Below are 144,179 nucleotides of genomic sequence, written 5' to 3' on the forward strand. Positions count from 1 at the left end.
ATGACCTTGAGAAAGCTGGTCTTGTATTTCTCAGCACCTTACTGTATCCTTGTCCCCTGTTGCACTGTGCTGTGGCTATGAATCAGCTAGCCCAAACCATAGTATTGTTTCAGCACATTGTATTAGCTTAGCACCTCACAGCAGCCAGCATGAAGGTACTTGGTATGTTTTGTAGTTGCTATTTGTATTGAAAAGGGTTCATATTACCACCGTCAAAGTTTTGGTCTTATTCTCTAGACAGAAGATTGATGTCGCATGAAGTTTTTTTCAATAATGCCTCTTCATGGCTAGCTACACGTTACCAGGCTGTAGTATGTTTCTGGTGCTGCCCTTTGTTGCTTTGGGTGGATACTGAGCAAGTAATTTGTTTGATGAAATGAGGAGGCACTACTTGAAAGTTGTGTATTATTAGCTGCAGCATCTTTAACCTCTCCAGAATATAGGTATGCACAATGATTTATTAGCTTATAGTACTGTAAGTGCTGCAAGTGAACAAGCTGCAACTACATTTCTTTTGGCGACTGATTACTGTACAATAGTTACATGGGGTTATTCCAGTTGCTTTCAGCTGTGATTTTCCCCTAAAATTAATAAAGAAATAAGGTATACATGTCTGCAAAATGAATTGAAGGTGTTAAATTTTATATCTTTCAAAGCATTTTTTATTTATATTTGCACCCATTTTACCAAACCAAAATAGGCTGAATGTAGTTGGTAACTATGCTCAGTGCTCAAGTGCATGGCCTTTGGTGCTTACAGAAGCGCTGTGTGATAACTGGCATTAACGGCTTATGATTTGCATATGTTGTTTGAGTCAGGTTTTCTTCATCATTACTGTGCACTTTCATGCTATAGGCTGCAATGAACATTTGTTAATAAACCATGTGAGCCATGCTGTAGTGTTCTTACAAACACTTGTGGGGCCTATACAATTAGCTTCCGAAGCTTATAGGACACGGGCACGGTGAAGAAAAAAAAATTGGTAGGATGATTATGAAACCTGATGCGGGAAAGCAGCGACAGTGGTTGGATTTAGCAGCTGGCTTTTCCACTGCCGCTTTTTTGTTCCACTGCTGCGTGGGCTTCTATTGGGTGGAAGCCTTGTGTCGGGTAGGTGGAGGTGCTGTTGGGTGGCACTGCTGGAGGGTGGAGGCTTCACACAGATAATGCTGGCATTTTCACCAAGTGCCACTGGTACTGCTACTGTAGTAAAATATTAATTTCTAGTGGCCGGGCCATACAGACAGAAACTGGAAGGTGGAAAGAGCTGGTTGTGGCACATAAGATAGATTTCACCTTTGACTTTCTTGATGCATGTGTTTGCTGCACAGAAATTGTTTTTTAGTAGCGCCCGTATGCTCTGTAAACTTTTGCACCCTACTATTTATACTGTACACCTGTGACTACTGCAGTGTTGCACAGGTGCATAGACAAGGGAGTGCCCAAGGGAGCTCCCCCTTTTCGCCCCCTTCCCACCATTGCAATAAACTGTCTCAGGGCCTCCACCCAAAAAAATCCTGGCTATATATGCCTGGTGCTACAGATGTAACAAGTTCCTTGCTTAAGGAATCGCACTACATCTCAGTTTGCTACACTAGCTTTTTTGCACAGCTGTTGGGAAATGATGAACTGAAGGTACTCAACAAGTCGCAGCCTACTGTACAAATCAAATAAACTTACTAATGCCATTCATTTCAGAATTCCTTGCAGCTTCATTTTGTTGTATTTTACTATTATCTCGCCAGAATACACATCACTTGTCAATAAATTTCCTTATTGTTGACTAGGTATACTTAGAAAAAAATTCTACTAGACTGCGCCCCTTAGAAGCAACATCTCAATGTGCAGCCTTATCGTTCATACCAGCCCCTACGGAGGTCATGCTCAAGGTTAAGTGCCAAAATGGCATCTCTGCTACTAAAAACAGGCTCGAGAGAAATATCTGCTGGCAAGTACATTGTATAGCCTTGGTGAAGCATTTCAGAAAAGCCTTTCTGGCAACTAGCTTCACGGCTGCCTTTTTTACAAAAATATTATTGCATTCCTTTTTACTACATTCACAATCAAACATGCTACACTTCTGACACTAGGTTCACTTAGTTCACAGCCAGCGGTGCTTTCAGCTATAGCCCTAAAGTGAGGGCAAGAGGCCATTGCAAAGTTATTTATAATAGCTGCACTTCATCGCATCCCTTTTTAGCAGGGCAAATCTGTATCTGCGATTGGTGGTCGCTAGATGGGCGTGCTCATTATACTATACTGATCACTGGAACCTGAATGAACTTTTATGCACATACTTGTTGTAGATATTGGAGGTGATAGCAGAGGTTCTGATGTTTGCCTGATACACTACCTTAACCTAAACTAACTAGTGGACATCCCAGATGCAACTGGTCAGTACAGTGTGAGGAAATCGCACAAGAATGCACACTGATTCTATAGTGAGAAGGTGCAGATCATGGAGGGCTAAAAGATTCTGCATTGTGCCTGACAACTCGGAGCAGGCGTTTTGTGTTGTGCATCTCAACTGACGTTACAGAATTTTGGGTGTATAGAAAGGCAGTTCAGTGTAAGAAAAAGATTCATACTAAGTAATAAAACAATTCGAATTTATCAGACAGACAGCTACTTAGTGCTAGGAAGTGAAATGACACAAGACTAATGACTGGCCTAAACACATCTGCAAGTTTGTCTCTACAAATCTAATTATTGCTAATCCGTTTGTCTACAGCAGATATGCGTGAGCCATCTGTGGGCACATTTGCCCAGTAGTGTGCTGTCAGCATTGCTCTTCATCTGTTTCATCCCTGATTCAAGAAAGCTTGCCAACCAGACCGTGTCTTGCCGCCTGAGGGCAGTGAGTGTAAGGACTATGTGCGCCTATGCGGAGGCCTAGTAGATGCTAGCACTGCACTCAATTATTGAGCTATAATATGTCAAGTTGTTGATCGAGTGAACATCCTTTGTGAAAGAATAGGCACAGCCAAGTCATCTGCCATTTTCACTGGGTGTTACTGAAAAAGGTCCATTAAAAGCCCGAAGCAAAACATAGCATGCAACTTAATACCTGAAAATGGCTCTTAACCAAAACACCTAATTCATATGTGTCATACAAATGCCAGATGCTACATCACCAATATCGCTCTTTTTACAAAGGCAGTGACCTGCCTTTGTTTTTTGTTCCTTTAACTATGATTTACAGACAGTAGCTTTCTACATGCCAAAGCAACACTCCGGCTATGAGGCACGCTGTGAGGCTATGAGCTTTCCCCTGCCTGGTGCTCGGCTTCTATACGATGTAATGCTTGGGAAAATGGGTCTTTGACCCCAACCTTGAGTAAAAGAAAATACCTTGTGCCATGGTGCTCTTTGGACACAGACGCCCTAGCGCCATAAAAAATCATCATCATCATCATTATAATTTCGAGCACCTGGGCTTATTCACCATGCATCAAAACACTTTCATGCCACCACGAGATGCAAGTAACTGCTTTAACTGCTTCAGTGCTTTTTTTTTCATACTCGGTTAACTGTAATTGTTAATCTGCACAGAAGCTGCTAGATGTTGTGATGTCAGAACCACTTCAATATGATACAAAATAACAAACCTGTTACACAAAACCGCCTATCTATACTGTGCAAGATTGTGAAGCTGGTGCAAAAGAGAACAGGTACAAAGAAAGCACATAGAAATGACGGGACCAGCGCCTCTTACAACTGAGATTTATTCGCACATACAAGCCCCTTTTATAATGCAACCGAGCCATATCACAGATGCCCTTCAACAGAACTAAAAACGAACTATCAGACCACAAAATCTTGAATCACTGATGGTGGACTACAATAAGTCAACAAAAGAAAGCACCACAATCGAGACAGAAAAAGCAAATTGGGACTGTGTCCCATGACTTTCCAAGCTTCGCAAAACAAAATACAACACCACTGGAAACGCTAATTCAGCTATACACAAAACGAACACACTTGTCCAAAGCAAAAAAGATTACCAACAAGTAAGCGGAAAAAGAAAGCTAGCATGAAAATTTAAAACCCAAAGGAACCTTAATAGAGAACCGTCTCCATGTCAATGAAACAAAAAGAAGCAAAAGCATCTAAAACGGTTAAAGAGTAGAAAATTACCAGCAAGAATGTGGAATGTGGAGTATCAGAAAGAGGAACATAGCAGTGCCTCGCCAGTTGCTACATTTAGAAACACTTCGGCACATTGGTCAGCAGTGACCCCACCCTTGTATGAAGCTCTTTGAATGTTATAAACAGCTTGCAACTTTGCCTCCCCAGGAATACATTGGAATTTCTATCGACACCAAAGAACTGTTTTATTCTGTTCCCCATAAAAGATTCTTATGTGCTGTCAGAAAAAAAGATCACGTCAACAGGTGACGTTTACTTTCAAAATGAAACAGCGATAGTTTTACAACACTGTTAGAATTTTACCTGAACTCGACTACCATTTCATTTGAAGGAAGTTTCTTTGTTCAGAAAAACAGCATTTGTATAGGCTCATCTGTAGCCCCTGTTCTTCATGGCATCTTTTTCTCAGCGGTTGGAACTGAAATCAAAAGCAAACTAAATGAACCCAATGTTGTTTCCACATTAAGGCGTATGGATAATTTTTTTATTATTCTGAAGAAAGTTCATTAACCTGGATTAGTCACTGCAATTACAGGCACAATGACCGTTTTCACCAAAAACAGCCAGGACCTCACTTTTAAATGGATGGTGCCTGTAAATGGTGAACTGCAGTTAGTTCTTGGATGTCAGACAGGTTTTTATGAAGTAATGCCTTGACTGGGCATACAATCCCAGATCTAAGAAAGATTTGCTACTTTTTTACAGTGCTCATACGAAGCTTGCCAAGTAAGCATTAATTGCCTGTTCCCTTCAGGATGTTCTAACAGAGTCATGCCAACATATGATGTCAGCAAGTTCCTGCACTCAAGTTCAGCGGCTGAGACAAGCAGGTAACCTGCCCCTTTTGATTTTGCCTGTTTGCTAAACACTGCTGCAGAAGTTGAACAAACTTCATGATAACAGGCAGCTGGAATCACGAAATAAATCTGTGCAGGTCGTACCTCTCACCTATAAAGTGTCCTGCAGCAACAAAAAAGTAGCACGCAAGCATGACGTTCAAGTTGTGTTTTCGGTACCACATAAGCTTCAAAACTTTGCACCATGAATAAGTAGAAAAAATTACTGTTCTGCACAATTAAACATCACAGTAAGTTCACCAAGTGTAGGTCACAAGTTGTGTATTATATCCCATTAAGTTGTGGACTCCTTTACAAAGGTCAAGCTGGTCACTGCTTCAGTAAGCACGCAAGTGAATACAGGCACATGTGTGCAACAGTGAAAGGGGTTTCCTTGCAGACCATTGCAAAACCTGCAAAGAATGCTTACTGGAAACTGAAAAAACTTTAAATTTTAAAGAGCAGAAAAGACAGAATTGAGCGAGAGATAGTTGATGCTCATTTTATCAAGAAAGCTGGAGACAAATGTGCAAGCAGATTGTTGATAATGCTGTGTGATGTGGAGACCGCTTTTCTCGAAGGAATCCTGTAGGTTTATAAATTTCATATGCACTTCTTCCACGTTCTTGCTGGTAATTCTCTACTCTTTAACCGTTTTAGATGCTTTTGCTACTTTTCGTTTCGTTGACACGGAGACGGTTCTCTAATAAGGTTCCTTTGGGTTTTAAATTTTCATGCTAGCTTTCTTTTTCCGCTTACTTGTTGGTCATATTTCATTCACACATCCTTAATTCATGTAGGAGTGGTGATTTTTAGCATTTTTTTTTTTTTTGCTTTGGACAAGTGTGTGTTTTGTGTATAGTTGAATTTGCATTTCCAGTGTTGTTGCATTTTGTTTTGCTGCACTTGGAAGGTCATGCGACATAGTCCCAATTTGCTTTTTCTGTCTCGATTGTGGTGCTTCCTTTTGTTGACTTCTTGTAGTTCATCACCAGTGATTTAAGATTTTGTGGTCTGATAGTTCACTCTTTTCTTGTTTTGTTGAAGGGCATCTGTGATATAACTCAGTTGTATTATAAAATGGGCAGGCATATGCAAATAAAGTTCAATTATAGTGCTGCTGATCTTGCATTTTATGTTCTTTCTTGGTACCTAGTCTCTTTTGCACTATCTTCATAATTGTATACAATTTTAACAAACTAGCCCAAAACAGAGTATTACTATACTGCACTCAGAAAAAAAATCCGCACATGATCATGGTGTGATCATTGGTTTATTCTACAACAAATCCATGCTCTGTGCACACACTTGAGTGCCAGTCAACACATGCACGACTACTTTCGGCCCTTTGTCTTGGCCTTGACCTTGGCTTTCTTCTTCACTTGCACCTCTTCGTCCTCGAACGTTATCGAAGGTGCCTCGAACGGTTGCAGCTCCTTGTCGTACATCTCCTCAGGGAGTGGCCGCTCTGGATCCGGATAGTAGGTGGGGAACGGTGGCGGGTCTTCGGGTGAATGGGCCTTTTTGCCGTGTGCCGAGTCGTATACTTTCACTAGCGCCAGTGTGTGACCTGGCACGGCGGGCCCTTGCACGAAAAGCACGTTGTGTAGCGTGTTGATGCGCCATACGCGGAGGCCCACTAGCAATCTCCGCTCCTGGCCCATATGTCCTGGCATCCGCTTCCCCTTTTGGATAATGCCACGGGGCCCGCCGATGGCGCCCAACCGCCGGTGGGCCTTGGTGGTGCCATGTGTGGCTGGGCCACCTTTCATGCCCCACCGCTTCATGACCCCCTGAAAACCGTGGCCTCGGGTCTTGCCGTACACATTCACGTAGTCGCCCGGCCGAAAATGCGCTGCCGTCAGCGGTGTACCCGGTGGAATCGCCGCGTCCGGCGTAATCAGGAAGCGCGTGAGCTTCTTCTTGGGCATGACGCCGGACTTCTCGAAAAGCTTCAGGTAAGGTGCCTTGAAGTTCATGGGATCAGCACTGCCGGCGCCCACCACCAAGCAGCCGCGGCCCTTGGCCATGCGGCCAAATCGCGTGGTGGCGTACTTCTCAGGAGGAATGTAGTCAATGACATGGTTGTCCAGCACCTGTATAAGCGTAGTGAGTAGCCGCTTGCCCGTGTTTGTCCACATCGGGTAGATGCCGATCTTGCGTCCAATCACTCCCGTCCTGCGCGATTCGGGCGTCCAAGTCGCCACAGGCCACGGTTCCTCCCTCAGCGGGCTTTCGCCTGGCTGCAGATACTTCTTTTGGGCCAACTCCTGGAGAAAAGTGTAGTTTTCAGGCAGGATGTGCTCCTGATCTCTCACTTTTCGCCTCCGTGGTGCCCACCAGTGGAAAGGATACGTTTTTCGCCTCTTGATGGTCGTAGAAGTCTTGTAGCGGCACTGGATGTTACACGCGACGGCCAAGCACGGCGTGAAAGTTTGTGTTGTCGAAGCATTGTGTACGGCGAACCCGGAAAATAACTTTATTTGAGAAAAGGCTTTTACGTACCAAGCCATTCCTGGCGCACATGGGTTCCTCAAGGAGCATGAACCAACCATGAGCGACATCGGCGCCGCCAGCGCCACTGCTACGCCGGCTTTCCGGCTATGCCTTGAAGTACGCAATAAACCTTTATCGTACCAATAATTAATGAATCTGTAATAAAAAAGCGTAGTTGTAAATTACAATAACAAATTATTAGTTGGTCTCGAGTTTTTTTTTATTTTAGCCAGTTTTTGAGATAACCAGCCAACATCGGCCGTCAGCAGCAGTAGCTACTTTTCCTGCAGCGCTAGGTCAGCTAGGTCTTCGGGCATGTGTATACTTTCGCTGTATATTTAAGAACTCATCGTAACTTTTCTCAGTATTTCACTGAATTGTGCACTCGTGCGGGATATGGCCGTCTGTTTTAGGGCGCTTAAGGGCTCTCTCAACAATGCTCTGGGGACTGTGAAGACTGGCAACATCAGGTCCCATACCGGTCTCCTGACCCTGAGCGCCGCAACGCCATGCAATTGCTATGTAACCCTAACCTCTAGCCATGGCACGAAGGTGATTCCTGCTTTATTGTGGTGTATTTTCTATGATTCATTCATGTTGTATGCTTCTGTAGCCTTTGCAGTTGCGCGAGCTTTAGTATTGCTGCGCTAGTCGACTGACACCGTCTCCTCTGTCGAATGCGATTCATTCGTTGTGCAGTCAAGACGTCACCTGCCGCCCAAGAATTCGATGTTTGTAACCGCGTCCTTTAAAAAAGTTTGTCAGTCTGTCATCGGTTCGATCGCAATGCATGTGGAGTACTTATTTTAATATTTAATTGACTGCCTGTCAAGCTAATGTCAGCGGCACTAAGCAAGTTACCGCGGCGTGAATACCATCCATGCCGGCCCGGCTAGGATAGCTAGGTTGAAAGGGCAGCAGGCGCCTTTTTTTTTTTTTTGAATTACTGTTATTAAAATGAACTAGTCAACGCAGCGGTGGCCGTTGGGATCTATAGTGAGGCTGTTTTTTTTTTTTTTCCGCCTGCTTTCAAACTGGTCGCTGTTTAAGGAAGCAAATTCTTAAACGTGCAGCAAATTGCCATTATAATACCCTGTTACTTTAGTGCACTAGATATCAAGTTGGCCAGTCGAGCGAGAAACGTTTTCGTGTGTAATTCAACGTGCACTGCTGGTAAATGCTAGTGATGCCCTTTAAATGGCCTTGCTTGGTTTCCACTTTGCTTGTCCTCAATGCAAGAGGTATGGTACTAGTTCGGTTTCATGTGAAGCCTGCGGACTATTTATGGCCTGTCATAGTAACTTGGGCATATTTTGGCATACACAAGCATGCAGTAAGGTAGCCTTCATTTGTGTGGAGCATGTTTGATAGATTTCCACAACATTGATTGGGGGGGTAGTGATTGCTGGAGTGGGCAGTATTATGCTCTGGCCACACATTTTATAGTGGGCAAAGCTGCGATATTTTAAGTTTTTGAATAGCCGTGTTACAGATTGTGGTTTTCAAGATTTTGATGTGGCCCACAGAGATATTTGCCTCGAGAGCCTTGCGTATATATTCAGAAATGACATATCGGAGTCCAAGATTTATGTCACTGTGTGAAAGTAGTGTGACTCAAACATGCTTGCGAACTACATTTTAATTTCATTGTGTTTACCCTCAGTCGCATAAAGCATTACAGAGGGGAGTGGTGGCAAAAAGCACAAAAGCATAAAATGCATGACAGCAAACAAGATGCAAACAAATATGATGATAATCTAACTGGCAAACAAATACAAAAGCATGAAAAGCACGATGCAAAGCAAAATACAGACTAAAATATGATTGTAATCTAAAACAGGTTACTACAGAAGAGGTGACGGGGTGAATTCTAATAAAGAACAGGATCTGTAATTGACTGGACGTCTTGTGGAAGGCGGTTCCAGTACAGAAGCATAAAAAGCAGGAAACCAAACGATACAAACAGAAATAAGGAGCTAAGCTAAAGTAAGGTTCTACAGTAAAGGTGACAGTGAATCGTGAAAAAGAACAGGATCTGTAATTGACATGCATTGTGGGAGGCAGTTCCAGTCAGCTGTTGTGCACAGAATGAATGAATGAAAGAATAAGTTGCTGGTCCAAATAAAAATATGAACTTTGTGAATGTGATCGATGCGCGATGAGATATAAAGTGGCGATAACGCCCATCAGACTTTTTTTTAATGGCACTTCCACCCTCCAAACCTTTCAGCACAGTTGCATGCTCCTCTTCAGTCCACATGACTCAAAAGCATTAGAAGTGGATGAATTTCAAAATCTTTTTCTTCGGCTCACGAAGTATCTAGTCAGGGTTTAAGTTTACCATTGGGAAAGATGTATTGACAGTGTTTCACAAACCTTGCATTAGTTCAGCATACAAATAGTGTCATATGATCCGATCCTGTTCAGCCCTGTAAATTACACAGTGACTACAAGTAAGCATAACCCAGCTCTGTTTTGTTAGCAACATGTGGAATGCTTTAAACACAGACTCTTCTGTTCTTGAAATTCTCCCTCTTGACAGGCAAAATTTAGTGCTTGTGTGCTGCTGGATTGGGGCTTGTAGCTTCTCTTGTGTGTGCTTGAAGTGCAGTGAAGCTCATAAACCTGTGTATAGGGGTCACATGTTGTGAATAGTTTGTCTGAGAAACTGTTAGCTTCTTCACTTATATTTGTTGCCAAAAGAAGGTGGCCAGATGCTACATTATGAAGGGGGGCAAGCAAATGATTAGTGAAGTGCTCATAGAATACAGTCCAAGTTTTTTAGATTTTAGACAGACTGGAGGTAGTGAAGCCATTCATGTCTTTTTGTGCACAGCTTGCAATGCTTCAACCGAGTCCATTAATACTTAAGCTAAATCAGTGCTGAACATCATGTGTATGCAGTGGGTACATTTATTAAATTGTAGGTGATATAATTGTCATGAATGTTTCGTGCTTAAGTTGGAAACTCGCATTGAAATGGTTTTTTTGTGTACTCTACATGTATTGTAGACAAAGAAGCCAAAAGTCTTTGAAACCAAGTTTTGTAGTGATCCCTGCTTTGCGATATAGCGGCCTCTGCTAAACCAGTATCTGTCTGCAACTTTGCTTTTATTTGGTGGGCACTGGTTTAAATTTTGTGCAGTGAAATCTTAATAGAACTAGTGGTTAGATTTTTTGGTTTAAACTGAAAGAAAGCTAACAAAATTAGGCTGAATTAATTTTTCGAAATTCCGTTTTTAACCAAAAAACGTCAGTATCCTTGACATACATGCCACAACTAGCTGGCTATTAAGGTCAAGGTACACTTGATCAGAAGAGCAAATTAACAATGTTAGGAAGCCAAAGACACAGTGACATAATGGGATTGTTGGATTAAGTAATGCAATTTTTGTGTTTCGCAGCATTACTTCATGACCTCAGACACAGTGCAGACCGGGATGCTCTATCTTCTCACCAAGTGTCTGTTAGTGCAGTGCTCACTGCTCACAGACTGTCATCACCTGCTTAGAGCCATGACTTGTTAAAATATGGTTTTCCATTGTATATGAGGACACTCGGAACATTTGTAACTGTAAGAAGCCACCGTCAATGCAAGACAGTGCGCAAGCACCATAAAAATGTCTCTTGTGTGGTAGTTCATTTAGAGTTCCATTGTCGCCATTATCATGTGGACCAGATGGTGGATGGCCCTGTGACTGCTTCTGGATTTCTGCTGTGGTCACCTTATCTTTCTTAGAAATTGGACATTAGGTTTTTGGAAAGTGTTCTGCTTTCATAGTTTTGTTCTGTGAGTGAATCAGTGAGAAGCTTGTCACACGTAAAAAATATGTATCCATTTATTACTACCAGGTAAAGTTATTTGACATGCAGGGGACTCGTTAGGCATAGCTCCACTTGACTAAGGGTGGCAAGTGTATGTGCATATAGCTCACCTGTTGCTTTTGTATGTTTGTTTTTGTTTATTTTTTTTTTTGCAACACAATTTTAAAAAATAAACTTCCTTTTGCAGTTTTTATCATGTAGCTCAATCAGCTTTTACGCTGTTACATTTTCTTAAAGTGGTAGCATTTCCTCCTGTGAACACAGCTCGAAATATGATTGTGTGTGTGTTGATTGGTGGTACATCAACTGCTTGCCCTAACAAAAAAGCCAAGGTAAACTTTATGTAACTTCTGACCAAACAAAAATACCACATATATCGCAGGGGAAAAAAAATAAAAAAATCAATCCGATTGATTGGCAGAGAGAAAGAGATGAAGTAGTCGCTCCCGAGTGTAGACTGCGCGAGTGGGTGGCATGATTCAGTCCATCAGTTACCATGTGACACTCCATAGCTCCACTCCACTCTCTCAGTCCAATGCAGCAATCACAGTGTGAGACACAATGTATCCCCTCTCCACTCACCCCCACCCATGACCGCTCATCTGCCACCCTCTGTTCCTCTTCACTCTCCCACTTTCCCTCTCCCTCTTTTCCTTTAAAAGTGGAGAGGAGATTACCCCTATCCATTTTGCTACCTGCCCCTGTCACCACCTACCCTCTCTTCGTCTTCTCTCTCTGAAGTGGAGAGGGGGATTTCCTTTTGTCCACATTGCTGCCTGTCACCCGAGGCCTCATGATGGATAGATGGACAGATTTTTCCAACATGAGGTTCTAATGCGAATGCATTAAATAAACAACTAAGGCGGTGATCTGAAGTGAGCACTGGAAAGATCCGTCAGGTTTTCATTTTCAGAAATAAAAACTGAAAATTCCAACCCATATATAAATACAAGTTCTTTGACAGCTCTTCACTGGTCACGAAGTTTCCCCTTAAGTTTCGCACAGTCAGAACTGGTCACTGCAATAAGGACTACAGTCTACTAAAGGGGTCCTGACCCTTTCATAGAGCTTGAGAATTTATCTTCTGAAGTTGGTAAATTGTGCAACCGTGAGCATATTGTGTAGTTATGTACGCTGACTTGCATGCCACATAGTGATCAAAAACGGTACAAAAGCGAGGCCTTCTTTTCTTACGTTAATCTGTCATCATGACATATTACATCTGGTATTGGGTGGTTAGCGCCTACGCCGCCGCCAGCACTGCTGCTGAAGGCTGAGTGGCAGCTAGTTTGCCATGGACCGTGGTGTTAACTGTTGCCCTAGAAAGCGATGTGGTGCTCCTTGATGCGGAAGTCTGGGGAAAATGGATGAGAGAATTCAAGTTGAGGGAATTGGCAAATTCTAAATACTGTGCATTTACTCCTCTGGTCCTGCTTTGTGTTTAGGAAGAATGCTTTTTAAATGACGCCACTCTTAAGGTAGCCTATTTGTCTGTGGAGCTTTGCTCATGATTTAAGGGGGTTGCTGAGAGCCTATTTATGAGGTGAGCCAGTGCCTGCAAACTTAGCACGAACAGAAAAAATTCAGAGGGCATTTAAGACTGCTTGCATGCTGTGAAGGCATTAGTGTGCCATCGTGAGTGTTCGACCTTGACGCAGGTTGCAAAGTGAGAAATGAAACGAGGACGTGCCTCCGAACGCTGATTCCACAAATGCTGAATCCGCAAAGGTCCAAGTGAAGCACTCGGACACTCGGTTCCAATGCTTGTTGAGAGCTAGCCTCCAACCTGACTAAGAGACGAATGCTATATGCAACAAGAAATCATATACCACCACCCAGAACGCTGTACGACAAACAGTTGCTCACAGTTTTGGTAGGAATGTAGTCAGGAAAACTGGCACCGGATTGAGGTCAGCGAAAAGTGGGGGAGGGGGGGGGGGGGGGGGGGTTATATATAGACAAACAACATGTATATGATTGTCTGAAATGGCGGTGTTCGGCTATGAGCGGAAAGACTGCAGGATAAGGTTACCACACGTTAAATGGTTAAAGAAACAGACGAGGTGGCATGTAGGAAAAAAAACTCTAATTTAACTTTTGAGAGGAAATGAACTAAGAAGACACAAGAACAGGAAAACAAAAAAAAAATTGTGAGAGGTAAAGGAGAGAGCTTAAAAGAAAGGAAAGGTCCACTCAAGTTTTAATGTCCAGTGACGAGCCTGTTAGGTGGCGCGTCGGACGAGGAGGTGTGGCGAAGAGTCAGCGCGGTCTGTGTGCTCCGGTCGCTACTCTGGTAGGGTGGACGGTGGTGTCCATGGCAGGCGTCAGTGCCACAGCATTGGCGTAAGGTTGAAGGCGGTGGTGTCCACGGCAGGCATCAACGCTGCCGCAGGAACCCGTCACACCTGTGGGACCCGGGCACGGCCCCCGGGTCAGGTAGCCCGGGGAAGCAGCAATGGAGATGGAGGTGGCCCGTGTTCAGAGGCTGCCATCCACAGGAAAGGCAGGAAGGGAACAGCGGCCCCTGGGTCTGGTGGCTCAGGCTGTCGACGGCGGGCCATCCAGGTCTGGTAGCCCGGACGTCGGCGGCTGAGGCCCAAGCCTGGGAACTCGGGAGGCCAGCAGATATGGTAGACGTCCGTCGCTGACCGCGTTCTTCCTGTTCTTCCTCGGCAGGCTCTCTACGCCACGTTCCACTTCTGCTTCTCCTCTTCTTCGTGTTCGACCCTGTGCGTCTTCTCTAGCCGCAGTATGGCGCTGGCTCCTTAGATCGGCTTGCTGTGTGTGTCTACGGCGTTGATGACGTCACTGTTTTTCTTGCCATTGCTGGGATTTTCTGTATCATCTGCAAGTACACACGCTAACATACTAACACACGCCGCTGGCTTCTCTTGTAATGGGAGTAGTAATGCTTTCGCATTAAAACAAGTCAGTGTATCAGTGCCTGAACCATACAGTGCACTATGGCTTCTCTCCTCCTTGCTGTACAGCGTGTTCTAGCAAGCGTTGAAATGTGTGCTTCCTGCAGTCGTCAAATTGTTGCCTTAATAGTTCTGAATTTTCATGAAGCTGTTTTGCTGTGCGAATGCATATTGCTCGTTGAAGTGCGCACAGTGAAGAAAATGGGAGGGATGCAGGTGCTAGGTTTCAAGTAGTGTTGGGTGTGTAAAAGGTACATAGTATCTGTCCATGTGAAAAGGGTGTACGTGTTTGTGTTTGCCATTTTTGTTTATTTTTGCCATGCTCATGTGTACATATTCACATACTTGTCACCTTCTATATTTCGATTGAAGTCTAGCATCATCTGCATGGTCTGCTTCTTTGTGTCTGCTTCTGTTTGTGTTATGCATGCAGTTATTGGCCCAAAGCAGCTAACTTATCTTGTTACCTTCACTGTCACCTGTACACATATGTGGCAGGCAAGTTATTTGAAATGTTGTGCAAGGCGCGTATATGGTGACCATACGGCATATGGTGGCCATACGGCATATGGTAGTGATATTTAGTGTACTTTCAGGTCTCTTGCAGAACTCTTTCCAAATAGAGGCCCGTGCCCTCCTGTTGTTGTGGCACAATCACTCCAAGCTCTGTTATAGCACTGCACAGAAGTTTAGTGCCTCATAGAAAAATATTAAAAGACCCTTATGTGATCATGGCTGATGTTCATTCTAGATTATACTAATACTTCCGAAGTAATATGGATACCAGATTTTTGGTTACGTTTTCTTCTTTGGAATATTGCGTAAGATGTTAGCATACATAGATCACCGCATGGAATTTGCCTCTGCACAATAAATAATTTATTATTGAATTTATTGTGCCTGCTCCATGCTTAACACAACTTATTGAATGGTGAATATTCCTAAGAGCAGTAGCCCACAGCAGGCTATTTGATAGTACTTTCTGTTCCTTCGAAGAAAATACAGTTGCGAAAGAATTCTACACTGATAAATCTAAATGTGCAGATTCTGTGAAGTTTGATTGTTGGAAAGAAGTTCTCAGCAACCAAAACCATAAGCAAGGATGCAACTGTCTTCACTGCTGGAAGAGTCATGATTCTCATAGCTGTCGATAAAATTTTAGAAAACGGAATAACAAAGTTTATCATATACATGGACTCGCTTTGTGTCGTCTTAGCCCCTTTGGGTGCATAGAGAAATAGCAGTGCAGAATGTGTCGTGGAATCTTTGCGTAGAGGTCATCAAATAACATTTTATTGGTCCCTTAGCCACTGCAGATTTCCAAAAATATAGGCTGCAAAAAATATGGAACCTATTCATTTTACCCACATTTTCTACAAAATCTACAGACAGCACGTTACACACAGACAATAACCTACATGCTATTAAGCCTCATGTTGAGTGACTAAAAGGAGCTGTTTAAAAATTTTGTTGAAGGGGCTTAGACAAGACTGAGGATAGGCCAAACATACTAGAGTCACTGGATAAGTTTTCAGAGTACCGTGATCTTCCTCTCCCTGCCATCAGTTTTGGAAGCTGTCCCTGGCTGACGTTCTCAGCACTGCAATCGTGTCCGTGTTATTGTCGTTTTGTAAGTGACAAATTAAACTTCGCCGTGGTTGGCGCAGCTAACTTCGGAGATAATGTGAACGGACTCTCCCATTAAACGGGAAGCAATTATTTTGAAGCGGCATCCAGCGTATGTATGCGTGTCCTAGAGAAAAGCCCAGAGGCTTTGGAAGCCTGCCACTCTGTGGGAAGGCCTTGCAAATCATAATTTTGGCTGTTATGACAATGTTGGGCCACAGCAGCCATATTTCTTCCAAGCCCGACGGCGCGGAAAAAGGATTGTGTTACTCTGAAAACTTTTCCAGTGACTGTAGTACATACTGCAAGCATCCATATCTTCTCATGAGATCCTCGCCCTGTATGTGAGAAATGGGGGTGTAACGACACTGTTGTGCATGCTTTCATTGAATCCAAGAAGAGGGCGGAGTCGGGCTGGTTGGTTCATGTTGAATGGTATGACGAAACAGCGCTGACGGATGGGACGGAAGAAGCGCATGTGTCTGTCTCTTCTTCTTCCGTCCCGTCCGTCGGTGCTGTTTCAAAGTACCATTCTCATTGAATGTAATCGACCTTTGTGAGCAGAGAACAAATTTTTCTGAAGTGTACAAGCAATACATCCCATGTCACCCTAAACTCTTCCTTCCACCCGATGCACTGATTCCATTGAAAAAAACACTCAACGATTAAGGAATTTTTTTTTTTACAATTCATCTTTCTTAAATGTAAGTTGACACAAGTCCTGTATATTATGCCATGTAAACTGTACTCAATTTTTGATTGCTTTTTGCAGGCATTTTACATCTGCTTTTATAAATTTAGGAAGATGACTCATGGTTATGTGATATCCATGGCTTGTCAGTTTCTCTATTGAGCTGATCCCTGGTCGGTTTATGGCATTCTTTTACCTTAGATGCTGTTGTGCCAATACTAATTGCCGTCATCATTGATTTTGTTTGCCCATGTTTCAGTTTCAATAGCTAAATGGTGGCTGCGACATCAAAGTTGACTTCAGGTCACACGAGGCATAGAAAAACTATAATATAATTTTTCATTGCTTTAATTGCTAACCTTTAATGCTAGCCTGAAGAGGCTGGATAACATTGAATGAACAAGCAGCAGTAATAATGCTGTTTTTGTTTACCTCAAGTGACGTGATGTCATGTTTGATGTCAACCACTGCTTCGCTCTTAAAACTGAAACCAAACCAAGAAAGGAGAAATTCAGTATTAACTACTTACCTGCCATGAGCAAATTCGACATGGTAATATATCTTTACTGTTGTCATGCTCATCATTACAAAGAGGTCATACGCTATCGTCATGTGAGCTGTTGTGGTGAAAGATGCAAGACCCACTGAACTACAGACCTGCACATGTGGCGAGGTCCTATGGAGCAACGTGCGCCAACTTTCATTTGCTTTTTGGCCGTTGAGGGTGCTCGGTTGCTCTGGTCATCTGCTGTGATTATCATCATCATCATTTGCTATTTCATGCGTGCTTTTTAGCTCGCTCACTTTGTGTTTCTCTGCTCTCTCATTGTTGGCAATGAAAACAACCATAATGCAATTGTTTCCGCTCTTCGACAGCAAAAAAAAAAGCGTCTCTCTTCTGCACCCTTTCATTTCGCAGGCACCATCACACTTAGCATAGATAAATTGATGATGATGATCACATGGACAAACGATAAAAATGTCTTCTTCAAAGTAAAATAATGAAGGTGGCCATTTTCCCAACAGGTGTATATTAGCGTTTCAATTCTAGCAACAAAAGGCATGAACTAAGACGTGCGCACTGGAGCAGTGCTGTCTGTGCAGGTCTGTACTTCAGTAGGTCTTAGAAAGATCCTGTGAGTGTTCTCAGGGACTGTCACTGGCAGTCACTGACATACAAATGGGGCAAGTGCTCTTCCCTCACTTGACAAAGTAGGACACCTACTGGCTTAATTCTATTGCACACTTTTACACAAATGAAACTAAAAACTGCATGCATACTAAAATTGAACAAGCCGCCACAGTGCTGCAGTGGTTATGATGTTTGGCTGCTTACCTGAAAGGCGCTGGTTTGGTCACGGCCGCGGTGGTTGCATTTCGTTGATGAATTGCTAGATACTCGTGTACAGTGCGATGTCAGTGCACGTTAAAGAACCCCAGGTGGTCGAAATTATCCAGAGCCCTCTACTATGGCGTTCCTCATAGCCTGAGTTGGTTTGGGATGTTAAACCCCATTAGACCAAACCAAACTTTACTTCCTTACTAAAATAAGGAAGTAAAGAACTGCACGTGGCTGGAACACTGCACAATCTCTGTGTTGTGTAGCGCATGATTTGGCCACCAACAGTGCTGGTATGTGTTCACAGACTGTAATGAGAGAAATTGATGTCTAGGTGCACTTATTGTCAATCTTGACGTAGTTACTAGGTTCTGATTGCATATATGCTACAGAAATTTGTATCATATGTTCAAAAAGCGCTAGGTAAAGCCGAAAGTTGGGCGAGTTGATGAACGTTCATGACGTAAAATGTAGCGCAAAGGAAACACCTATATGTTGCTTTATATTTTATATCACAAAAAGCGCTAGCTTGCAAGCGCAGACAGGACCAGGTGAGAGCAACACACAAGCACACTGCACAAAGCGCTACTATGAACTTTTTTTAATTTTTGGAGTAGAATATGGGATTATATGCATAAATCGACTTAACCTCATGTGCAGAAAAAGAGTGGAACTGCAGTTTCACCCTTTCTCTGTGCATGTGACGTTGATTTGTGCATATAATCCTATGTCCTATTCCAGAAATAAACAGTTGATAGTAGTGCTCTGTTCAGAATGTTTGTGTGTTCCTCCCACCTAGTCCTGTTCCAGATTGCAAGCTAGCACTTGCAAACTGACCCCAACCAACTAGTCTCAGTCCTAGCTCTTTTATTTCATCACTAATCTGCTGTGTATGCTGTAACATTCAGTTGCAGCATATCTCATAGATGTAATAAGCTGGCTTGGTGCTGTTGCTGACTGTGGTCTTTTGAACCGTTGCTTGTTTTTTGTCAGGCCCTTGCGAGGCATGCTGCCGTTTTGCCGCACATCGTGGCAGGCACTTCCCTGCAGAGCACGTGTCGGAGTTCCAGCATATGCCTTCCCGCTACAAGACCACAGCCTGAGATCATCACGCATGATTCTGTTGCTCCAGAACTTGTCAGGCAAGAAGAGCAGGCCCCATTCACGTTTTTCGAGCTGCGCAGCGGAGATGATGAGACGAAATCCTCAGGTGTAGTTTGCAGGGTTCTGACGACAGTTTTGTCTGGATACTTGGATGCCTACCCCTACAAAGTGAGTGTTTAGCCTTTGTATCGTAACAATGACTGCAGTTGTTTCTGTACACATTCAGCCTAAAATATGTACCAACACGCCCAACTCGCCGCATTAAACATTCAGCCTGTTTGTGTCTGTGAGTTGCTCTGAGGGTGTCAGGATGAACAATAAATAAAAGTTCACAGTTGCTCAAACCACACACAAGGCTTTCTGAAATGATCTTGGGTATCATGACTTCGTTTGAAGTTCTTTTATTTTACCACTTACAAAAGTGGTTGTAACCCCTTTTTCCCCAGTAATGAAAGTCGGATGACCACTTGTGGGTAAAGGTAATACACCAAGAATTGTCGGGCACTGCTGTTGCTTCACACCACAGCTGAAAGTGCCTCACTGCTTGTAGCTCATGGAGCGTGCCATCATTTGCCTGCACCAATAAACAATTACAGGATACAGCAGAATTTTGAGATGGAGATCTGCAGCCAATAGGAGTGAAAAAATCTCATTAGTAGTTCCTTATTCTATCAGCAGAATGTTTGCAGCAGTTGTAGCTGTGCATTATTGTCCCATTTGCACTAGTCAATTCATGAAAGAATTTTATCAATTTTAAGGTTAAGGTACCATGCAGATAGTATTTCTTTTAGTCATGCAACCTGTGGCAGGACAAATGTTCATGTTTGCTACTACATTGTCTGCATGGTGCGAAAGTGAACATTCAGCCAACTGATGGAAAGCCAATTGTCATAGTGTGACATCTCTTAAAACTATCTATGAGCCCAGTGTAGGTGTGGACAAATGGCCAGTCTTTCAGAGCTCATATTTCAGCACGCCTTACATGGGCATGTGTGTATCTGCATATGAATGCCATGCAACTGCGGCTCACTTCTAGCAGAGGTGTCGCAGTGTGGTTGTTTGTGGTTGAGTTCACACTCGTGACATGCATGGGAGTGAAGCCAGTCTTGTGTAGTAAAGTGAGGGACAAATAAATTTTTAAACTTTGCTTGTTGTTTGTGATGAGGCTACTTTGACTGTTGGCAAATGAGGCAGGTTATCTGAAATTACATGCATTTACATGAGTTGTTCAGTGGATACAACTAATGAAACATATCACACACTGAGGTTACTCAGGTTCACTTAACAGATTGCCGAGCAGATCAGTAAGAGCCTTGTTTTAGCTAAACAGGCTGTAATATTTACGTTCAAGTTCATTGTAACACCCACTCCCAATGTTCATTTCTTGTCAAAAACTTTTTTTTATTATTATGGTTATGTTAAAGACACTAGGAATTTATTTGCAGAAGTCACTGTGTTTTCCACTCATTCCGTCTGCATATTAATTGATGATATGGGACCTATGGGATTTGTAAAAATTGTCAACAAGTTGGTTTCGGATTGCGTTTTATGCCAGGAGCCTTTAAAATGCATTGGCTCAGTCCACCTGTCTTCACCTTCTTTTCAGACAACAGTGACTGGTTTTCATTTATACTTGCCAGTGTGCATTCCTAATGTCCACGTTATAATTTTTGTGAAACGTGTGACATAAGCAGCTTCTAGCATGGCTGAAGCTCTTATTAAACCTGGTAACTGTAGTGTGTAAGAGAATGCATGGGGAAGTGGAGTGCACAATGACAACTGCCAGTGTGTGCAGTTTCCTTGCTTGACTCTTCCATCATCTGGAATACTGTAAAAGGTCTCCGGAGTTAAGAAGTTCAGAATGCAGAAAAGCAAAAGGATAGCATAGAAGCGGTCAGAAGTGCAAGTTCCGTGCAGGTATATACTCGAGAATCAAGAATGTGCTAATGTAGCAGTATTCCAGATTTCTTCAAGCTGCATAATTTTGTCTGAATGTTTGGAGCGTTCAGTTATTTCAAATTAAATGCTAAGCCAGACAAACTAGTATGAATATATTTTTTGAAGTAAGTGTATTTTGGTTGCCTGCAAAAACAGATTATAATTAGCTGGAACGCATTTTTTTTAAATTTTTCATTCAGATAATTTTGGTGCAAGCATAGAAGCTAGTGGAAGGCTTGTGACATTAACTCAATCAGCAGCCTTATGTGGGTGATGTTTTTATTTTAGGAATGCAATCAGCATGCACAAAAACTGCGACTCATATTTGACGATCATTCTTTGTCCATCTTCTTGTGTATATTACCAGGTATACTGCTTCGATGTGGACCGGCGAGTGGCAGCAGAGATGGCACTATCAGACTATGAGCGAGAAGTACTGCAGTTTGCGGGCACATCGGTCGCCCTGAAGAACTCCGGCAGTGAGCAGCTGCCAGACCCTGGTCGGGCCACGGAGCAGCAGCTAAAAAGGATATCGCGCGTCCTGGCTGAACATTTGCCTCAGTTTTTCACAGAGCCCCACCACTACAGGTTATACAACAAGAACATTGTCTTCAGAAACAACATTCGTGGTGTGACGACAAGGTGAGAGCATCACCCCTTGTGCTGTACATTTCCATGCATGTGCATAGCTGTTTTCTCAAGCTTGCGAGCCCCTCGTCATTTAAGTACAAGGTGACTGCATGGCTTCTGGCAGTAATACAGTAATGCTCTTTTTCTCTGGGTTCAGGAGAAATTACTGAAGTAAATGAATATAAATATCTCGATGTTACATTATCAAACAACTTAAGCTGGAACACTCACATTTCTAACACTTGTTCATCTGCCTTACGAAAACTTTGTTTGTTGCGCCATAAACTAAAAGATACACCACTTCAGGTTAAGAGACTAGCATACGAAACCTTTATAAGGACTAAATTGTAATATGCGTGCATTGTATGGGACCCGTATACTGTCACTAACGTAAAAGCACTTTAGCGGATCCAAAGGAAAGCTGTGCGATTCATGTTTTCGCAATACAATCGAACTACTTCAGTCTCTGCGTTAATGCACTCGAATTCAATACCAACCCTTCAGTCCGGGCACAAGTTTCTTCGGTTGAAATTCTTATTTTTGTTATTTAACCATAAACTTGGAATAAATTCTTCACCGTATCTTATACTACAGAACACCAGACGAACCAGACACTCCCACCCCCTTTCTCTGACCCCGTACCTTGCAAAGACTAACTTATTTCAGCACTCTTTCTTTCCGCAAACCATCAATGATTGGAACAGCTTTCCAGCTTCGTGTGTACGGTCTCTTGACCTGATAAGTGACCATTGTTAGCTTTTTTTAGCTTGTTTTTGCCTTTCCATGTCATTTCCCGCTGCTGGTGTTCTGTTTGCATTTTGGTATTATTGCTCAATCTGTGATCTGTTTCTGTATCCACTTCTGCTTGGGCCTCGCGGCCTGCAGTATGTCATAAATAAATAAATAAATGATATGTCATGAAGTTGCAAAGAAGAGAGAGAAGTGGGTGGGTGTACAATGGCAAGAAAACACATTAGGAGCAAAATTTTGTTGCAGAAAGATTACATTTAATAGGTTGTCACATAGTGCAGAGGTCGGAATTGGTCAGTGGCTGCAGATTTGCAAGCAAAAATTTATACAGCTTGTTTTTACGGTGCACTTGTATAAATGACATATGGCTAATATATATATTACTCGGGCAATTTTGCTCAAAGACTATTCCTCATGACAGTAGGATGACATTTATTTGTTCGGGTATAGATAAAAGTGTGAAGAATTATGTTGCCCAGTCCGTACTGCCTGAGGCACAACGGTCTAACCAGGATGACATTCATTAAGTGGGTGACCCGAAGACAGTAGGAAGCTTTTAATTGTTATGTTTTGAGTTTATGATTGAGTACGCTTGCTCATCCAAGGCCTTGTCTGTTGGGAGTCACAAGGCCATATGCACAACTTTGGCCACATTGGTGCAAAGTAGTACTGTCTTCTTTTAGTCTGTTCAGGCAATTCACCAGCTAGACAGCCGTGCTTTATAAAAGCCTTGAATTAAGTTCACATGGGTGCTAGCTTCTTTCTTTTTATATATTATGGGTGTTTCAGTAAATACCTGCTGTAATATCGGGTCTCTGAGTTTTAAAAAAATGGTCTATCGGGATTGTAGTTTCGGCAGTGCTAGGCATCAGAAAACAAGTGGATCATGTTTGTTGTAGCAAGCTGATAAACTAAAATGTAATGCGTATGTAATTCACTCTTAACCATTTGACTTGGGTTCCTGCAGGCCCTCAGTTACAGCCATATCAGCTTTTACATTTTCAGAAACTTGGTTCTTGTCAGTGTTGCTCGTTTCGTTGTGTTCTTTTCTGCCTCCGAGTCCTTTTCTGTGCTGTTCCATAAAAGATGAGTTACCAACAAGCCCGGTCTTCCAACTCAGTGTTGCAGCACAGGGAGTTCTAACTATTAGGGAATGGCAAACCAAAGTGACGTGGCTGAACTGTGCATGCAGCCACACCCATGAGCACGTGTCTAGTGTCTTTTTGTGTCACTCCTTCCTAGTGCAAGGGGTCAGTGCCAAGCATCTACTGGCTGTGGCCCGCCACTTATGCGTATTGTGTCTTTCGCCACTTATGCGTATTGTGTCTTTCGCCACTTATGCGTATTGTGTCTTTAGCACCCTTCCAAGCACCTGAGCTCAGAGCTAAAAGGAGGAACACGTTAAAAGTAATATGAAGGACTGCACATTAGGGTAGTAGCATGGCAGAAATGTGCAGCAGAAGGTCAAAAGGTAAACAGAAACCATAGGCAAGACATCCCATCTTAGTGCAAGGAAAATAATGATGTGCATCCGAAAGTAGCCAATAGCAAACTTCTTGTGCACATGCTGGCAGTGCAAATGCTACACTGTCCCAGGTCTGTGCAAGTTTGTCATGTAATGTAGCAGGTTTTGGAGCTCTGTGAATGTTTTCAAAAACATCAGGCCTACATTTATGATCAGTCAAATAGTTTTTATGCGTGATGCGTGGTTACTCAGTGGTGAGCACTTCATGCTTCTGACTTCCATGCAGTGCTGCCAGTTTTGCATGGCTATCGGGAACAGAGCGCATGAAAAGCAGCTGTATGCAATGATTCTTTGTTTCCTAAAGACCATTACATCATTAAATAAGGTGAAAAACTTGACCGTGCAGGCTGACATTACAATCTGGTTGCATTGTGATGAATCCCCATTCATGTGGGCACCTCTGCGAATGGAAGAGTTAATGAAGCTACTCATGCATGATGGGATCTAGCGCAGCTGTAGTGTAGACTGGGTAGCTGTGGCAAAATCTTGGAAGTGAACAGTGAACAGCACCTGAGTAGTCCCCACAAAAAAGGTGCAGTAATGGAAACTTTTACTGCAATGTGCTGTGCAGAACATAAATATGACCTGTGCCACTCATATGTAGTCATCATTTGAAAAACAAGAGCGCTTAGGAACAATCCTTTGGGAGTATTGGGATGTAGAACTCGCTGTTTTAGAAATTCACCAAGTTTATCCACATTTCAGCTGTCATCTAGCTTCTTTCCTTGAAATGCAGGTTTATATTTTCTTTATTGCAAACCACCTGAAGTAAGGTTTATATTCTGGATATTTTACATCTAGGCAGTTTAGTGCTCTAATTTCAGCTTATTCAAACAAAGTGGGGTGTAGTTGGCAGGAAAAGTTTCTGAAATGTGGGCGTGGAGAAAAAAATGTCTTGTCACAGTCACATAAGCCGGTCATCTGAAATACCTGTTAGTATGAGCGCTCTTGCATGCTCCATTGTCTGGTATTGGTACTAGGCAACTGGGTTGCTAGACAGTGCTTCAATAAACTTATTCCTCAGGATACACCCTGTAAACTTTTGCTGACGGCTGTACTGTCAGGAGCTGAAGTTGTGCATACCCGCTCAAGCTTTGTTTAGACTGTATTTTGCCCCACTTTGCGGCAGTATCTGCTGCCAAGACAGGCATGTGGCACGGGCTGGAACATTTTATTTTTAATTCTTTTTTGGGTGTCCCTCTTTAGTTTTTTTGTCGAGAGGGGCACAGAGGGGCCTCTATATCTTTATATAGAGGCATGTCAGTTTGCTCGTTTCTATTTGGGGTGCTCCTGCCTGGCAGAACTGCCAAATGGAATTGAAAGAGCAGTGAACCATATAGCCACACTTTGTATGCATCACTTTTGCTCCTGACAGTATACGTTAACATTCAGTAATTTTTTAGCTTAATTTGACCTTGATAGGTGCTGTATTGCAAGGCCACAGCTCAGGTGATTTTCTGTGCGAGGTGCTCTGAAACAACACACGAAACAGTTCGCACAGTAGCTTACATTTTTTAGTTTATAGCTGAGACAAGCATTTTTTTTTTTTTTGCCTCGTTGGAATCCGAGGAGACTGTAAAGGCTCTAGAATGTTGTGCTAGTAACATTATCTTCCGTCATTTTTGCTGGCATGGCTGGTAACCAAACGAACTTGCTGCTAGCTCGTTAGCTGTTCCAGGCTGATTGCATTCTTTTGCCAACCAGGGGCATCACAGGCTATGTGCAGCAGTTGGCGTTGGTGCGCATCCTGGGGCACCTGCGGTATGCACACGTCCACATGGAAGTGCTCAAGATGACCACCCACAAGGAGGACAGCACAGTGCGTGTGCGCTGGCGCATCGTGGGCGTCTCAGGCTTACGTGCCCTATTCATGTTTTGGAAGTTTCGTATTTGGGAATGGCAGAAGATGATTTCCCAGGAGGCTGAGTGAGTCCCCTGCTTTTCACCTAGCTTTTCTTTGTCTTTGGCTCACCTGAGTCAAGAGCTATCTATTCTTCCACTTACAGTGGGAATAAAGAGTTAAACCGATCGTGGTGCGAGTTGTGACGGAACAACCCGACTGTTGGTACAGTTGTGGACTTTGTGCTTGCCCCTGTGTTATTGTGAATTGCAAAGCCAAGCTTTGGCTGTAATGTGCCGGAAGTAGTTGCTTCTAGTCTGTAACTTGGGCCAAATTCCCTGTGAGTTGTCTGTGATAATTGGTCTCTGATGGCATACATTAATTCCTTCAAATGCACATTGATTGGACACGAGACCTTTGAAAGAAACCAGTGAGGAAGTGTGTTCCTGGCATTCGTTCGAAAAATGTGATAGCTAATTTAATTGGAGAAGCTGCAGCTTGGTGAGTTAGATGATTTCCTACAGTGGATTTGCATAACTTAACCCCCGCTAAGGCACCTTCTTATAGTATGTGGGACGAGAGCTGTACTGCAAAAAAAAAGAAAGAACGAAACAGCAGTGCTGTGAAAATAGTGGACGTTCACCTTATACAGGCTGTGCATATCCCATCTAACAGTGTTAGTACTCTTTCAAGACATGTTTAGCCGTGTGTACAACTCATGTGACAGATGTTCCCAATCATACATCATTATGATGCCATCTTACTGGCTCTCTCTACCTTGCTATGTGCACACACCTGCTTGAGAGAACATATTTTGTATTGAAGGCCTATTTTTGGTTTTGGATAATGAAACTGACTGCCTCTTTTTTATATATCGTGGGAGGGTACAGCGCGAAACAAGATGACGGACGAAGCAGGAGGACACAAAGATGGATGGCTTGCAAAGCTTCCTTTGCTGGTCTCGTTCCAAAGTTCAGACCTTAGTACAGTGGAGCCTCAGTATAGTGAACACGAATATTAGGAATTATTGGCTGTATTGAACTCTTCCTAAATATTTTTAATACGGGTGTGTGAATATTGAAATCTTCTAATATAAATTGAATACGAATATGAACAAAAAATGGCTTCGAATATTGAATACCTGTTCAGTCTGAAAAAAATGTTTCAGAGAAAGGTAAATAGGCAAATGTTGTTGCCCTTTATTTATTTATTTATTTTATTTTATTTTATTTTCAAAATAATGTATGGTCTTTGCAACTGAAATAAAAACTGTACTGACTCAGCACTATATAGAAAAAAACTTGTGCTGAGAAACATTGCTTAGTCAGCACAAGAGTAACACATTTTGGCGGGTTAGTTGGTTAAGCATCTTGAATAAACAGCGCGAACGAAGACGAGCACAAAAGACAAGGAAACAGCGCTGTGTCGTCCGTTTCCTTGTCTTTTGTGCTCGTCTTCGTTTGCGCTGTTTATCTAGCATAAGAGTATGCAACCTGTAATGTGGTCATGAAAAATGAAATCCATGAAATGGCACATGATTGGCAACTAAAAATAACATGATGGCCAGTGAAAAACCTTATTAATTCGGATTTCAAGGGGCCGGAAGAAATGCCTGGATTATCCGAAGGTTGTTATATAAAGTGCCATGCCCTCCCTCGCTCCGCATGCTCAGGCAGCGATGGAACTGCTGCTTAACCATCATAGAAGCCAGAACATGACACCTTCATGCCATTTATGCATGGTTTTGCATTGACAGTTGCTTGTTATGGTTCCAAAAGTTTTCACTGTCCTTACGTGCAGGGGGAAAACTTACTTAATGAAGCTATGGCCCCAAGTCATGATAAGTCAGAGCAGATGGCATTACGCTAACCAATAGCGCTTAGCTAAGTGGTCGAGCTTTCCTATGTGCAACGACATAGCCGAATTGGTGGATCAATGCCTCGTAACTCACAGTTACTCTACTAAATTCCTAAGATAACTTAATCTCACCACATTCCTAGTTCCAGCACTTCCTTAGTTTTATGCTGTGACCTACTTTAACTGACTAAATTCAGTTAAAACCGAATTTCAAAAAATGTATTTGGCATTCCTTTATTGGTGTTTTTCAGTGTAAACCAAAAAGTCCAACCCTACATAAGCGAACGCGGTTGGCCATGAAATGGATATACCCGTCACGGTGGCTCAGTGGCTTTGGCATTTGGCTGCTGAACCCAAAGTTGCGAGATCGAATCCTGGCCGTGGCAGCCGCATTTTGATAGAAGCGAATGCAAACACGTTCGTGTGCTGTGTGATGTCAGCACACATTCAAGAGCCCCATATGGTCTAAATTAATCCGGAGCCCTGTACTACGGCATTCCTCATAGCCTTGTGTCACTTTGGTACGTTAAATCCCACATACCATAAAATGGATACAGTATTCCTCTCCTCAGCGCCAAGCGGTGCCTGCTTGGATGGCAGGTGGCAGGCTTCACCACGCTGCATAAGTCACTGGTGGTGGTGAGCAGGCGTTTGCACCAAGGTTCACACATTTATCTCGCACTCTACGCCAGCACCACGGAAGGTGCAGCAGCGTGGAGGTTTGGTAGCCAGGCTGTCAGCATGTGTTCATGCCTCTCGCACCCGTCAACAGTGCCCCAGAAGCAGCGGCGTGGATGTTCGTCGCAAGCTGTAGCCTTCCAGTAACCATTGTTTGCTCATCAGTGTAGAACTCTTCACAATTTTATTTTTCTTAAAGGTTTAGAAAGTGCTGTTGGATAGCGTGCGGTGGGCTATTCCCTTTAGGAACAGCCAGAAAGAAATGATTTATCACATTCAATAAGTTGGTGTTAACCATGGAACTGGTGCGTCCTTGCATGCATTTTGTTGGGCAGTCGTCAAGGGGCACCTCAGTTTTATCAGTTAACGTTCTCACGCGTGTGAGGAAAGGCTGCTGGTAAGTTGGTTTGCTGACATGCAGCCTCAGTGCTGAGGTTTGAATTAACGAGCTGCAACACAGGTGATCCCTAAGTGATTTGACCTTCAGAGCATACATACATCATTGAGGTATGTTCACTATTTGGATAGACTCCACGCATTGGTTGCGACACGCAAACTCTGAACTGGACTGAAGGTGCCAGCAGGCAAACGAAGAGCCGTGTGATGGTCTGAATATTAAAAGGTCCACTAAAGAGGAATATGAACTCATATTTTTTCCAAGGGAACTCGATCTACACATTGCGAGCATTCTTAGAAACTTCGAATTATATTGACCTGTGCAGCCAACTGCCCTAATTTAAACGGGCTTAAACATCTCGGCTCCCGCATTTTTTTTAACTGACTGCTCAAGGTATCAGGAGTCAACTAACACATGGAGTGCCTTTCAGGCAGTCGCATGGCGGCTTCGCTTTCGCTTTTATTTTGTTCTTTAGGTTTCCGTGTATAAATAGATCCAGTCAAAGATCACACAGCTGCAAATTAGGCCCACGGAAATAAAAATACGCATGGACTCTTTGCTTTTGCCTCTCGCTGCGTATCACTCCACCAATGGCAGAGCGGCAAGCCGCCACGGGACTGGCTGAAAGGGTGGTTGACTCCTCCTACCGTCAGCGGCGAGTTCAAAAAAAGGCAAGAGCCGGGACGTTTAATTTGGTTTAAATTACGGAAATTGGCTGCGCAGGACAGTAATTCGAAGTTTCTAAGAATGCTCTGAACATGCACATCGAGTTCCCGCGGTAAAAAGAAGAGTTCAGATTCCTCTTTAGTGCACCTTTAAAATGGATTGTTTTGCAGATTGGTACACTATACAACTGTAGTGCTCCTCTGCGCTTGCTTTATTTTACTCTGGAAGATAATTAAAGATGCTTTAGCTCCCCACATAGAAAAAATGGACAGAATTAGTTTGTTTTGTTGCTTTTTCAGTGACCCTTATTATTATTGACCATCATGCCATAGACGTAGAAAAGGATATGCTGATTTTTATTGTTTTATTTTTTGCACCCCCAGGTGGACTGATGGTTTTTCAGTGCTTAAAGTGGGATCTGATGGCCTTATATATGAGCATATTTGTGACAAGGTAAGCTCATCTTTTTATTATTTTTTTTCAATGAACTCTGTGGGAGTAATTTGAATCCAAAAACTGGGTGAGAGCTGATCTACTGACTAGTTATCATAGTGCGTTAAATCTCATATTTAATACCATTTCCTTTTTCATTTTTTGTTTCCCCTTTCCCCACCAATGCTTTTATTATAAAAGCAGTGATTGAACTCTGTATGCAATTTTTTTTTTTTTCTACAAAACTTTGGCTCATAACACAAGTACATTTTACTATGCATTGGTACATCTAATACAACTGTCAGGCTGGCAGTTCACGTCGAAGTTGTGTATGGCTACAGAAAGGTCATGACCTGCAGGTTAGGCACATGAATTTTGCAGTTTTGTTGCTTTGTAATTAGTTTCCTTGCTTGTACACATATTGCACTGGTTGCTTTATAATGGCTTATTCTGTGCAAGTTTGATGTTAGTGTTAATTTTGAGCAAAGCTCTGTAGTGTGTGTGCTCATCTTGCACAAGCTGTATTACAGAGGCATTACTGGACTTGACCGAGAACTGAAACGGCAGCACACACAGGTGGATACAAACAAACAACTGACATGTATTTGTGCGAAAGCCAGTACATGAATTCAATTTTCAATTTCAGTTCACTTGTTTATTCACATCTATTCATATACAGGTTGCAAGCAGCTGCGGTGGCTCAGTTGTTATGGCGCTCGGCTGCTGGCCCGAAAGATGAGGGTTCGATCCTGGCCACAGTGGTCGAATTTTCGTTGAAGGCGAAATGCTAGAGGCCCGTGTACTACAGGGTCTGTCCTGAAAGTAATGAGACTAGTTGCAGTGTGGTGCGTGCTCGTGCTAGATCGGGAAACCGCTTTTGGGGGAAGGAGCGGGAACCTTCAGCTTCACGATGCAACGAGCTTAGTTGGCTGCGAGGAGGCGAAGCGAGTGGACATCTTCGAGCGTGTACCCATATTTCGTCGCTGCGTCGAGGAATACATGGAGCGAACGTTGGAACAGCGCTACACGGTGAAGCTTTGCATTAAACTGGGTAAGTCCCCTACCGAGTCAATCAACGTGGTCAAGACAGTATGTGGGAACGATGCAATGTCCACGTCGTGTGTTCCAATGGCACAAGGCATTTAAAAACGGTCGTGACGACGTTCACAACAAGCAGCGGTCCAGGCGCGTGTCGATGACGGTTACGGACGGTAACGTTGACTGTGTGGTCCTGGACGTCTTCACAGCCATTTGTAAACGCTTTGTGCCATTGGGACGCTTGCAATCTGGACATTGCATCATTACCACATGCTGTCAAATGTCTCGGTCGGCGATTTATTCAGTTTATTGCAAAGCTTCACCGCGTCGCGCTGTTCCATGGTTTCCTCGACGCAGCGACGAAACAGGGGTACACGTTTCAGCACGTCCACTCGCTTGACCTGCTTGAAGCCAACTGAGGTCTTTGCACTGTGAAGCTGAAGGTTCCCGCTCCTTCCCCCAAAAGTGGTTTACCGATCTAGAGCACGCACGCGCCACACCGCGACTTGTCTCATTACTTTCAGGACAGACCCTGTATGTAATGTAAGCGCACGTTAAAGAACCCAGGTGGTCGCAACTATCTGTAGCCCTCTGTTACAGCATCCCTCATAGCCTGAGTCGCTTTGGGACATTAAACCCAAACAATAAACATATACAGATGGCAGGAGCACAAACGAAAAGCCACACAAATTTAGCTTGACTGGACCTGTACCCCATACAGAAATACAATAATGTGTGCAGTGAAAAAAAAAACTACCTTATTTACTTTCATAATTTGCACACCCAACCTTTTACCTAGATTTAAAAAAAAAAACAAAAAAAAAACTTTACTAGCATATTTTGTGCTCTCTGCTGCGCCAAAGCACCAGCATGTACTCGGGTGCGCACAAGACAGGCTTGGGAAGATCGGTGCAGCCGTGTTTCTCTGTGCAATTGCAAAAGGTGCAAGTGGCAAGAGCGCGAATTGTGTGCCATTCACTCAGCATGCTCATGCTGGCGGTGGCGTTTCCAGACAAATGGTTGCGCACACACCAAAATCCAAAGCTGCTGAACATTTTGCTTTTCGGTTTGCTGCTAGTCGGGCGGGCTGCACGCGAGGTCTCCGTTTTATTTCTCATTATCTCCTTTGCCTTCCACTGCTGGCTTCGCGATTGTATCGTTGTACAGTTATTGCTTTGAGCTGCGCACATGCCATCATGCCATCCTGTGGGGAACTACATAGCATAGGGCGGGGTGGGACGGGGTACGCATCTTATAATTGGAGTCAACTTTTTTGCTGGCCAGTGAGGGGTGCGAGATGAGGGGTCTGCATATAGGCAGCAATATACACATGTTATGACCTTTGTAGAGTTTTTTAGGATGGCTTAGAAAATTTACAGGTAATTTGTGCACCCCCTCTTTGCAGCCCTAATTAAAAAAAAATGAGCAAATTATGCAAGTAAGTAAACTTGTTAATTCAAACTTCAAGAGAGAATTATCAGAAGTGCACCTTAATATGAACCAAGACTGAATGCAGCTTGGTTTATAGATATTTATGCATAGAAGTGGTATTTTGGATCTATTTCTCTATGCAAATGTAGTTAAATGCTTTAGCACAACATAAAATATGGGCGAAAGGCAGTGATACATTTGTTAACTCTTTCGCTACCGCGGAAAAATGCACAATTTGGAGTGTACTGAAAGAAAAATTTTTTTCACAAGAACTAATGCACCCAGCACATATTGCAATGCATGAAATTGTAGCTTATTAGTTACACTTCTGAATGAAACGAACAGAAGAGTTGTGTGTGTAAAAGTAAATGAACATTTATTTGTGAAATTTGCTAAAAACACAAAAAAGTATATAGCAAAAACAAAAATTACCTGCTGCACTAAGCCCGAACTTGATTAGAGGAAAACTGGAATATACAAACTGTTGCACATGTTTATAGCTGTCATTATTCACAGTTTCAGCTATGAGAAAAATTTACTGCACTTTCCATGGCTTGTCAAGTCAGGGGTCATGACTGTGGTGCCACTGTGAAGAGCAATCAGGGGCGAAGATGTGAAGCAGAGATAGACTGACAAGTGCTTCACATAAGGTTTTATCTTTGTTCCTCCGTTGTTCTCTGATAGCCGAGCTTGCTGTTTCTTCTTTTTTTTCATTATTTTCGGTTGGTGTTGAATGGATTCTACGGGAGGATTGGGGGCGTGGACTTCTTTTCCCTCATCATACCCGAAGATTTCTTGAATGAGCTGCTCCCTGAAAGCCAGCTGATAAAATTTGGCATTTTAGGCAAGCTCTAAAACATCAGGATCGATGAAATAAGTTTTATCGATGTGCTTCAAAAGCCAGGACACTTTCCAAGTCTTGCCAGTAGAAGCTGCCGCCACTGAATCATCCGGGTCCGTTACGTGCAAAAAACAAACAAACAAAGAAAGCAAAAAACCAATTTTGAGAAATGATTTTTGATGGCAGAGGGCCAGAATAGATTATTCTGGTATTTCAGTAGAGATACAGTCGTGGCAGGTCAACAATTCCAATGTATATGATGATTCCAATGAACATCAGAATATCCAGCAGATTCACGTCTTCCCATGAGCCGTCACGCCGAATTTGCTGAAAATCTTCATCCATGCATAAGTGTTTCCGCACACGGTCTTCATCATTTCCGCTGTGAAGAGCATCAAAAAAAAGTCGAGAAGTCGAGCGAATCTCGGAGCGCCGCTCTGCAGCGATGTGCCGATATGGACACCTAGCTGTCGTCTTGGTTGAAAAACGCGACGCGACCTTGAGCATTTGGCAAACTGTCTTCGCCATACGTTGTCAGGACCTTGAAGCACAAAAATAAACCACAGTCATCAATTACAAACCGTATGCACCGCAGAAAACACACAGCGAATGAAAACAGAACTTACATACAAGTACGCGCTGACGTTCCAGGCTCCCGAGGCGAAGTCTCACCGTCGAAACCGAAATTCGACGTTTGTACATTGTTGCCCGACTAATAACCGCTGCTTTCATCGCAAAAAACGAAACCGAAACCGGCCGACGTGCTCGGTGTCAGCTTTCGCTTTCGAGGAGCGCGCGGCGACGCGGACGCCATTTTCTCCGGCTGACGCTGCTGCGGCCGTTCAAAGTTTTATTTTTCACGGCGCCCCCTCATGTCAAAACACTGAAACCAAAACTGCAATCGAAAGAGCAGTTGTTGAGCTCGCTAACTAGATGGCGTAGCACGTCCACGGCGCTCCAAAATGAGCTTTTTTGCGCGGGCAATTTGAATCGATCATATGCGAACGATGGCCTAGGGCGCGGTAGCGAAAGAGTTAACTCAAGTGTGGTTGTAGAAAGTTATCAATATTGTGCTGGTTTTGCAGTAGAGTAAAGACCTCGAGGGATTTGAAGAAAGGTCCAAATCATCTAACAGCCGAAAAGTCGAATGGCTCCAAAAAGAAACTTCCAGAAACAGTTTTGCACCGCAGCAAATTTAGTTGATGGAAAAATTGGCATTGGTTGTCTGCTTTTAAGTGAAAAACTGCGTGGCAGCAATGATTTTTTGGAATTCTGTCATGGCTGTGGGTTCCGATCCACGCCGGTGGGACACGCGTTGACGCCGGTCGGGTGCATAGCTCCAATGCGACCCCGGTTGGTCGCAGCTGGCACCCGACGGCCGAAACTCGGCACACTGTTGGTCGGCAGTGGTTGGCTGGGGAGAGGAGAGAAGTGTCATGGTGTACTGCATGCCCACTGTTGGGAATATCAGAGCAGAACTGCTCCAAAATAGTAAGGCCTTCTGGGGCCTCCTTCACAGATGCGACACTGTAGCAGTGGAGCCTCCACACACAGTGGTGTTCATGTAAGGAGGCTTCACCACACAACGAGCAGCTAGTAATGAGCACACATTACCGGCGCACGGGACCTCGCGAATGGACAGGAGGGGAACACAAATGTGCGCCGGAGCAGTGAGGTGCCTTCTAAAAAGAAAAAAATGCACATACTATCTCGTCGTCTGCACTGCCAGAAAAATGTGCCGTAATCTAGGACGGCTCATAGATATACTGATAACTGCACACGAGTCTTGGGGAGCATCTCTCATCAGCCACTTTTCTTTCCTTTAGCTTTTCTTCACGAAGAACAGTGTTCCCGGCTTTCTTTGCTGCTTTTTATGTATGGCGACCCGCAGAAATACGCTCACCACATACCAAAGAAGAGGGGATGTCAGCTGTGCTACACAGACCGCTGGGACGTTTTTCGTGGTGACCACCACGTCGAAGAACAAAAAATTAGAACTGGTTACTGGCCGTGCTGATAAGTGGCACCACAGGACATGTGTTCTAGGGTTCGCGTGCATTACATAATGAGGCAACTCACGCTGCGCTGTCGCCTAGCTTATCAAGTGCCGTCAGGACTGCGCTTGTGCCTCTCGGGCTGCAGGGTAAAATTTAGACTCCTTCACGCTGCATTATAGCTTCGCCCACCTTGAGACCACAGAGACGCTGTTGTTGACGGATGCGCTGCTCTGGCAGCAGTGCAGCACTTAGCACCAGGCGGACTGGAAGCTTCGCCAAAGTTTGTTTGGGTTCGCTTCTGTCTTCTCCTCGGTTCTGGCGCCAAGGTTACCACGGCACACCGACAGCGAAAGCTAAAAGCATTTTTAGCTTGAAAAAAAAAAAAAAGACCAGCAGCGTGCCAATTAGCATCTGAACCAGCGCACAGTTGGGCTTTGCTCCCAGACGCACAGTCATCGCTGGCTGCTTGTGCAGCTCGGAAAAAGAAACTATGTGGCGACGGGGCGACTCCGATCGACACGGCCCCTCTTCAAACTGCGTTGGAGTTATCTGGTTGGAGGGGCTGGATTTTCAGTTCACGCAGTGTGATAAACCTGACCCATGCAACCTCGGTCGCCACTTTTTTGCACGCGGGGAGTGTCGGAGCAAGACAAAAGTTTGAATGAACCGAATATAAGAGAAATCGTGGTATGAATTAAACTTCTTTAAAATGCTTTGAAAATATAGCCAGCCAACCAAAATTTTGATATTTGTTCAAATTAACCCTTTGAAGGTTTTTGCCGTATATGTACGGCGGCGGTTTTCTGTCCCGCAAGGTCTTTGCCGTACGGGGTCCGGTTTCGATCTTCCGTTTGAAATTTTGCGCCAAAAGAACAATGCGTGCTCACTGGGGGGTGCTGCCACCTCTTAGGACTTACAAGAAGTGTTTGAATTTTGTGCTGCCTTCTTACGGAGATAAGCAGAACTTATGTCTAGCTTTAGCGCGGCGGCACAGACTGTGGCAACACCCCTTTTGTAGTTTTGGTTTCGTCACGTGATCGCAACGGAGTCGCGCAAAATTTGAGTTTTCTTTTTGTCAGCACTATCTTGCAGGGGCTGCCGAAGTTGATTTCTATCTTTATTGGCGCTGCTCTTAGCTTGCTTATCACCGTTGCTCGCGAGGTATTCTCGCCCTCTGTGGCAACGCGCCTACGCGGTTTCGATTCCGCCGTGGGATCGCAACGGAGTCGCGCGAAACGTGTTTTCTCTTTTTTTGGGCACTGTTTTGCAGAGGCGGCGAAAGTTGATTTCTATCTTTATTGGTGCTGCTCTTAGCTTGCTTATCACCGTTGCTATTCTATTCTGTTGAACATTTTCCAGTTGTGAGCGATGCTGTCACCAAAGTACTGTTCCTAATTTTTTTTTACTATTTATTCTCGATTATATACATTTTGTAGATTCAAGATCCGCAGTAAAGTAATTTGACCACCTGGGAAAGTTTTCTTCAAAATAATTCGACCCTCAAAGGGTTAACCATAAGTACATATTATCAGAGTTTGATTTATCACAAGTATACTGTAAATACTACACATACTACAAGCAGTACTGTGATAGAAATCATATTCATAGCAAAACATAATAAAGGTGATATTTGTAGCAGAAGTTGTTTATGATGAGTGCGGCACAGAAAATGAATTAAAACATTCTATGATGTAAGTGTATGAGGTATGACAGGAACACAAAGTACATTGGGGACAGAAGTAGGTATCCCCCCTCCAAGTTTGGAACCGTGCTCCACTGCATATGGGCGTCACCCGATGATGCATTTCTGGTGTCGAGATCGGCGCAGTGCCTCGGTCTCGACACCAGGAATGTATCATCAGGTTGCCCCCACATGGAATGGAGCACAGTTTGGAACTTGGAGGGGGGATCACTTACTTTTAACTGTGCCAAGTTCTGTATGTGCATGAGCAATGTGTAATAAGCCCATTCCAGAAAAATACTCAAGTTTCTATTGATTCTCTTATAAGCTCAACATTTGATCTTTGTTGTTAGCATGTCTATTAGGAATATGGTATCCTTCTTTGTGCGGTGAGTTCTAATTGCTAGAATTCATTGTCAAATCAGATAACCTTGCAATAAGATTAGTGTTCTGTTTTTTTCCCATGATGAAACATTTGAGTAGAATGTCATGAAAGGTGTAGATAGGTTGTAAATGAAAGATGCTACAAAGAGGCTCCATATGTGCATCATATGAAGGATTAGCAGCAGCGCATATGGCTTTCTTCTGCAATAAAAAAAAGCTTACTGATGTTCAACATTGTGGTTTTGCCCCCAGACAAAATGGCAGTAGCTTAAATGAGAAAGGAAGAGGGAGTTTTACAATAGCTTCTTATACTGAATGAAAGCAAAAATTGGAGCTTCGTAATTGCTTCTCTATACAAGCAAGCTTGCTAACAAAGGAGGCGGTAAAATATTCCAGTGTAAATTCTTCTCATTTATAACTGAGAAACCAATGTGCAGATGGCCATCAGTGTTCACTTCTTTGCTTTTATGTTGAAAAAGCATAGCGTTATTTATTTATTTAAGCACTAATGATGGCTGGTGAATTTGGCAAGCTCTTTTGTTAAGTTCTCCTAATGCAGCATTCAATATAGTTAATTTTTCGACATTCGTGGACATAAAAAAGAAACTAGTATCATCATCATATATGTTGAATTGAGCAGTATTATTGGTTTGTACTATGTCATTAATGAAAATATTAAACAGAAAGACCCAAGGGTGCTTCCTTGTGGTACTCCAGAGTGAATGAGTAAATTATTTGAAATATTGTTTTTCATTGGAATCCTCTGGAGTGCAGATAACTTTTGATTAGGCTAAGTAGTGTTCCCCCTGAAACCGTATAGTATTACGAGTTGTGTTAGAAGAGTCGCGTGATTAACTTTATCGAATGCCTTTTATGAAAGTGCCGAGTGTCATTAGATTTTACTCAGAGACTTGTAGCATTAGTTCTTTCTCTGTTAGTAGTGCTAGTGGACAAGTAACATGCAACAAGTTGTGTAGTTTTATTGTATTGTGCTATGTGGGGGATTTAATATTCCAAAGCAACACGTAGGCTTTGACAGACACCACAGTGGAGGACTCCAGATTAATTTAGACCACCTGGAATTCTTTGATGTGCACTGACACCACACCGCACAGCACATGAGCATTTTTACATTTCACCTCTATCGAAATGGGTCTGCTCCAGGCGGGTTTAAGCCTGCAGCCTTGGAATTAGCAGCTGAATGCCAAAGCCACTGAGCCACTACACTGGGTACTGTATTTTGTGGTGTATGACTTTTTTTTTTTTTTTTGCTGAAATGTTTATTGCCGCGTTGCATACAAGAATGCGACTTATGACATAATCTTTTGCTGTGCCTAGCAACTATGTTTGAGAAGGAAATCCATCTGTAAAAAGAAAAACTCGGTTATTATTAAAATGTTATTTTATGGGTGGAATTACAATCTTGCTACAGTAGAACCCAGCTATAATAAACACTGTCATAGTAAAAATTCGGATACAGTAAAGTGAAGCTGTGGTCCCATTTGCCTTCCATAGACCACTGTATATATATTTTTTTTTTGTTATAGTAAAGATCGCTTTTAGAAGAAACGGCTATAGTAAAGAGCGTCTGGCCGTGGTGATGTACTTCTCACGGAATGATGACATCGCGGTGCGAAGTCCTAGGATCGCGAGGCAAATAAAATGCGCTCGTTAAGGTGGCTTCACCACCAAGCTGAAAGCTGCGAGGAGAAGCCAACTTTTTGAAGAACTTGAGGCCGTGAGGTAAAGTGCGCGGCGCGCACGGAAAAAGTAAAGCTGGCTATGAACGTAGGGAGAAGGCGGCACTGTGAAAGAAAAGCCAGTAAAAACGCACTGAGAAGTAGAAAAGGGCGTGCGTCCGTAGCACTGCAGCGCGAAGCACGGGGAAGCAGCGGCAAGAAGTGGAGGCACGGTAGAACTGCCTAGGCGATTTTTCCGCATTTGACTGTCGCGCGTTTCTTGACTACTGCCTCTTAAATGACGCTGAAGCCACAGAAGACGACGCTGTGGTCGTTGAAAGCTTTGGTTCTCTCATGGAAACTAGCTCACTTTATTTTTGTAGCCACGTTGTATCCGTGTAAACCTGATAACATGTGATAACTAATAATAAATAGTTCTCACATAAAGGGACGATAAGAGCAGAATGTAAGGTATTTCTTAGTGTTTGTTTTATAAACCAACACCTCATGCTTAGCAAGCAACCAGAGAGCATAGTCAGAGCCGTTCTATCACCAACAACTGATATTGTAAAGACCCTGAGACCCTGAGTAAAGATTTTTGATGGTCGAGCTATTTTAGTACAGAAGGGTTCTACTGTACAACCAAACTGAATGCGGTGCCCAGTCCAGCCGGTCTAGCCATATTCTCGAAAGTTTTAATTTCGGCGTCGCACCCGTTTGGCTTTGCGTGCATCGTGCGTTGTTGTTGCTCAACATGCCATCATTTGGAAGCGAAGGAGCTACAATGCAAAATTCAAGCTGTGTGCCATTGGATATGCGCTGGAGAAGGGGAACCGGACAGCAGAAGACAATTCAACTTGAGCTAGAAAAATTATCTGGGACTGGTGCAAACTCACCAGGTTGGTCCGGTCAGTGTAGCTAAAATATTGGAATATGTTGAAAATACAACCGCACTTGTTGAGGATGGCATTGTCTCTGAATTACTGAAATACAATTTGTATGGAACAAGTGTCTCCTCAATTTTCGGCACAGCTTACGACCTCTACACTGCACAATAGCCACATTTTCCAGTCAGAGTTCGATAACACGCTTGCGGCAGGTGGCGTGCACAGATAGTTCTCGAGCACTGGCCAGGATGCCTTCTTCCTGTGGTTTGCCTCTTCTGTCAGCTTCATTGACTGGCGTGTGCCTTCTGCTACAAGCGCAGTGTACTGCTGTGATCGTCTGTGGTGAATATTAGAGCCATACTTACCTCTATAGGGGGTTAAAATTTAATGCCCATTTCACCCCTCTTTTGACAAAGCCTTTCTCTTCATCCACTCCATCTGGCATCCAAGGCGCACCTGCATGTGTGCGATGTCTGGTCTGCTCGTTGTGCCTGCTCTTTTCATAGCTCTGTTCGTTTTCGTGCGTGCACACGCACGCACTCACACACACGCACGCAGCACACACAGACACAGAGAGAGGGGGGAGGGGGGTTGTCCTGGCTCATTTATGGCTGCATGGTCTAGATCCTGTGCTTACTGAAAGCTGCTTGTGTGTTTCCGTGCCCCCCCCCCCCCCCCCCCCCCCCCACCCCGCCCTTAGTTTTGATAATTGTGTTTCATGTGTAGTGCAACACACTGTGCTGTGCTGTCTCAATATGATAGTTGCATACAGCAAGTGCATGGAAGCAAATAAAGCAAGAAAGGATACCTGGCAAGGCAAGGTTATGATTTGGACATTTGACATACGCTCTGCCTACGCCTAGAAGCGGGACAGAAAGGAAAATTTCGCTTGTAGACTCTAGTTGCCTGGACGAGTGAGAAAAACTGCCTTGGTCAGGCTCGGAAAGGGGAATTGTGGCAAAACTATTTGATTGCGACTGCTTTAACTGCGTTGTTAATGAGTCTCCTAAAAATATTTTTACGGTCGCACATTCCTGGGACAATGCTTGACGGCTGCTCCAGAGTGTAGCGAATTTCTGGCCAGAGTGTAGTCAAGGGCTTTTTAATGTTTAATTATCATATCCAACTCATATCACCTTGTATTTGGTGCACAATTGCCTCGCCTGTCACTGTGGCATGTATCGCCTTGTGTTTGGTGCAAAATGGCCTCACCTGTCACTGTGCCATTAACTCTCAACTACTACTACTATACTGCTGCTACTGCTGCAGACAATTGCAAAACTTGTTGCATATTACTTCCTTGTACTTTGTGCTGTGCAAAATTAAATGTTTAGGAAAGTTCCCTGAGAGGTGAGGTGGGCAGGTGTGTCTTATAACTCATTTGAAGAAAGGCACAGGAGGTTCCATACTAACAACTGCTCTTTATTGGAAAGCTCTTTATTGATGACTGTTTATTGGAAAAGGCGTGTTGGAAGAGCTACTGCAGGATGTGGCTATAAAACGTGGCTAATTTACCAGGAGTGCTGTGGTAACATTTGAAAAAGTGAACAAACAATTAAGCAGGCAACTTGGCTAGAAAATAGAGAAGCCTAGCAGAAGCAGAAGCGCACTGTAAGTCAACTAAAACAGCCCAAAGAGCTCCTTGATGTAACACATGCCGGTCATCCCTATGACGCTGAAGACCTTTCTACCCCGTGCTCCAATGTTTTGTCATCTCTTCGTTCTCTGCTGGAACATCTCAGTATGCAGTAGGGATCGTGGCAGATGGGTGGCACCAAGGGCTGTTGCTTTAGGTGTGTGCTGCAGTGCTCATCGATTTATGTTGGTGGCAATGGTTCTTGCTTTGCTCATTCAGCCAGGTTGGGGGGCTGCATGGCTCCACAGCGTCAGTTTGTAGTTTGCTATTTTCTCTTGAGAGTCGTGTGTTTTCTATTTTTTGCCCAAGTCCTGTAACATCTCTGCAGCACAACTTGAAGATGGTATTGTAATCCAGTATTCTTACGAACTAGGTGTGTGGTCTTGCACTTGTGTACAATTTTGCTTCTTGTAGGCGAGGCGTATAGAGGCTTAGAAATGACACTGATTATAATTTGTGCCGTAATACTGTGGATGTTGATTAATTTGTTCTTTCGTTTTAGATGATGCCTGATGAAGAGCTAGAAGAAGTGAAGCCATCCAATGTGGCTGTCAAGCTCGCTTTATTGCTGGGCCTGACACCACAGTCTTTCAGCTTTGGCTTACCAGCATTGTCCTCGAGTGAAAACAGCCTGCTGTAGTGAAGTGGACACCATTGTTTCCGTTCTCCTACACAGTTCGTGTGTGCAGTGTACATAGCTTAGGAACACAAATTGAGATCCCTGTAGGCCTGGAAGATTTCTTCTCGCCTTCCTGCCGCATTGCAGGCAGCACTCTCGTTGCAGCGAGGTGTGGCATTGTAGCATCTGTGAAAAGCAAAGAAAAGGTAATGTTCTCGTGATGACAGAGAGCAGTCCCAATGAGTAGTGCCCAGCAAATTGTGCTTGTCATCGGACGGGACACAGCTTGTGCAGAATGCAGCGCTAGCTTTGGCTGATGGGTTTAGAATTGCATAGCGCACAATTATAGGTCAAGAACCTAGAAAAATAAGCACCTGCTTGAGTTTTTTCAGGTAGTGGTGTGTATGCTTGAGGAATATATATCGCATCGTTGCCCTTGTTCTGTCTTTTGTGCTGTTAATATACAGATATGACACACGGTGCGTTAGGCTGATCTGATGAGGTTTTTCTTTTTTTTTTCAAAGCCTTGCTGCTGATTGTTGTCTTTGAGACAAACAATGGTTTTTTTTTTTCATTACAAATGGCACTTTTTTCTAATATGAGATAAGGTGCAGCTGAGGCATTGTTTTGACATTGGTTCTTAGCAGCAGTTCATAAAGGCCTGTTGTATTCAGCAGTGTGCCCTTGCAGTGGTGGTTATGCTGGTCTTCTGTTGGCTTTGAACACTGTTATATTTAGCATTGGTTAAAAATAAAGAGAATTGCATAATCTGCCCAGTGCAATTATATTTCAACTGTGTACATTAGGTCATACTACATATGGTGTACTTGCGCTTTTATTGACTGAAAAGAGTTTTCAGAGTTGAGGAAAATAATTTTTAAAGCACATACAACCCTTTATTCTCAATCTGTGAACTTCCTACTGACAAGATTTGGAAGTGTTTTGTCTTAACAGTGGTGGGAATGCTATGCCGATTGTGCAGTGCTGCTCCATTGCATTGACCCTGCTATGCGCTGCTACAAATGGGAGTTTTGTGAAAAAAAAAAAAAAAAATAGCAGTGGCTTAGCTCAGCTAGGCCAGGATATACATAGCGAAAGCAGTTTCATCTACTGACATTTCGGTAGCGACACGCCGTCATTGTCGTTCAGCACCTTGGCGATGTCTCTTCGCGAGACGTTCCTCTCGTTCTTCGGGCGTCTCGGTCGCCCACTTAGGCTTTCTCTCCTCGTTTTCACGCAGCGCGGAAGCTGTGTGCGGTCCGCCACCTGCGCCATCTGCTGGGCTAGCGCTGTACTTTGCAAGAGGGGTTTTCAGTGGGTGCTGCATGATGGCGCTTCTACTACATGCCAGGCGCGGAGGAAATTTACTGGAAATGGAGGAAATTTGGTGCTCGCTTGATTGCGACATTTGTAATTACCGTGCTCATAATTACTGATGGAGGCCTTAATACATATCTTGAAGATATGTTTTTAAGAACTGTGCATTCACTAGACGCGCCTTTGTTCAGTTTCAAACCTCGAAGTGTCATGGCAGAGTGGCAGCGTCCCCTTATCGCATGTCAGCGGCCCGGGTTCAATTCCCACCTAGACCCCCAATTTTCTTTTCTTATGATTGACAGTCCGAGCGGTACCATAGTTGCCATGGTACTGGTTGCCTTGGTAGCGGCGCATGCGCAGTAGTGGCCTTTGGCAGGCACCGTGAAATGTGCTTCTGCTAGCCTAGTGTAGCTGTCACTACAGTATCGTGCCGGCACTGCAGCACAATGCAGTTTAACCACAACTGACACGAGGTGCCTAGTGGTATCGCCTTGTGCATAGGCATGGCTTAATAGTCTACTGGATCTATGTGTGACAAAAAGGGTGCCTGTCAGAATCTAACCCCATTTATCTTTTACGCTCTTTTTTTTTTTTTTCCACCTGATGGTAGCATGTGGTGTGTGCATATTTCACATATTTGCCTTGGTAACGGTGCACCATAAAAACAAATCTGCTCAGAGACCCATTTGCATGCATCCCAAAGGGACATAATATGATAGTCACCTTGTTCATGCTGCTTTTCTTGCTGCTCCGAATGCATGTCCTGGTTGTGTATTTGCCAGCCATGTCAAGCACAGCCACTAGCCTCACATCTTGCTATTTTTGTGTGCCTCTGGACCCCACGCATCGCGGAAGGTAACCTAATGAATACCAGACACCTTAAAAATTGAGTTAGTGAGCGTAAAGTTATAAAGTTTTCTACTTAAGCATAAAAAAACGGAGACCTATGTCGTATACGGGCAAAGGGCTCTGATATTGAACTTAAGAACTATGCGTCAGTAAGTGGGCACCATTCCATTGTACCATAGTGCCAGACAGTGGGATTGTTTACGGTGAGCTTGACGTATGAGCATACTGGAACTACTACATGGCTTCCACTGGTGAGGCTTCATTTCCTGGCTGTGCTTGAAATGGCTGGTAATCATGCGTTCTGGTCGGCCTTTGGAGCAAGCCGGATTTGAGCGTCCGCCTCCCGCCGTTGCCGCTTGGTCTTGTGTTCTTGTTTCTTCTGCAGCCCCCTGTTCCAGGCGTTGCGCTTTTTCCTCAAACTTCATGCTTCCATAGTTCAACTCTCTTGCGGACTGCCCTTGTATTCCATTTTCTTTTACCATTGGAAAGTAGAGCATCAGCATAATGCAGTCCACTCCCGTGGCCCTGAGGAGCAAGGTGCATGTGCACATCTGTCCCTGCGCAGGTAGTGACAGATGTGCTGTTCTTCCTGTCAACGTCAGCTGCACATGTGCATTTGGAGGGTCATGGTAGTGAATTGCGCTGTGCTAGAAGTCTCAAGTAGTACTACCATAGTGCAGTCTGCTTGCAAGGCGAGCGAACAATCTGTTGCTTGCAGCTGTATCTCGCACAACTTCCACTGACTACTCAGGCAGACCAACTCAAGCCCTTACCCAGTAGTTTCGACCCTGCAGCATCACATATGGCACCACCTCCAGTGCAGTGATGTGTGCGCCACCAGTCTACCCTGGACAACCCTGGACATCCCACACCTAGTGGGGCTGTGCCTGAACCTTGCCCTAACTATGCACCCAACACTGCCCTATCTGTGTCCTTACTTTTAATGAGTGGACTCAGCTTTGCTAGAGGTGTAAAGAGGTATTAGCCTTGCAATGTACCTACATTTTAGAGGCCTCCATGGCAGGGCACTATTAGCCTTTTTTTTTCTTCCCTTCACCCCATACAATCTTGTGCCGTCTCCTCTGAGGTAAAGTTGGCTTCTCCTCTCTCATCTGTCGCCAATGTTAGCTGCGCATTCACTGCCTGTTTGTAGTAAGGCGATTCTTGCGCACCTGGTGTCTTCTTGTTACTGCCAATGTGTCTTGGCCACGAGCTCCCATATTTTCAGTTAGTTCTGAGCCTCCCACTGTTTCCACCATGTTCTGGCTGCTGCCTAGACTTTTGGATGTACAGTAGAATCCCTCTATAGTAAAGTAGCTCAGACCAGCAAAAATCTTTACTATATCAGAGTCTTTACTATATCAGTAGTTGGTGACTTGGCTTTGACTATGCTCTCTGGCTGTTTATTAAGCACTAAGGGTTGGTTTATAAAACAAACACTCAGAAATACCTTACATCCTGCTCTTACAGTCCCTTTATGCGATCATTATTTATTATCAGTTATCACATTACGTTTCCGACATTGTTTACATCTTGTGGAATTGTCATATTTACACGAATACAGCGTGGCTACAAAAATAGAGTTTGATTCCGTGTGAAAACCAAAGCTTTCTGTGGTCACAGCATTGTCTTCTATGGGTTCAGCGTCATTTAAAAGGCAATAGTTAAAAAACGCTCATGACAAAGTAAAACGTGGCAAAACCACCTATGCAGTTCCGCCGCACCTCTGTTTCTTGCTGCTGCTTCCCCGTGCTTCACGCTGCCGTGCTATGAACGCATGCCCTTTTCTTCCGGTTTCTACCCCTCATTTACTGGCTTTCCTTTCTCAGTGACCCGTGCCTCCTTTCTACGTTCATAGCCAGCTTTACTATTTACGTGTGCACCGCGCACTTTGCCTCACGTCCTCAAGGTCTTTAATAAATTTGCTTGTCCTCGCTGCTCTCGAGCTGGGTGGCGAAGCCACCTCAAAGAGTGCGTTCGGTGTCTATTTTCCTTGTGATCCTAGACTTCGTGCGTGCCGCGGTCTCTTCATTACACGGGAAGTACATCGCCACGGTCAGACACTCTTTACCATAACCATTTCTTCAATAAAATGTTTACTATAGCAGAAAAAAAATGTGCAGTCTGTGGCAGGCGAGATAGGACTGCAGCTCTACTTTCTATATTCGGGCTTTTACTATAACTGAGTTTACTACAGCGGGGTTCCACTATATTTTTAGTGCATACTCTATATTCTTGTAGTGCACAATAGCGACACCTTTCCCTGCTCGCATTACCTAATTTGCCATCAAAGCATTGTGTCTTGTATCACCACACTCAGGCTTGGAGCATTTGGGTCCGACGTCACGAACCCCTTGCTTTTCATTTTCTTTCTCTGTACTTCCTTGTGGCCATAATTTATGGTTTCACTTTTTAGTGTCTCAGGCGTTGGAAACCAAATTGATTTGAACTTATTCAACTAATTTGCTCTCATCTTCAAGAAGGAAGATATTAGTGGCAGAACGCACGTTCAGGAATGTGGAAGGGTTGCTTCTTGGAAATATATAAAGCTGAAAATTCTAAATTACTGATATGTGCAGTTGAGCTCCTCTTATTACGTTATTATTTTCCGTTCAGTTTTGTCTCGTAGCGTCTGGTTTTATATATTGTGTGCTGTGGAGTACTGGAGTTTGTGTGCTTCTAGTTAAGAAGCATCTTTGTAATGAAAAGTATAAATTTTCATCTTTACTTTGAGGGTTAGCATTGGGTTCCTGCCACGAAACATTAGGAAACTGCTACAAATTGACTTTTTGCCAGTTACAAAACCTGCTCTAAAATTCTCTTTACCATTCCCACCACTGTATGTATGTTCTGCGTGTTATGCACTGTTGGCAAGAAAAGTTTGTGGAATGTGTGTTCTCTGGAAAAAAAAAATGATTGTTGCAGTGACTTGCGACCCTGTTACATGGTAATGTCTCCAGCTAATGGAGCTTGCACATTCTCACATACGTGCTGACATTTCAGGCAAATGGCTTGCCTGACTGCATCAAATTAAATTTTTTCCAATGCACCCGCATTCCATAACTTTTGCTGCCATTAGTACACCACAGTGTTAAGCCTGCCAAGGTATATTTGGAGTGTGCAAAACTGGTACCATTCTTTTATTTTCTGTACGGAGTAGTCCGTGAATGCACACAGTCAGTAATTGTTTGCATAATCACAGTTCCCAAAGAGTACGGCCTCTGCCTTAGTCTAGTTCTGATCTCTGTAGATGTGTAACATGTATAGCCACAGCTACGGCGCACAAAGACAGTGTGGTACCTTCATGATGTAGAATGTTGGATCATGTGCCGCCATCACCGAAGCATCTGCTTCGGTCAGGCCAGGGCTGGTGCTTCAAAGTTCCTTGTGATTTCATGAAATTGGCAGTGTTTTGTCATCACTTTTATGCAATTGTTGTAATAATCATTGGCAGTGTTTTGTGGCAGGTGAACAAACTCCAGCATAGTTCCCAAACATTGTTTTGTTAAACCTCACACTCCATGCAACCTGCAGCCACTGTTTTGGAAATATTTGAATGTGTCAGTGAACTGAAGTGGGCTGTGGGTTTCTGATGGTGGTGGTAATACATATGCATGAAAATATTTGAAGCCGTGCTAGGTATTCATGTTTTTATTTCTTTTCATTTTTTTTAGTCTGACGTGTCTAATAATTGTGGAACTTGAAAAGGGTTGCATACGAGATATCGCACAAATATGTTTACTAGACATTCGGAATTTTGGTGCCTTTTTTCTTAATTTTAAGGGCATATTTTTTATTTAGAAGTTTTACATTTATTGGTGTCACTTTTTTGTGACAGTGCTGTCTTTTAGGCACTTTCTGTGCTTTCTGTTTGAATTTCTCTCTTATGTATACAATAGTAATAAAACTTTCTGACAAAGGCAGTCAAGCAGAATAGTTACAATTTTAACATGCTAAAAACTTGACCTTCTTTCTTAGTGCTGTCGATGTTCATTTTGGTTATATTGTCATGCCTGAGAAAACTTTAGCTCCCATCACGTCGATGCTGGGTACAGGAAGTAGGAGCCAACATCTCCACCAAGTGGCCAGACCATAATATTTGCTGCTGAAAAATAAACAGGCTCAACTTTATCAACCATTGTGTAGAGCTTGTGTACTTTGCACATTATTGTTGGCAGTCAACAGGTTATCTGCTTCACTTGGCACCATGTAAAATGTCTTTTCAATGATTGGACAGCTTGTTCAAGCAGATCTTTTTCAAGCATTGAACACTGCTTCTAGTGGCCTTTTATAACGGAGATTGTCTGTAATTGTACAATGCTTGCTGACCTTTGCAAGTTGTCTATCAACCTGGTAGACTACTTTTGCTTATGCTGCTGAACTGCTGAAAAGTTTTTCATAATATCTGCCGTCTGCTTTTTTTTTTTTTTCACTTTCACCAGTCCTCTCCGTTCTCTATTTTGAGCATGTTCGCTGGTTCCTTTCATGGGGAACTGTGCAGTTAATTATGCAGAGTCCTTTCTTTATAGGCGTGTACTGAAAAGTCCCATCTATTGTGGCAACTTTTTTGAGTGTGAAGATAGAACAGCAAAATGCGTCCTTCACACAACCTTCCAGCCTTTCCGAGTGCTTTTCAGGCTTTTTATGGTTCATTGGTTCATTCGTACCACTTCCCTTACCCATTTCATGGGATGCGAGATTTGACGCAAAACTTTGTAATGGTTGTTTGGTCATTCCTGAAAGTGGCCAGCATGCTGCTTTATCGTTCTGTTTGTGATGTGAGACTCGACCAGATTTATCTCGAATGATTGCACCCAGGCAGAATCAATTCCATGTTGTTCTAGACTGTTGTGTTAACTTTGCACGTCATATTTCGAAAGTTTGTAGTTGGCTTTTTTAAATTGAGCACAGCTGAGAGCGGTGGGGATTCTGTTCGACGACTGCCGAGCTCGCTTGTTGATATTGCCACTGCTGAGCTATTCAGTTCTTTGTGGGCGTAGGTGAGCCCAATAAACAGTTCCTTTAGGAAGCCCTTTTCGCTGTCTTCCGACTTCCAGACTGCCGTTGCCATTACGTAACAATATCATCTGCATATTCTGTGGCTTCTTCAGGGGAATGACAGTTTTGCTCATTCTTGCAGTAATGTCAGCCTTAATTAAACTGCTTTTCTGAGTTGTGTGCAGTTCCGTCAGCCTTGAAGCGCAATGTAAGAGTGTGGCAAACATTAGGGCCAGTATGTTTTTTCTCATTTCGCAGAGTGGACAAGCAGTAAAATATAAAAGGTGCAAGAACCTTGTTCACTTTGCGGTTCTCGTACTCTAAATAATCCACTTTGCATATTAACATGTCAGTGGGTTTTTGTATAGACTTCTCCCTGGTGTAAACAACATGATGTCAAAGGGGTGCGGCTGTATGGGCAAAATCATCTACTTCTGCTTCCAAACCGGCTTTGCATGTGTTAAGCATTCCCTCGCTGCCTTTCTTCTCCAGATTAACCTCCTCAATATACCGCATGGTTTGCCCATTGGACCAGAAACACTTGCTCTGATGACATAGGGCAAGAGAGATCTGTTGAATGTTATAAGGGCATAATCTCATTAGCATCCACCCAAGTGCAACCATACAGCTACAAAGGAACGCTATACAGCTTTCACAGAAACTTTGTCGTTGAAAAATCCGTCCTGATCCGGGGTTCAAACTTGAGACCACGACCTGCCTGGGGCAGTGGCTCTACCGAGCAAGCAGTTGGTAGCAGATGGTAGGGCGAGTGCAAACTGATCAACTCTAAGTGGGAACGTATATTGGTTCAATGTTTAGGGCAAACCTCCAGGTAGAATAGATTTGTAGTAAGGGAGTAATTGTGCATTAACATCACCCAAGCACAGTCCTATGGCTACGACTATGACGAAAAGCTACGCAGTCTTCACAGAAACTTCATAATTGAATAAAAATTTGTCCTGGTCTGGGGGAAAAAGGCTGCAGAAGCCACTTTTTGCCAATAATGCACCCAACAAGGAGTGGCTAATAACAAATCATTTCTCAACAAAGGAAACAAAATGGAGCATTTGAGCTGTGCAGCAAGCCTGATTGCAGCCATGCCTGGTTAGTGTCACGTGATCCTACATATTGCATCATGCTGCTGTTGGCACAATTGCTTCAAGTGGTGGCGCTTATGCTTAGTGTATATGTTTCCATCTGTACTGTTGTGTAGCATCTAACTGCATATCAAACATGCATGCTCAACCTTGGTAGTAGCTTATAGGATATACCAGTTGGTTTTCTTGATTGTTTGTTGGACTTCCTTTCTTTGCACTTTAGTTGCATACCATTGGAGTTGGACTACAACAAGCAGAGCCCGGACAAATTTGGTGTGATAAGTGTTATCTTGCAGTCCCTCCGACATGAAACCATTTGCTTGGAGCCTTTTTTTGATACTGGGAGTCCTGGAACTTGCGCTGGTAGAACTAGGGCTACACCAGTCTCAGTTGAAGGCTAGGTGGTGGTTGGCCCGTACCAGGCACATTGTTAATTAGGACTGCTGAAACACAGGATGCATTGGTGAACGGTGACTATCTGTACAGGTTGTTTCAAAGTAATTTGAACCCATGTTTTCAGACAAAGTCCATTTGGCAGGAGTAAACCTGTACTAGATTGTTGATGATTCTGGTGCATGTGGGGGTGTTTTGCTTTTATTATCGACTATTAAAATTAATTGCTCTAGTCTATGTAAATGCCTGAAAAGCTTGGATTAGAAAGTTAAAAAGCAGCATACATAACCCCCCAATTGCATTATGTTTGCAATGACAGCTTTGTTCAGAGAGTGGAAAAGAAACGAGCAGTGCAGTAGAAAATGTCTGTGCAAAAAAAAAAAATTGTGTCTGGCACTGCATGTATTGCCTCCCGCGGCGACATGCATTGAATTGGTGCTGCCACTTTCATTATTAGTGCATTTGAGTAGCTGCAGTCTCAAGCATATGTGGTGATTTGCATGCTTGGTTCAATGCATGAAAATGAACTTCAAAGTAAAGCTACCATCTCAGTTTTTTTGATGCCATCAAGGCATGAATATTTCTCTCTCCTACTTTGCAGTTTGAGTGCTTTACATTCCGTAAATGACTTATTTTTTTTGCGAGCTCAATATTTTGTGAATTTGGGTAAAGTAATTTGAGAATATTTCATGAGCACTAAGTTTCACGAACTAGAGGTGATAGGCCTCTTAGCAATCCATTTGCCCAAATTATTTGCAGAACCAATTTTTCATATGACGTTTGCGATATGCGAAAAATGCGAAAATGTTTCGCATCAAGTCATTTAGTCTTTCTAGCAGTACAAAAGTTAATTCAGCCTTAACCAAATGATGGTTTCAGAAATCAAGTGCTTTACTTTTGATACATTCATTGGCTGCCAAGAATACTAAAGTTAGACTCCCCCGCCGCAGTGGCTCAGTGGTTATGGCATTGGGCTGCTGACCCGAAAGACGCGGGTTCGATCCCGGCCGCGGCGGCTGAATTTCGGTGGAGGCGAAATTCTAGAGGCCCGTGTGCTGTGCGATGTCAGTGCACGTTAAAGAACCCCAGGTGGTCGAAATTTCCGGAGCCCTTCACTACGGCGTCCCTCATAGCCTGAGTCATTTTGGGAAGTTAAACCCCTATAAACCAAACCATTTTGCCTCACTCGAAATGCGGCCACTGTGGCCAGAATTGGAAACCTGGTTTGCAATGTCAGGCTGCTTGCACTTACCTACGTGGTACAGCTATACTTCAAAGTCAAAATCAGCAGCCACAAGAGACAGCTGCTTGCACCACAAACCAGTCAAGATTATAGAAGTTTGGATGCTAACACAAAAATACAACTTAGATGCCTATTCTAAAACACTGTTTAGCTCTTTGTAGTTCATTTCGAACGGTACACACCTGTTTTACTATTTCACTAATTCTACAACTCAAGGTACTAAATCTTTATTCATTGAATTTAAGTTGTGGCCTACTTTTTCTGCACTGATTAGAAATATTGTGCTAATGGACATTATCTTTACCACTTTTTTTTTTTTGTTTCTCTGCCAAACACTGCCCAGCTTTCTCAGAATTAAAGGTTTCGGTTCTAATACTATAGAGAAGGATACTACTCCTCCTTCTCTATGGAATTAAAACCATTTGCAGCGGGTGCTGTTAGACTTGCAAAGTGCCAGCAGTTGCTCCACCTGAGCACTGCCTGTAACAAGATATGGATTGTTTAGATAAGAAAAGGATGTTGTCATGGCATCCCTACTTTAATGCACTAACCAAAACAGATGTACAGAGGTGATGTTTGGTTCGGTTTTATGAGGTTTAATGTCCAAAAGTGACCTAGGCCATGAAGGACGCTGTAGTGGAGGAGTGCGGGTAATTATAGCCACCTGTAGTTCTTTACATGCACAGACATCGCCCAGTACACGGGCCTCTAACATTGCATTTCGCCTCCAGCGAAATCCGACCACCACGGCCAGGATCAAACCTGCATCTTTCAGGTCAGCAGCCGAGCACCATAACCACTGAGCCACCGCGATGGCATATAGAGGATACATGTTGGTCAGACAGAGCTCGGGGAAACGCCTGCCAGACCCAGCGCACTCAACAAAGCTGAGTGCCAGGGCTTGCACAACTGGTCAGCATTGCAAAGAAATTTAAAGAGGAGCTGAACAACCTCATTTCTCAATGTATATTATTCTTGTGGGACCACTATGTCAATTCTGTGTTGCTGCTGTACACTTTGGTTCATTAATACAAGACTACTGAAAAAAAGAAAAAGGCTGAAAAGAGCATATACTATATATCCCCTTCAGGCATAAATTATGATCCAGTAGAGGGAAAATTTTCATAATTTCAGATTTTTGTAGGAAGCATGCCAGGACTGCACATAAAAAATTACAGCCTTTCACAGTGACCAATTATGCAACTTCTGTAAGGTCCTCATATATCCACATCATGACTCAGCACTCTTTTCAAGGTCTCTGTAGTAATTCTTTCGATTCATTCCTATCATGTCGTTATGCAAAATCAACACATTTTAAGCACTTCAAAATATGCTTGCAAAACAATAAAATGAAAATTGAAATCCACCAGGACCATACCAGAGCTATCATAAAGCCTGGAGCCGTCCTTAAAAAAAAAAAAAAAACTTGATTCCTGCATTTCAAGATTTTTCAGACTTCAGCCGATTTTATTGCATCCACATTTGTCGAAATTGTGCCTTATAAAGGCGAGATTTGACAGTGATCAAAGTTCAAATTGCATCCATACATGTAGACATGGTGCCAGAAGGGGATATAAATATATATGTATATAGTTAGTGCTGCACTAGCTGTTGGAAGTGGTACTAACCGAAGCAATGTGAACTAAGGTGCAATAAGTTTAAATAAAGGAAAGCAATTGCATGAGGTGGAAGTACCTTGAGTTGTTAAATTGGCACAGCTGTGCCAAGTACGACTGAACTCATTAAAAATATCGTAAATGCATTTGGTGCATTATATTAGAGGGTGAATGAATGGCAGAACACACTGCACATCCATTCCACAAACCATTTATTCATTGTTAAACAAAAAGTGCGTTTAACAGAAACCATCCAAAAGTATAAGCACACAATCTGCAGTCAAGTTCGCAGTAGAGTGCTGCCCCATGGTTTACATTGTAAGTTGCTGGAACTGGTACAGCGAATGATTGGCAACATCCCAATGTGTGCTCTTTCCTAATATTTTTCAGACTGAGGACAAACATTTTCCACATAATTATAGCAAATCATATGTTGCTTAAGGAAAAACGCAACACGGATGGCAGCAACACTAACTTTAGACAAAGTTTACTTGACACTTTATATGAAAATGACTGTGATGCATCTATAGCCGAATAATATGATTTGACACAGCTTAATTCAGTTTTTTGTCTGACTGTAAACAACAAGTCCTGACAGGCACCATACTTTACTGAAAAAAATTAAGTTATTTCAATCTTTTAATTTAGAACACTGGGTAGTTCAAACAAGAAATTAATTAATAAGTGGATTACAAGCATTACCACAGAATTTTGTGTTCTAGTTTTGAGGCCTATTCCAGTGAACTTCTTAAAATATGCCCGCCCGCTAATCTGGCACCTTCTGATTTCAAAGAAAAGGCAACATGAGTGGAGTGTGAGGGGCACAAGGTAGGGGATGAACCGAAGGCAGGGTGTTCTTAAGGGAAAGGACTACACGGTGACCAGTCACATTGAAATTGTGCAGCATAGTGATTTTTCCTTCCTCCATGTTGCAACAGCATGGGTCAATATGAGTGGTCAAATTTTTAAAGCTGGCACAGGAACAATTTGAAGGGAGGCAATGGTTTGATTTTCAAATTGTGCGGTGGTGCGCTAGCTCTGACCGATCAGGCACCAGTCGGACATGATGGCGCACTTGTGAATTGGTAAACTGGTTTTTGAGGAAAGGAAATGGCGCAGTATCTGTCTCACATATCTCCGTGGACACCTGAACCGCGCTGTAAAGGAAGGGAGGAAGGTGGGAGTGAAAAAAGAAAGAGGTGCAGTAGTGGAGGTCTCCAGATTAATTTAGACCACCTGCAGATCTTTAACGTGCACTGACATCGCACAGCACATGGGCGCCTTTTGTGTTCCACCCCCATCGAAACGCGGCCGCCGCAGTCGGGTTCGAACCCGGGTACGTATTTATGAATTCAGATTTCTGTTAGGTGAATCAATAGCATGCACAAAATTGCACGGTTGAAACAACAGCAATGTGGATGCTTACCATCCATGATCAACAACTGTTGAAGTGGTGGCTGTGCTTTGTGTAGCTTAAAATTTTTTGTATGTGGAGACAATGTTGGTCAGGTTTTGCAATGCACGATGGTATTGCAAGGACCTGTATACAGGTGAAGTAGTAATAGTAATGGTAGTGGTGGTTTTTATTTAAAAAAAAAAAACAGAAAAGGTGGATGCTGACCACAGAAAACTGCCGCCTATTCCTTGAACACCTCATCAGTAGCTGGCAGAAATGATTTATGGTTTATGAAGGTTTAACATCCCAAAGCCACACTGCATGAATGTACTGAAGACAAAGCATCATTTAAAAGTCTGGACAGGATTCCTGCAGAATCTTCGTGCAGTGTGACGAAACAACAGGGGGCACAGTTTAGAGGCAAGGAATAAGCTCAGATTATCAAATAAACCTCAACAGGTTATTGACAAACACAGATGTAAAAGTTTTCTGAAACTACATATGTCTGAAATGCCAAACATAGTAACTCTACTTCAGAACTGTATCAATTCCTGGCATGGCAGAAGAAAAAGGTTAGGAAATGCTATGATGTCACTTTTTGTGAAGTCAAAAGTGGGTGCACTACGATCTTGGCAAGCAAGCTCCTTGCTCATTCATTTACATTTTCTTTTCTGTTTTTCACCATTTCTGAAGGCTTCTGCTGCCTCCCCACTGCGCTGTTGTCTATTAACAATATCGCTGCTACAGCCAAGCTTGCCAATAGGCTTCCATAGCAAAACAAAACAAAAACCTTACCCAGTTTTGAAATTCACTCAGCATGGGTAAGGCCCCTTAAGCACCCTATTCCTTTCCCAATGCCACTGCGAGTTCCACTAGTTTTTGAAATGCAATTCGTAAGGTTAAGACCACTTGCAGCCTTTGCCTTCTTCCATGCTTCATGGTGTTAACCGGTGTCTTAATGTGCACATCTAAAAACACAGCCAAATTTATTAGTCGCTCAGGCCTAGCCACGAAAAAATAGGCACATCTAAAGACACTCAGCATAAAACCTGCTAGAGCATGGGTTTAATAAGAGCTGCTAGCTACAGCATGACTTGTTAAAATCTACCGATGGTTAATGTTTCCACAATCTTATTTCTGTGCTGAGAATGACCATGTGGTGGCTTGTCATATTTGAAAATTTTCAATGAATGAAAAAGCTTACTCATGCAAATACTTAAATAAAAAAGCTGTAAAAATTGTGACCTTTCACCAATTATGACTTCATGCTAAAATTGGAGGCAAATAAATTTAGTACCATTACCCTCTCTTTAAATTGCACATTGAAAGTAAAACCAATAGGGAACTTCACTTCTGGTATGGACAGCAGCATTTAAGCAGGGTAGAAGATGGGCTATTTCATATGAGATGACAACAAACATGGGCATTCATAAACAAACTAAAGCAATGAAAACTAAGTGAAATAAAACAAAAATCACTGATAAATGTTTCATGCTACAATTTGAAAATGTAAGCAAATGTGAAAAAATGAGCAATGCATAGGGTTTTTCATTAGGAACCAAGGCACAAGTTGAGAAAATGCAGAACTAGCTTCCAGAGTTCACATAATCTTTATACAGGAAATTTTGTATTTCACCACTAAGGTGGAAACGAAAACATATTTTGCTGAGCAAGCACCAAAAGATTTGGAAATCTCTCAACTACCTGAGCTGCAATGTGCCCAACCACCTGGATACCCAAGCAAGCTAAAAGTATAACTTGAAAGGACTTCAGCTACAAGGAGTACACAAAATCCTGCATGTTACGCACAAAATGTTGTGAGGGCAAAGAGTACCACAGCAGTTGGCTACTGATCAAAAGCACAGACCGAAAGGACATTTACATGCACGGTTTTTCAATGCTTAATCACGGATCACATAGCTTCCTCCATCTTGAGATTGCTGTAAAGGGCAGCAAGATAAAGCATGAACGATATTTTAAGTAAAAACTCCCCACATATGTCTTTCCATTGTTTAATTTTTCGCTGTAAGCTATACAACAAAACAACTGTGAATCAAGAAAACTATTCTATGTAAAATTAATATTTGACTAGATTTACAGCAGGAAATGCATCAACATTCTTCCCATTTTTTATGCTCAACAATGCAGAATATGTGACACTGCGAAATATGTACACATATAGGTATGTCCACGAGACAAGTCCAGAAGAAGACAATATTTACAGAAGTAGTATTTAACATGAGTCAGTTTACATGATATCTGCACTAAATTAATATACACTCCAACCCCTTGATGCCTGGACAAGCTTTTATCATCACAAGTCATCAACCATTTGTTTGCAGTCTGGAACTCGTTGCATATTCTTCACTACTGTTGCGTAATTAATGAGTCCATATTTTAAGCCACACAATCAGTTTGAAACCAGAGAGATGTAAAAAATGAGATCAGAACAAGTTGCTTCATTTTACACGGATAACAGCAAAAACCATTTTTTCTTGCGACTGCTTCAAAGCAACTAAAAATATTCGCCATGTTTTTGAGCACCATTACAAATACAAAAATTTCATGTGTCATACGCAGCCACCAAAAAGATTACAATGCAGTCATCATTTTTTATATAACTGAAACCATACCAGCTGAAAAGAAATGTAAGATCAAGTTATGTACACCCAGTGTCAGAAGTTTACGGGGCTCGAAAGTGGGAATTTCATCCTAGTCATTGTGTGTAACCAAAAATCAAAATGTGAAGCCTGTGCTTTTGATTTGGACCTTGGCAGACTGCCTGTCAAATTTGGGCTGAGTGCCAAGACTACACAGAAAAAGCTGTTTTCAGTGACTCTTGTGCTCCATAAACTTTTTAAGGTGGGAGTACATGTCAGTTTGGTTGAATACACCACACCCCTGACATGCCCCCCCTTCCCCCTCCTAAAAAAAAAAAATTGTAGCCATAATGTCGGGTGATCCCAGTCTCGATGATGCTTAGTTTCCTGTACCATCACCTAACTGAAGCTTTTTCAGTCTGCGCTGCCATCAGATTTTTTAACCCCTGACAAACAAAACCATAAAACAACACTCAACTATTAAATGGTTCTCATAATAAGGAAAAATAACAAAACAATATAAATTAGGGCATTTCAATCAGAACCATCTGTATTTTCATCAGCTTAAACTCTTTGTAAGTTTAACTTCTTTTTTACTGCCAAATTATGCACACATGCGCCCACGCCTATGCATGGATGTGTGCGCGTGCACGCACACACACGCACACACACGCACCCAGTCCTCCGAAAGGTCCACTAAAAACAAAATTTTGTTTTATCTATCTGAAAACAAACTCTATGTTCTGATCAGCCAACACAATAGACAAATTCACCACATCAATGTGCACGTTCACTGCTTGTGTGGCTGCTATTATGCCTGCATTTCTCACTGGTCTATTGCTGCTCTCAAACTTGAGGCAGCAATGATAGACACAAGAACCCAGCATAGCCACATTGTGGCTTACAACAAAGGGTTTTGGCTGCTGGCGTCACACAGTCAGAGCAGTCAGAGTCCTAGCACAGTCAGAGGATAACATTTTGAAAGACTGCACATAATGAAAGTAATGTTAACACCTCAGAATCTACTTTTCAGCAGTAAGAAGTAATTCCTTTCATTCAAATTTCAAGTTTCATTAGAAATGTATACTTTCAAATAAACTAAATGACTTTGGTCAGTAAAAAAAAAAAAGTAGTTCACAAATCTATGCATGTTTTCAACAATATTTACCACACAGTGTTCATGAAGAGCTACTACAACTATTAGTATCCTTTTAAGCAATGGTAATGTATAGAAACTTTCAGTGAAATGGTCTATTTAGCTGGGAAGGTACTTATTTGTTTGTTCTGGACATTGCAGAATTCAGAATTCAACTTCAGGTCTTTGAACTGTTTTACGCATGTCAACTCAGAGCCATGAAGGCTATCAATATAGCAGGTTTGCAAGTGTTGTGTATGTAAGTGGACATTCAAGTTGTACAACCAGTAAGTTCAGAGTTCTGCAACAGGGAACTTTTCACGTCCTGTGCCAGATTTTCATGAACAATTGCCAAAATTTGGCTGTAGGATAATGCTCACATGCAAGTCTTTGAGTTAAAAGTCTTAAGTACAGCATGATATGACTAGTTCAGCACTGGGTAAAATTCCAGACCACACACACATCTGGCAAATGACAACTGCACAAATATGATTAAAAAATTGCAGTGCCGACAGAAAAGCAGCTCAATGCTGCATGTTTCAGGGCATCAAGTTGAGAACTGCAGCCTGCCATCAGCATTTTTTCTCATCAATATGCACAAAACAGTAAAAAAAAAACTGCCATTTAGCACAACTTCAATCTCAGCAAATGACTAGCACAATAGTGCTCAGTATTCAGTAAGTACCATGCAGAAGAAAACTGCTGCTCCTAGGTCAGTTTCACTTGCGTGACCCTGATGCTTTACTATTAACCCATATATGCACATGACAAATATGAATGGGCAGCATGTTAGGCATAATATTCCTTAGTTCCTCCTAAATGTGAAGATGATAGCTTAACTGTTATCTGTGGCATGAAGTACATTCGATAAAACACACATAATGAATAGCACACTGCTCCAATAGTTGGATAAAACTCGAGAATGAATTGGTAGATGCCCCTCAAAGGAGCCCTCCAGCCAGTGGCGTCAAGAGAGTTTCATGACACCACGGTTAATCCCAATAAGCCATGGTTATTCTCCCTTCATCTGCCACCCCCTGCGATTTCAGGCTAGCAGGTCCAAAGGGATCAGTCAAGGGGGAGGGTCAGTCAAGGGGGAGAATCGGTCGATGCCATTGGCTGGAGGGGCTCCTTTGAGGGGCATTTGCTGCTTCGTTCTTCAGTTGTATCAGACTGTAGCAGTCAACAATTAGCAATTCAGCTCCCAAAATGTCATCATGGCCTCTAACATGAATATGAATAAGCTATGGCAGTACAATACATTATGTTAAACAAATATGTGTAGGCAGTGATCAATATAGTCAAGCAAAATTTGAATATAATAAATGGCATTTTTCTAGTGTAAAAAGGTAGAGCATACAAAAACCAGCAATAAAAAAATGCAAGGACCAGAAGAGACACAAGTGCCAGACTTGAGAAGTGCATTGCAGATGCAGCAACCCACCATGGTAGGTGAGTAGCTGTAGCAATTGGTTGCCGAGCACAAGGTTGCAGGACTGAATCCTAGCTGTGGCGGCTGAACTTTGAAGAAGGTGACACACAAAAATGCCCATGTGCTGTACAATCTCAGTGCACGTGAAAGCATCCCAGGCGGCCGATCTTATTCTACAGCCCTCCGTTACTGCGACACTTACTCCCTTCCTCCTTTACTCTTTTCACCTCTACTGTCGCAGCATGGTTCTGGTGCAATGTGCCTTTCCCTTCCTCATAACCACCCCATCACCCAAGTCCAGCATTTGTTTCACAACCTTTTTTTGGGCCTTGCTCTTGTCTCTAGATTCTGTATGCTTTCCCATGTACCGAAGGACCCAACCAGCTACTCTTCTCGCCTAGCTACTGCATACAAGCTCAGCAAAGTGAACGCATCGTCTATGATAGTCAAATAGAAATGAGGTAGGTCTGGTGCTCATCGCCTAGTACCGATCACATAAAATACTGCAAAGTGGCTCTCCTTGCTTAACCTGCATTATGGCAGAGCTTGAACATAGTAATAGAAAAGGACAATGCTTGAAAAAACACACCAATCCACACCATGCAGCAACAGATATTCTGTCAGTAATCAATATGACGAAGAAATGAAACAGATACTAGGTGAATGTGGCTGTGTTCACACACCTGACACAATTCATTTATCTGGGAAGATGCTTTTCATTACATTAAATTGTCACCGACAAGCTGCTAGTTAAGATGTTACTTTCCTGCTCATATGTGAACTTTTTATCTGACACATCCAATTCATTTCTTGTGGAATTCACCAGAAATTTAGGAGAATGATAGTTTGTTTTCGTAACACTTCGCATTTTTACGCAGTTATGAAGGGTGTTTCACCAAACTAGAACTACGCTTTCAAAATTTACTGGCTCATTTCTTGAGAATGAAACTCTGACAGCACTCTCGAAGGCTCTTGAACTACCACTGAGTGCACACAAGAGTATTTTTGTTTGGTAATGGGTAAATTGTTTATTTCAGACTGATCAAGTAGCTTTTGAACCGCTGGGCATACGTGAAAAGAACCGATCTAAAGTTTGTGGGTGTCAAGAGAGGCACAAAACACAGAGGATTCCCGTTAGGATGAACTCGAGTGAGATAAATTCTCGAGGCAAATAACGAAGAATAATACAAGACCCCTTGGTTGGTTTCCAAAGGCTTAATGTGAGGCAAAAAAAAAAAAGGTCTGCTTAATACGTATATACTGTATGCTTCCTGGTTAAGACAAGCTTTCACAGTGAACACAAACCACAGCGACTTGTGCGGCGGTACTCTTGGAGCATATGTGCGACACTACTGAAGTAAGCAAGCAAAGCAAGAAAAACAACAGTTTTTTCCATGCCTGCTTAAGGAAATTGAGGCAGGCCATGCACACAGGGTGCAGACGTCCAACATAGCCAGATATCTGCAATGCAAGCACATCACATGCCTTATGCACTGTCTCTAGCAGATATCAAGTTGCTTAAGTGCATCTATTTGTGGACTCAGGAGCAGGTGCAGGATCACAGGTGGAAGAATCACATGAGGTTGAGCCTTGCCCTCACTTCATTGCTTTTGGTCATGCATAGTGTAATTAATGCTCTTGAAATTATCTCCTCACTACAAGGCCATTTTGTTCACAAGTGAAGCTGCAACCTGGCACACTTGCACACATCTTCTGTGGGCACTTCTGATAAGATGAGCAAGTTTTTGTGTTCCCTTCAAGCGTTCCTAATAGAGAACTCCCAGAACAATAAATGTTTTTAAATGCTCTGAATGCTTTTTCCCTACACTGAACCAAAAGTGTGAAACTGCAAAGATGCTCCAGATTACAGCTCTTTGCGTATGCCAACAGTGCTTATGGCTATACGAGGTAGGGTTGACCAGGACAACAGTCCATCACTGTGCCACAGGGATGTGATCAGAGCGGACAATTGTGCAGGGAGCATTTCAATTTTTGTGCCTTTTGCCCAATGCTAGAAAAAACATTCAGAATAAAGCTGCTGTAACAAAAATAAATGACACAACTGCAGCTTTTTGCACTGTTTTAGAGCATTCTCATTGAAAATTTTCACTGATCGCAAGCAGCAGGTAATAACTGAACAAGCAAGGGATAAAAATACTCCCGAGTACACTAGGTGATTCCCAGCCATACTGTTTGTTTTATTCTTGCAAACTGTTTCACTCCTCTCAAAACCTTTGGTTCATTATGTGAAACGTCCAGTATATATATCAGTGCCATTAAGTTTCACAACAGTTTTGATGCTTTCCTTCTTGAGAGTAACAAAACCCAGCTTGCACGTTGGCAAAAGTGCATGCAATACTGACTCTCCATTAGCAAAAAAAGTGCTCCCAGTACGTGATGTATGTGGCTTGAACCTGTTAATTCATAACAAATCTGTAGATTCCCCAATTTTTTATTACACTGGTCTAAGTTACAGCTCAGGGAAGTGTAGTTACAAAAAGAAAGTGCTAGTAATTTCACTGGCACATCAGGAATAGATACTGGCACAACAGTTGGTCAAAAAACTAAAAGGGTAAAGTTGGTTGCTCTCAGAATTTGTAGCACAGACATTCACCTCCTCCTTTCTTTTAAACAAACAAAAGCATTTCGATATGAAGCATAGCCACATACCTACACCATCAACCAGACTTTCTATAAAGGCTTGTCAATTCCAACAGCTGTACATCAGGGTCAGGTTCAGCAGCAGTAATATAAGCTCAGTTTCTGTCACTAGGGGTGTATAAGTGAAGAGTTTCAGATTTTGTTCTGGTTCAAAAGAAACAGTTCAATTCTGTTTACCTTCAAAATTAAAATATAAAATGCTGGCTTAAACTGGTCCATGTTTGCATAGTCAATGAAAGCATAATAGTGGCAGTTAAATAAGTTGCATTTATTTTTGAAAAAAATGCAAGGTGATAATGAGAAAAACTGAAAATAATCTTAAACTACTTGAGTGAAAACGGTTCTTGCACCATGCTTCAGAGTGCTTGTCAGAAGATATGAGTTAATTGCAATGTGGCGACATGCCTTGGGAGCAATACATCATTCTTTGCATCTGGAAAACATATTCCAGGGGCTGGAAGGGTTGCTGGCACAACAGTAGATTTGCAGCAGCTTGTAAAATTCTGGCTAGTGTTCCCCCCCCCCCCCCCCCCTCCCACCTAATCATTGAAAAATATTGTGTTCTTCAAAAGTAATTGCCCTGCGATGTCAAAGCACAATGTGGCTTATTGTATTTGAGGTAAATTTTTTATGTGTTAAGAGAACACATTGCAACCACATATCAAACTGTTATGCGCAAGCACTGCTATGACACATTCAGTGCTAATACCACTGCTGTTGAGAACCATGTTCACACATTCCATCTTGGCACAAAAATGCCATGAAATGCCACATGGCCTCCTGTGAAGTTACTGGTATGATCAGAAGAGAACATTTACCGAGCAAATGTGTCATCCTGTCAGTGACCACGTAAATTTTGATCAAAAGTATCGTGAGGCAAACAATTCATGGAGACACATTTTCCCAACAAGCTACCATGAAAGCTACAATGATAAAGCTACCACCTTGGATAATAGCAAGCCGTACAGATGGGCTCCTTTTTACCAATGATACTGCATATTTCGAGACCCTAAATGCAGTCAGTGCTAGAATTAAAGGTATTGTGGAGAATAGCAAACTTGAACTGAAACTAAACTTTTCTTTTCTGGTTTTTTCCAGCGTAAAAACTAAAAAAAGAAATAGAGAAAATGCAATAATCAAAGACACTTCGTCTAACAACAATTATCTTTTTTTCCTTTGATTTATGTAACTAAAATATGCCGACAGAAAGTCCCACAACAAACTCGCTGAACATTTTTTTTGATTAAAAGGAACTTGCAACATCAATATCAGCAGGCCTTTTCTGACCTCTACTGATACACATCAAATTCTCTTGGTATGAAAAGGTACTGAGCTGCAAAAATATTTACCACGAGTCTTGGTCTGCGGCTTCTGTGCACAGAATTGAAATGAATTAGTGTTTACATACTAACTAAAGTCAGGTACACAGATGTGGAGCGGGTGACACATGATAAATGTGCTCTGGCAGCATTGTATTCATTGACGAGATACTCAATTCCAACCAGTTAAAGTTTCTGTGAGCAAACAATGTACCTTTTCTTTATATTTTTACCTCTTTTTCCTTTCTTGGGAACATGCTCTGTGCAGCATGTAAGCAGCATCTCACAACAGGAAAGTCGTGAAATACATTCGTTGCATCCACAAACCTGTTAAGGCAACAGGATTTGTTCTGACATGGCAAACTGTAGTAACATTATATTTAAATATCTTACAAGGCCGATTTTGTCCCTGATGACACAGAGTAGGCTTGGCAACATAGCACACCTACCAACAAGTCCACATTTGAACACTGATGTATGAGGCCTGCTAGCAACATTTCACCAACTATTGAACAAGCCCTCATTTTAACGCCGATGTATGAAGTCTGCTAGCAACAATTCAGCAACTATATGCCCCAGAATGGCACAAGTGACTATCACTATCATTGCTATAGAGAGTATGCACTGATGCCATAGTGGCTGCCGTTTTGTTGTTCATGGAGCATGATGAAAGGCTGCGAGCATAACTAATTGGCTTACTGCCACCTGCTCTGCCCTGCATCAGTAAAGCTGCATGCCCTAATGCAAAATGGCATCCATGATGTCACATGAACACCCTCTATAGAACAGGGGTCTCAGACAAACAGCCTGCGGGCCACAAGTGACAGGCTGGCCCCAAAGATTTCACCCCTTGTGTCGGGAGAACCTTACTTATTGCCCCTTCTTTGCCCTCTCCTGGCCTATAGATAAACAAAATTTCAATCATCCAGCCATCACTGCCACCTTCAAGTTAGCTAGCTTAGAACAGAAAACTGGGAAAGCTGGTAGCGATTCATGTTCACATAGCGCAAAAAACACAGACAAGAAGCAGAAAGCACACGCCACAGTGCTCATAGTGTGTATGTCTCTCTGCCTCTTGTATGTGTTATTTGCTGTGTGTGCATGAAGTTAGCTAGCTTTTTGTGATAAAGGCTAAGAAACTTTGAATACGAAAGAAGGAATTGAAAAAAGAACATATTTTTGGTTGTCGGGTGGCTTTTCATTCAGAGTTTCTTATTGACTTTCATTTTTCTGTTTGAATTTAGTCGTCTCTTTATGCTTACTTTTTACTTTAACCCTTCCTCTTTTCTCCTCCACTGTATTTGTCAACTGTGCACAGTGAGGACATAGTGGCCCATGCCATGGGAATTGATGCACTCCCCTAGTTCCACAAGGCACTATGAGATCGACTCCTCATTAAGCGACCCATTTGCACGCGGCATTATTTGAATGTGTTACAACACGGGTAAGAACTGCCACCTCAATGACAAAGCAGTAGCTCAAGCCCGGCGTCCTCTCGTTTTTACGTTTGTTCACCAGACTGTTGGCCAACTTGCTCGCTGCCACCCCTTGCCTTCATCACTGCACGCCCTATCGAATTCCACAGATAAAAAAAAAAAAGCTTACCAAATGCATATGGCATGGTAGCGCTGAGCAGTGGCCAGCTAGCCAAACAGCAAAAAAAGTGCCGAGAGATAGCATCCGGTTTCTATGCCAATGAGATAGTTATTTTTTTTTCTGCTGGCCAATTTTTGCCGCTTGGCAGACAGATGATGCTGCAAGCAAGGACCCAGTTTGGAGGTGCGAGAGTGGTACTTTGTCTGGCCACTGGCATCCAGTGCATTTCACATGCTCTGTCCTCAGCACTCTTGTACACGTTAGAGAGAAGTAACCGATTACAATTACAATTGCTTCATCTGAAATGTCAGTGATTTCAGAGTTCAGTTTCAGCCCCCAAAAATTAACTTCACAATTACAAAAGAGCAACTGATTACTATTACGTTATTTTCCTTCCCACTATTATTAGCATAAGATATGGTCTAGAATGAGCTGGTGAGGCTTCCTTGACCTGTTGCCTGTGGCAATTCATACGCTGTTAGTTTTCGCCGACAGTGGTTGGTTTTTCCATGTTTCCTAGTGAAAACATCAGTGTTGACCTTGAAGACTCCCTTAGTGTATGTGCTGGAGGGAAGGGTGGGATTGTAAAATATGAAGACCTTGAGCATCGACTCGTAGTTATGCAAAGCACTGTGCTACGTTGTTGCTTGAGGACTGAGGAGACGAAGCTCAATCTCATTAAAAATGATGTTCTGTTGTGCTGTCATAAAGAAATGTGAGCTGCAGAACACGGGGCTAGTCAATGTAGGCCGCTCAGGCTTGCATGTCCAGGCACCCTTGGCGCACAGCTTTTAAGTGACCCAGACTTTGTCTATCACAAAGAAATACCAGGTGTTTCAGCGAACACTTTCAAAAATTTTCAAAAATAAGATTTTTAGGGTAAAGTTATGGCTTTTGCAGCATGGTATTGCCAGGCCTGGCAGACACCAGAAAACTGGTGAATCATCTTAACTAGTAAGTTGGTTAACTAATTTCTAATAACTTTTGAACTATTAGAGTTAGGCGCCTGGTTGCAACTAGAGATCTGTAGCCAGTCGATAGTAATAACCATATCAGTTTTTAGAACTTCAAAAACACGATTACCCTTAGTGCTGTGGCTCGACAAAATTTGGCTTTTTCGACTAGTTACATGCACTGGAGGGGTTACTTTTCCTGCATGCTTTCAAAAGTGATGTATTTTCGCATGATGTAGCCAAACTTTGTCGAGCCACAGCGGCGAGAGTAATTGCATTTTTGAAGTTCTAAATACTGATATGGCTATTACTAACGACCGGCTACAAATCTCTAATTAAAACTAGGCGCTTAACTCGACTAGTTAAAAAGTTAATTATTAAAAATTAGTTAACCAACTTACTACCTAAGATGATTCACCGGTTTTCTGGTATCAGCCAACACTGGTAATACTATGCCGCAAAAGCCATGTTTTTACCCCAAAACGCCTGTTTCTGAAAATTTTTGAAAGTGTTAGCTGAAACAACCGGTAAATTCTGCGCTAGCACTAGTGTTTGACACCAAGCTCAGGTTCTTGAAGTTTCATCGGTGGTTATACAACTTGGTTTTCAAACAGAAAGTAACTGATTACTAGTAATATTTACTGAATAAAATAACTAGATTACTGAGAATGCAAAAAGTAATCAATGCATTACGGTTTGGTTTATGGTTCATGGGGGTTTAACGTCCCAAAGCGACTCAGGCTGTTAGGGACGCCGTAGTGAGGGGCTCCAAAAATTTCGACCACCTGGGGTTCTTTAACGTGCACTGACATTGCACAGTACATGGGCCTCTAGAATTTCGCCTCCATCGAAATTCGACTGCCGTGGCCGGGATCGAACCCGCATATTTCGGGTCAGGAGCCGAGCGCCATAACCACTGAGCCACCGCGGCGGCAAAATCACTGCATACAAAATTTGAAGAAAATGTAATTTATCATAAGTAATCAGTTACTTTTAACACACTATATAAAACTCGTTTTCACTTATACCAGGTGTTTCAGGGAAACCTGCCAATAATTTTTAAACAAAGGCTTTTTGAGGTAAAAAGATGGCTTTTTCGGCGAAGTAATACCAGTGTTGGTGTACATCAGAAAACAGGTGAGTCATGCTGCCTAGTAAGTTCATTAACTAAACTGCAAAAGTTAACTTTTTAATTATTACATATAAGTACCTGGCTGCAATTCGACTTCTAGCTCACCGTTAGTGGTAGCCATACCTGTTTTCAGAATTTCGAAAACGCGATTGCCCTCCACACTGTGGCTCAACAATTTTGGCCATATATCACGCAATTCAAAAACTGTGAAAACTGTGTGCCTCCTGTGTGTATGCAGCGATATCCATCAAATCGAGTCACACCATGGCATGCGTGCAATGTGATCTTCTATGTCCTGCCCATGCTGTGTTGCTTCGCTGCTTGCCGCATTTCAGTGCTCCTGTCGAGGCTAGGACGAGAAGGTTACATGGCACGTGTGCTGCGGAGTGACATTCACTGGTGTGGCGTCACTTCACACACAACACAGGTGTGTGACTTTCGAATTGCACAAGAAATGGCCAAAATTTGTTGAGCCACAGTGCCAAGGTTAACCTCGTTTTCAAAATTCTAAAACTGATATGGCTTTGAATGATGGTCAGCTACATATATATAATTGCAACCAGGTGTCTACCTGGTTAAAGTTAACTATTAGAATTGACTTAACCAACCTAATGGTCAACATTATTCATCTCTTTCCTGACGTCTGCCACCAGCCGTAAAAGGCATCTTTTTACCTTAAAAAGCTTATAAGTAAAAATGAGTGGCAGGCTTCCCTAAAACATCTGGTATATCTTGCATCATGCCCATGGCACACAAAAATTTGTCAGTGTGACCTGCGTGGCAAACGAGTTTGAGACCGCTGCTACAGAGCATATATCTTGCAGGTCACATGTAAGCAACGGGCATTAGTGTGCCAATATCGAGCAGAAACGGAAACTGATTATTGGAACGGCTGCATACTTCATGTATAAATAACAGCTATCTTTCTTGAAATCATGCTTAATTTTGCTGTTTTCCAAGAATCCAAGTGTGTACTCCAGAGAGCAAAATACCTCTGAGTGAATGATTCAGGACCAGTACACTATGCCCAGCCATAAAAACAAATGCAGCATATACGTATTTAACCCACAGTGACATTTCAATTGTTTGTGCAGTGCACTTACAACCAAATGAGTGTGTGTAGCAAATAATCAGCACCCTGCTTGCCTTTAGGCATTTAATGCTTCTATGTTTTCCAGCTGCTTTTCACCTTTCAACACACAATTATTGTACATAAGGTATTTTGTGCAATGCAGACATGCCACGTGTTCTGCAGATGACCCTTTCTTAATTCTATGAATTAGGTCTAACAATTGCATCTGACAAGAAAAAGCCATGCAAGGACACAAAAATTAAAGGCTAATTAAATCACCTACACAATAGGCAGTGGAAGCAAATGATATAAATTTGCACCAATGGGCTTTCTCCTCTACAGTATACCTACAGCTCTTTTTTTCTTAAAGTTTTCAGTCGATAGCAAGACGAATCGATAATAAACTGCACCATGCAAATGATGGTCCATGCCTTCTTGTTCTGCTACAAATCTGCACAATGCATTTTAGCGTGTTGTTACCATGCATGCTTACAGCAATGGCATAATGGCATGCAATGGAGATTCTTTCACACACGCCAGGCATTACAGCTGCTTATACTACAACTTTATGGCACTGCTATGAAGATAATTTCAGGCCAGTCTGATACAAACCAGCTGAATCTACGAGAAACTGCAATCATGCACATGCAAAGCATACACCAACCATGCCACAACAAAAATAACAAACAAAAGATAAGGATATGTGGCCACTTGGCACTACTGTTCACTCTCTGCACACCTCATTTTGGCCATGCTCTATCATCATTTTTTTCCCATACAGCTCTAGTGAAAGACACCACTTTGCTGCACCAGCACAAGTAAAAAAAATGCACAGGCAATTCTATGATGTGATGCGACAAATCTGCGCTAGTAGTAGCGGTTGTACATTTCACTTTTACGCCGATCGCCTTTCCATTATGTCATTGAATTTGATTTTGCCACGAGCTCCTGGTGGGTGGAGGTGGGTGAAGTCCTTCTCGTGGGTGGAGGCCTTCTGAAGGGTGTGGAGACTCGTAGGTGAGAGATGCATTTTTATCGGTGGGCGCCCAGAGGTGCACCTGGAAGGTGCTGCGATGCACTAGGGGCGCTGAGGGATGGAGGCTTCATATGGACACGCAGACCACGGCTTTTTCACCGAAAGGACTGTACTGCGAACGCAGTAACATGAAAACTGATATCAAAGATCGTGAAGCTGCGTTCAACGCTTTATGAACAAGGTATGGTATGGTATCACATGGTATGTGGGGTTTAACATCCCAAAGCAGCACACGGGCTATGAGAGATGGCGTAGTCGAGGGCTCTGGATTAATTTCGACCACTTGGGGTTCTAACCATAGAGTTTCTTACTATTACCTAGAGGGAAAGCTGGCGGCGCTGCACTTCAGCCACCATGGACGCCCAAAGCATCATGGGGCGGTGAGCTACTTGTTGCGAGACAGTCGTATTTTTTTGGGAACACGGAGTGGCTTTACTGAGATGTTTCATTCTGAAAACGCTGTTTGTGTGTGCGCAGACGACTTTCGCGCGAGCGCAGTGTGCAAAAGCCATAGTAGTGAAAACTCGATGACACACGACGCCAATAAAAGGTTTTACTCTTCCGAAATGCCATTAAAAAAACCTCTTAAAGTATCTAAACAACAAAAAAATTTTTGAAAACATATTTACTTTTAAAAGTACGTCTATTAACTACGAAATATTAGTTTTTTTAGTGTTCATCACTTGACCAATAGGAGAGCTAGTCATCTCTTATTTTAGGCAAACTTTGCACTTAAATGCTTTTCTGCTCGTTTGTTGCAATCATTAGACAACCTATTGAATGTTAGGACGTTTGTAGTTATCAAACAGCTTTATTTTTCTATTATTTTTTGGCCAAAAGTTGCAGTTCCGCAACAAGTAGCTCACCGCCCCATGATGCTTTGAGCGCCCATGGTGGCTGAGGTGGTCACGTGGGGTCTCCATGCAAACTCCCATAGACGGCTTGCCAGCTTTCCCTCTAGGTAATAGTAAGAAACTCTATGGTTCTAACTGACATCACAAAGCGCAGGGGTGTGTTTGCATTTTGCCTTGAAAATTATTTTTTCTCTCCAAGGCTGGGCAGTTGCTACAAGAATCTCGTATCTGCAATGTTATCAAACATCAGCAGCCTGTATGCATTGGAAATAACAAAAATAATAAGCTAGATGATATGAACACAACATGTTATTACTCATCTCAAATACAAAATGTCTTTTAAGACAGTCTGAATTTGGAAAGCACATTCATCTGAACACAATGCAAAGCATAATCACTGCCTTGCCTCTTCCTGCCTGCTAATTTCCATGGTTCAATGAACCAGCATTTTAAAGTTTCAACTTCTAGAAATCCTCAATCTAGCAGCAAGGACACAAATTTGCCAGGAAAAAAAAAATATATATATATATACATATATGAGAGGGCCACCTTCAACATTCATCTCTTTGTCACTTTTCCCTGCCCAACACCACCAAACCTTGTTGGCAATGCTCCTCTCCTGTTCCTTTCACAAAGGATTTTGCCAAGGTAGCATTTAGTTCATCCTTGGGTACTCCCGCCCACCATCCTGAGACTCTTCTTTTGACTGATGAAAAGCAGAGACAGGTGAATTTTCAATGCTGCGAGCCTCCTGTTGTTCTTCTTCGAGTTGACTGTAGTCGCAGACTAGCTCACTCTTGTCATTATCTGGCTGCTGCTCCAACTGACAGCAAGCAGAGATAGGCTCGGCATCACTACTGTCAGGTTCTTCATCCAGTTGTTCATAGGTGCACACGGTATCAGTGTCGGGCTCCTCTTGTAGCCTACTGTAGGCAGGCTCGTCTGTATTGCGCTTGTCCGGCCGAAGGTATGCCTTGACAGGCTGTGATGCACCAAGAGCCCTGTCCACTTTGCTCGGTGTGATGTGAAAGCCTGGCTGAGCACAGGCACCACACTCGCAGTACAGCCCTGCACAGTAGATAACAGCTATGTAGCAACAGCTCAACTGCAGAAATTAACGTTTCACTACAACTCCGGCTGAATTAAACTCGGCAACTGTGGAGCCTCCTATAACAATATAATGTAAACAACTTAGTTTTCGCAAGAATTTAAGGGGAGACGTGGGTCTTGCAATGGTAAAAAAAGATGCAAAAATTTCGCATCTTTCAAAAATGGCATTTCGGGTTCAATATACTCTTGAGTAACTATCTATAAAGATTCAAGGTCTAATTCAAACTCCAGCTACTAAATTATCGATATATTCGACACCTTTCAAGCACTGAAATGGCGATTTCGGAGCAAAATGCGGCACAACTTCGTGCCCGTCACTTCCTGCAACTGCGTCCCCAATGGCCACCATCTTGTTCTTGTAAGAAAGCTGACGCTCTTCCCTACATCCTCGTATTATCCACTGTTGTGAAATTCTCTTGGAATGTCTGCATTCTGTTGTTTTCTGATGCCTCTACAGTGAGCTTGAAATGGCTGGCACGCGCACTTCAAATGCGATTTTCTCCACAATGTTTTCATTATGTTTTTATGGTGAAATTTCAATTAATCTTATACTGTTGAATTCAGAAAGAACTGAACCATGGAGCTATGCTATTTTTTTGCAGCTGAGTCAAACATGCCAAATTTTGTGAACAATAATGTCACCTAATTATATCTCATAATTAGAGTGCTTCAATGTAAGAAGAACTTGTTGTTGGGCTAGTTGGTAGTTATTCATCATTAAAATCAAAGGCGCCAAACCATACACACACACACACACACACACACACAGGAGAAGAAAGAAAGACGAGACAGAGCGCCACTCACAACTGATTTAATGTGCAGAAAGACACGTACATATATGTCACTGTCGGCGCATGCGCAAGGAAGACATTCAGCTTCGTGAAGATAAGCAGCGATCAAAAAACGCTTTTTCAGCCTTATACAGGCTTATCGATGTTTCGCTGACGCACAAGTTGCCCCTCTTTTCGATATGGAATGCTTCTATCAGTTCTCTGGCTTTTGTCACACTACTCTTTGCCAAAATCCGCACATCAGAAAAGCATGGTTCACAAGTGCGCGACGGGCAGGTTCTGATGTGCATGGGTAAATGGGGGCCATCTTTATTTTGTTCTACATTTCTTTGGTGTTCTCTGATCCGCTCATTGACACATCGCCCGATTTGTCCGATGTAGGAACTGCCGCAGGAGAGGGGAACTTGTACACAACCCCTACCGCACATTTCGTGAACGGTCGCCCATGCCTGGTACCGCAGCCACTTTCTTTTACTTTTTCTTTTCTTTTGGCTATTCGAGAGCAAAGGCTTCCGAGCTTTTGGGGAGCGGTAAAAACGAGTGGCACCCCATGCCTACTCGCAACCTTTTTCAGGTTGTGGGCCAACTTGTGCACATACGGCACGGCCACCGGTCTCACCTCTTCTCGAGGGACCTCCTCCCCTACTCCTACTACCTTCTTCTTCAACTTCCGTAGGAGGCTTTCGGCAACCTGTGTCACGACCGAACCAGGGAATCCGGCTGAAGCCAGCCTAACCAATTGATTATCAAAACTCTGTCGCATCTTGTGAACACATGACTTCCCTAGAGCAGACTCAAGGCAAAGTGAAGCAATTCCTCTTTTAACTAGTTTTGAATGCGAAGAGTCGAATGGCAGGAGCCCCTTTTTTGCACGTGGAGCATATGCCCAACACACCTGATCCATACAGAACTCAATGTTTAAATCTAAAAACTGTAAAAGATTGTTTTCAGGCAGTTCATAAGTAAAATTCAAGCCTTTACCGTGTTGTCTAAAAAGGGATAAAACACTGTTTACTGTACCAGCGAAGTTAGAGCTGCCGTCCTTAGTTAAAACAATCAAGAAATCGTCAATATATCTAAAAACTTTAAAAACATGGTTAGTAGGCAAAACCTGCAGAAGCTTTTCGTCAATTTGTGACAGAAAAATGTTGCATAAAACCGGGGCGACACATGAACCAATGCAGATACCGGCCTTCTGCAGAAAGAAGCCTTGGTCAAAAGAAATAAAAGTAGACTCTAAATAAAACTTTAACATACTTAAAAAATTATCAGTAGAAATACCAGCTGAGTTCTGAAAGGACACAGGATCATTTCTTTCAATACAGTCCCGAACAGAAGTAAATAGGGCATCATGGGGCACGGAATAAAATAAATCAACAACATCGCCTGAAAAGGCACGCCCAATCCCAGTCTGAGATTTCAGGAAATCACAAACATCTTCAGAATTCTTGGTAAAAAACGGGTCTTGTAAATCTAGCTTGCTCAAGTGCTTCAACAAGTAGAAACTAATATGCTTCTGCCACGACCCCTTTTCCGTAACTATTGTTCTGAAAGGTAAACCAACCTTGTGTGTTTTCACCGAGAAGAACATATTCAGGGCGTTATTTTGGGTTTTCTTGATTTCTTTAGCAAGGCTGGACAAGCCCAAACACTCGCACATGGATACTGCACGGTTTTTAACTTTTGTGCACTTTACAGGGACAGGCGTAAAATTCTTCTTAATCGCTTCATCTGCTTTTTTCGAGAAGTTATCATCGGACAAAACGACAAAACCACCCTCCTTATCAGCTTGAAGAAGGGTTAAAGAATTTTTGCTGAAGAATGACACGGTATTTCTGCTAAACATTTCGCTGCGTTGAGTAGGTTTCGGGTAGCCAGATTTAAGAAGGCAGTCAACACCCTCCAGTAGACATTTTTCTTGCAAAAGGTTGCGAGTAGGCATGGGGTGCCACTCGTTTTTACCGCTCCCCAAAAGCTCGGAAGCCTTTGCTCTCGAATAGCCAAAAGAAAAGAAAAAGTAAAAGAAAGTGGCTGTGGTACCAGGCATGGGCGACCATTCACGAAATGTGCGGTAGGGGTTGTGTACGAAGTTCCCCTCTCCTGCGGCAGTTCCTACATCGGACAAACCGGGCGATGTGTCAATGAGCGGATCAGAGAACACCAAAGAAATGTAGAACAAAATAAAGATGGCCCCCATTTACCCATGCACATCAGAACCTGCCCGTCGCGCACTTGTGAACCATGCTTTTCTGATGTGCGGATTTTGGCAAAGAGTAGTGTGACAAAAGCCAGAGAACTGATAGAAGCATTCCATATCGAAAAGAGGGGCAACTTGTGCGTCAGCGAAACATCGATAAACCTGTATAAGGCTGAAAAAGCGTTTTTTGATCGCTGCTTATCTTCACGAAGCTGAATGTCTTCCTTGCGCATGCGCCGACAGTGACATATATGTACGTGTCTTTCTGCACATTAAATCAGTTGTGAGTGGCGCTCTGTCTCGTCTTTCTTTCTTCTCCTGTGTGTGTGTGTGTGTGTGTGTATGGTTTGGCGCCTTTGATTTTAATGATGCTTCAATGTAATTTAACATTTTTATATGATGATGTACCTCAGTAAGAATATATATAGCATAAGCTCCAAATGGCAGGTCTTTGGCTACAGTTCCATTTCAACTGGAGCCAAAAAATGTCGAGGGAAAGTGTCTTAATGACCTTAACAAATGACCTAATTAGGTTTAGTTACAAGGGTCAGTTGAATGAAAATCATAAAAGTGTACCAAAAAAAGCAAAAAATGGCCCCAGTAGCCTGTAATTACGTAGACATGATAATAACAGTATGCCGGATGTTCACTAGGAGGCAGCATGGTGCAGATGCAGAAACACTGGTCCAGGAGCAGTATAAAAATGGCCACCCGACTATCAACTTGTACCAGGGAGGAGTAGCATTACGTTATTCAGTTTCTGTACAGAGAAGATGTGAAACCTATCAAAATTCACTGCAGAATGAAGGCGCAGTATGGAGACTCATGTTTGTCACAGACTCAAGTGTATGAATGGGCAAAGAAGTTCGCAAATGGTGTGACATCCGTAGCTGATGCTTCTCGTCTGCGCCAGGCACATCGTGTTGCGACTCCAGAGACCATTGCAGCCGTCGAAGCTGCAGTGATTTAAAAGCAACGAGTGACTATGGCAATAAATCATGCTTCATTCACATTGGAAACAGATGTGGCTTGCGGAAAGCAGCCCCTTTTACCTTCACGGTAGATAATTCTCAAATTCCTCAAGTAGAAAGTGTGCATGTTCTAGGTCTTCTACTTCATACATCTGGGACTGGGATTCCATGGCTAAATGCAACCCATAAATCAGCTCACGCTACTCTTGGTCTGATTCGACGCATAGCTATGCGCTCTGGCGGAGCGCATTTTGATACTGCCCGTCAGCTTGTGCGCGTCATCCTCCAGCCGCGGATAATGTACCAAGCCAAATTTCAATGCCTCACCCGTCGACAGTGGGACTCCCTTGAACCAATCAATTGGGAGGCTATGCGCACCTTAACTTGTCTTCCTCGCATCACACCCATACCGATTCTGCAAGAGTACACTCAACTTAATACATTACGTGAAATCATCGACCAGCGTGAGACAAACAGAGCACGCAAGATGTCGCTTCAGCTTCATCGTTTACAGACTCTTCCTCCATGGTCATACTGTCAACTCACAGACAATCGCTCCTCTGCTTCGTCGCTGATATCAGCCACGCATCTACCTTCAGGGTGCATAATATACATCGATGCATCACACACAGCACTGCAGGGAGTTACCGCAGTTTACAGTCCCTCCCATCCTCATCTTAACACCCACGCTACATATAACGCAGATACTTACACCCCCCCCTGCCTTGGAGCTTCAAGCGATACACAATGCAATTGCTTCCCTTCCACTCGTACCCACTTTCGATATTGTTCACATTTACACTGACTCCCTTGCTGCCCTTAAGCAGCTTAAGGCTATCCGGCGCACATTCCAAATTACACAATCCATTCACAAACTTTGCACAAAATACCCCTGTCTTGTGCGTATATACTGGATTCGCGGCCATGCTCACGATTCACATAATATTCATGTGGATACAATGACACACCTTGACACATCCGATATCCCGCCACCTTCCCCTCTTCCCTCAGATCCGTTCCTGTCCCATGTTTCCAAGAAACAGGCTTTGTGTCAGTGAACCTGTGCTCTAATTCCTCCGTGTTTGCACCCTCTCCCCCGTAGTCTCACTCGGGAGGAGGAGGTATCTGTGCGCCGGATTCGGGCAGGAGCAGCTCTGACTCCCTCTGTGCGTCATTGGTGGCGTGACAAACGTTTAGAAGTGACTGATAAGTGTCCCCATTGTGGTGCTGTGCCAGACCAGTGTGACGAAAAACACTTGCTGTGGACTTGCCCGGCTACAGCCTCCGTGAGACAACGCTTCCTAAGGAAGGTAGGCCTGCGATGGGACGCTGCAGGCGACTATCGCAAGTCGACACATATAATCGCTTTATCGAGAACTTTTGCCACTTTTTAAGGGGCGACCCTGGTCTTGAAAAAAAAATTTCATTAATCTAGATATAGTAATGAAATTTTCAGGCCACATGTATTTTTGTGAGCTGATTTTAGATATGTCATTTAATTTCGTGTAAAACAATTCCTTGAGCACTTGTGCAATTTTTATACAAGCATTTTGGGAGAAGTTTTGCAGAAAATTTGCTGCAGGAAACTCGCCGAAATGCATGCCATAGGGTTCTCTTGACACCAAGGATTGCAATAAGGGTGAAATTGTCTTCCTGCCTATCATAGAACTTAAGTTATAGAGTTTTGAAGTTGTCGCTTCAGAAATGAGAAGAAAAGTGAGTATTCCTGTTTCAGAAGCGACAACATCAAAACTCTATAACTCAAGTTCTACGATAGCCAGGATGATAATTTTACCCTTATTGCATTCCTTGGTGTCAAGGGAACCCAATGGCATGCATTTCAGCGAGTTTCCTGCAGCAAATTTTCTGCAAAACTTTTTCCAAAATACTTGCATAAAAATTGCACAAGTGCTCAATGAATTGTTTTACACGAAATTAAATGACATATCTAGAATCAGCGCACAAAAATACATGTGACCTGAAAATTTTATAATTGTGACTTCATTAATAAAAATTTTTTTTCAAGACCAGGGTCCCCCCTTAAGCGAGGCTTGTTTACACTCCTTCTTCTGACTTTCTCTCCCTTTCTCATTATGCCTAATGGCAAACATCTCAAAAAAAAAAAAAAAGACTATGGATGATACTGCAGCAGTTTTAAACATTAGTCATGGTTCAGCATATCATGTTGTTCATGATGTGCACAGATTTCACAAAGTGTCTGTAAGGTGGGTATCCCGGCAGCTGACAGCTGAAAGAAAACAGGGATGTATGGATGCATGTGAACAAATTCTGCGGTGCATTGATGAAGATGGTGATGCCTTCCTTGCAATAATTGTCAGTGGGGACAAAAGCTGGGTCCACTACCATCAACCAGAAATGAAGAGAGCAAGTAAGAAATGGCACCATTCCTCATCATCTTTGATGAAGAGGTATGCCACGCGGTGCACAAGTGATTGTGTCCACTCCCAAAAGAATTTTTTTTCTACGGGAATCAAGGCACTTTGCAAGCACTGGAAAACTTGCATTGAGTGTGGGGGGTTTATGTCGAAAAGTAACAGAGCTTTGTTTCATGTGTGCACAATAAATAATGAAAAAAATATATATATATTTCTAGCTGGTTTTCATTTGACTGACCCTTGTATATTCCCATCATATGGGAATCAATTGCAATATACTGAAACTATTACATTACTGTAATGAAAGAAGGAGGAAGAAATACATATACACACATATTTTTCATTACGGTATCTCTAATAATAAAAATTTTAATCTATAAGACCCGCGTCTCCCTTAAAACAGACATGAAATTTTTGCTTGCATTTTTTCTTCTTTGAAATGATGTGCTAGATATTAGTATATATGGATCATCCTGTGGTATTTTCTTACAACCATTAAATAATTTATAATTGAATTTCTTCCTGACGCTGTTTCGGTTTTAACAATCAAACAATGGCTGTAACATCAAAGGCGGCTTTAGGTTGTGTGAGACGTCAGAAAACTATATGTAATATAATATACACCTATTTTCCTTATTTTTAGTCCAATCCCAATAAAATTGTATCACTTTGCTCAGTTTTTTGTACTGATTTCAAATCTGAAATTACCTTTTCCCTAAATTGGTTGCTTCCTAAGATAATTAATTTTTAATAAGTCATTCATTAGTACCTTGGTGCAACAAAATAAGAAAAATAATGTTTAATCCATGGCTACATAGAATGGCAAGTAAAGAGGGCAACAATTAAATCAGTTTTTCTATTTTACCCTTATTAGTAATTTTACAGCACATGGAACAACAACATTCAAGGTGTCAATATCATGCATCGATAAACTTTGCAAAATTTTTGAAGAGTCATTCAATAATTGTGCTTCGATTATTGCACACACTGCACCTTCAGCTTCCCTTAGCAAACAATATGACATGTCTATCTGTCCTAGACAGTGAAATACCGACATGCTAGAATATATCCGAGAGTCCAAAATTTTCATGCCGTTAAATCATCTGCTTCTGCACAAATTCAGCTCACACGATGACCAGAATTTAATATTATGATCAAAATACAGATTTCTTTAAGGAAAAAATTGGTAGAATATTAGCTGTAGACTCCAGAAATGTCATTTTTACAAAATCGATTTTTGGGTCATTTTTTTGGTCCCAAAGACCAGTGCTTAAGCCAGCCTTCTTCAAGAGCCAAAATGGCAACAAACAACGTATCAGCAATTATATTGCAGTTTTTTTCATGCCTCACTTGACTTAAAGCCACCTTTGACATCAAAACCAGCATTCGGTAGTTGAAACCGAAATAGAAACAGCCTCAAGACACAATGCAGTTATAAATGACTTAGCAGCCATAGAAGAATACCAGGGGTTGATCCATATATACTAATGTATAACACAATTTCAAAGAAGAAAGCGCAGAAGTAAGAACTTCGTGTCTACAGACTGTTGCATCGCTCAAAGAAAATCGAAAAAAAATTCCCTCGGCCTAACCGCTTGCTTGTGTTCAGCACAAATTTCGCACAGACGTGGCATTTGGCAGTCAGTTTTGTTTTAAACTTTGGGTGGGGTACTTGCCTGATATGGTCAGAATTAATTGAAAATCTGCAATGTCTGCGGTGATGGCAGACCGATGGCGCTATCTATGCCCACCAGTGGAACGAGCACTCAACCGTTAGGGCTGCAGCAAAACACAATAGGGAGAAAGCATTTGCGTGGTTAGTTTTCAAAGTATTTTCTTGACTACGTTATCAAAATTGGGCTCAGAAAACGCTGTCTGCACGTGACTACTCCTCTCCCTGCACCTTGCATTTCTCTGCAGCCTCCCTGCATGGCAGAATGCTCTTTCACCCGCAGAGCACATGATGGTGCTACTGCATCATCGCTGCGAAAGCTTGCTGTTTTGGTTTGTCGTCAGTACAGATGATGGAGATTTCTGACTAATTTTCATCGAACCAGGCAAGTGCCTGACCCAAACGTAACATAAAACTGACTGCCAAATGCCACCTCTGTACAAAATTTGAGCCCGAAGAAGAGGGCGGCTAGGCCGAGATAATTTTTTTTCAATTTCCTCTGAGCAATATTAACAGTCAGTATAGTCCTTTAATTTTTGACATTTTTCACGAATTGCATCCCGTCCATGAAAAATTGGTCCTGTGAATAATTTGGGCACAACATCGACTCTTAACTGCACACAAAAAATGCCTACAGTAAGCACTGTGTGAGAATTTCATTGTCATCTGTGAATGTTCAGCATCACTACGGACGCCCCATTCATGCGAGTGGCAATAAAGTCCGCTCTAAGGGTCCTCAGTCTCATAAGTAGTGGAGGTGCATACTGACTTCCCTGTCCTTTTTTCGCAAACACCCCACACCCTCTCTGAACCGCCCTGCAGACAGAATTATTCTCAGTCTTGCACTATTTAGTATGCCGGCCCAAAAGCTGTCGGAGCTTATGAGAGCTTTTTGCAAGTCGAATTCTAGATTCGCCATGCGAACAAAGTAAATTTAAAAACAAAAGGATGCTTAGTTTCTCGATGCTGTGGAATTCAGAAGATATGGCCATTCAAATTACTTCCAAAAATGTCCTCTTTCAGAAACAGCAGTCAGTGCTTTTCAGTCATGGCCAGTGTCATGAAAGTGGTGCATGCTGAGCCACATTTCCCCCTTTGCAGTGTATGAAAGCTTGCATAGCTATTGGGAAGAGAAAATACAAATGGGACTGCAACCTCCATTAGCAAAATTTAGTGCCTGTGAAATATTCTTTCTTAAACCACGACATTAGCTGAATTCCCAAAATACTGAGCTTGTGAAAAAAAAGTTGTTGACAGTACACAAAGCTTTGGTATCATATTTTTTTGCACCTTTGTGTCTGGAGTAAGGTTTTTCTCCATTTTCAGCCACTTGTATGACAAAACAGGAAAAAAAATTATTCAGTAAGCCCCAAGTTGAGGTCATCAAGCTGACATTACAACTTCACTCATTTGATTAGGTCAAACATGCCTTATACTAAGACAGGGTTATGACAACTTATACCGATGTTTCACACTGTAACTGATGCCATTTTCATCAATCAACATTTCTCAATGACACTGCTTGCTTGTCTGCATTGCTACTGCATGACAAACACTTTCATTTGGAAATGATGACTATATCAATAAGAACAGTGCCACGTGAGAAGACAACACCCATGACAATACTTGCACTTTACTGCTAACATTATTACATACTAGAACACATTACAAAACCAACATTAAAAGTATGCAACAAAATTCTCAACAAACTTTTAAAAAGAGCCACCAAGAGCTAAGCAAGCACATGCCATTATAAGTCCTCAACAAAAGCAAACGTGACAATGTGGCCACGGTTCAGTGTGAACAATACATAGCCAGTCACTGCTGCTGAACAGTGGAAGCAGCTGCTGTATTATCAGAGCATTTTTCACGACAACAAGGTGGCACTTGCTCCCCAAACCATGTTCATGCTGTAGATGGGCATAACCTCATGCAGCAACACAGCACCAAAACAGGCATGGAAACAAGGCAAAGTGCATGTAATGTTGTAAGTAATCTATTTTTAATATGACAAAAACAGTGCTAATTAAACAAAACTATTGTACAATGACTGCTACTTTCTAAACTTTGATCTAATTCTACATTTTTGTGCACAATCAGGACTCTACCACTGAGACAGCACATTCGGGCCCTGAAGAAACGTGAATAAGTTCCCTGAACTTTGCCAATCACAAATGTTGCTTTCAGCCAATGTCATTAACTTCTGCCATGTGACAGCAAATTAATGGCAATAAATTTGTCATGTGACAGCTGTATTAGTCTGAAATGTTTGTGACTTTTATATTTACTCGAACTGAACCTGCCCACATTCAATGTAACAATGTTACAGATAATTCCAGGCAGCCTTTCTTTAGACAAATATTTTTTGCAAAGCAGTAAATACTGCAGTGGAGTTTGCTTCGCTGAAAATAAATTAAAAAATATTTGCATGCACTCACCCGACCAATTGTAGTTCCCCAGTTTTCCGTGACAATTTGGGCACGTTAACTGCATTGGGGATAGAGAGGCAGTAAATAAACAAACAGCAGACATGGAAGCCTGTTTCGATCCAACATGCACATGATTACCATGGCTACTGGCTATGAGACTGACCTACAGTTGGCAGCAGCGTTGCTCCGTTAAGGGGGGACGAGGGTCTTAAAACTGACCTTTTTATTTGTGGCTAGAATCTTATGAAATTTTGAACACAGATGTGTTTTTCTCTTCTGATTTCAAAAATGTAGCCATAATTGAGCTGGTGGTCTTACATCAAAAGTTATCTTGAATTCTAGAGAGTAATTAGGTAATTTCTTACACAGCTTTAATGAACTTTCTCATTGCATTTTGTTGCTTTTAATTGAATGAATTAATAGCCAGCAAATTCCCATACCCGATGACATTCTTACTTTTTTTGTATAGGCCACGTATAAATAGCAATTTACAATTAGCTTAACGAGTTGCAGTGTAAAATACTGCAACCTTTTGCTCTCAACATAGTACATCAGGATGACATGCCTTTAGAGAAAAACGAAGAATGTCACCGGGTATGGGAACTCTCTTGCTATCAATTCATGTAAATAAGAGCAACAAAATGCAATGAGAAAGTTCATTAAAGCTGCGTAAGAAATTACCTAATCACATTTTAGACTTTGTAAGATCTAAGGCCACCAGCTCAATTATGATTACATATTTGGAACCAGAAGAGAAAAACACATCTGTGTGCAGAATTTCATGAGATTCTAGCCATAAATAGAAAAGTTAAGCTTTAAGACCCTCGTCCCCCCTTAATGTGGATAGGTAGCTGGCTGCTCACATAGACACGTATGCAGTAAAGGTTCACTCGGAACATTACATCAGATTTTTGCAGGAAAAAGCACACTCTCTGCACTGACTGAGTAATGATCAGTTTGACAACGTTCCACTTTTGCATAAGAAGCGAAAAATGGCATGTAAAAACAGGCATGGGCTGTTGGGCAACATGAGAATGGCACGCAGTAGCACAACCTCTGTTTTGTCACTTGCTCAGTGTTTCTGCAAGTGAAAGCACTACACTGTGCTTACAGGCCTACCAATTTTGTTGCATTACACTTCATGGTGGTACAATTTTTGTTCATTTAATTTAAATTTAATATCTGCACTTTGATCCCCTATAAGGAATGGAGAGAATACACTTGGGAAGACTGACTAGTATCATCAAATTCAGTCTTATCAATTCCTAATGATGCAATTTGTAAGTTAGTAATTACAGCTGGATTAGTTTGATGGACTAATTTTTATGTGGTAGTAAAAGTGAAATGACATAGCGCACTTGCCAGTAGTGTAGGCTTCTTATTTATGATTTCACACATTTATGGTGGTGACAGTTAGAGGCAGAGGATGGAGCGATGGAAAAGCAAAGGTAGCATTCTTCAATAGTTGTTGCTGTATTAGTTTATTTCAGGGGCTTTAGCATCACACATTAAGTGCATTATCTGTGGGTTTTATTGCATTAGTTTGCTTAAAAGATAAATAATGGCTACAATGACAGCGACGAAGTTACACCACCCAGACTGAATAGATTGAAACAAACCGGTTGTAACAAGTATACCTACGAGCGTCATGTAGATGGGCGGTCCTTAAAACTTCTTCCTTAAATCACAATCTGCATATGCTACTCTGATGGCGTATGAATGCAGTGAGCCACGAAACTGTGGGACCCCAAAGACTCCTATGCCCGTATTATTATCAGATAACTTACCTGTGCCAACCTGCTTTTTGTGACATTCACAGAACAGCTAAGTGAGTTAAAGTCTTTCCCATAGGCAAACTGCCTGAAAACTATTGTATCTGTTGCCTTCGTATGCCCCCGACTAATAAAGCCATGATTTTTTGTCAAGCTAGCTCTGCCATGCAAGAACAAAAGCAAGATCGTTAGGTGCGTGTGTTATTCAGTGCACCTGTGCTTACAACTGTGTCACTCATGCTGCTCATATTTTTCTCTTAGTTTTTATAAGCTGGAAAGAATGAGCTTACTGGGAGGGAGCATGTAGCAAAAGGCAACATTATTAGATTGATTAAGGCACATATCTAGCTTTGGCTATGTAAATTTACTTAAATAACAGTTTAGTGTAGGGGATAATTCCTTTCATTTATTATGACTGTGTATTGTACTCCGAAATAGGGAACACCACAGATCAGGAGCTGCTGAATGATGCTTTGACATAAGTCGTGGCCTGGTGCAAAGCTTGGCAAATGTCGATTAGCTTTCAGAAAAACTGTTTTTGTGTCTATCACATGCAAGAAGCATAAATAAAGTTTCCATATGCTACTAATAACATACTGCTCTCTGAATTAACACATTATAAGTATCTCGGACTCTTGATCACTAATTACCTCACTTGGACTAAGCACATAGACTATGTAATAGCTAACATTAATTGCAAGTTGTTCTTTTTGAGGAGAGCTGTAAGACTTTCTACTCCTTCAGTCCGCCTACTCACATACAAAACTGTAACTCTGCCGATACTAGACTATGCATGTGTTATTTGGGGCTCTTTCACTAAAACTTAACCTAACAAGATAGAAATAGTGCAAAGAAAAGCAGCTTACTTCATTTATAATAGATTTGGATGTAATGTCAGTGAAAGAACTCTTAACAAAAGCGGACTTGCCACCATTAACGCAAATAAACCATGCATCACGACTAAAGTTCCTCTTTCAACTTATTAATGGCCACTATAAGACAGATTTCATGGGAATAATTTCTTTTTCATCTGGTCACACCACTAAGCAAAGACATAGCCACATATTAGCCCCATTTACAACGTGTAATAACTGTTTTAAGTATTCTTTCTTTCCACGAACAGTAATTTAATAGAATTTCCTAACCAATGACCAAGTTTCAAAATCATCTTTGTTTTCAGTATTGTTTAAAAATGTGTTGCCTATGCTTAATTTACAAAATGTTCAAGCTGCGTTAATCTGATTTGTCCTTGTGTTCATTGTCTGTGTTATTATGTTGTGTTTACTTATCTGTATCCCACCCTGCTAAAATCCCCAGTGGGGATTGCAGTATGTGCAAATAAATAAAAATAAAAACAAATAAATAATAACATCCAGACACCATGTGAATGGGTAGCGTCATTATATTTTTCTTCTGAGCAATCGTTCAGCCACCGAGTGCTAGGATGTGTCAAATCCCAAGGACTGAGGAAAAATAACTGATGAGGGCATGTAATTGCTGGCTGACTGCAACAAGTTATAATAAGTCCAGCAGAGACGGGGTCATTTGATTTAACATGGCATTTAATGCCATCATCAACATATCTGAAGTGCCACTCCACAAAGAAACAGAAATGCTGAAGACCGATATTAATTTCATCAGAAGCAGCAGACAAAAAAATATAATCGCACTAGGACTGCAAAACAAAGTCCGGTCGCCTGTGATGCATACTGTGCACATGCACATATAATGTGTTGGCTAGCAGACAATGCCAGCAGTGGTCCACACTAAGCACAGTCCCTCATTCTCTGTCAGGTGGTGACTCTGCTCTATCTTAGGGCCATTATGGCACATGCTGTGGTAAGGTATACATTGAGGAGCATTGTGACGCTTAAAAAGCTACTTCAGTTCAGACAGTATATCTGATGTAACCAAAAATAGTGCGAAAAGCAAACATGGTGTACATGGCTCTGTGAAAGCCACTATGATGGCTTAGCCAAGCAGCACACATCACAGCAGCAACTGCACATTAATGGAACATGTTAATAGGGTATTTCAATAGCTTAGAATACTAGTGCTGAGGCTTAAAGCTGCCATTCTCAACCATTATTGCATGACCATCCCCTTGTGCACTGGCAAAACTGATGGCACATGCCAATGGGCAAGGCTGAGGTGACATGATGAATTCAAAGGTAATGCAACAAAGAGAACTAAAACTTTTTTTTTACTGTCTTAAGAAAGAATGAAACAAAATCTAATCAAGCTTGCATCACTTCGCATTGTGAGTCCGTCAACCGCTGAGCAATGTTACACAACAAAACAATTTCTAAATTGCATTATTAAAACTGAATTCGTCATCTAGCCAACTTGAGTTGGCACAGATGTTTACAAGTCATGACCTTGCATATCAATATGGTTACATTTTCAGTATGAGCAGGGAGACCGAAAAAATCCTGTCATGTTACACCATTTTTTTTTCACACCAAGGAGTCTACAAATCATTGACTTGTCAGTGAGCATACCGTGTTTTCCGGACTATAGTCCACACCCAGTTTTTAGTTTACAGGGGCAGATTTCGGCCTAAAATAAAAAGTTTTTGCTTAGGCAGTCCGCAAAGACAAATTTCGCCTGAGAATAAGTATTTCGCCTGAGAATAAGTATTTCACCTGAGAATGTTTTTTTAGGTTGTCCGCAAGCAGTACACAATCGGTTCCAGCCTTCCAATGCCACTCTTCCAACTCACTTTGACCCACTGTCGTGTGCTGTTGAACACTAAGACGATCCCTCTTCATAAGCCTGGCGCACCATGACAGACCACCCTTGAATTCCAGGATACCCTTTTCAGGAGCCACTGTGCAAGCATCCAGTCTTACTTTCTCTGCTGATACCGAATTCTGCGCTTCCCGCAGCTGTCCTACCTACGCTACAAGCTTTTCTGCAAGGTTTGGCCATGCTGGTGTCCTCCACTGCCATGTTTTTTTTTGCGCAAGCATTGCCCTCAGATGTTTTAGGAGAGTAGCCCATATCGCGGTCTTTTTTTTTTTCATCGATGTCAAATTCTTTTGGCACTGCTCAATTCGACTGTCTCAATTCAATTGCTTGGCCCACACGACTACACTGAAGGCTACCGTGAAGGCTGTTTGTTTTTTTGGAGCCATCGCAACCATTCTTCAACAAGGGCTGTGCAGTCCCTGGCGTTATTCATGGAGGCTTTTGTATGCGTTCACAAATGCATGCAATGAAAATCAGCCACCGCAAGCAGCATTCTCTAGCACATCGAAGCTGATTGCATATTGAAGCTGATTTCGCTATCTCATTTCGCATGGTGAAATGTTACAGACACAACTGGACCACATTTCTTGTTTCACTTCGACAGACATGCTAGCTGCTTCAGCTCTGACAAGCGATCTTAAAAAATTAAATCAAGTATAGTCCACACACATAAATAGTCCGCACCACACGAAATCTGAGCTTTTAAACATGTATAGTCCGCAGATAATAGTCCGGAAAATACGGTACTTGTCTGTAGTCTGGCAGAACTATAAGCGTCACCAGACATTGAGCAGCAACAGCAGAAGTTCACAATTACAAAGATGTGAGCAAGCACCACTCTGGTTACCTCATTATTATAATAAAGAGGTCGCTTTATACTCATGTAAATGGGGCAATAATGAGAATATAAACTGTAATAAAAGCATTTATGATGATAAATCGAAGAGTTACACAACCAAGTAAGCAGCAAAAGCTACAATGAGATGCTAGACATTTCTTTTCTGCGCAAATGCTCATTCTGTCCACCACGCTCCTGTGTTAATGCAACCATCACAAGTGGGAATGTGGCAACAAACAAGGGGTCAATTATTGCACTGCTGCAGCCGGTGTAAAGCAAAACCTTTTTGTGCAGCCTCCTAAGTAACAAAAGCTGTGTTAACTATGTTAATAAAGCTCTCACTCATGTTTTGAAAGAAAGGTAATATGAGCTCACCCTGCCTTGAAGTGCCTTTGCTTGATTGAAGAGCCAGGCTGTGGGTTCTACAAAGATACTTGTGTTACAAAGCCTTTCCTCAGGCTCCTTCCAGCGAGTATCCCACCAAGCAATACTGTAGCCTGGAGAGTGGGGCACGATCTTGGATGTGAAGCAGAGAGTAAACCTGCAGCAGTAACAGCTCACGTGGTTCAAACTGCATACAGGCTGTGGCCAGATTCATCAAAAGGATCGCACACTCCTAAGAAAACATAAAAAACCAGACAGAAAGTGTACACAACTAGTATCGTTCTTCTCAAAAGGCTTCTAGGGGCAATTACAACCCTCTTTTTAAATTCTGCACAGTTGGGTACCACCGTGTGGTAGACAACAAGAGGGACACGTGGCAAGCCACCACACCTCGCTTCCGTCTGTATATGTCCAGGGAGTGAGCTTTTCCCTTTCATGCAATGGGCAGTATTACATAAACTCTTTTCATGAATCACTAGCATCAAGGCATGCAAGAAATTTCAACATCAGTGGCGTAGCCAGAAATTTTGTTCGGGGGGGGGGGGCTCATGTTGCAGCGCGGCCTCCTCACAGAATTTGTGGAGGGATCAAATGCAGGAATAATAACTGCATTGCCATTGACAATGCCATTGCGTATTAGATAACGCTACGCACTGTCTAGACAAGTGAAATATGTATTTTTTTAAATAAAAGAATGTATTCGTATGTCTTAAAAATCATGGCAGACATAACTGATACCAAAAATGCTTCCACGTTTTTGCATATTTCATAAGTAAAGAAAATGTCACGTGAAGTCTAGAACTATATCAGTCCGAAACCAGCAAAGCAGTGCATGCCGCTGATATTAAAAACGTAAAGGCCATGAAATTTCCAAGTAGAGGACAAATATTTTAATGAATCTTTGTCGTTCAAGAACCTTTACATTTTTGTACATATGCAACGGCCAGGAAAAAATCTCAATGGCGCTGTCCTTCGTTCCGGTGTACTGCGCAGCAGCAGCTGTCACCGGTCATGTATTGCGAGTAATTGCACCGAAAATTTAGACGAAACAATGGGCACATATATAAATGAGGTGTTCTGCAAAATATGCATTAGAAGTTCGAAGATAAAATGGAGTATTAGAAATGCGAAGAAACAACTTGATAAAGGGCAAAAATGTATCAATGGAAACAAAGTCACTGTATGTATACACAGAACCGCACAACAAGATATTTAAATACACCTGTGTCTCCATTAAATCTACGTATCTAAGCAAAAGTCACTCTATAATGCGTCAAACAAGGCAAACAAATATCTTGCACAATCACAGATAGTAAACTTAGAAAGACAGACAATCCAGGCAAGAACAAAACTATGATAGCAGAACACAAAAAAAAAAAAAACTGGCAGGTTGCCCATGACCTGGTGGGCAGCCCGTCAGAAAGTAGGGTTCAGACAAGACTAAATGTTGGGAACAGCCACTATAAGTACTAGTGCAATAAAAAGAAAAGGCCGCAGGGGAGGCTGGAACAGGACATGCTGTGAAGTCTCACTCATAATGATACGGTATGGTACAGTATGGTATACTATAGTACAGTCACAATGGCACTGACCTACACTTCTTGCATCTGAGGCATTCACCACTGGATTTGTCCTCATCAGTCCAGAAGCTCTTCACTTCACATGGCACAGCATAAAATGAGCCAGCTGCAATGAAAAATTTTCAAGTAACAGAAAACACTTTTGACAGAAACTGCTCATTTAATGTCTGGGCGAGCACACCTATATGATGAGTTTGTATGGTGCAAGGGTAGCTTTGGCCAAAGAGTGCCATGGCACAAGGTATTTTTTTCGATTACACAAGGTGGGGTGATAGACCCATTTTCCAAGCGTTTCACCCAAGAGAAGCCGAGCACCAGGCCAGGAGAAAGCTTGTATTATCGGTATTGTATTACTGGTATTGGTATTATATTACCAGAGGGTACCCGGTGGTACTGGGGATCAAACCCCATACCTTCTGCACACAAGGCGGATGCTCAAATGACTAGGCTACCGTTGCAGCCACATTTATGACATAATTACAAACAATATTTGCAGCAGCCAGAACCAGTCTCATTTCTGTGGGCAGTCATCAGCCAAGCTTGGCAAGTCAAATGTACAGGGTCAATTAAAAAAAAAGAAAGGGGAATGCCAGAATGGTAATGGCCTCCAAGCATTCTTTAGCACCTAAAAATCAGCCCCCCCCCCCCCCCCCCCCCCCCCAAATTTACATCTTGATTTAGTGGTTACAAAATGTTGTAAACACGCTCTGCAAACAAATGAAACTATATATTTAGCACCTTATAGCCACTTGGATGTCTATGCATTGCTTCACTACAATTGTTCAAGAAACTACTGAACAAGAACTAATGACCTGCTGCACTAGCCAGGCTTAGATGAAAAAAGCCCAAGCCTACACTGCCCGAGACACAAAATGAGGTTAACACGACAATAATACGTTGTTTTATCACTGCCTCATTTCGCAAGACAATGTACAAATAAGCACAGTGGCAGCATGATCACAAGAAACTATGCAAAAGTAACAATGTTCAACAGTGTTCACAGCACAGGCAACATAAAACCCACCTCTTTTTGCCAAATGAGAAAGCCTCTCTAAGACAAAAAGTCTGAATTGAAGGTCCGCTTTGTCAACCTTGTAGCCCATTTTTTGGAAAAGCTTGAGCTGGGCAACAAAGCCTGCATTTGGCCTGTCACAGAAAATAAAAGCAAAAGGTATAATTACACAACTAGGAAATGGGGTCCAGAAACATCTAAACTGTGTGCTAATTATGCACAATCATAATAAAAGCAAGCTATTCTCATAACAATAAAGCCCTTTGGAGAATAAGAAGGGAACCATACTAAGTTCCGGGCTGATATTGACATTCACACTACTGCAAAACTTTCTTCACTCCTTCTGCACGAAACATTCTTATGAACGCACTCTGTCAGTGCAGGTTAAAGAACCCCAGGTGGTGGAAATTTCCTGAGCCCTCCACTGCAGCGTCCCTCATAGCCTGAGCCACTTTGGGATGTTAAACCCCAAGAAACCATAAACCATGAATGTACTCTATTGCACACTTTGATTGCTAGATTTGGCACTAGAGGGCTCCAACTGTACTTGACTCGACAACAAAGTATCAAAGGCCCAAGACAGCCTGTCTATCTATGGGTCTAGGCTGGATTCAAGCCCAGGTTCAGGCTGGATTCAAGCTCGAGCCAAGTCCAGGCCCAAAGACTAAAAGTCAGAATTTTTAGCCTGGCCTGGGCTTTCGGATGAGCCAATGTGGCACTCTAATGTGCAGCTGAACATCCTGAAGTTGTATGGCTACATCTAAAGCACATGCTTGTGGTGTTGCAGCACCTAAGGTACTTTTTGCAGTCATCCGCACACTTTTTTCTGCATCCGGTTGTGGTGTGCTTCTTTCCTCGCATCTAGGAGCTTGTTCAAATCAGCAGTACCAGCTTTCTTTTACATATGAACAGTTATTCTGACAGTACTAATACTCCAGAGTGTTACTTGCCTAGCTTATACTGAGCAAGGAGTATTGTTATGACTTCAACCATGCACTGCTCTTTGTGTTAGAGGGGGTTATAGCCCTCCAGTTTCTTGATGGATAAGAAGATTAGCGCCTTTAGTAAAAATTGGGGAAAAACAGCGTTCAGCAGCTGGCATATGTAGCTCACTGCTATGCAAGGTCTGTCCATCAAGCAAACACTCGATACAGGCTTTTTTCCTCCAAACCTCCCTTTTGGCGACCCCTGCAAAGCACCTGTATGTTGCTGCAAAGCCCACTTACTAAAGCTAGTATCAAGCCAATGACTATTATAAAAAAAAATAACAGTACACAGCAGTGAGCGCATCAAGGAGGAAGGATACATGTCATGAACGCCTGGCGGCTATATCTTTATAATGTCCTTTCCATACATGCTATGCATTACTGCGGGGCACTAATTTGCCATGAAAACACCAAAGTGTGCATTAAAGGTAATTTTTCATCTGCTAGTATTCTGAACTTTCTTGACTAAAGAGCACGTGTTTACATAAAATTTCCAGAATTCCTTTTGCATTTACCTCCACATAACTTGAAAAACAAGAACTAAAAAAAAAATGGCAGAATTTCAAAACCTCTTGCACAGCCGCTTTAGTGCTTACTGCCTATGGTCCCTTTGCAAAAATCTGGAAGTCAGCTTCTCTGCACAGTGAAGTCTCTTTCCATGTTGGCTAAACCTGTACTGGAGGCAGATAATGGCTGCAGTGCTAGATTTTTACTGCCACAGTATTGCAAAGGTAGGGTGAAACGCAGCTATGCCAATTTGAAATAGAAGTCTTCTGTGTTCCACCCAACCTCTGCTCTTAGGATGGGCCACGCCGCCATAGTAAAAGGGTTTTTGCTATGCAGGAAAGCTGACTCACGGAGAGTTTTGCAAAGGGTCTATTACTACACCAGGCAATTCATAAGGTTACCTTGCAGGCAGTGCAATGCCGCATGTATCCAGATTCCCAACGGCAAAAAAAAAGGTAATGAAGGGTATTATCATATGACTGCAACAAAATGTCACATGGACATTCTCATTGCTTCTTCTCTGCACCTTACAGCATACACCACCACTTCACTAGCAAGCCTACAACAAGTTTTCATAATTTTGTTCCTTGAACTTCCTGTACAGCATTACAGCACTCACTGCAATGCTGTGCAGGGGCCACCTCTACAGTCTCACGGTGCATGCACACTCGCTGGTTCAAAAATGCAGACTATGCATTCATCACGCTGTGCTGTCAGCTACAAATGATGACACTGCACTTGCTAATAATGATGCAGTGATGAAAGTGTTTCCCATTTTAATGTAGTCAGTGCACAGGTGACTGATAGAACTGGAACATGTTTGCAAGCTGAATATTTATCAAGTACAATTAAGCAGGCTTACTACTGCACACCAAATCTCTTTAGTCTATAATGGCCTCCAGATTAGCTTCCACGTCATATTTTTTGCCAAGCACCGCAGCAGAGGCCCGGCAACACTCTTTGTTAGCGCTGCCATTTCCTTGCCTCCGAGACTTCCTCACTCCTCTATCTCTCTCCCCTTCGATGATGCTTTCAATGTTCTTGGCCTCTACTCCACCTACGGGGACCATGAAGCTCGACTGGGGTGGAATGCTCACTTCTACATCGAGGATACTCAGGGCCATGGCACGCTAGAATGCTGGAAGCTACATGGGCAGCACAAAAAGAATGACAATGTGCATTGTCACCAGCCAACCAGGTAATAACATGATGCATCTTTTTTACTGTCCTTCTTGACAGAACACTCAAGGAGATACTTTTGATCTCCTTTCATATGATAAAAGCAGCCAATGATGGCATTTTATTTCAGTATGCAGGCAGGTCATCGTGATGCCTGCCTGAGTCACAAAATGTACCAACAGACTGATAGAAACAAAAGAATGAACCAATAGTTGAGAGTGTTGCAAGACCTTTTTAAGTACTACAGCAATAAATGCAACAATGACAATCAATCAATCAATCTTTATTTTGCCGGAACAAAAGGCAGAGGACACCAGAAGAAAAAGCTCTGATGAGTTTGACCGGCTTCTGGGCCCAATGTAAATGGCACAATTGCAAGACAGAAAACATGGCTATTCATGGCAGATGACACAGCATGGGTACCACAGTACTTATTCATTTCAACTGGGATGTGTACCATAAAAAGTGCAAGCAATGCACTACACTGACTCCTCATGAACACCTGAAACTCTGCATGGACTGGTGTATGGCAGACAATGCACAGAAGTCAAGGGGACCTACTGTGCTTGAGAAAGCTGCTAGCTAAGTACTCTATACTGCACCTCCAGGTCAGCTGTCATGGCAGAGGTGCATGCACATACACACAAATGCCACATGAATGAACACAAAGTCATGTTGTAACAACCCATGCCATTTTTTTTGGAGGAAAGTCCATGCTACCACTGTTACACTAGTTGTCTTGCTACCATATTTGTTGTGTGTTAATTGCCTGCAATGAAGGGCAGCAGCACATATATTCAGTAACCTTAATGAATGAAACATAATGCCAGGAGCATGTTGCCGTAGGTGTTCCTTGCAATATGTGAAGATAAGCTGTGCAACCTTTCACTTGACTCTTTCAAATGGAAGGTATGACAGTGCATGGCCAATCACATGTTAATGAGTGCTCTATATGCATGCATGCTTCACAGCACCGTGGAGAGTACTGATGGCCATGCATTTCCTCCAATGTGTTTCATACATTCAGCAATTGCTTGTTCTTTTAGGTAAGCATAACCTGTCGCGCAAAAATTATGAACAAAAATAAGCTGCAATGTGGCAGCATGCAGCAGACAGTGCTTAACCCCATTTTACAGTACACAGGCGTTGTCTAGTTAATTAAACAATTAAACCTGCTAGCGCGCAGAGAAAGCAAAATTACCATGTTGTCCAATCACAGAAAGCCTAAGCGGGACATAAGATCAGTTCATTTGTCATCATCACATACCCAATGCAGGAGCGCCTTTCCTTCAACTTGTGCAGCGCCTCAGTAAAATCTAAGGCATATTTCCGCATGAGGTGAGCGGCCACCAGCGTAGCGCTCCTCGAGACACCGAAGCGACTGGAACAAGTACAAATGGCAGTTACGCCGCTTCCATGAAGCAAGCGCGCATTTAATGAAACAAGCCTCAAAGGCCAACTCACCAGTGCACAAGGCATGCGCCAGTTTGCTGCCCTTTTTCAATGAAATCACAGGCCTCATTGAAGCGGCTGAGCAAGTCTTCCTCGGCCCGGTCTTCGGCGTAAAGGTACAAGCAGACGACATTTCCCTCGAAATCTACCCGATACGTGTCGACCGTGAGAACATGCGTGATGCCAAAGCCCTGAATAAGGTCTTCGTCTTCCGCCGCATCACGACCACCGAGGTAGAGGCCGTCTTCTACCAGACTGCACAGGGGTATGGTTTTCGGGCACGCAGAATTATCTGGGGGTTCAATTGAACTCTGGCTGCAATCACCAGCCCGAGTATCGGAACTCATGCCTCAGCAGCCGTCAGGTGCCTACGCTGGAGACATAAATGTGGCTAAGTTTTTTTTGTTCTGGATCAGCAAGGTAGCGATACAGCTTGACAAAGGCGAGAAATATGCGTCCCCGTAACTACTGTGCGCGAACATCAGGCATGGAAAATGGAATGTGAAAACAATAAACATATTGCTGGACGACCTGTCAAAACAATAACCACGGCGATCAGCTTCTGGTGCTTGCCGCCAGAGGCGTTAGCTACGGTTGGCTGATCGGTGATGATAACGACAATAACGCTCTACGCGATAATTTGCCTACGCTCAGTAAATAATTTATCGCGAAATCCTTCTCCTCTGAACTTTCTGCTTCGGTTTCAGCCACCGAACGATGGTTTCAGCTTCACAAGTAGCTACCGACTGTTGCGTAAATCAGAGAAAATCGAAAAAAAATTCTCTCGGCCTAACCGCACGTTTGTTCGGGCTCAAATTTCGCACAGAGGTTAGTTTTGTTTTATACCACATTTAGGTGGGGTACTTGTCTGATTCGGTCAGAATTATTTGGAAATCCCCACCGTCTGTGGCGACGGAGAACCAAAATCGAAAGACTTCGCAGCCATGGTACGCGTGGCGCCATCTCGTAGCCACCGGAGAAACGAGCCCTCTACCGAGGACGGCTGCGCGGGTGCGCGGTTTATTTTAAAAGAACTTACTTCACCACGTTATCAATGTTGGACATAGAAAACATTGTTTGCACAAAAATTGCCGCAATTTCAACGAGTTCTGTTTCTGTCTATCGCAATAAAGTGTTGTCATGTTCGGTTCGCGTCGTCTGCTTTCGTTTTTCTGTCACCGGCGGTAGCTGTGCTAAGCTGGTGCGAGAATTGCCTTTGCTCGGTGCTCTTTCCTGCAAAGAAGCGCAAGACATCGTCGAAAATGCGGGCATACAGCAATGAAGAGAAGACCATGGCCGTGACTTGGCTATGTGAGTCGAACTCTCTTCGCTTCGTGCGGAAGCAATTCAGGGCGACATTTCATCGTCGGCCGCCCCATCGCTCGTGCTTGCAAAGGTGGCTGAAAAAGTTTCAAAGTACGGGAAGCGTAGCAAGGGCACGAAGATTCGATGCCGGGAGCTCCCGCGGGGGCATTGGAGATGCCATCCAAGGCGCATTTGAATCTGATCCAAAACTGTCATGCAGGCGCGCTGCGCTAATGTTCGGAACAGCCGCCTCGACAGTGAGCCGCGCCCGGAGGAGAAGAGGAATGTGGCCATATAAAGTTCGTGTGCTGCACGAACTTACCGACGACGACCTGACGCGGCGGCTGCAGTTCTGCAGAGAAGAACAACAGTGAATTGCTGCCGACCCTGGCCATCTGCAGTTTCTGCTGTTCACTGATGAGGCCGTGTTCCACCTTGACGGCGCGGTGAACCGGCAGAACACACGGATGTGGTCTCGAGAGAACCCTGAGTTCGTCATGACACGTCCCGTGCACTCCCCCGGTATAGCAGTGTGGTGCGGCATTTGGAGGCCGTTTTTCTTTGATGATACAGTCAACGCGGACAGTTACTTGGAGATGTGGAAAGTGAGTTCCTGCCGGAACTCAGCGCGAACCATATGCAGAAAGAAGTCTGCATTTATCAGCATGACGGCGCACCAGCCCATTATTGGCAAAGGTTCGCAAGTGGCTGGAGCAGAATTTTCCTCAAAGATGGATGGGTCGCGGATCCCCAAATATGCCCTGGCCTCCACGCTCACCTCACCTCACGCCATGCGATTTCTTCGTATGGGGTTTCGTGAAGTAGATCGTATACAGCGCAGGGACACTGAGCACTGTTGACAATCTGAAAGTGCGCATTGAGGATGCATTCACCAAAATTGATGACTCTATGCGGGAGAACGCCTTCAAAGCATACGTAAAGCGCATTGAGAAATGCATTCAAGCAAACGGCGGCCACATCGAGTGCTGAGCTCAACACTGCCTGAAGCACTGCTCCATAAACGGCCCTCTTCAGGGCCACCCAAATCCTGTCTGGCGAAAGATCGCGCAGCTCCGCTGCTCCGCACCCTAGGCCTCCTCTCTAAAAATAAACCAGAACAAAACATTAACTCAGACGGCGTGGCACAGCAGCTGCCCGCTGTTTCACCTTAAAATACAATTAACGTTAACTGCATTTAAAGTTCGACATCGACAAACAGTAGCCAGTAACAGAAAAACGAAAGCAGACGACGCGAAGCGAACATGACAACACTTTATTGCGATAGACAGAAACAGAACTCGTTGAAATTGCGGCAATTTTTGTGCAAACAATGTTTTCTATGTCCAACATTGATAACGTGGTGAAGTAAGTTCTTTTAAAATAAACCGCGCACCCGCGCAGCCGTCCTCGGTAGAGGGCTCGTTTCTCCGGTGGCTACGAGATGGCGCCACGCGTACCATGGCTGCGAAGTCTTTCGATTTTGGTTCTCCGTCGCCACAGACGGTGGGGATTTCCAAATAATTCTGACCGAATCAGACAAGTACACCACCTAAATGTGGTATAAAACAAAACTAACCTCTGTGCGAAATTTGAGCCCGAACAAACGTGCGGTTAGGCCGAGAGAATTTTTTTTCGATTTTCTCTGATTTACGCAACACGCGATATTATATCGCGTGTTGCGTCAATCAAAGAAAATTGAAAAAAAAAATTCTCTCGGCCTAACCACACATTTGTTCGGGCTCAAATTTCGCACAGAGGTTAGTTTTATTTTATACCACATTTAGGTGGGGTACTTGTCTGATTCGGTCAGAATTATTTGGAAATCCCCATCGTCTGCAGCGACGGAAAACCAAAACCGAAAAGCTTCGCAGCAGCGGCATCCGTAGCGCCATCTTGTCTCCAGCGGAGAAACCCAGCTGTGCTAAATTGGTGAGCAAATCATCTCTGCTTGGTGCTGTCTGCTGCGAAGTAGCGCAAGACATCACCGAAAATGCGGTCGTATACAGCGATCAAGAGAAGGCCATGGCCGTGACTTAGCTATGCGAGTCCAAGTCCTCCTATGCCGCCCTCCCCGGTAGAGGGCTCGTTTCTCCTGAAGTTAGCGAGGCAAATAAAGGGGGGCCAAGAAAATTCTGGAACCATATAAGTTGGTTGGGAAAAACAAATCAAAGAACGCAGGAACAGATTATAGATGCTGAGGGAAAATGTTTAGAGGGAGACGATGCTGTGAACTACATTACGTCATTTATAGCTGCGTCTTTTAGCAACGACAATGGGGTAATCTCCCCAAGTGAGGCGGCAACACAGGACAGCACAATAGAGAACAGCTTAGAACTGACTAGTCTTAACTGGGAAAAGGCGGAAGCGAATATTCCTAAAACCACATCCGCAGGGATAAACGAAATTCTAATTAAGCTGATTAATGAACTTGGCCCAAGAAGCAAGGAAGCGCTGATAAAAGCATTGGAGACAGTCATAACGAATCAGGAAATTCCGCACAGCTGGAGACAGAGTAAAATGAATTTGATTTATAAAGGGAAAGGAGATAAGATGAACATAAAATCCTTCCGTCCGATTACGATAACATCTGTTATGTACAGGCTGGCAATGCAGGCGGTGAAATTAAAAATGCAGTCATGGGTAGAAGGTAATCGGATACTCGGAGAACTTCAGAATGGGTTCAGAAGGGGTAGGCGCTTAGATGATAGCCTGTTGGTGCTTACCCAATGCATAGAACTAAGGCGGAAAACAGACCTCTGTTTTTAGCCTTTCTGGACATAAGCGGTGCATACGATAACGTTAACAGGGAACTCCTGTGGAGCATATTGAAATATTTAGGTATCGGTCATGAGGTAATTGATTTTCTACAGGAAATCTACCGAGATAATGAAGTTGAAATTACATGGGCAGGGAAAAAAAGTACCACAACTTTGGGGGTGCACAAAGGATTAAGGCAAGGTTGTCCTCTATCACCGCTGCTGTTCATGCCCTACGTGATAAATATGGAAAGAAGGCTAGAAGAAAGTAATCTAGGTTATAATCTGTCGTACAGATTAGGCGGAAATGTATTTAAGCAGCGACTCCCGGGTTTAATGGATGCGGACGATACTGTGCTGTTAGCAGATAGCCAGGAAGATTTACAAACTTTGGTTAATTGCTGTGGAGATGGAGACGCTCTAGGATTCAATTTTAGCGCAACTAAATCAGGTGTGATGATTTTTAACGCTGCAACTGATCAGGTGCTTACAACACAAGGCCACGAAATATCCACAGTGGCCGAATACAAATACCTCGGGATATGGCTAAACGAAGGGCAGATATACACGGAAAAACATGAACAGGCTCTTAGGGCAAAGGGACGAAGAGACGCCGGGATATTGAAACATAGGGCATTATGTGTGTGCGCGTGTCTTCTTTCTTCGTCCCGTGAGATCATGTACCAACTGGCCCGGATAGTACTGTTGTAGTATACTACATGGAGGAGAGCTCGACTGCTCGCAAATAATGTCAAGGGGAAGGAAGAGATAGCAGGTTTAATCTTGAAAAAGAAAATACGAGACTCAGAAATGTTTACTATGGCGAAAGAAAATGCCTGGCCAACCGACGTTAAAGTTCAATATAAAAAATAATTGAAAGGGAAACTTTTTTCGTAATTCTAAGGGAAGCGCTTTTTTTTCTAGGCTAGGGCTAGGTGCTTGACAACGAAATGCTGCCGGCAAAAATTAATACCACGTGCAACAAAAATTAATACCACGTTCAATATTGCAAGACAAGAAAACGACAGGGCGCGCGTATAATAAGTATGTGTGATGAGCACCTCCAGTTTTCTATGCATGAGCCCACCACAAAGATCCAAAATACTCTGGGATTTAAAACTACTGACAGTGCGGTCAATTTTCAGAAAGTAAAAACAAGGGGATAAGAGGATTTATGGAGGAGAGCGAGATAATATAGTTTAATTAGCTATGGAGATTGAAATTGGCACAATGAATTCAAAGAATTGTTGGGACTGGGTGCCCGAGCCAGGACACGGTCGAGGCGACGGTGAGTCAAAGGACTTTTATGTACAGTATGTACAAGGGCTTTTACATGATACAAGGGCCAAGAGCACCACGGGCTAGCACAAAGAAGAAGGGCGGCCCCGGCGGCGAGCGTAGCTCCAGCGTGATGGCTCTTCTGCTGCCCGTCTGCTGCTCGGGTTCAGCCAACACCCTCTCTAGAGGGTGTTGGTTCAGCGCGGCTCCGTTTTTAAAGCCGCCGGTGTCCGTTGAGGCAGCCAGCCGTTCAAATCCTCCAATCAGGTCACGGCACTGTTCAAATTAGACGAATGGTTGAGAGGCTCCCGGCGGAGCGCCGCAAGTGTTCGAGCCGACGGAGAGGAGGGGGAGGAGGAAGGGTCCGCGCCGGCGCCGGCGAGGCGGAATGATTCACGCTGCAAGCCGCGACATGTCCGAGAGAGTCTGGGCCTGCTTTGAGCGACGGAGGGCGCGCAGCGCTGGTTTCCAGAGAGGCCAGCCAGCGAAATGTGGGCGCCGGCACAACAGAATATAGATGTTATGAATTAATATGTCTCTGGTTTAGGGTAGAGTTACTGTATATGCTATACAGGAACTCTAGTTTAGGGGGGCTCATCCCAAATCAACTCAGGCTATGAGGGATGGCGTAGTGAAGGGCTCCGGACATTTCGACCTCCTGAGGTTCTTTAACGTGCACTAACATCGCACTGTACATGGGCCTCTAGAATTTCGATGGAGGCGAAATTCGACCGCCGCGGCCAGGGTCGAACCCGCGTCTTTCGATTCAGCAGCCGAGCGCCATTACCACTGAGCCACCGCGGCGGCTTATGAATTAATAGTCAGGTGACAATGAGCACAGGTCAGATATAAAGGGGGTGCTATTATCTATCTACCTACCCTGAAAACGTGTACTTGACGTACGTGACGAAACATGAACAGTTCATGAAAGCTAAATGCAATCGAAACGCGGTCATTCGAAATAGGGAGTTCTATTTAGAGGCACAAAAGGTATCAAGTAGTAAGGAGCGGGTGGAAAGAAATAGTGCTTAAACCCAAAAGTGTTCGGAAGATTCGCAATAAGCCTCATACACGAATCAGAGTCGCAGGCGGCACCTCTTTTAAAGCAAGGGAAGTCCAAAGCAAGTACTACAAAAGTAGTGCAAAACTTTATTCCGCAAAATGGGACGGGATTTATGGGTTGGGGTCTTGAGCAGCAGGTGGTGTTCCTAGGTGCAGGATCCCATATTGGTTCTTGCTGCCTCCTCGGCCCGCTCAACCAGCGCAAGCTGATCTTGCGGGTCGGAGCTGGACAGAAGCTCCTCCCAGCCGGAGGTGCTAGGTGGAGCGGCCAGGTGGCAACGATGGCTCAGCTCTGAGGGAGCCGAATCCAAAGCAAGATTCGTGGAATACTTGTGAAATATGAAATAAAAAATTTGTATGCAGTCGAACACTGATACATCAAACTCCAAGGGGATCACGAAATAGTTCGATATATCGATAGTTAGATGCATCAGAATGACAATAGATAAGCTTATCTGTAACTTACAAGCAAAAATACACTGCACTCACGCTAGCCACGCGCTTCTTGCAGGGACGTGCCGCCGGCCGGTGTTCTTGCAGCGCACCGCTAATGACGCATTGGTAGGCCTAACCTGCCTCGTAATGAATCTGCGGAAGACGTTGCTTTGGAATTACCCACTGCCTATTATAAGATGTATAATCCTGTTACCACTATAACCACTATACATAAAATAACCACTCATTAAAATTAAGTTACAGTTGGTTTCCGCAACACCTTCAGCAGCGAAACACGCCAGACTAGGGCTGCCGTTACGTTTTAGTTCGGCTGGCATTACCAACTGTGATGGGGCGTGGAAAAGGACTACAAGAGATCGAAGGCCACTCTCAAGCACATCCCACGTCCACCTCGTCACCCAATTTCAAAGCGCTAGCACTACCAGCAGGCATGGGCGTCCGGAGGGGGGGGCAAGGGGGGGCGGCTGCACCCCCCTGGAAAATCACTCCCTCGAACCGTGAGTGATGGCCGCACGCCAGGGGCCGTGGTGGGCTCAGCCAAAAGGGTAAAAGCAGCTCCGCTTCCACGCTTTGGGTCACATCTGCGAAATGCCGCGTCCGGGCACGCGTCTTTATGCCGTTTTCAAACCACGCCATCGTTAGCTCTGTTGAAGGCCGACCTGTTGCAGACATACAGCGGCACCGGCGAGCATGTGTTTCAAGCCGTCTTGAAATGGGTGCCTGTTTCTTTGATCTCTAGACAGATAGCGACACGGAGGCAGACAGTGCACAGTGCATCTTGTTTTCGCCTTCGTTATGCCGGCCACCGATGAATTCTTCAGGAGGGAAAGACAAATCAGCCGTGTCCACCCCCGCTTTGTCGGGCTGCTCATGGGCAAGCGGGCGATCAGTTGGCGCCGCCGCCGCTCGCTGTGCCTCCGATCCACGGGAGAGCGCAGTGCGGTAGAAGCGCCGCTTTCAGAATCTTCGGCAAAGGAGATTAGCATCTTTTGTTCACGGCGACGCAGTCTCCAGAGGCGCCCCCACACCAGCGTCCCTTGCGTCTTCTCCGAAAACCAGCGCCTTTGGTCAACGCAGCCCGATGGCGCCTGCCTGGCTCGCCTGTCACCTCTGGCTGGGCCTCAAATGACAACAGCGCCCGTGTACTGTGCGAGGTCAGTGCCCGGTAAAGAGACCCAGGTGGTCGACATTATCCGGAGCTCTGTACTACTCCGTTCCTCATAACCTGAGTCGTTTTGGGGCTCTGAACCCCATAAAAACACACAAAACAAATTTTCCTACCGGAGTGGCGAGTGTCCCTTCCCCTTGGAAGTCGCACGGAAGTAAGCCCTTGCACGTGTGCGCGCCTCTGTATTTGTGCTTCGGTGCTTTTAGTGGCCGTTTGTCAACGAAGCTGAGAACAACCAAGACAGTGGACGAGAAAACTACGAGCGGCGAGCAGTGTGCGTGCGGTTGCTCGACTGTGCGGATGCGCGAGCAAGATGGAGCGAGGTGTATGAAGCTGCGAGCGTGCATTTATCTTGTAAATAAGTTTTCGTTGTATGTATAGACATCTTTTGTTTTCAACGTGCGCGTTCAACCGTTTTTCCAATCAATGTGTGTGACGAGTGTGCACCGAGAGCGTGTAATGAAGCACAGAAATGAATTTATCACCCGTGTAATCACGCAATTAGCCCAGAAAAATCCGTGGAGTCTACAGTTGCTGTTCAAGGAAGACTGACTGAGTGACTGTAGTTGCGTGTTTGTGACCATATTGTGCTGTGTGCTGGTCATCAATCCGGGTGAGTCGAGAACCCGTATGCAGCAATACTGAGCACTCTTCTCCACGAAGTGACAGTATATTTTTGGATTTTTTATTAATTTTAATTGTTTCTTCGTTGATAAACTGCAATGTATCTCTCCTAGCCACACTTTAATTTGCTGTTTGTAATTTTTATTTCATGTGTGTATTTCACTTATTTTTTATTTATATATAAATAAATAAATTCATACCGCAAATAGTGCCTTTTTGCTACGAACATGCCCCCCCCCCCCCTCCGGCGCCAACAACCAATGGGGCCCCCCCCCTGCAAAAAATTCTGCGGACGCCCTTGCCAGCAGGTGCCCAAGGCCCTACAACCGACTTGTTTCTGCGCGCGAAAAGTGATCACGGCGCGCAGTTCGATATACCGAATGATCGTCGAAATTGTAGTTCGCTTTCACACATGAGTTTCTAGGGGATAATCAGTGTGTTCGATATAGCCAACAATCGGAAATATCCGGTTTCGATAGGTGTTGGCTCGACTGTATAAATGCGAATGGGCATTTTTAGATATTTGCGCACAAAATAGAACTTTTAATTCACTATACAGGGGAAAAAAACTAGGCAAATAACAAGCAAGGACTGTGGAATCGCGAAAACGCTTGAATCAATCTTCTGGCTTATTCGAGCAGACACTGGTCTTTTTGAAATCCCGTATACATGCCCATGGAAGAAAACTCCCGGTAATTCAAGCGTATGAGTGCATGCAATGGTCAATTTGAACAAGCGTGCAGCCGACCGGCCGCGTCGGTGGCGAACGACAGGACGACAGCACGGCGGCTCGAGCCCGCAGCGGGAGCCCGGAAGCGCGCACTTGCACTCCATGGACCACGTAACTGCCTTGAGCCCACGGATGTTGCTGTGTTAACGGTTGGTGCACATGGGGCTGTCATTACCTCCTCATCTGCAATCAGCGAACGCCACTTTGTTCTCGCTGTCCCGAGTGCACTGAGCAAGTTGCCCGGTCAAGTCGGCGCGCCTGGCCCCCCGTCACTGTGCCCCCCTCCCTTTTTTTTTTCCTTCAGGATGTCGCAGCCACAGTTTCTCAGCGTCGCAGATCCAGGTACAAAAAAGAGGGCCTAACTACTATATTTATCCTTCCGGACACCTTGGGAAAAAGGGATAGTAGAAAAGGAATACTGTATCTGTATAGAAAATAGTAAAAGACGACTGGATGATAGGTAGTATAGAAGGTGGGAGAACACGCAGTCAAGGGTAGCCTTAGCATACTTTACCGTTATTTTAAATAAATATGCAGCGCTTATTGCATGGAACCACGGATTCTGAGAACACGAAGATTAGAAAAAAAAACGCGCAAAAAGAACGCCGCTCGTCACTGCCCTCTTTGAAAGGGTGTGCCTTGTACCACACAAGCGGTTTGGTTTATGGGGATTCAACGTCCCAAAGCGACTTAGGCTATGAGGGACGCCGTAGTGGAGGGCTCCGGAAATTTCGACCACCTGGGGTTCTTTAACGTGCGCTGACATCGCACACCGTACCATCCGTCTGTCCGTGCGTCCTTATACAGGTTGTCGCAGCTAAAACGGATCAATTAAAGAAAAGCGGTCTGCCGCATTGGAATCAAGTAAATGGTTTAAAAGTTAAAGTACTGGCCAGTATTCTTCGTTCTGCCCACTTTAATGGTCAGTTGAAATTAATTAACTTTTAAAACATGGCTTTAAACACGCTGATTTGTTTACTAGACAGTTGTCGAGTGCCATGAAATTCGTCAAACCCATTTAGGACACCTGGGGATCTTTGACATGCAATGGCATCACAGCTCACGGGACCACGTCCTTGGGCTCGGCAGCCGAGTGCACTAACCACTGAGTCACCGCGGCGGAGAACGCGCGTGGGCAGCATCAATTAGTGTGGGAACTGTCTCACTTCTCGGTGGACACCACAGCTCTGCCGTGAGGGAAGGAATCGGAAAGCAGGAGTGAAAGAAGAAAGGGAGAAATAGGTGCCCCAGTAGAAGGCTTCGGGATAATTTTGACCACCTGGGGATCTTTAATCTCGCCTTCATCGAAACGCGGCCACCGCGACCGGGTTCGAAAACATTGACAGCTAATAGATAATTTGCGTGGGGAGGGAAGCAAGTGGTAAGGAGGGAAAGGCGCTGCCCATTCGCTAGTGCCAGGCGCCTTCAAACGCTCACCCCTCCTTTGACAATTGCCACCAAACCTTACGGCGCCACCTCCGGACGTGAACCCTCCCATCTTCTTATATTAAGTCCCGCCACTATCGAACCCTCACCAACCCCTCTTGCACCCTCTGCAACCACCTACCGCCACCCCGCCCAGATTAATTCTATTCCAATGCCCGGCGGATCCTTCCCCGCGGGGTCTGGAGCAACCCACCAGCTGGGAGGACTGGGAGACCCTGCTGCGCTCCGAGGACCCGGCCGTGCAGACGACCGCCGTGGACCGGGCTGCCGGCGTCATGAATCGCGGGAACGTGAACGTTTGAGTGTAGTGGAGCCCTGCCCAAGGGCCCGCGCACCCCAAATCCTCTGTCAATAAAAGTTTTTAGTACTACCCTCTTCGTCTTTCTCTTCGCCACTTCCGACCGCATCGTTCATTATGGTGGCGTGACGCGCTATTAGGATACAACTTTCAGGACTGTCGCACAGAATTCCTCCACGATAGAAAAGTAGTCCATTATTTATAAACTTTTAAACAAGGAGCTACTCACAAGAAAAAATTATAAGCTCTAGAATTTTTATACGTGGCTTGTTTAATATAGACAACCATTAAAAAGCTGATTTTATTTACTGTTGTTATTGGCCAGTGGAGTAATAAAGGACGCCGCAGACCGTGGCGCAGTGTTACCAACTGCAGTTTTTTTTAGTTGCATACTATGCTATAGAGATAATAAACCGCTCAGATAACCAGCTCATCGTGTAGCCGAGGTCGCAAGCAAGACAGTGCGGGATGAATGTGACGCGCAGATATATATTCGGTAACAGCTGTAACAGAAGAAGAAATACGCTTCCTTGCAGTGGTCTTCACGCCATCGAACTGAAAGTCGGCTACGTCTGACTCAACTAAAGCCATCTCGTTTTGTTGTTACTGTATTGCCTTTTTCGTGTTTCATTCGACGCTGACAGTACAGGCGCCCAAATCTTTAGCTGGCGTGCGCGAGCGGCGACTTTTCTGTTCGTCAGCGCCATATGACGGAGCGAAGTTGGAAATAGGATGAGGCTAAGCGCATGCTCACAAAGCACGCTCAGCTGGGGCCGTCGTCTGCTAGGCTATTCCTTCTTAAGGACGTCACCCCTTCTTATCGCGTTTCGACGAGCAGGCACGTGAGTAGGCCAATGGTTTTGCTCGCATTTTACGTTCCGAAGAACAGCGTTGTAGCAGCCAAGCGGGGAAATAAAACTGAAAGATATGCCGAACACGCCAAATCATGCAATAATTTTTATGCGTATTTTTCTGCTATGTGCTTTGTGTTTCCCACTTACCTGTTCTGTGCCCACCCCTATAAAAGGGGATGCATTAACAATGTAAAATCACTCCTGAAGAAGATCGGTCTTCCGATCGAAACGTCGAGTTGAATAAATATGTTTCCTTTAACGAAGCGTATACTTCGCTATATATATATATATATATATATATATATATATATATATATATATATATATATATATACATAATGTAGCGGATGAAATGGGTTTTATATAGGTGAAGGCTGGACGGAACACAGCTGGCCGCAAACGGCTCAGAGACCAGATCAGTCTGCGCGCGCCTCCCTCTTCTTCCTCCAAGTCCTGAGTAAGCCGCTACGCTGCGTAACAATTTCCCCGTGGGCAGACGATTCTTGTCCTCGAGAAAGTCAGGCAGATCGACGCTGGCAACGCTTCAAGCGGGCCACATGAATGACTTGTGTCTTGCGGGAACGGCGTTTATCCGTCGTCACCTTGGCGATGACGTAATTCACATCGTTCAATCGGTCCAACACGACGAAGAGGCCATCGTACTTATACAGAAACTTCTGATATAATCCTCGCCTGCGGGTTAGCGTCCAAAGCCAGACAAAGTCTCCAGGAGAGTAAGTGACTGCACGATGGTGTAGGTCGTAGTACTCTTTTGAGCGGCGTTGAGAGGCCAGTGTACGTAAACGGGCTATACGACGGGCTTCTTCGGCACGGCAGAGTATCTGGGCAACGGACGCGTTGTCGTTGAGGGAAAACGGGAAGATGTTATTGAGGAAAACGCGGAGAGTTCGGGCATATAGCAAATACAGGGGAGAATACCCGGTGACCTCATGATTTGCCGTGTTATAATTGTACGTCACATATGGCAACACGGCGTCCCAGTTGCGATGGTCATACGAAACGTACAGGGACAACATAGTTGTCAGGGTGCAGTTGGTGCGTTCGGTAAGACCGTTGGTCTGCGGGTGGTACGGTATAGAGTGCCGGTAGTCTGATCCACAAAGCCGGGGCATATCTTCCACGACATCAGCAGTAAATTGGCGTCCACGATCACTTATTATAACACGGGGTGCGCCGTGGCGAAGAATAACAGAGTGGAGAAGAAACGACAAAACATTATCAGCCTTGGCAGTAGCGAGAGCAGCGGTTTCGGCGTATCGGGTAAGATAGTCCACGCATACAATCACCCAACGGCGTCCCTCTAAAGACTTTGGGAAAGGACCAAGCAGGTCAATTCCAATCTTTTCAAAAGGGGAAGTGGGTGGTTTGACAGGCTGCAAATGACCGGCCGTCGTGGTGGTTCGTGCCTTAAGGCGTTGGCATCGTTCACATCTCGCGACGTACTGCTTGGTGGTCTTATAAACTTGCGGCCAATAAAAGCACTGGCGAATTCGGTGGAGGGTACGAGAGAAGCCTAGATGACCAGATGTGATGTCATCGTGCATAGCGTGCAGAACTTGCGCGCGGAGACTTTTCGGGACGACCAAAAACAGGGCAGCATCATCGACGGAGTAGTTCTTCTTGAACAAAATACCATCTTTGATAATAAATGGGGTCGAATCTACTCGTCCTTCTGCCGCTTCTATAAGGGGCTGCAGTGAGTGGTCGCTACGTTGCTCTCGGCCAAAGGTCGCCATACTGGGGAACGTCGGCTCAGCTCGAACGAGACTAAGCATCCTTCGAAACCGTCTTCATCATTGGCCGAGGTCGGCAATGGGAGGCGTGACAAGCAGTCTGCATCACTGTGACGGCGCCCACTTTTGTAGGAAACAGCAAAGTCATATTCTTGTAGGCGCCATGCCCAGCGTGCCAGACGACCAGATGGATCGCGAAGGCCGATGAGCCAGCATAGAGAATGATGGTCCGTGACAATAGTGAAGCACGTCCATATAGATACGGTCGGAACTTGTGCACAGCGAACACAACGGCGAGGCACTCCAATTCGGTGACAGTGTAGTTGCACTCACATTTTGTTAACGTGCAGCTGGCATAGGCAATAACGTACTCAGCCCCACCGTGCAGCTGGACAAGCACCGCCCCAAGATCGACGCCACTGGCGTCAGTGTGGATCTCCGTCAGAGCAGAAGGGTCGAAGTGCCGCAGGAGTGGTGCTGAAGTGACAGAAGATTTCAGCAGATGGAAGAAGGAGTCGCATTCGGGAACCACACAAACTGCGAATCCTTATGCAAAAGAGAAGTGAGGGGATGGGCAACCTGCGCAAAGCCAGCAATGAAGATACGAAAATATGAAGAGAGTCCGAGGAAGCTCCGAAGGCTTTTCAGGGTGCGTGGAGGTTCGAAATCTCGTGCTGCAGCGATATTCTGCGGATCCGGCCTGATACCATCCTGGTTGACAATGAAGCTAAGAACTAGAGTTTGCCGGTCCCCAAAATGGCACTTTGAGTTCAAAATGAGTCCCGCCGATCCGATGTATTCGAGAACAATATGGAGTCTTTCATTGTGCTCTTGGAAGGTCTTGCCGAAAATGATGACATCATCCGGGTAGCACATGCAGATTTCCCAAAGCCACGAAGGATCGTGTCCATAAATCGCTCGAACGTTGCAGGGGCGTTGCATAATCCAAATGGCATTCCATTAAATTCGTACAAACCATCTGGGGTTACGAAGGCTGCCTTCTCACGGTATATATATATATATATATATATATATATATATATATATATATATATATATATATATATATATATATATATATATATATATATATATATATATATATATATATATATATATATACATATATATATATATATATATATATATATATATATATATATATATATATATATATATATATACATATATATATATATATATATATATATATATATATATCCCCTCTCTACATAACCATGTAGAATAAATACCATGAAAAAAATAGCCTAGTGCTCTCGTGCAGTGGCCAGCGAAGGTGATCTGTTCGCGCCGCAGCAGGTTCGAATCCCATTCGCGGATATTTATTTCATTTGCTTTTATCTATTTCTTTAAGTTGGCATAAACCCACAAACATCGCTAGATCTTCGCAAACCCACAAACATCCCACGATCTTGCTTGGGGTTTATCCATCGGAATAGTGCTTTCCAATAAGAAACAAACTAAAGGAACTTCTTCCTTGAACAGCTCGGTCCTTGAACAGCTTTTCTTACCTCGCAGTTGCATACAGGAACAGAACCGGCCACAGCGAAAGTGTGGTCCTGTAGTTAAAGGCACCAGCGTCGATGAGGCACGAATTCTTTAGTTTAGGCACGAATTCTATGGGAGAACAGAGCGGTCTATGATCTCTAAGGCCTATGCATATACCATATCGTGCTGATCTCAGTACAGATAGAACACAGAATTACCTTATCGACGGCAGCGTTCAAAGATCTCTCATAGTGTTAGACCGAAGTTTCATGTGAGATAATATTGAAGGACCCTAGTACGACCTAGTGAAGAGAACAGAACAGTTATCGCGCAATTCTTTTGTTAATAGCCGATCCTCCTGCTTCCAGCAAAACGAGAGCAAACTCTTATGCCCGAATGATACCGCACCTTCTCACAAACGCCTCACTTTCCCCTCACAATAAAGTCCATGTATTCTATATGGATGCCTCTGACGACGCCGATGACGAAAATTGTCGAGTCTGTTTTCAAATAATGATCAAATAATGATGTGATTCCTGACGCTCTACTAATGTGAGAGAGAGAGAGAGACTCTTTAATGAAGAGCGGAGTTTTACGCACTCTTATCCATGATTCTGAATGCCATCAACGATAAATCAGCAGAAACAGCAGTGTGTGGCATCATGAAGTGGCAAACTGCGAAACAGGGCACCTGACTGATAGAGAGCGTGGTGCTAGAGAGCTCCTGGAACCATGCAAGGAACTCTTTGGTAAGAATCAGATCTTGGAGGCTACGTTTCGTACCGCTTTCTGAGCGTATTCCTAGATGGCGCCAGCTCAACAGCGGCAACGTAAAGGCTAATATATGTGCAAAATGCATGGATATATCTGCAGCTCCGTGGAAGATATATCCTGGCTGAAAGCAGGCATCAAGAGTTACTTGAGCTTGGAACGAGTGAAATGCGCTCAGAGTGAAGCAGCTTAGGTAGTGGTGGTGCTATAAAAAAAAAAAAAAGAGATAGCAGCTTGTGTGATGGGCGCAGCAGCGCGCGCTGCCAAAGTAGCGCGACGTTTGAAATGCGTGAACGAAGTCCGAAATTTGTTGAGCCACAGGGCCGAAAGTAATTCCATTTTTCTAATTCCAGACTGTGATATGGTTATTACTAATGACCAGCTGTAAATATATAACTGTAACTAATGGTCTAACTACAACAGTGAGAAGTTAACTATTGAGACTAGTTCACCGGCTGTTAACAGTGCCACAGAAACCGTGCTATACCACGAAGAGCCTATTTTAAAGAAAACCTGGTTTACCTTAGCTGAAGCCGCCTACATATTTCCTATTTTCGCGACTTAATTATTGTGCGAGGTGACGCGGTTCCGCTATGGCACCCGTTCCATGGCCGTCATCTACAAAAAACGCACACAACCTGCCCCTCTGTCGCACTTGTGCAAACCGTTATGTGTTTGTTTCCTATGTTACCGTTTCTTATCCATCTCAGTGTCGTATACGGGTGTATACTTGAAGAATGTTTTTCGGGATACCCAGTAAGAATCGTGAAAAAACGGCGTTTTAATAAATGCACGGTTTGAAGTAGGACCACCACAGTTCACAGCTGAGATCTACTGCTATATATCTTTTCGCGGCGGCGGCTTACGAACTACCGCATCCAGTCGCAGTAACGGCACGCCCAAGAATCATTACGAAAGTTGTGTCCTCACGAACGGATTTCTTTAAGCTCCGCACTTGAGTTTAGAACGCAGCTGCGATGAGGAAGGGTCGTAGTGCTGAAAAAAAGATCTGCGGAATTAGCAATCATTCCACAGCCGTTCAGCGGCAGCTGTTTTATGTGTCGTTTCACTTGTTCCATAATTTGTCAGGGAGAAACTAAAATGCAAAAGAGATACTCACTTCGTGACATTTCTTTCCTCCCTGCAGGTTAAGCTTTTCTCTCCAGGATGTATATACGCTCTGTTCGCGCCCTCTCCTGACCCCTCAAACGGCGCACTTGGTTAATGAACACGCAAGGACTTACTGCCTCAGTTATCGATGCTTTTGTTTGGGTATAAAGCTGTCAGAGCTGTCGCTGTTTGTTTGACTGTCTTTGAAGTCTTGTGTATTTTACGGTTTTCAAGTCTTACATACTTTCATATCAATTCCCCAAGGAGCGACAAAGCCAACAGGTAACACGTTATATTTTTTTGTAATGGGAGGGGGGGGGGGGGGGGGGGCAAGACACTGTGGTTCTCCTCCCCAATGCTTGGCTGTTTGACCCTGAGCATTCGAATCTAGTGGTAATTGTAAGCTGCGCAGGACACCATGCTGTTCGAACAACAGCGATTTGTGACGTAAAAAGGTGCGGCGGCGCTTGCGTAACAAGGGTTGTCGACGAGATGGTGGAACAGTTGGGGGTGCAGCCTTTAGGAATATATGTTAGCAAAAGTTTTAAACAAGTTTTCTAATTTCACAGAGCACTTATGAGGTCGCCCCTTCGTTAACAAAATCTGAACACATTCTAGAGCAGAATGTGAAAGTATGAGCAAGGTCATTTCAAAGTCTTATGTATTTTTAAAACGCCACGATATGTGCCTGTCGGAGTTACTTTTTGGTAAGTGTACTGGGAAGGAGCGTGGTCTACAGAAAGAGACGTAAACGAAATTTTCTAAAATAATTTTCTAATTTCACAGTGCACCTATAAAGGTGGCCGCTAGTTAACAGCTAGCGAGTACTTTTAAGAAATAGCATGAAAAAGCATGCAACGTCATTACGACGCTGATTTAAATGGTCCTGGTAAATGTGTTCTGATGCTGGACATACCTCCCAGTGTAATCTGGGCACTCAATAAGATGGATGGATGGATGGATGGATGGATGGATGGATGGATGGATGGATGGATGGATGGATGGATGGATGGATGGATGGATGGATGGATGGATGGATGGATGGATGGATGGATGGATGGATGGATGGACGGATGGACGGATGGACGGATGGACGGATGGACGGATGGACGGACGGACGGACGGACGGACGGACGGACGGACGGACGGACGGACGGACGGACGGACGGACCTCGAAAGGGACGCAGCAGGCCTGCGTCGTTGATTCAAGGGAAGTCCGCGGCAGCACAGACCCGAAGTCTGACGGCTGCCACCTCCACGCTTGAATGAGGCTCAGTGGTCTTGCGTCGATGATTCAAGGGAAGTCACTGGCAGCTCGGACCCAACGTCCGACAGCTGCCACTTCCACGCTTGAATGACCAGACTTATGGTGCGGTGTCTTCCTCTACACCTCGGTTTGCTGACACGTCAGCCCTCCGCTCCTCGTGTCTGCCTCGTGCACACCATTCGCACGCGCACACGCGAAACGCGGGGCTGGCATGCACGGCGCTCCGCTGTCCGGCGCACCACTGCCGACACGCCGCGTTCCAAAAATCCCTCGACAGTGTGGTGTGCACATCACAACACTACATTTCTAACCTTATGTCACCTCTCTGCTTTTGAGTCACCAATCTTCCAATCGTTTTTTGTTACGTTAACTTCTACCGTAGATTCATTCACATGGCCATTGTTATCTCTGAACCCTAAGGCCTCAGGGAGAGTGGCAGTGCCTGCATCGCCATCCGGATGGATACCATCGCATTCGAGTATAAGATGTATAATTGTTTCTAGAGATTTACCACACACTGCACATGTGTCATCTTCTTGGTTACATTTCTTTTTGTAGCTCCGCGTTCTAAGGCACCCTGATCTAGCTTCAAAGAGTAGGCACAGCCTCTTGAGTTATTTAAGAACGATTCCCTCCTGACCTGCCTCTTTCAATTTCGATATAGTTCTACACTCGGCTGCTTTTCTATTGAACCAATCCAGTTTTTACCTTCTGCGATTTTTGCCTGTCATTTAATGCTCTTTACTTCCCAGTACTTGTGTCCTGCATACTTACTGGATAGTTTGCTAGTCCTTTTCCGCCAGTATGAGTCAACGCTCTTCCTGTACAAGTATTTAAATACCTTAGCTGCTCACCTGCTATCGTCCAACTTCCTCAGGCGTTCTCCATGTAATATTTTACTCTGAGCTTCCCGTGCTTCGCACGATGCCCAGCCCATATGCCCCTGTACCGCCTCATTTTTAGTTTTGCCGTGGGCAACTAGTGATAATCTTCCAACAACTCTCTGATTTACTTCTAATCTCGACTGAACGTCTGCCCTTAGGCACAAAACCGCATTCCCGAAAGTAAGCCCCAGCTCCATTATTCCTTTCCAAATACCTCTCAGTACTGCATATTTGTTGTACCCCCATAATGCCCTATAATTCATTATCCCGGCATCTCTTCCCGGCATCTCTTCGCCCTTTTGCCGTAACAGACTCTTCGTGCTTTTCCACGAGCACTCCTTGTTTTGTAAACGTGGTGTTGGTCTAGAGCAGATTCGAACAGTTTTCAGAAGCTGTCAAAAACAAATGCAGTGTGCAGCACCCCAACAATTCAGTGCCAGAATATTTTTGTAACGTACTGGAATCAGTGAGTTCCAGAAGTGCTAAGCGTTGCACAGAGTAAGCTGGTACTGCAAAAATAAACAACGAATTTCTCAACCGTCCTAAATCAAAGACGTCTCGTTAATTCATGACACCCGATCCACTTTCTCTGAGGCCACCACCTAGCGGTACTAAGTCGTGGTAGGGCCCGGGTTGCTACGGATCGTCTACCCCTGACCCTTCTAGCCCACGAGTTTCATAGCTGCTCATATGCAAACTGCACATACTTTGACTCGGTGCTATACTCAGCATTGTTCTTGCCCCATGGAGCTTTCACGTGGCGAAGTTGTGATCTGTATCGAAAGCTGAGCTACTAGTGGTGTTAGAGGCGCAGGGCCCCGGCGCCAAAGCTCCTACTTTGAAAGAAAAATAAAAAGGAGGTGAACATGTCTGGGTGCCCTTGTCAATGGCGGCCGCACCATACTAGGCGGTTTAATTTCGCCGCTTGCTATACCTCATAAGTCGTATACTTACCGGTAACGCTCCGAGGGTACTTCGGGAAGAGTACGTATAAGTACCCCTAACGAAACGTCGCGTGGCGGAATTTAGCTGGTTCCGTTTCTTTTTTACACCTCACTCATCGTTCACACTACAAATCCGCACAGGGGCGCTCAGTTGGTCGCGAGAAACAATGCCTGGGAAATCTGTGCACACGAGCTGTTGCATAAAACGCCCATTTATTCGCACCTGTAGGTACAGCCTTTGTGAAAAGTAAGGAGCATAACTGGTTTTGTTCTGGGCCCACTCAGAGTGGCTCATTATGCATCGCCAGCATTCCAAGTGCCTTGAAGTTGAAGAAACTCTTGTCATCGTTCCTCATGAAGTGAGAACTTGCACGGATCCTATAAGAGCCCCGCTACACGGCTAAGAACAAACCCCTTGGACGCTTCAGTCTATTTGTACGCGGAGCAAAGCTGCTCTATACATGCGTGCACACTTCTGTTTGAGCAAAAGTACTAAAAATCCACCAGGTGGAGGGACTTTCACGAATGAAAAATTTGTGTTCCCACACAACTCAGCCACACGACCGCACCGGAAACCCACTCGTTTCGCTGGAGGCAGACTGTCGCTGAAGCAAACTTTATTGCGGTTCTGGGTTAGAACTAATGAAGGCGCTGCTGAAGACGTAACCACCGGAATGTCTCTTCCTGTTGGGAACTGCTTCTTCTTCTTCTTCGTCATCCTCTTTATAATGGCACATACCCACGTGGGGGGATTGGCCAAGGTATAGTTATAGTGCCTAGAATATACTGCCAGTATTCTAGGCACTATAGTATAGTGGTATTCTTCTTCTTCTCCTTCCTCGGCATCACTGCCTTCGTTTTCTCTTCCTCTAAAGAACAGTCGCGCGCGTGCGAAAGAAATGATGTAGGTTATGCACTGTTATCAGGACATGAAATGCATTTGACGTATTTCATATGCAATATTATTTAAGGGCAGTAGATGGTGGTTTCAAGAAGAAAGTACACTTTAAAATTCTCAACGGTGCTCGGCTTCCCAAATGCCTCCCTTGTTTTTTTGGCAAGAGGTAGAGAAAGAAGAAGATCATCATGGCTTCCCCGTGTTCAGAGCGGCCAGATTCATGATGTTAGAACGTAGAAGATACAGCCACTGCTTGGAGATGAGCTGACTGCCCATCAACGCTATGCCTGACGGCAGGCGCTGCGCTACTGGAGAGATGGTAAGGACCGCTGTTTTCGCTTGCCATCAAGGACACGGCGGGCAGTGTGGCGTACATTAGCAGCCCACGTATGTTCGCGGTACAGGTAAAAAAGCTTGCGATCACTTCTCTATGCTCTGGGTGTCCGGTTGCGTATGTAAAGCCTCAGTGGGTACGTTCAAGCGTGAGATCTCTAAGTGGTCGCTACGCTCAGGCCCTTCTTATCTCAGTCGCCGAGGGCCTGCTTAGAAGACCGCGCTTTTCAAGGGTAGATGTGTGACGTTGCCGCGCGGAGCGGGCAAAACATGTCTGGGGTATGCACTCGCTGTTGCACTATTTAAAAAGGCGTCCCGACAAGTTGTGGAATGCGCGTAGCCATATTGACCAGAGAACGTGCGCCGCCGAATGACGCCGAGTGCTTGTTGCTCCGCGCTGCGTAACCGTACGGTTTTCGTTTGACCCGCCGGCATCACATCATAGCGCCAATCATAATCAAGTTTTTAAAATCCTGAAAACTCCTGAAGCTCTATTACTAATGTTCAGTGAAAATATTTAATTACAACCAGGTGCCTAATTGTAATCATTATGAAGTTGAACACAGAATTTAGTAAACTCGATTCGCCTGATTCCTGACATCCGCTGCAAATGATTATTAGTATGCCGCAAATGTCATCTTTATGCTTCAAAAATCTATTCTTACATTCTTCACGATCACGGCACGTTCTTACATTCTTGCTGAAACACCCTGTGTAGTATTTGTGAACCACCCTCATTTAAAATTGTTGGGAGCTTAGCGCTCACGTTCGTCTTCTCCCTGCAGCGCCCGCCTTGTTTTGCGCTGAATTCACCGGCGATGTTGCAAGAAACATGGTTCACTACCATGGTTCTAGTTTTCTCTACCCGGCAGAAAAACGCTTTTCGTTGGTTTGCTCCAGGAGACCAGACTGTCGGGCTGTTACAGAAAAGCTACATTAGCTATGTGCTACTTTATAACGTATTTCGTGATCCACAGAACGAGTCCAAGTATTCGCAGTTGTGGCCGAACTCAATACTCTCGGGCAGTTAAAACAACTGTAGTCTTACTCAAGAATATTTCTGATAGCCAGAGCACTGTGGTTGAAGCTAGATTCTAGAGGAGGGTAACTTAAATGCCTGCTCATTCGAACATGCTAGCCTGAGCCTTTCAGGAGGTAGCGCTTTCTTAACTTTCTGATGTGTGGACAAGATTATGGGTGCTTAATTAGCTTGTTCATTGCCGAAAGAGGAAGCGACGTAATAAGCGCGGCATCTTGCATGTTTGGAGGTGTTACTGTTTGCCTTGTGGCTCTTCCATTCATGCGCATGCCGATGCTATGTTGTGGCGCCGTACAGTTTCTACGCGCCTCTCAGGTGTAGTCAGACTTCCGAACTGGAAAATCGCTTCTGCAGCAACTTGTCATAAATGAAGCCTTTTTTTAAAAGAAGGGGAGCGTGTTCAACCCTCACAATCTGCACCTGCACGTTACTTGGGTGTGTACGCCTGCCTTTCCGGGCAAGCCTTCACGGTGACATAACCTGCGCATTTCTCCGCGGGCCGCCCTAGGCAGGCACCTTTTTCAGACCTGACCGCCGAGGTAACGGCCGATTATTTCGGACAATACATTTATAGTAATCCTTGTCTTGTGTGCTTAATTTCTCCTGTTTTTACTTCGTGTCCTAAGCTGGTATTTCCAAGAAGCACTGTCGCCACAGATATAGCTGATTCTGGACCTTTCTCTGTTATTTGGACATTTAATGGCCGCTCCGGGTGGCCGACTCCACCCTTGTGCCACAGTTGTATTTCGGAAGTAAAAGACCCGGCCTATCACATTTAACACATTCACACAAAGAGACGGGATGGCACCGTCCTTTCTTTTCTTCGATTCCATGGTATCCACCACGGTGTTGTATACCATGAATCCGTTCCAACTTATTCAGCTTTCTTCGTTGTCCAACATTCTTTACTTTTTAGTATGCCGCCGATGACGGTGAAAATGGTAAAATAAATAACGAATATGCCTCTTGCCTTATCTGCCCTCATTCCCAGAGCGCCTGCAAGGAAACCTACCATCAGTGCGCGAGGCCATTCAGCCGCAAACATCGAAAGTGCCTTCGCTACTTTCCCTTGGTCTTCACGTCTCTCATCCTGCTTACGGCCGGCGGGTGCATCCTGCACAGCCCGCAGTGGGCGCCCGCGCCGGGTGCGGACGTAGGACGCTTCACCGGAATCTACTATCGGCCTCTCGTAGGCATAGCAGAACAGCAAGCCGAGCCTGGTAGCTACGAGCACGGCCCGCCAGATCCGCCCCGCCCAACGGCTGCGCTTCTCCAGAGCCTCAAGGCAGTTCCCCGTCTTCGAGCGGTGCCGGCGGTCTTGCGCGACGACCTCCAGTGGCTTACGCGCAAGATACCGTTCCCGCTGGACCCTCCCAGCACCCTCGAGCCGGGCACCGACGGTCACCGGGTGCGCCAACTGTGCAGCACGGGCCAGGCCGAGCACCTCATCTTTGTGCATACGGACCCGACGCACGCTCATGAACGCAGGCTGTTCCGTGCCACCGTGGGGCACTCGCGCATTGCGTCCTTGTTTAACTGGACCATGCTGTTCATGATTGGCCTGCGGCCCGACGCGAATGTGACTGACGAAGCGGCCACGTTCGGCGACATCGTGCAGCTGCCATTTATCGACCACTACCGCAACTTGTCCCTCAAGTTCCTGTACGGCATGCGCTGGGTAATGATCAACTGCCCCTCCGTGCGCAGCCTCGTCAAGATCGACGACGACGTCTTCATCCACCCGGAGGTGCTGGGCAGCTACCTACGCAAGCGCATCAACTCGAACGAAAGACGCGTGCACTGCTCCACATTCCGAGGCAACGCCGTTATACGGAACCCGCACAGCCGCCACTACCTGAGCCGCAGCGACTATCCCAAGAAGTACTTCCCCACCCACTGCCACGGCTGGTTCGTGGTAATTCCTGCGTCCGTCATGTGGGACCTGTACGCGGCCTCGTTCCGCGTCCCATTCCACGCCATCGACGACGCTTACGTGACGGGCGACCTGGCAAAGGCAGCTTCGCTCAGCCACGTCGACATCTCGGCCGCACTGTCGGCCGAAGAGGACAGGCTCCTCGAGCTGCTGCGCGGCGAGTACATGTGTGCCCTGTTTACGGGAAGAACCAAGCTGAGCATGCGCGTCTCGCTGTGGAAGACGCTCTCGTATATCAAGAAGAGGCAGGACCTTGACGAGGCCATGCAGCACACTCTAAAATCCTTTAAATAATACCGAGGTCTTGGTGGGGCCCTCTCGGGTGGTGACGTGACTGACAGACATTACGACGCCTCAATCGATGTTGAGCTCGTTCGCTAAGCTTGCATTGGAAACAGCACAGCAAAAGAATGGAGGGGCCGAACTCAGCGCAGAGCAGCAGCAGGCACTGGTTAAAGTGATGACACATGAGCGCACGCGATGGTATAGAGAAAATAGCTAATATCAATTTTTAACGACACTTTAAATGTTGTGCATGAGACTCGGGCTTGGTTTTCAAGTACTGGAACTGGAGATGCAAAGATTAAACTACTGCCCAGTTACTCATACATTCCCTAATACACTGTTACCACGCATGTGAATGCAGGTCTAGTCGCTTAAATCGGCATCTGTTGATCGCTGTCGCTTGTGTAGACATGTGTGTTTTAGTGTGTGCCATTGAGTGAGTAGAATTCGTGAGAGTGAATGAGTAATGCGTGAGCAGCAATATGCCCTGCCATGTGCCTTCCTGCAGCATCTGGCGCTAATGTCGATGCTTCGAAATGGATTGGCCAACGGAAGTACTGGCCCTGTACTTTAGCCAATCTACGGCGAGCCTTGCTTCTCAGGCGGAAAGCTTTCAGTTTTAGAAAGTGGAAAATGGACCTGAATGTCTATGTTCCGACGCCAGCTTGCGAAAGGACTGCGCGACCTACGCGAAGATGGGATTCGCTTTGCAGGATGTTGGGAAAAAAGGGGGGAAGGGGTTTTGCCATAATTCAGTGTCGCTCCTCGTGTCCGTGGAAGGAGTAAGTTGGGTGAGTCCGCCTGAGAGCTGTGAACGGGCGGCGTTGGTGCGGGCATACAGTAGGCGCACACCGACTGCGCATATGTCCGGCCTCTAACCTGATATCGGAGCAAGGCTGCTGTTAAAGATAACTAGAAAGAACTAGAACTTTTGCAGGGGATACGCTTGTGCTGTTTTTGCTACGCTGTGAAATGCTTCATCGCGCTGAAGTGGTGGGTCTATGTGAGAACAATCTTAGATTTAACAGCCATGCACGCTCATTTCATCAGTCATCATCGCGCATGATAGTCATTCTTCCTTGACAATCAGCACATGCAACGCTCTGCGTAGTCCAGTGTGGGTTTTAACGCCCAGAAATTCTTGAGCTTCGTTCTTACTGCAGTCATGTCACGTTGTGTCTTGTTCTGTGCGAGTGGATGATTTTTTTTCTTCACTGTACATAACCCCATGTGTCTTTGTGACTTGTCTTTGAACGTGTGACATTGAAAAGATTGTTTGAAAGCGTCCAAGTGGTCACTTGCTTCCTTCTTTTACTGCTCTTAGCTAATATATCGCACCTGCGGGGTTTGATGCAGAGACTAAATTATTTCACAGTGTTATCGGGTATTTGTAGATTGCTTATGACATAAGGCTCAAACAAAGCCATAATATTAACGCTTCCTGCAAAGGCAAATATACCCAGAAGTTCTGGACAAGGGCATTATTTCAACTGGAAATTGTTTATGAACGCAGTTTTTTCGCATATCGTAAGATTGTACCATAACAATCAACATATCCGCAGATCTCCCCTCGGAGCGCTTTTTTTCTGCTATTGTCAAAAACGCACCTCGTTAGTTTCCTATGGCAGTCTTTACTATTCGGTGGCAGCGCAGGAAAACTTTAAAAGCAAGATTTTGCTACGCATCGAAGGATAAGACCATTCCCATCAATATGTTCATAACAATATCTTAGAATATTCTACACTTTCCTCACAATTAAAAGCGGTGTCCAAGAAAGCTGGACTTGTGCTGGCGTGGCGAAACGACGAAAGGGATCCAGTGTGCAGGGCTCTTCAGTGACCTTCGGTCACTAAAAAAGAAGTTTTCCTATGCCTTGGAACACACGTCGCTACTGTTCTTCGAGGCACGTGCGTACAATCTAGCACGGTTTGAAGGTCAATCATGTTCGTTCCGGCTAAAACGGACCAGCAAAGATTTCCTGGCGTGCCGGTCACAAGAGCACCTAGATTTTCAGTAAGAGCTACTCTGTTTTCCTGATCACTGAAAGAGTTTATAAAACGCTAGAACTGCAAAAAAAATCCGAAAATCGCAAAAAATAACAGCCTCTCCTTATCTACTCGGTACACAAGGTCTGAATAGGGTATGCTCTTTTTCAGAAACAGGAGACAGCCCGCCGAAAGACCCACAGAGTGCGACACTCGATTATTGTAATCTGCTAGAAAAGGCCGAAGGGCTCTTTCTGTCGCGTCATCACTCTATAACTTGGTCTCTTCTATAGCGACTAAGTCGAGCCAACTACCCGATAAAAGGCGGCGCAGTTGTACCATTTTTTGCTGAGTATACGGAGTCTACAGACATTCAGAGTTACTAAGTTCAGTTGCTGGGCGGTCGCCATGATGGACTACTGGCGCTGAGGTAACTCATCCATGAGGTCAGACAAGGGGCGAGAGTACGAGACCTCTCTTGAGGCAGTGCCCTTTCTGCTTGATCTGGAGCGAAGCGATAGCTTGTTCTTGGATGCTTTGCGGCGAAGCTTATGCCTGACAGGAAGAACGTCATCTGCCTCCTCCGAAAACCCATGCAGATGTTGGCGATGCACACCGCTTCGCAGCCACATTTTCACAGCGTTTGAGCATTCGCCAGGCTGCTGAACTCAGCACTGGTTTTCAGGCTCTTCCATGGTGCACCGATTCACGCCACCGGATTCTATTGCAGAATACAAACTAGGCGATGTCGCAGTAGGCCCAAGTCCACTATCCGGGAACTCAACGGCCTTCTCAGCAATGACGCATGCGACAGACGTTTCTGCTGCAGGGGAATCCACGGACAACTGGGCGTCAGGAGGTATACCTGCCCTTTGGGACAAGGCCGAGATGCAACGAGCACGTCTGGAGCAAGTGCGGCAATAGAAACAGCGTCTTCATCTTTAAACGAGGCATCATTAACTGCTGCAATAGGTGCCCTTCTGATAGGTCCTCAGGGGCATCCAATACTTCAATAGCGTCCATGAAATGATCCTGTAGGGCTTCATCCGTAGGATGGGGGCCTCCCCGCAGCTTGTCCGCATAGGAAACGACGCACTCTTCAGTAGGGTGGCCAAACGGCCAACAATCGTCACAGCGTGGAGTAGGGCAGCGACGACGGGTATGACCCACTTTGTGGCACCGTAGACACAAGGGTGAGTAGCCTTCTGTGTGGCCACAAAACCGCGCTACTTCTTAGAGATTGAAGGTGAACCTATGTGTTAATAAAGAAGGAAGTTTATTAAAGAAGGAATCTTTAATAAACTTCGCAACAGAGCTCGCGATGAGACAAGCTTTCGCCTTTAAAGCTCGTACAGAGTCTTAAGTGCCCTCCGTAAGTTTTTTTTTAAGTACGAACGCTTTAAGGGGCTATAAATTCTGCTGACGTGTTTACAGAACTAATTGTCATGTAAATGAGAAACTAAGCCAGTTTAATTGAGACCCTGAAAATAATGTTTAGTCAGTCACGATTTTTTCCTCTCCACGATCTCGTTAGATCCTTGTGTTGGAGTGAAGCGGTAGATGACTTGTCTCGTGAGGGACACTGCGGACGTACTTCGTGACTGGTGACTTCAGACTGGTGCAGGTCTTCTGACGGTGAGACACTTGAAAGGCTTTCCTCGAGAAGTTATTTTGTTACAATATATACAAAACTGCTTCTCATCTGCCGAAATACTTCGGACTGTCTGCTTTAACTCAAAATGCCTCAAAGTTCCCGACTCCGGACCACCGTCAGCCACCACACACGGCCAACCTGTCCGTTCACCGCTCAAGGAACTCGCGTCTCCAACTCCACGGCCTCGGGACCACCACCGGCCGCACACGACCGATCTGCCTGGCTCCCACCAAACCAACCTCCCGCGCTCTCCTTCGCGCGCGCCCATCCGGTTGCATTCCCGCCAAAACTCCATCCTCAGCCAACAGACGATTCTCCCGCTATAACTTACTCCTTAGGCAATAGATGATTCTCCCACCATCTTTCACTCTTAAGATATTGCAACGAAAAAGAAAAGTACACAATATCAAACACGCGCCTCGCCATAAGCCGCTGTGGCTAATTAGAAGATACTACAACGAAAAAGAAAAGAACGCAATATCAAACACACGTGTCGCTGTTAGCCGACACGTGTGTTTCACGTGATTTTCTATGCAATCTCAGCATGCTCCTCACAAACATCTGAACATGCGATAAGTTTCCTCCCAATAGATAATTCGGGACTGAAGGGGCTGAGGTCACTAGTATAACCGTAGTCAACGACAATCATCTTATGTTTTTGGAAGGATTCTGAAAAGGCAGACAGCCCCTGCAGTAAAAATTAGGGGATACTTAAGCTCCGTCTTAAGGAGCGTTAATGGGACCCTTCAGCAGTCTTGGGTCCTCTTGGCATATCACTTCGCAGACACGAACACTGTTATTTTAATTTATTTTTATTTCATTTTATTTTAATTATTTTTTCCCACAAGACACGCAAGCCTCCCTTTAACCAAGTCTAAATGATGTTCCTCATGGTGTAGGGGTAACGCGCCCGGTTCGCGACCCAAGGGCATCGGCTTGAGTCCCGGCTCGACCACTTTCCTTTAATCGTTGGGGGGTATTGGAATTACCCGCGTCAGGTCACGTGATTGGAGCGTAGCGAACCTCTCGACCAATCCCGATTTCCTCGACACGCCAACTTCAACGCCGAGCTTCTCCGCTGAACGCGACCCTAAACGCTATCGCTTTCAAACTCTTGGCCGGACCATTTACCAACGGAGCAGATGTTTCTGTCTTCTGTCTCCAGGATTGAGTGTCTGCGCTGCCTGCAATTTCACTGGCGGTGCTATCGTTCTGGTGCAAACCCTCATGTAGGAAGCGAAGCTTGCTTATTCGATTGCTTAGCATACATTGTCCAGCTATCAAAGTGACTGCAAGCAGTGGAGGCAGGGCCTGAGTACGCGCGCAACTGAAGCCGTTATATACACCGTTTGATGCTCAACAAAGCCTATAGCGTTGTTTGCTATGCTGATTGCAGTTAGTTACACCGATTCATGGTTTGTGAGGATGCTGCCTACATACTTGTCGTGGCGGTTGAGGCTGTGCGTTGAAATTCAGCGGCGTTCGCGCAAACTTTCAGAATTAGTAACTTCCGGTCTTGCCCTTAACCCGAGCCTCTGCTATAGGATCACAACAAGCACGTAGCAGTTTTTTTTTTTTTTTCAAACATTACGGCGCGACATGGCGTGAAGACTGAGAATGACATTTCTCCTTCGGTCCCAGCCGCACAGCCCGCATTCTGATGCAGGCAAACTGCATTCATTTGTTTTGTTAACCCTGTAATGCACGTCGTATTATGTATGATATACAGACTGTACACATGCCCATAGTTTTCGTTTATGCTCAGAAGAAAACATGAAACCCTCGTACTCCTCCCGAAACCGCATTTCTGAGCATATTTCTTAAGGTCATAGTTTCAGATGCCAGAGATGCAGGAGGGCTGCTGGAAAGTCGCCCTTAGCCACCTAAAATTTCGAACCAGGAAATGCTTCGCCAGCAAGTGATGAAATGATTTCGAGTTTTACAATTGATTTATTCTTCGTGCCTCAAAACGTGTGGGCAACTTTATCGTGTTGAGACCTTCTAAAACTGGCCTAAATTGCGAATTATAGTGGCTAATATTCTTCTTAAAAAATCTACACCAACTGGAAGTTCAGAAGTTATATATCCAAAACGTCCCGTTGCCTGCGCGTTGCAAGTTCAAGGAATTCGGGTGGTGGAAATAAATCTCGAGTCTTGTCGGCTCATAACACGGCTCATACACTACGTGCATACCACTGGCCCGAAACAAAAAAAAAAAATAAATGAAATTTTTCTTTCCAAACCACAGGCAAAGCGAAACAAGGTTCATTCTCGAACGGATCTTGATGCGCTTGGACTACATCTACACCTGATGCGGTTTTGACATGTCTTAAGCGATGTGCCATTACCAGATCGTGTGGTAGTAGTGGTTTTAATAAACATAATAATAAAAGGAAGGAATAGATTTTTGCTAGCCCCGGCATCTGCAATGGCTACGGGAAGCACCTGAGCTGGGGCAGCGGAAATAAATGGATAGCAGGCAGGGCGTAGAAATGAAATGAAAGAGGTGAGGGGACAGTTAGAAAGGATAGGGGAGAGGTGCGCTATACAAGAAATCTATTTGCATATTGACATGTTAACATATATACAGGCCAGATCGTGCAGGAGAGTGGCGTTTTTATGATAGAGCCGCACTGGAGCCAGGCGCTTAGCGCAGGCAGCCATGGGACCCAGGATGTGACTTTTTTGCGTGCCCTCAGCCGCCGACACAAGTACACAGCGTATACAAACGCAGATGGCCTTGGCGTTGAAGGCAGCGCGGTTAGCTGTGCCGTAACGATGCAGGAGCTTGCAACCGCACTCATCCCCTATGCTCTTTATCTTACTCCTCTGTTTTGGGCTCTGTTCCTCAACCATCTCTAGTATACAACAATTTTTTTTCTATCTCTCTTTTTTCGTCACGGGAGGCAGCTCGCTTCGTCACCTGTCGACCTGGGTCTGAAGGCCGACACCGTTTCGATGTGCTCGCATCACGCGAACACGCGGTAACTATGCTAGGGACTACCCTTGTTTCCTCCAATGGCCACACACCATTTCTCGTGCCACCAGTTGGACTCACTCGGGTCAAACTTTTTTCAACAACGCAGCGGAGTCGTATGTGAACGCGAGCAGCAAGCAAGCTAGACACTTGTCAGTGCAGCTGGCAATCTCTTGGACGTGAAGAAAAAAAAAAACACGCTTTTGGGGCTGCCAAGTCGCGGCGGTGATGCCGCCCGCGCAGCGTTTCAGCGTAAACTTGTCGCCGAGACTGAGAACATGCGCGTCTGTGTGTGTGCAGACGTGAGACGCTATGGAAGGGAGAGGGGAGGAGGACAGGCGGAAAGGAGGCTCGCATTGAGATTTAGGCTGCACTTAAGGCCACTAGTCACGCGTCGCACGAGGGCCGAAGAGGACCCAAAGTCGCCGCTCGAACCACACAATAAGCACCGGTGTTGTCTGCGGCGGCGGGCATGCCTATCGCGAGGCGCGAACAGTCGAAATGGCGCGGCTTGTAGACGCGCCGAGCGGCGAGACAATCCCAGCGGACAAGCAGACCGTTATTCCAGCCAGACAAGTCGCTGGCGGTTGACGTGCGGAGAGTGCGCTAAACTTGGATACAGCCGTTTGTAGCACGCAACTCGACCTGGCTGGATCCGACGTGCGGCACAATGAAGAGGAGCCGGACTCGCACTACGAAAGGAGCGCGCTTAAATATTAAGCGACGTTACAGCAAACGCCTTTCGCGGTGCAACGAGAGAAGATGGAACGAGGAAAGCGCGAGATAGCAGCCCCACCCCCTCTCAGGCGGCGCTTTTTTGTCCTCTGACAACCGGCTGACGTTGTCGACGAGAGCTGTCAACAACGACGAAGGCTGGTCGGTGATACGCAGAGACTGTACGAGCCACCAACCAGCGTGGTGACAGCAAGAATCGGCGCCGTATGCGACCGGCCCGCGCCACGTCGACTCGATGCCGCTCGTGTCAGTTTTTATGTCCCAGCACGCTTCCCCGCAGACGACGGTCGTACGAATAAGGGCTTTATTTTCCTATGTAGTGTTATTATACGTTGTAGAAAGTTTTACATTATATCAGCGACATAAATTCATTACTAGCCGGCATAGAATTGCGTAAATTACCTATTATAACCATCCGATACTTAAAGGATGATGATGGATTCTTAAGTGCCAAAGCAGTGCCGTGAATTAAGAGGAATTCAAGGCTGGAATTTTTTAACGACCGATGAACATGGGGTTCTTTAACGTGGTTCGAGCAGGTTCTTAAACGTGCACATAAATCGTAGTACACGGGGATTTTTGCATCACGCCTCCATTTAAATGCAGGGGATCGAACCAAGAATGTAGCAGCCACCGAACCATCGTGTCGGTTGGACCCGAAGTAAGACGCATACAATACACGCCGCTCAGTTGTTAGCCCGTCTCTACGAGTGTTCTTTGTAACATGCGCAAACGGGCTTCAATGCAAAATTTCTTTTTCGCTTACAACTGTATAAACTAGCAAATGCCGCCGCGGTGGCTCAGTGGTTATGGCGCTCGGCTGCTGACCCGAAAGACGCGGGTTCGATCCCGGCCGCGGCGGTTGAATTTCTTTGGAGGAGAAATTCGAGGCCCGTGTACTGCGCGATGTCAGTGCACGTTAAAGAACCCCAGGTGGTCGAAATTTCCGGAGCCCTCCACTACGGCGTCTCTCATAGCCTTAGTCGCTTTGGGACGTTAAACCCCCATAAACCAAACCATAAACCAAACCAAACTAGCAAATTTCGACAGTTCTAAGTTTATCAGTGTCTCAGAATCATTCGGTGACATTAAGAAATATACGATGGCTATTTTCCATTAATTTCGGCTCTATATATAAGGTTTGACAGAACTACAAGTGTTCACACGCTTAACAACTTTAGTTCTTCGTTACGAAGAACGTACGGTGGTGTCACAGTAGACAGATCTAACATGGCGGATACATACTTATACAGACGTAAACCGGACCAGCCAGCTACCTGTTGCACATGCGCACTGACCTAAGTTTGCCTTTTTTATTTTTGTACATGCATGTCAAAATGCTACCATTAGCTCTGGGTAACAGAGAAGTTAGTTAATATTGCTCAGAATAAGCTGTGACACGCTATTTTTCCCCAGTCAAATTAGGCCGCTTAGCGCGGAACTAAGGTTAATTCCTTTGTGTGGACACATCTGGCAATTAAAGAAATATAATGCAGCAGAAATGAGAAACAGCCAATGACCGTTGGAACCTGAACACGGCCACACTCAGCGCCTACGTGACTTCATGCGCAGGGTATCTGAAGTAACTTGAGCCCAGATACCAAAGAAGATTGGAGCGTTTTGCTAGGATATATCTGAAGCAACGTTGTGGGCAGTCGACTGGCACACTTTGAATTTGTTTTTAATTCTAATCAACTAGGCAATGATTATGATTAATTAACTGCTTAAGTGGTGGACGCGGGCAGGAAGTTGTTTCACTTGATCAGCCATCATACTGTTTGTCGTCGTTTTTAATGCGAAAGCATTATATGTCCTATTAGCACAAAAGCCGGCGTCCATCGCCTCCTATGGCAGTAAATTTCTCAGTGACGTCACCACTCTCTCGCATGACGTCAGCAGGTAGACCATAAAATAGTGACGTCTACAGCAAAGGAGAAAAAACAAAATTGCTTTCGAAGTTGCGGGGAAGTGCATCAAGGACCTCCAGATTGGGAGGCGAGCACGCAACCCTCAAAACCCCATTTCTTGGAGAATAAAGCTGAACGTAGAGTACGCGTTACCTTACGACTGTGTGGTAATGAGTAGGTATGTCATTAGAAAGGAAGGAAAGTTTAATGAATCATGCAACAGAGCTCACGATGAGACAATGCTTTCGCATTCAAAACACGTAATTTTATAACGTTAGCACCTGGACTGATGCGTCCATGCCCGTGAACATGCATCGGCTTGTTCATTATTGCTCTTTTAATCTTGGGTGGGGACGTGGGGTGATACTTCAGGATGGTTTTATCGTTTTCCCTTACCTAATTCATAGCGGATTTCAATGTTAAAGCCGAATATTCAACGCAGTGTAATTGTTGTGTAAACTCAATCGTCTGCGCATGTGCAGTAGCGGTCAAGCGAAGTGGGACACGACGCGACAACTCATGTTAATTGCCGATTCGCATGCCATTACTGGAGTGATTGGCATGGTTCAGGTTTGTTTGCCGACGGCTACGGCTACAGCATTTGCATAATCTTTTGAATACGCCTGCAGTACGCTTACAACGTCCAGCGCATAAGCACATAACGCAGCGCTTTTTTTTCACAACAGTGCAGCGCAGTGATTTTTGCTAACGAATGTTTCGGTCGTTCGGTCTTGTGCCTTCCACACTACACTTTGCGCAGCCTACAACGCTGCACTCGCTGGCACTGAAATCAATATCTTTTTGTAACTCTCACAATTGTCCCACTTTTTGAAAGGCGTTAGTGCAGCTAGTGAATTTTGATGCGTACAGCTTGTCAGCACTTAAGGTATTTCACTCCGCAGTGTGCTGACTGAAATCTGCTGTACGTAATGCCACTTGACAACAAAGTTCGCAAAGAAAACAATTACCTGCGCCTTTATACACCCCCCCACACACACACACGCACGCACGCACGCACGCACACACACACACATACACACACACGGACGCGAGCGCTGCATGCCCGCAGACACACCCACGCACGCACGCACGCACGCACGCACACACACACACACACACACACACACACACACACACACACACACACACACACACACACACACACACACACACACACACACACACACACACACACACACACGGACACGCGCGCGCACGCCCGCAAACACACGCACGCACACACACACGCACACACGCACACATACACGCACGCAAACACACACACACCACTAGTTTTCTTTAGTTTTCTTGGTACACGGCGTATCAGGGGGGATGTAGTCTTCACCGTTCAGTGCAAGGGGTCGCCTCGGGATGTCGCAAATAAGTCGACTCTTGTGGCCCCTTTGAGCACGGTGAGTGATGTTAAACGTCACGCAGCTCATAAGAATGCTTTGACCTCATTTTACTGATGCCGTATGCGCCTATCACTGTATGATTCCTTTTCGAGAACGATGTGTGAGCTGCAGTTGTAATGCGTCGGCTCAATTCGAATCTCACCATGCAGGCTTGGCACGGTTAGAAAGAATGCTAGCCAACGGTGTGCGCCGTGGGAGGTCGAAATTAACCTGGCAGACGGAACGTTCGGTTTACTTTGAAACCGTGCCATCCACGTGCAGCAAAACTGGTTCGTAAGGCAAGCCCTAAAATTAATACCGCAATCCAAGTTGGGCCATCGGCTCGTGACCCCCGTGGAAGTAGATTTATGCACCCGCAGCACATTTCTCTTCGGAGTGGAGGCTTACGTTTGGTATTCATTTTCACGGGCAAGCTTGTATGTTTAAATGACGCCAGACCTGATTCATGTAGAACAGGGTATCGGCCTTCACTGGCGACTCCATTTAATACATGTTCGCACGCTCAGGGAAAGCGCCACGACCTGCTTACTTCTACAGTCTACTATAGTATATTCAGTGCAATGCACGAGCGCGAAAAGAATTAAAGAACGAACTTTGTAATGTTCGCAAAGAGAACAGGACAGAAATTCTGCAAAAATCCGCAATATGCCTGATTTTAACTAGCTTTATTATTGTTTTTCTTTTTTTTTTGTTCACGTTTCACCGCACGTAAGACGTGCACTGCCCACTCGGTAAGTTACTTGAACTGACCTTTTTCCAGCGTGGCCTTTTACTTGTTTTCAGAATATTACCGTTTCAGAAAACCGCACAAGTTTGGCACCTCACACTTTACACACCTTTTGCGCATTCTTTTAGGTTATATAGCAGAATGCCACAAGCACTGCGTAGTTCTTCAATAGCCACAGAAAAATAATTGTGAAAAGCTGTCTGGCTGACTACCTCATTAAGAATAGATGAAATCGGTACCCTATATTTCTCGCTTACACCAATCTCTCCGTGTAATGCATCTAGTAGGGGCCTCTTTTTTTTTTTGCCTTTAGAAAACTAGTTTATTTTTCCCGACGCCGGCAAACCTAAGTAGCATTAAGTGTTTCACTATGCTGCGCATAGTTCAGTAAAAAAGTTTAAGCTGTGTTCTGTTTTGTGGCTAGTGAAGCGCAAGACATAAGTCCGCAGGCTACCGCAGAGCAGAACTCGGCAGTTTCGATTTTAATTTCAATTTGCGCGACCACACCATCTGCCGCGAACTTGGCCATTTTACTCCGGACTTGTGCGACGCCAGGTGTTAATTCCATTAACTGTACAATTCACGGCTAGAAAGGCTTGTTGTATCGATGTTTGTGGATTCTAAGCAGCAGACCTCATACGGCGAAGTGGAACTCCTTCGAGCATCTTGGAGACGGCTAGCAACTCGCACGGAGCCGCTAGGTGGCCTGCCATCCGGTCAGGTGAAAAGAAACGCGCCGTTAGAAACTTTTCAGTGTGATAGCACAGCACTTTACAGAATCGCTCGCCACGATGTCTCAGTGGCTGAGACTTTCGGCGGACAACATGAGTTCGCTGCGTGGACACCGGTTTCGGCAGCCGCATGTGTTTCGCTAAGAACGCACTGTATAGAGCTGCGAAGCTCCGTATCATTTCGCACCGGAGTGTTTTTTCTTTAAATAATCGAGCTCTCACTTGTGAGCTCAATTATGCTATAAATAAATTCATCAATAAAATATGACTACTCATAAGTGAACCGTATTGTGAAGGCTAATTCCGCTCGCCTGGAATCGCTATTAGGTTTATGAAAGTTCGCTTCTGAAGCCTGCATTTTGTGATTACGTGCGAGTAAAAAAAATGCGCTTAAAGAAAGTAAGGCAAAGCGCCAACCGCGGCCATTTTTTCGGAGCCGTATATCCGACTTGATCGAGAAGGCATTTCTTCAGTCGGCATGCCCTCTGTTTCTGATCCGCACCTTTCGCTTCGCACGTATTTTAAGGAACACATGAAAAAGTATCCTGAATCCGATCTCTGTGGGCTTGGCACGTATACATGAGAATAACCAGTTAGGGGGCATTTTCACAAGAGAGAGAGATTGACGGGTAAAAACTCAAAGTTCTTGTCTAGAAGCTGTCCAGTAAGCCAGGCGCTTTGAAGAGAAGGCGCTTTCATTGGGGAAAACTTGATGCGTGTCTAACAACAGTATCTACAGAAACGTAATTGAACGAATATAATTAGTTCGAAGTGTATCTCTACAAGAATGCATAGGGCGAGACAACATAAAAGGTAGACAAAACAAAAGAGTGCAGAATTCGCATTGATAGAGTTTATTGTTGTTTTTTTGGAAGTCGGGGATATTTAGAAAATGACTGTGCCTTTGAACGTAGTTGACGCCTATGTTGACCATGTCACATGATAGCAGTGTTCAAAGCCTGCAGTATACTATGGGGGCAGCGACGTGGCTTTCGGTGACGTGATTTCTTGGCGCGAGAACAGCGCAGGAACTCGCGAAATGCGTTTCAGTTGGACCTGCGCCGACGTTCTCCGTATAATTTGGAGCATTTTCATGCCCACAGCTTCTGTGCCCTCTCGGGAACGTTGCGTGCCACGCCCGTCTTTGAGTTTTGCGTATATTTGCGGTGCACTGAAAACTATATTTATACTATAACTATAATTATTTTCGCGAGCCAATAAGTTTCTGGAGTATTTTCACGAGTGGTCACGAAATAATTATCTGAAAGTTAATTCTGAAAAAACGAAGGCCGTCTTATTCCGAACAAGAAACAAAACCGTTCACACCAATTTCACCCTATCACTAGGAGGAAAAAAATTCCAATCGTGCAAAACATAAAATCTTAGAGTTATCTTCTCAGAGTGTCTCACCTGGGACGAACAGGTCAATCATGTTCGGAAACAACAGGATCGCTTCAACGGTCTTATTTGCCAACCTAGCGACACACTTCCGTCTCGAGTAAAGGTCCTCATTTATCACGCATTCTTTCTCCCATCACTGACTTACTGTCTCACAGCCCCGCTGCGGTGGCTCAGTGGTTACGGCGCTCGGCTGCTGACCCGAAAGACGCGGGTTCGATCCCGGCCGCGGCGGCTGAATTTCGATGGAGGCGAAGTTCTGGAGGCCGTGTACTGTGCGATGTCAGTGCACGTTAAAGAACCCCAGGCGGTCGAAATTTCCGGAGCCCTTCACTACGGCGTCCCTCATAGCCTGAAGTTGCTTTGGGACGATAAACCCCAATAAACCAAACCAAACCAACTGTCTCACAGTTTAGGGAACGACGACCCAGCACAACATATGCAAACTAATAACAGTACAAAAGCGGGCAATTAGACTAATAGCAAACGTATCCTGGCCTACCCACACACATCCATACTTCATTAATTCGATCCCGGCCGCGGCGGTTGAATTTCTTTGGAGGAGAAATTCTAGAGGCCCGTGTACTGTGCGATGTCAGTGCACGTAAAAGAACCCCAGGTGGTCGAAATTTCCGGAGCCCTCCACTACGGCGTCTCTCATAGCCTTAGTCGCTTTGAGACGTTAAACCCCATAAACCAAACCAAACCATACTTCATTAAATTTGGCATGCTAGAGATCACTTCTTTGTTTCCTTTCAGATTGCTATCAATGTACAAAAATGCGGTTTTTACTAACAATGAATGTCTCGCTATTCAACCGTCTACGATCTCATTTTCCTTGGTCACTGCCTCTTCGTCGCACCAAATATGGTATGCAATCATTATCTTTTATTCTGCCAAAATACCTGAACATTTTAGAAAATAACAACATATCGCTAAAAGACATCACAGTAAAGAGCCTAAAAACCATTTTGTACTCTTTTGAAGACGCTTAACTAGAACTTGTTCTCATCTGTGACTAAAGCTGTAACACTGGTGAATTCTGCTTATGTTGTACACCTGGATGATGTGATGCTTTTGGTTTTGAGTATTTATGACGCTTTTTGTTGTGACTGTGATACTAATGTTGAAATCCCACTGTAAATATTCCATTCATGTTGATACTTTATTTTTTTTTCAACTGCCTCACCTGTAGCTGTCTTGTAAACAAACAACTGTGGCAATACGTTGCCTCTGCAGTGTAGACGCAGGGTGCCTCTCAAGCTGCATTCAAGCAGCTTTTTCCCCTGCGTCCTTTCTCTCCCAGTGATACCTGTACCACTAAGAGCGACAAATAAGCTTCAACTTCAACTTCAACTTCATAAGAGAAACCTGTGGCTCCTACGCGCTCTGATTATAAATGATATTACAGTACATGTTGATGTGGTGAGAACGCATAGCAGAGAGAGAGAGAGAGAGACTCTTTAATGAAATGCAGAGAATTTAGCCGGCGTTTAAAAATCGCTGGCATGCTACTCTGCGTAGGAAGGGGAATTTGGGAGAAAAAGACAGAAGGAGAGCAGCGTGGAAGAGGTAAAAAAAAAAAAACCCGAAGATAAAATGCGGCCATGAAATGGGTACTAAGGTTGCAATGGCGAGTATTGATGTAACCTATGGAATGATGGAGCGCATAGTCCGACAAATGGGCTGACGAAGTTCACTGCATGAAGAATGCATGAAGGTAACGTGCAAGTGAATTTAGAGCTTATCAAGATGTCCAATGTCTTTTAAATATGTAAAAAGAAAGTTCATTGCAAGTCTCTGTTGCTTAAGGCAGGCTAAGGGACCTAAAACTTTGTCCATTGTTAGGGGCACTGGGCAGAGCTTCTGCATGCAATGTTCTTAGTACGCACGCTCGTTAGCATACGCAGGGCACCCAGAATTCCTCGACAACCGGAAACACTTTATCACCGACTTCGTCTGAATTCTGCATATACAAACGGCTTGCGATACCGTTTTGGACAAACGAACAGTCCGCATTGTGACAATTGTGCCTCTATAGAAACTGTGGAACATATCCTACTTGTGCGCATAGCAGAGGCGTCAGATGCATATATATAATACTAATACCAAAAACGGTGATGAGCTGAATGCTTAAATATAGAAACCCAGCGTTCATCTGCTTAATTTACGTTTTTCTCCTGCACATGTTTGAGTGCGTTGATTATTTCCCTATGCACTTTTTCAGCACTGAGACTTCTGATGAGGGGGGATCTTTTTCCTTAGTCTGATTAGGCGATCACTTCTTAGATGGAGGTTCGTATGAACCAGTGGCGGGTGCATTGTACGGGGAACAATCCTGCGGCCTTGCCGTTCGAGGAACCCATGGGAGATGACCACGGGGTACAGGAGGTCCTAAATCGAAACCCCTTCGCAAAAAAAAAAAAAAAAACGGCATTCTTGTTGTCGCCAGAATGCAATTTATTTCCAGCGATGTTACTATTGGCCGCGCTGCGTTAGTGCGTCCCTTTCGCTCTTTCTCTCTTGGGCGCATGCTTCGCGGGCTTACCCTAACTGCTTCCCATGCGGGACGCAGAATTCGATTATAACAAGACATTGTCATACGCCTCACGCATTTACTAAGAGGCGTCGAAGCTAAGCTGGAACATGTACACGTTCGTCGCTACCTTCAGAACCCTGTGACCCCAAGGGAAGTCGAATGCGACTCCGTTGCGCGGAACGCTTCGGCGATGTTCATCCACGGGCCAAGAACGACCAACGCGACATAAAGATAACATGGCCTTTCGCGGAAGTAATCTCGAATGTCGAGCAAGATGGGTTGGAGGTTTGCAATGGCTGAACCGAGAGAATACTCTGTAAACGTTGCGATTATGCTGGAGTGGGCCACATGTTGTGGCGCAGCTGATTCCTGGAGAAGCAATGAAGAGAAATTAGCTGGGCACGGGAAAGTTGTTTTGCTTCGACCCTGGCCCTTTAAAAAGGGACCTCATGAAGCGCGCAAGTTATCTTTTAAACGCAGTAATCACAACAACAACAACAAAAATCATGGGAGAAAGTTTGTTTCTAAGCAATACCCTGCCTGACGTGCCAGTGACAGTCGCGTTATCGCACCCATTCAAATTAATTGAAGTATTCAGTTCAGTTTGCTCAACCTGACAAGAAAACAACTGGCAACCACGGTAAGAGGGTACTGTAGTGTAGCATGCGATCTCTGCAGCCGGCCGCACGTTCGCAAGCTTTTTTTTTGTGCTGTTCATTTGAACCGCACATAACGCAATTGATTCTTCTTTTTCTTCCTTCACCAATAGCTACTCAGCCATAAAAGTGGACTGACTTTTCTCTTCTCTAACGGTGTACACACAGGAAATATATGGTAGCCATTAATTTGATATAGTAAAAGATAATAAACGAGACAGTACGTTTCAGTAGTACATTAACAATGAGAACGCAAAAGAGAAGCGCTTTTATTGTTTCTTTTTCATATAAAAGCAGGCACCATGGCTCAGTGACCTCTTATTTGGATACGTCTTGCGCAAAACTTGTTTTTCGCGCTAGGGCGAAATCAAGGCGCTGCCGAATGCTCGCCCATTGCCACAGCAACACCTCTCGCTGAAAAACCATGCCGACGACCCTGAGCACGGGATGCACGGACGGCGGTAGAGAATCGGCGGCCGTGTGAACGAACAACCTTTGGAGACAATTCAGCTGTAGGGCACCGCTCCCGGGACCGAAGACGCTTGTTCGAGCGAGACGCAGTTAACGATCGCAGTGAATCAATCCTTTTTTGCATTCCACCGACGTGTTTACGAATCAACTCGGATTTCAGCCCAGCCAGTCATTAACATCCAAATGGCCCCATGAACTACTTGTTTATTGCCGGTTCTTACGGGAATCACCGAATTAATGGCGCGCCAGCCTTGCCTGCACGTCGGATACGACAGCATCGAATCGCCGTCGTGCAGAGCAGCGGGTCGCAGGTTATTGCGGCGCTGCGCCTCTCTATCTGCTGTCGTTCGAATCCCGTTTGATTAGGCGAGAGATGGGCGTCAATTCTATTTCCGTTCCGCCTCTTTCGGCCATTCCACGCCCGTGCCATTCCCGGCCGGCGCATCGCGGAATGGTAATGAGCGCAGAATGAATGCAGCTGGCGCGGAACGGTAATCCCCCCTCCCTCCCTCCCCACCGCCCTTCGCTACGGCGCAGCGTGCCACCGATTGTGCAACGCGCTCGCCGGACACAACGGGGCAGCGGCGTGCGGGGGGAGCGAGGCGAGCGGCGGGTCCGACGGAAGAAATACCGCGGCGGTTATCGGCCCGGCCGTGCTTCTTCGGGGGTCCGGTTAGCAGTGGCCCCGAAAAAGAGGAGAAGGAGGCGCCAGACGCCGCGAGCGGGGGGAGCATACCTGAGACGCGGGCCATGCCTGGAACAGGAAGCCCCCAGCGCCGGCACTTCTTTTTTTGCTGTTGTCATTATTGGCATTATCCCGCGCAGACGCGGGCCAATCTGTCCGAGCCAATTGGCTCTTCAGACGAACCGCTCGACCCGCTGCCGTAGATGGACGTGCCTTTTTCTTGCTCCTTTTGGCCCGGCTTCCACCCTCCCTCCTTACCCCACCTCGCCTTCGTTTACGGACATGCACTGAGTGGCGCGCCAAGGCGCGCATATCTCGTCTGGCGCTCGTGCATAAAGTGGACGCCCGACCGGCGTGCGTAAGCACACGCGCGCGCCCGCGCAGCAAAGAGCCCCGGGCGCCGCCGCCGCGAAAGGAAGCCGCGTGCTGGCGCGCCGATCCCCCGTCGGCTGAGTGATACGCTGGGAGGAAACGGGTGAAGAAACAAGCAAGCGAACGTACGAAAAAAAAAAAAGTTCATTCATCGGCGGCTAGCTCTTATTTTTGCGACTTCGGATTTCTTTTCTCTTTCCCCTGCACTATGAGGTAACAAGGCAATAACCTGATAACCCGGACGGTCGAAGATGAGCCCGAGTCACACACTGTGTTTGCAAAGCCCTTCCCTGTGGACGCGCATGAAGCACAGGCTGCAGGCGAACGCCGAGTCCTGCAGTACACTGTATAAGGGCAGATTTGTGGCGGCTGGCATATTTTCAGAAACCCTCGCGCACCATCCCTGCGAGAAGATCAGGCACCAGCTGTGCTCTGTGCTCGCAGGTGGTACGGGCGACGTGGGTGGAAAATGAAGTTTTTATTCCAACGTGGAGAGAACGGGCGCGCTCCAGAACGGCGAAGTTAGGCGCAAACCGTGTGCAAAGGGATACGTGCCACAGCGAGTCTTTGACTTGCTCGCGCCTTGTGTTGACGAGTTTATGAGTCTCCGAGCGGCTGCTTCTCTTAAGCGCTGTGGTTCGCGGCGCCCAGCCGATCTCGGTCGTCCTGCGGGCGTGGGAATTCGGGACGAGGTCCGCCCAGCATCCACATTCGGCTCCCTTTCTGTGCGTATACATGCTGCCGGAGGCGGACTCCCGCAGCGGGGTGTGTCGCGCACCGGTGTCAGCCCGCCGCCGCTCGAGCTGATTTCGCGCCACTACGTGCCTGGCGAGCACCATACGATACCGACAACCGAGCTGGCAGGATCGGGGCCCGGAAGGCGAGCGAGACGGATGGCGAGATCGTGGACGGCCGACTGAATTCACGGCTACAGCAGAGAGAAACCACGCAGAAACAACAGCAGGCGCAACTCGTGGCGCGTGCATTGCAGGCTGCGAATGTGTCTCGTATGCTCCCGGCGGGGCATCCCATCGCGTGCTCGAGACGAAGGTCAACGTCGGTAATTTATGGCGACACCTGTGGGGAGCCTATAGGGGCCGGTGATTCGCATGGGTTGGAACCGAGACGCGGACGGCATCCGTGCAATGCAAGGAACGGAGGATACCCTTTTCGCGGGCAGCAACCCCGTCGGAGAAGCCGGGTGCGACTCAAGAACTGAGACGAAGAGAGAAATGGCAGCCGGTATTCGCGTGTCCTTCGCTTGTTTGAGGAATGAAGAAGGACAACGTATAACAACGGCTTGTGAACTGGTTACTCTGATTCCACTGTTTTTGTTTTTTCATCGAAATGAGCAGCGAAACCTGCGTTTTCAAAGATGGAGATTTGTAACTGATCCGTCTCTGTCGATGTTATGTAACTCTCCCGACCTTCCTTGTGAACGTTGCGATTACTTTCGTGTTTCCCTGTGTTCCCTTCTGACGGAATTATCGCACCCCTTCGCTGTCTGGTTCCGTGGCGGTTATACCTCTATGCGGCGACGATTTGAGGCCCCGGCTTCCGCGTTCTCCGATGGAGACTGCTGTGAAACAACCACATGCGTAATCCGTCGGCGAAATTTCAACTATACCACACTCGATCCTACGGCTGAGCGAATCGGAGCTACGCACCCGAAATGAATGTACGTACAGGGTCAATCACAATTGGAGGAAACACGGCTCCGTGGCCACGTGCCTGCGGAGTGCCATTGCATCTAATCAGTTCATGAATCAATGCGGAGTGGCGCACGAGAAGAGGGTCCTCGACGTGGTGCTTCATGTCATCTGCCCGTTTGCACGGGTTTTCCACCGGCTTGGTCGCAATAGTGCTCCGCGTGTGGGCAGCCACGCGGAGCCGTGTTCCCTCTAAGTGTGATTTACCCTGTACACACTGAAAGGCAACCGCTGTCCGCTCAGTGTGAGGCTGCTGTCCCTCCTCCGTCATCTAGATTTCGTTTCTTCCTCTTTCAAAAGAAAAAAATAAAGGATGGGTGAAGGGGGGCAGGTCATGGCTGGCGAGCGGATATCATAGGCGGATACTTTCCGATCGAACAGTATGACATTCGGCGTCTTGGTTTCCTGGAGCTGCAGTCTCGACAAGGAGCGGACAGCGTCATGATGTCGATGCTCGGTATCTTCCTCGTCAGAGTTGAGCTTCTGCCCGAAGCCTAGCGCAGCTTCAGCCATACGCTGTGACAATATTCGTGCTTGCTAGAGCTCTCATTTATACGTGCAAAACGCAGAAATGGCCCCCTAACGTCAACTACACGCATGACTTATATGCGATTTCTGTCGTGCTGGCTTGGGTATGGTGGTCGAAACAGTGGTTCATACGCCTTACCTAAACTGAGAAGAAAATTCCGAGCCGGCATAATGAATGCTGCTGAAGATTATCCCGTCTCACCTTTTTTACACTAACATCACAGATGAATACCAGTCGCATTGGAAGTGTTGGATGTCTAAACACGCATGGAATGACCTCAGTGTAGTTCAGAGGTACGGACAGCGCAACTTCCTTTCGCACACCTACTGTCCGGGTTCGAAACGCTTGTGCCTTCCCACTGGCGTCCGTTTGAACGTGGGAGGCTGAGCAACTAATAAAGCTTCGCCCAGTCTCCCTTTGCAAGGCGCTGTTTTTTTTTTAAATTTAGCATATCGCTTGTCTAATCGGCTTAATTGAAAATGTAGAGCTGCAGCTACAGCGTCTGCTGCGTCGTTTTGCTGCAGGGTTTTTTTTTGCACACGGTGTAAGCGCAGCAAGAGAGCGCATTTCATTCTTCAGACCTGTTCTCGGCGGCGACGTATACGCCGGCGTACTGTGTGCATATAACGCAGTTTTGATGACTTACCGGGCACCGTATTTTCGTCCGTCGGTCCCGTCGGCGTAAGTCGATATGCTAAATATTGAATTCCTTGTACTTCTCGTCGCAATAATGAGGGCAAAACTAGCAGCGTATCGAATTGAAACTGCTTCAGCTGCAGGTTTAGGCGCGCTACCATTAATGTGAGAGGTTACAGGCTCGCAAATGGTTCTCTCGTCTCGGCTAGGCCGAAACGTCGTGTAAATGATTAATAGGCTCAGCATAAGTGCATGCCATCGGCACATTCCTAGCCCTGATCGAACCATGGACCTCTCGCGATGTTACTTATTTGTTTTATTTTTATATTTTTCATGGGTAAGAAAAAGCTTAGCAGCTGCTGTGGTAGTAGCAAGGAGTGCGCAAGTGCGCGAAGTCACCTAACACGCCTGAAGACGCGACAAATGTAAACAGCACATCGGTCAAGTATGTTGAATTCGTCCTCTGCGGCAAGGCCCATGTGCCAGAATCAGAGAGCGGCTGATATCCAAACCGTTAGCCCACTCGCGCTCAGATTAATCTCAACCGCGCCCGGAGCGTTTTGACGCTCGGCAAGTGTTACACGCGGTAGCCGTTAGGGTGGAAACATCGAGCCAAGCAGTAGCTTCGGTGGGCGGGTCACAGTCGGCCGCGTGTGCATTCTTTTTGCCCGACGCCAAGCGCTCTAAACGTCCCACCCAAGATGCCACACCCTCAGCTTCTGTTTTTTCTTTTTTCCCTCTTCCTGAATACCGTATTCTAGATGTCGGCCCGCCCAACTTAAGCGGCTGGAGCCTATATGAGTTTGTAAATTAACGCTCCCGAGGCAGAGGGCACTGGGAAAGCTGCCTTGTTCGCCCGTGCCGTGGGTCGCCGTCAGCTCCCGCTCGAGACTCGGTGTATGTAGGACAGCCAACCGAAGAGCGATCGTCTCGACTCGCGCGACGCGATGCCAACGCCTTCTAGCGCGGGCAGCGCGGGCTTCACGAGCTCGCGTTGCGCTTCAAGGCAAACACAACGTCAGTCTTCGCCAAAGAAGCTGTGCATAGCGTAGTGCTAAAGTAGGCTTCGTTTCCTTCCTTTCTTTTCTTCTCAGACGCATCAGATTTTGCACAGCTGCTGTTCTGGGCACGACAGCTTCCAGCCGGTGGTGTTCAGTCGACCTGCTTTGTTCCGCTAACAGCAAGTGCATGCTCAAGATGGAGCCGCTCACGTGAACCCCGTTACAGTGGGGCCAGCGTTACAAGTAGGCCCGAACGCGCGCACTCAAAGCCTTGTGGGCGGCCTGTGCGTAGTTCACTTGGGTATGCCAGTGCGCTACGGGATTCGTCTCGCCGCATACTCGTTTGTTCCGTCTCCATCCGTCATCTGTGCCGTCACCCTCCACCGTTGACCACTCCCCAGCGCACGCGCATCGTGCCTCTTATTAGCTCTGCGTGCTGTTGAGTGGAAACGGAGTGGTTATAAATACACACCTCGAGCACCCGTGCAGCAGCTGGAATCCATCTGCATGGTATGGGTGCGATTTGTATGCGCTGGGATCGCCCGTTAGTTAAGGATACGAGTAACAAACTGCCGCGACGCCCTGCGTTGAGGCAGTTGAGGCCGAGAACACGTTGGTATCTTAGGGGCAAGTGTGTACACCCACAGAACACACCCAGCGCTACCGAGATAGTCCCGAAAGGCACATGACTCTGGTAACTCAATACAGGAAAGCTCATATAACTCGCGAGTGTGCCCTCATGGATGGACCTTACACAAACCTGCCCTGGGCACAAACAGCCTGAGCATGACAATGTCATAAATTGAACCAGTAAAGTGCGCCGAATTATGGATGCATGAGAGGTACAAAGTATGTTCATGAAAAGGGAACATTTCGCTTCGGAGCAAAAAAGAAATGACTGGGGAAGAAATCAGTTTTCAGAATTTCGAAAACGCGATTACCCTTGGCGCTGTGGCCCGACAAAATTTGGCTTTTTCGACTAGTTACTTGCACTGGAGGGGTTGCTTTGCCTGCATGCTTTCGAAAGCATATCTATTTTCGCACGATGCAGCCAAATTTTGTCGAGCCAGAGGGTCAAGGGTAACCGCGTTTTCGAAATTCTAAAATCCGATATAGCTATTACTAACGACCGGCCACAAATCTCTAATTGCAGCTAGGCGCCTAACTCTGCTAGTTAAAAAGTTACTAAGAATTCGTTAACCAGCTTACTATAGACGATTCACCAGTTTTCTGGTGTCCGCCAAAATGGATAATGTTATGCCGCAAAAGCTATAGTTTTACCCCAAAAAGCCGATATTTGAAATTTTTTGAAAGTGGTCGCTCAAACACGCGATATATATATATATATATATATATATATATATATATATATATATATATATATATATATATATATATATATATACATACATACATACATACATACATACATACATACATACATACATACATACATACATACATACATACATACATACATACATACATACGCACGCACGCACACACGCACACGCGCGCACGCACACACCCAAACACACACACACACACACACACACACACACACACACACACACACACACACACACACACACACACACACACACACACACACACACACAGGGTTTAGCGTCCCGAAGCAACTCAGGCTATGAGGGACGCCGTAGTGAAGGGCTCCGGAAATTTCGGCCCCCTGGGGTTCTTTAACGTGCAATATATATATATATATATATATATATATATATATATAGCTTTTTTCTTTTTCATGTGCATGCCTGAATAAAAAGACTCCAACTATAAACAAACATCTCTGAATAAGACAGCCTCGCTCACGTCGTGCACGGCCGCTGACAAAAGTGAACGAAGGATGTTGCGCTGATCTGAGTGACACTACTATTCTTGTGGTAAAAATAAGCAGACGTGGTATGCTTACTCGTGACCGGTTCAGCAATACTATCGGGCAGAAGAGAAAAGAACTTTTCACTTTTTCACTACGTATCTGGTTAGTTGAACATCACAGCCTGAAAATAGCAGCGCGCTCCCATTACTTTTGTTCCCGGTGGGAAGTGTCGACCTTTAAGAGTGCACGTTGCTGGACGAGTCGGTCGTACATACTTAAACGCGCTAAGAAAGACACGGACGAGAAGAGAACAGGGACGGGCGCATACTCGCGACTGACTTTATTCAGAAATAGCACATATTTATACCCTCATGCATGCCAAATCATTGCCTAAAGCGCACATGACAGCATCCTTTTTTCTTTTTTATACAATTTGATGGATATATCGCTCACGCAGTTATCACCTGAACCTTCAATGAAAAAAGCCTCTGCTAGCTCACGCGCCGTCTGGTCATGACTGCGCCTTAAGATTTCCGTTCTAGCCAGCAAAGGCCGGCATTGCTTACCAGGCGTAGCCGAAGAGCATGAGCCGCAATGTAAGGGCAATTTGGACCCTTTCCCGTTCTTCATCGAAATCTGGTGCTCCCCAGTCGTTGGTTTATGCGACGGTTAATAGAACGGTCCATACAACTGCCTGGGTTATTTGACGTGCACTGACATCGCATGGCACGTGAGCTATTTTGCATTTCGCCTTCATCGAAACGCGGCTGACACGGCCGGTATTCGATCACGCGACCTTGGGCCCAGCAGCAGAACATCATATACCCACTGATCCACCAAGGCGGGCATGGGCTGATGCAGCGCATCAGCATCGGCCCTCTCCACTGCAGGG

At 44.6% G+C, this 144,179-nt stretch overlaps 4 protein-coding genes across 8 annotated transcripts; 2 read left to right on the forward strand and 2 right to left on the reverse strand.

Moving 5' to 3' along the window:
* Positions 1-6,239: 6,239 nt before the first annotated feature.
* On the reverse strand, positions 6,240-7,566 carry mRpL3 (mitochondrial ribosomal protein L3). The gene has a single exon (XM_089581159.1). It carries the CDS (start codon positions 7,547-7,549, stop codon positions 6,320-6,322), a length of 1,230 nt encoding a protein of 409 aa, XP_089437285.1. The 5' UTR covers positions 7,550-7,566; the 3' UTR covers positions 6,240-6,319.
* Positions 7,567-7,739: 173 nt separating this feature from the next.
* On the forward strand, positions 7,740-47,982 carry LOC149351897 (uncharacterized). Of its 2 annotated transcripts, XM_089581160.1 has the most exons (7): positions 7,890-8,033; positions 13,699-13,936; positions 18,877-19,155; positions 21,293-21,567; positions 25,535-25,756; positions 29,652-29,721; positions 41,777-47,982. In XM_089581160.1, exons 1-7 carry the CDS (start codon positions 8,023-8,025, stop codon positions 41,912-41,914), a joined length of 1,233 nt encoding a protein of 410 aa, XP_089437286.1. In that variant the 5' UTR covers positions 7,890-8,022; the 3' UTR covers positions 41,915-47,982. The 2 variants fall into 2 exon arrangements, with proteins under 2 accessions (XP_089437287.1, XP_089437286.1); XM_089581161.1 differs by lacking the exon at positions 13,699-13,936 and having other exon boundaries at positions 7,740-8,033.
* Positions 47,983-70,725: 22,743 nt separating this feature from the next.
* LOC149351898 (dual specificity protein phosphatase 12-like) lies at positions 70,726-95,306 on the reverse strand. 3 transcript variants are annotated; one of them, XM_089581162.1, is made up of 7 exons: positions 94,632-95,303; positions 94,435-94,548; positions 90,508-90,629; positions 89,496-89,589; positions 87,895-88,060; positions 82,168-82,216; positions 70,726-71,660 (listed from the first exon to the last, which is right to left on the reverse strand). In XM_089581162.1, the coding sequence occupies exons 1-7, from the start codon at positions 94,964-94,966 to the stop codon at positions 71,248-71,250; spliced, it is 1,293 nt and encodes a 430-aa protein (XP_089437288.1). In that variant the 5' UTR covers positions 94,967-95,303; the 3' UTR covers positions 70,726-71,247. The 3 variants fall into 3 exon arrangements, with proteins under 3 accessions (XP_089437288.1, XP_089437289.1, XP_089437290.1); XM_089581163.1 differs by lacking the exon at positions 94,435-94,548 and having other exon boundaries at positions 94,632-95,306; XM_089581164.1 differs by lacking the exon at positions 82,168-82,216 and having other exon boundaries at positions 94,632-95,305.
* Positions 95,307-97,741: 2,435 nt separating this feature from the next.
* On the forward strand, positions 97,742-119,332 carry LOC149351899 (acetylgalactosaminyl-O-glycosyl-glycoprotein beta-1,3-N-acetylglucosaminyltransferase-like). Of its 2 annotated transcripts, none has more exons than XR_016289512.1 (2): positions 97,742-97,853; positions 118,097-118,174. XR_016289512.1 is itself a non-coding variant. In XM_089577099.1 (2 exons), the coding sequence occupies exons 1-2, from the start codon at positions 116,017-116,019 to the stop codon at positions 119,330-119,332; spliced, it is 1,272 nt and encodes a 423-aa protein (XP_089433225.1). In that variant the 5' UTR covers positions 116,014-116,016. The 2 variants fall into 2 exon arrangements, 1 of the variants encoding a protein (XP_089433225.1); XM_089577099.1 differs by lacking the exon at positions 97,742-97,853 and adding an exon at positions 116,014-116,052 and having other exon boundaries at positions 118,097-119,332.
* Positions 119,333-144,179: the final 24,847 nt, after the last annotated feature.

Source organism: Amblyomma mixtum, chromosome 3 (assembly GCF_055824585.1).
Source record: "Amblyomma mixtum isolate Tamu chromosome 3, ASM5582458v1, whole genome shotgun sequence".
NCBI lineage: Eukaryota > Metazoa > Arthropoda > Arachnida > Ixodida > Ixodidae > Amblyomma > Amblyomma mixtum.

Bases quoted from the DNA above. Each gene is read 5' to 3' on its own strand.
- mRpL3 (XM_089581159.1), bottom strand. From the start codon at position 7,549: ATGTCGCTCATGGTTGGTTCATGCTCCTTGAGGAACCCATGTGCGCCA.
- LOC149351897 (XM_089581160.1), top strand. The intron at 13,937-18,876 runs GTAGACGTCCGT...GTTTTTTGTCAG, and splicing joins TCGGGAGGCCAGCAGATATG to GCCCTTGCGAGGCATGCTGC. The intron at 29,722-41,776 runs GTAAGCTCATCT...CTTTCGTTTTAG, and splicing joins ATGAGCATATTTGTGACAAG to ATGATGCCTGATGAAGAGCT.
- LOC149351898 (XM_089581162.1), bottom strand. From the start codon at position 94,966: ATGAGTTCCGATACTCGGGCTGGTGATTGCAGCCAGAGTTCAATTGAA. The intron at 89,590-90,507 runs GTGGGTTTTATG...TTTTCATTGCAG, and splicing joins TTCTCATTTGGCAAAAAGAG to CTGGCTCATTTTATGCTGTG. The intron at 88,061-89,495 runs GTCAGTGCCATT...TTACTGCTGCAG, and splicing joins CTCAGATGCAAGAAGTGTAG to GTTTACTCTCTGCTTCACAT.
- LOC149351899 (XM_089577099.1), top strand. From the start codon at position 116,017: ATGCCTGACGGCAGGCGCTGCGCTACTGGAGAGATG. The intron at 116,053-118,096 runs GTAAGGACCGCT...CCTCATTCCCAG, and splicing joins GCTGCGCTACTGGAGAGATG to AGCGCCTGCAAGGAAACCTA.